Source organism: Lycorma delicatula, chromosome 1 (genome assembly GCF_047948215.1).
Source record: "Lycorma delicatula isolate Av1 chromosome 1, ASM4794821v1, whole genome shotgun sequence".
NCBI classification, from domain to species: Eukaryota; Metazoa; Arthropoda; class Insecta; order Hemiptera; family Fulgoridae; genus Lycorma; species Lycorma delicatula.
This window is the reverse complement of record NC_134455.1, coordinates 33557183-33701361: the sequence shown is the minus strand read 5'-3', so window position 1 is coordinate 33701361 and position 144179 is coordinate 33557183. Positions and strand designations below refer to the sequence as shown.

The window sequence follows — 144179 nt, the reverse complement described above, 5'->3', positions numbered from 1 at the left end:
CTTTCCTGCCTTCATCATATTAAATAGTGTATTTTGAGAAAGGTACATTGCTAAACATGAACCATTAGGAAGCATTTATCTACTGTGGGTTTACATAGAGTAATATCTTATAGATTGCATCATCAGTTTTCTGAGACAGCTTAATGCATCATCCTTGAATATGAGGCCCTAGAAAAGAAGTCTCAATCTTCAGGCTTTCTTTTGGGGAGTGAAGACTCTGAATTCCCTTCTAAAAATCTGGTAATCAGGAAAATTATAGAACTGGACAAACCAGGAAATTTAGGTTTTCATTAATACACATGCATCATGGCTATAGTGCTTTCGGGGGTAATGCCTTGCTTCCTCTTAAAATAAATATTAATTACACATTAAGATTTATGAGTAGGATTTATGACTCTTTAAATTATTACTTACATAACTATCTTAGGTCACTATACCTGTTAAAAAGATTAATTTTTAATCAACAATTTTTTTTTATGAAGTTTCCAAATCACCAACATATAGAATTAAAAAAAATAATAAATTAACTTACATTTTATTGCTCTAAATGTAAAAAAAAAAATAACAACACATGTTAGACATACACAAAAGAACTAAATTCATCATGGAAACAAAATAAATAGATTATAAATAATCAAAACATTATTACATTCTAAAATTTATAGTTTCAAACTCTCTCAGAAAAGTAGCTTTTTCCAATATTTTTGAAAATGCAGTACAATATCCATGCAGTACAGTAACAGTTGCACAGATCAAACATTTAATAGAGCTGGGTTCAATATTTAAAAGAAGCTAAAAATGTAGGTGATGAAAAATGAGCAGGATGTCTTAATTTGTGAATTCCACATCACAGGCTTTGAATAAATAAGACTGAAATATGATTTATAAATTACCACATCAGAACACAAAGCTTTGAAATGAATGGTATCTTATTTATGTTAGGAATTTAGATAAAATGAATACAAAATATTTTTAAGGCAATTTTTCTTTGAAGACATTTTATTTTTCTAAAAATGTTTATTACAATCTTTTAAACTACATATAACATTAGAAAAATTATGCAATACTTTTTTCCAGTTTTTTGTTTTAATATCTTTTATATAACAGAAGCTTTTTATGATAAAATGAAAATGCTGATGTTCAAAGTTTGACAACAAAAAACATTAAATTGTAAAATTGAAGTTTTTAACTTTTTTCTAATCAATTCTCCTGTATCACAATTCATGAAATGCACAAAGAATTTATTTTTACATTTACTTTTATAACTTTACATTCATTTTGTGGGATGGATAAAAAATGGCACAAGCTAAAACTTAACAGGATTGAAACTAAGAGGATGAACTCTTGTAGTAATTTTAATATTAATAATTAATTTTAAGTAAAAATACTTACCTAATTATTAATTTAATTAAGACAATTAACTCTTCATAAATATAAATATGTACTTACCTTGATGTTACCTGTGGAGGAGATTTCTGATTAGTCTGAGATGTGGTTGGGCTTTTATGTGAATGTGTGTATGAAGGTGACGCGTGCAAAGGAGAATTGAGCGGCACCCTTGCGGATAATGATTTTGGCAATTTACTGCTATGCCTCTGCCTGGACGGTTCAGGCGGAGAAGTCTTCTTGTTCTCAGAACTGGACGACCAATTTGATGAATTTGCTGCATTGCCGGCAGACAAATTGGTGCTACTATGATGTCTCTGTGATGATTCCTGTCTGATAAAAAAAAGTCAATAAATAATAGTGTAAATAAAAAACAGTTGTTAATTTACAAGTGAAAATAGTTACTTATAATGAAAATAACTGTTAAATACTTTAACTTAAAAATATTCAAGAATAGGTGGTATAAAAATAGAAAAAGTAACTATTAATAAAGAATTTGCAAAAAAATGCTTTACTAAAAAGTTTGATAAAAGCGAAAGATACAGCGTAATTTACTACATCTTCAGGAATATAAGGTTAAGATATATAGGGAGAATGTACAATAAAAAGTTGATAATACCAAAAAGAGGCTATTTGACAGGTGAAAAGGAGTACAGCCAAGTAAACACATGTGGACAAAGTTCAGAAAGAGGCAAATAATAACTGAACATTTGATTGTGGTGGTTAGATAAGTTTGGTGGGGGTAATAAGCAAAGAGGAAGATTACTGTGTTTAATGCCAAGGAAGTGGTCTATGATGATACAAATAAAAAATGTAAACTGGCATAAAAAAGTCAGTAAAATAAAGATTCTTTTTAATCTTTATTTATGTTTGACGTTTTTATTTATTTATTTTTTTTTTTTGAAGAGGATAAATGTTCTTGTGTTATCATCACCCAGAATAAAAATAAAATAAAAAAACAGAGATTAATAAAACTACTCTAAAAACTAAAAAATTAAACAAACAAAACTTAAACTAATATCACAGCTAAAATATCACTTAAACTAATATCACAGTCATAAACATAAAATAAAATAAAAACATTTTTTTTAAATAAACGTAAACAAAAAAAATATAAAATTTAACTAAAATAAATAAAATTGAACAAAGTTCAAGAGGAATGTAAAGGGCCCCTTCTCGGATAATAGCAACATTAAAGAAATTACATCTAAAAAACCCAACAATTACAAGAAAACAAAAACAATATAGCACAAATAATACAAGAACATTATTAAATTCTGTATATAATACAGATTCATCGGAGATACAACATTCAGTCAGATACATTTTTATGTACGATATGGCGAAGGTTCCTAGGTAATTTAAATTTGTGACATAAGACCGCATATCATGCAGTCCACCAGGATGTGGAGAGTAGTCAAGCGGCAGTCGCATCATATGCATCATGATGCATTTTCTATTGACATCATATACCTGTGGATAACTCATATGTCTTAACCATCGGCAGAGGACCACTTCCTCTTGGTAAACTTTCTTGCATGAAAACTGTCACGGCAATACAGTATCTTTTATATGTCGGAGTTTATTACCTACTGTAGCAGTCCACCTTGTCACTTTGCACAAATAGTATGTTTTACACAATTAATAAACTCAGATGTAGTAATACAAGTGGTGAAGAACGGTTGACTACATGCATATTTAGCAGTAGACTCTGCATGTTCATTATCTGGAATTCCCACATGGCTAGGGATCCAGCAGAAACTCAATTATGTGTTGCAGTGGTTCAACTCAACAACTGCATTATAGATTTTGGTAAAAATAGGATGTTTTAGAATATAAATCTTATAAAACTTGGAGAGCACTACACGAGTCAATGCAGATAAGGATATGGCGGTATTTTGGGTTAACGATATTCAAAGCATTATTTATTGTGTACAGTTCAGCAGTAATGACACTTGTAATATTAGGTAGACCAAACATGGAGGTTCTGTCATTAAAAGCAAATGCACATCCAATGGTATAATTCTTTTTTGATCCATCTGTACACTTCTGCGTCTAGGTATGTCTTGGAGAGGAATTGGTAAAACATTTGCTGAAAGATGATAGGTGTTGTTGATTCTTTACTGTATATGGCAACATCAAAAAAAACATTTATGAGCTTAATTCTCCACAGAGGATATGAACAGGTTAAATTGGAAAAATAGAAAGGGTGTCAAAATTTAGATGGTGCAGTAAACATCAGGTGTGAACACCTACAGGTGAGTATATCATGGATGATCCTCATACCTTTGTAAATTAGGATTTGCAAGGAAGTTGAAGTTGAAGTTTTTATAATGACTTTAAAAATTCAAAGTTAACAAGCTTCAATAACCTTTATTCTTGTATTCTTTACATCACTTAGTATCTGAAAATATTTACTGGCAAAGTAATATGTATACATAGTAATCATTGAAATAGAATTTACCATTTATATTAATTTTTTTACACAATTTCTGTAAACATCTAGATTAAATATTTCAAACGGCTAATCAGCTGGTTTAGTGGTTAACATACTGCTTCTAGTTCAGCTAGTTTCAGGTTTGAGTCCTGGCTCTATTAGTTCACTTATTATTTCACCTAACTTTTATAAAAATAAAACTGATAAATGCTCCAATTAATATTTTTTACAATAAAAGAAAAGAATGGTAATTAAACAGTATACAGTGGGCTTTCAGTTTTAACACCCAAAAAAAAAAACTTCCTCAGAGTAGTTGTAAATTAAGCCTTCAGCATCACACAACATTATATCTGCAACCAGATTATTAGAATACATGGTATTATGACTATACAGATAATATACTCCCACAGTTGAAAACTGTTCTCTGCTGTGCATGACATCACTTACTGACAACTGCTAACCCACACCATCAGTATGTAATATACCTGCAATTTATAAGATAGTATTTTAGCATGAATTGTCACTGAGATCAGTGTTCTTCTGTGCGTGATTTATTCTCATTTTAGCGAATGTATTGTTTGTACGCATATGAAATTTGTGAATGTAAATTGTAATGTATGTGTGTGCCTGTTTTGAGTTTGAATGTGAGTGTATAATTTTACAAATTCAAAATGGTGATGCAAGCTGTTTTTGGGCGCAATAACAATTATATAAAACTCAAAAATAATATTCATGAACCTGATAAGAAGGTATGTTTCACTCATTCTCAAAAGATAGTACACAAAGAAAAATCTGGGTAAACAAATACAGCAAACAAGAAAATTTTAATGTCGTTAACGTGAAAATTTGCAGCATACCTTTTAGAGCCAATCACTATGAGTGAGTCCTACAAAGTGAACGTTTAAATTATGAACCGTGTAGAAAAAAATTAAATGCTTTTCCTGCTGAGCACTTAACTAAAACAAGAACTGACAATAGATTAACTGGTTCAAGGAATGTATGTAGTGAAATTAGAGAAAGGAAGAAACAAGTAAATGAGGTGCTATCAAATAAAAAAAAGACATTGCATAATCATCAAAAAATGACGAAAATTCATTAGTGAATGGTGAAGAAGAAAATCTCATCATGACGGGTTTCAGAGAGCCAAAATCACTGTACTAATTACATCTACAGAAGGTAAAAACTCAAGCTGCTTAGTGAACCGAATAAATAGTAAGTTAGAAAACAAACATTTATGGGAGGAAATGCCAAAATTAAAATCAGAAAATTATTCACTGAAGCAGCAAGATAAATACGTGAAAAAAATGTTCACTCCAGGCCAAATTCAAAAAATGAGAAAGAGTTGAATTCAATCAAACTAAATGCATAAAGTGGTCGTCTTTTAATGATATTTCTAAGACAGTGTCTACACTTTGCTGTATCAGGTTGCTTATACCTCTTGAAACAGAAATATTCACTACCGGCAGTTTCGACTTAAAAAAATGGGCGAGCAAAGTTATAATCACTCTGGGGGCACTAAGTGTTGTTATAAGTACTTTGAAGGCTGCCATTTATATAAATTTGAGAAAGGTTTGTGTACTCATATTTAATGAAATGAAAGTGAAAGAACAATATGAATATGATGAAAAAAAAATACATTTCAACAACCCGCTAAATATGTCCAGGTGATCAAAATTCATGGTTTATTCAAAAATTGGAAACAGCCTGTTCTTTATGATTATGACTGCAAACTTACAAAATATATAATTTTTAACATTATTACTCAGAAACTACTGGATTCAACATTGTGGCCGTAACTTCTGATTTAGGAGTGGAAACCAAGCTTTGTGGAATGAACTGGAGGTTAATGTGAGGTATAATTTTTTTTCAAATCCTGTTACCGACAAGAAAATTTATGTATTTGGTGATGCTCCTCATCTCATTTAACTATTATAAAACCATGTTTAGGATTCTGAGTTATCAGTCAATGGAAAAATGTTAACAACAAAGATTACTCTCATTGAACTGAAAGAGAAAATGTCTACAGCTCTAAATATTGTGCATAAAGCCACTTTTCACCACTTGACTGTAACAGGTATACAAAGGCAAAAAGTGAAAGGTTAGCTACCCAGCTGTTTTCTCACACCAATTCCTATACCTAAAATAGAGTAGGGTCCTTAGGTCTATTGAAAACTGGGAACAGCTGTCATCTTTCATGAAGTTGATGAATGATTGTTGACATTTTCAATTCTAAACTACCAAGAATCGATTCCAGGAAGAGAATGGCTGCGTATGGATTGGAATTAGTAATCCAAAATAAAATTCTCTTTCACATGGAGTCAACCGTGAAGATGATGGGAGTCTGACAAAAAACAAGTCTCTTACCCTTTCGAAAAGGAATACTTTTGTGTATCAATTCACTAAGAATGCTATTTGAAGATATGCAAGCTAAATACAAAATTAGCTAAATAAATAGTCAGGACATCCTGGAGGGTTTTTTTTAGCATCGTGAGATACAACGAAGGACTACACTATCATCCTTCACTGCTGGAATTTAAATACAGATTAAGAATTACATTATTGGAAGAAATGACAGAGTTAATATCTTCAGTAGCAAATGCAAAAAATATAACAGACAGTGGTGAAATCACAGTTACCAAAGATACTTTCCAATCTGTTACATCCCTGCACTATAAGGATGACAACTCAAATGAAGAAACTATAATACCCACAAATATATTTCATGATATAATTGACGTTATGAAGGTTAATGAAGAGTGCATGGAGGATATCATCAAAATCATATACGATGGGTTAGAAAGTGTTGGCAGATTCATTGTGAATAAATTTAAAAATAAACATTTGGAATTGGGTATAGTTAATGTATAGTTAATAGGGAAAGATACCTATGTCAAGAAATTGTCAGAGGAGTGGTTATACAAATCACCTACCGATTTTTAATAAAATCTTTCAAAATTATGGAAAACTTTTTAAAGAGCAGACTTGGCGCATAAGGAAAATTTTATCAAATCTCTATTTGAAGAAACAAAAGACGTTAATGCCACAGAAGACAAAAAAAACTTTTGTTTAGAACCGTTAAGTTTTTTTCATTAAGAAACATAAGAGTAACATAACTAACAGTAAATCAGAGAAGAGAAAACTTCAGAAGACTGTTACTTAACTTCAAAAGACCTTAATATTTACCTAACAAATATCCAACCTTTTTGGCGTTTTCTTAACGGCATGTATTCTTTTAACATAAATTACTTTTTCATTTATATATTTTTTAACATTTAAATTATGCTACTGAACTCTTAATGAAAGAAATTGTGATTAGTGATAATGAAAACATAATCGTAACAAATAGGAAAAAAATATTATTTAGAATATAGCAGACGAAGTATAGGCCTACTCATAACTATGATATTAAATGTAATTGTTATTTGTTTTCCCAAGGATATTTTCAAGAACAGTCATCATTCATCATTATTTTTGAATAATCAACTTCTTATAATATAAATAATATGTAATAATAATAAAACAAAACAACAATATACATGTAGGATAACGATAACATGTTTTGTCATTTCTTTTGGGCCTGGGCATATAATAAATAATAGTTATTTTCCCCTTATCTAATTAAAAAGGGTCGACATTGCAAATTATAATCATATAAAACCATACCTTCAAACAAAAATACATACAAGCTGTAACACATTTTAACTTTCTCACAGTACAGGCAGCGAGTCAATCTTCACCTGGTGATGAGTTGTCGAGGAATGATGTAAAGTGTGGGAATGAGACAGAGCTACACATGCACAAGAGACTCTTTGTAGTTTTAGTGTCACAGTTAGAATATACTCCTTTAGTAAATGTTTTGACAAAATGCTTTACAATCTAAAATACTGAGAATGCTTTTTCAGAAATAGTTCCTTAATAAAGACACATATATACTGAATGTGTTTGGTAATTGATTCCATCAAAATGCAAAAGCTGCATTTTGCAGCTATTTGATTTGATTTTATACCTGATCCTCTCTTAGTTTCAAAATTCCTGTTTTTCTTCTAAGATCATATGATAATAGTGGATTTTCTAAATGTTTCATGTATCTTTTAAAAAGATTGCTTGATTGTCTTTTTGTTGCCATTATACCGCTAAAACTTATACACCTACAAACTTATGTAAATTATTCTAATGAAGCCAATAATTTATTACATAAAAATTATAACATAATATAAAAATGTAAAATAATAATTATATTGCACAAGATAAAATTAATAAATCTAGACTAAAATATTCTGATAAATATTGTAAAAAAAAGTTCAATAATCAGGTCAAGCAAAATAAAAGAGTCCATATTTGTAAAATCTTAAATGCCTACTAGAAAAATATATTCACATCAAAATCAATAAATTGAAATATAAAATACAGCGAGGGTGAGACAGATAAAGCAGTATGAATGTAAAACATTCAGTCTGGCGGAAAGAAAAAGTTTTGAATCAAAGGAAGTAATAAAAATAAGGCGTTGTAATATTACTGGAAGTATATGTTAATACACATCAATAAAAATATCATTTTTATGAAACTTGTCGATCATTTATTTTTGTAGATTAGTTAGTAGTTGGGTATAGCAAACTGTGACATTACTGTATTTTCAAGTAATCTTTATAAACATTATTTAAAATCAAAGGATAGTTTATTAATTTATGTATTCTTACAAATTAGTAGCATGTACCCGTGGCTTCGCACATGAACTATGATTTTTGCAGCAATTATCCAATTTATAAATCACTAATATTATGTGTAAAATATTTCTTATTGTGATTTATGAATACCCAAAGTATGAGGTAATAGATTCATCACTCTTGTATCTTTGATATACAAAATCAATATTTGATCATTTTGATATTTATAAATGTGGAATAACAAGACTCATATATAAATTGTAAGGAAGACAAAATTTTTAATTCTGTGGAATAATGTAAATAGTGTTTTGTATACACTTTTATACCAGTACCTCATGATAAACTACACTTTTGGTTCTTCCGTTATCACAGGAAATAAAGAGCTCATTGCTCTTGCTTCTCCAGATAATGGCACATACAACTACCATGAGAAAAGCAAACAACTTGTTAATTTACACTAACTGTATGTAAAGTTTGACGTGATTATTGGTGGCCATTGCAAAATATAATAAACACTTTTGTTGCCCTCAACATCTTCACAGCCTTCTTGAAACTTTTGTATTACTCGTAAATCCTTGATGTCACCTTAACATCTTTGCCAAAAGTCTTCTCTAAACATTTTCACCACATCACTGCACTTTATTCTTCTATTTTTAACACAATTTAATGAAAAATCTTTGATCAGTAATTTTCAAACAAAATATATTGCCACTTGTAATAAAATTCTTCCTAATTACTCAGTTACCAAATTTTAATTGCACATATATTATGCCTGAAAATATTGAGTCCAAAAGACATAATGCAAGGAAATGCCTTATTTTAATATTGGATAAAAACTCATTTTTTACCAGATGTACTTCAACGATTTAAAATGAATACTGCACTATTAATCTGGACATGAATTCATCCACATGATTCAAGTACCTAAGTAAATACCATGCATATTAGTTTTGGATAATGGAAATTTATTACTTGCACGTTGGTATGCAAGAGAAAAACTGTTAAGACTAATTTCACCTGATTCAATGGCCAAACAAAACTTTCTATCCTGTGTTGCAATTTATACTTTTTATGGTGATGTGATACAAAAAAATGGATGTTTATTATTGAAAAATATTTCAGCATGATCTCCTATGCTCAGTGCACTAATGAACTTACTGAAAAGTTTAAGTTTACCCCAGCAGCACGAACAAATTTTTTGACAAATTTCCCAACAGAAATAATGAATAAAATTTAGTGTAAATACTTATACCTCCTCACAAATCTCTCAGGAAGCTAAGAAACAAGAAAATATTACATATGATCTGGTTCATAAAGCTGTTTAAGGAAAATGTTTACTGAAACTATAACTTAGATCAGTGAAATGATACAATGATATGAACAATTACACATGATATGTTGAAAAAGCTAGCTTTCACAAATGTGAATTGTTGTGAGTTAAGTTTTTAAACAGGATGGAAACACTTTGTCATTTTTGTAATATTCTTCAACAAATATATTTAGACTAATAAGAACATAAAATTAATATTGTAAAATAACATATTTTTCAATCGATCACTTCACTTAATAATGTTAAAAATACAAAACGTTTGCTACAAAAGTAAATTTGATATTTATATTTAAATAGTGCTGAGATTTATAACAGTAGTTTTCCTAATTACTATTTGTTTTTTATACAATTCAATATATTCACAACTGCACTGGAATTATTTTCATTGTTTACACCACTAATAATTTTGATAAATAGATAAAAAAAAACAACACTATTTTTACAATAAAATTATTACTTTTTCATTAATAAAAAACATAATCAAAATCAAATTAATGTGAAAAGCAAGTTAGACTTTTGTTTCATACTGGCATTACAGTAGTTGATAAAATAACATATTAATATAGAGGAAATTCCACGAAAACAATTATCAAAAAAAATTAATAATACAACTTCTTATCAAAATAAACAAATCACTGTTAAATTTCACTTCAATATAACCAAATATAAGGCTGTTTCTTATTTGCTAGGAATTATGTATAATCAATCATGGGTCAATCCATTTGAAGTGCCCAAAAAAAACATAAGCTGGTTGCTTGACCAATTCAAAAAAATTTTAACTTGCCCACTTGTTTTCTATATGTTTCAGGACCTTAAAACTATTTTTTTTAAATTTTCTATTTAAGCAATTTACCTGTGGCGGCCATTTTAGTTACAGTGTGTACAGCTATTTTTGTAATTGTAAGAGTTTATGGAAAAAATCATAGGGGTTATGAAAAAACTATTGGTCCTGGAAGGATGAAACAAAAAGCAATTTAATCATATTTTCTCAAGGTAAAAGACTGGTTCAGCGTTTTATTTTCCTATATCTCTTCTTTCTATGAGAAAATTACCAATAAAGTTGAACATGAAAAACAGTGAAATTTCACTTTTTCAAGAGGCAGGGATGGCACACACAGTTTGAATTACTTTTTTATATGTAGGTATTTGTTAGTAGTTTTACTATAAATAATATTAATGGTGATGTACTTACCCCAAAGTTTTATGAATTTTTGAAAACTAATTTTTTTTTTAAATTCAAATTTTGGGTTCAAATAATTCTGATGGGGCTGATGATAAAAATCTCAAATTTGCACAACTTATAGGCGTTTTTGTAGATGTTTATGACAAATATAAATGTTTCTTGTGTATTGCACTAATAAAAAAAATATAACATCTCAAAAATTGTTAAAAGCGATACCATTTTGACTCACTAAACAAGGAAGTTTCTTATCTTCTTTGCACTTTACAGTTTTTTATATATTTTTTATATTTTGTATCTATGTTGTTGAAGTTGATGTTTCAATATTTTTAAAATATTTTTTTTTTTTTAAATTATTAATCATAGGTCGTAATTTAATGATAACTTAACCAATACCCAAACATCTAATACAATTTTGATTCAAAAATGCTTGTAAAACTTACCCGCACTGAGATTTCAATGAGTAGTCTACGTATTTAAAGAATTCATTTTTACTTTTATATTGGTTTATTTTTTGTAAACAATATCAAAGAAAAAATAAATTATAGCAAAATTTTAATTATTCTTCAATGAAATAGCCTGTTTTTGTAGCAATGAAAGTTTATTATTTAGTGTGGTTAATCAACAGCTGTGTATAATTCTGATAATTCTCTCGAACTTGTGTGAGAATGACCCATCACTGTAGTTAGTTCAAGTGATATCACTTTTATCAGGACTTCGCAGATCGGTACCCACACTATTTTGTTGAGACTTTTGAAATGATGTACGTGGTCCAGCTGGGTGGAAAAAATGAACCTGCAAATGTTGTCACTATCGAAAAAATACTTTTCCAAACAAATTTAAATTTGGAAAAATTTGTTTTTAGAGCTTCCTCTAATGTTATTTGTGTTAAGTTTTTCTTAACTTTTTTTTATGAGTTCTCAAAGGGTCACAATAGAACTGTCCATATAGGTGACTGAATTTTGACAAAAACGTTTTTTCATGATATTTACAAACACTAGTAACATCTGAATTAACACGTAAAAAATTAAGTTGTTGGTTTTCATCACTAAATCCACAAATTTCAATGAGTTCTTCTGGCACTGTACCATACAATGTTTTATGACACTCTTCATTTACATAAATTCCTTTGGAACATTGTTCTTCCACTGTTTTATGTCAAATTACTTGAAAATAATGTAAAAATTTAACAGACCTTAAAAACTGCAATAAAATATTAAATAAAAACTTATTTATTTAATAAACACTTCCAAACACAGGATGAAATTTGAGACACTCAGTGAAGATGTGAACAGGTCACTGACTAATGTCATTCATGTTGAACATGAATTTTCTTAACGACTGGAAATGACTTCAAGCCCTGTTATAACATGAACACTGCAGTCAAATGGTAAAAACAAGCCTATTTCAACTACAGTAATAAATATAAAAATATTCAAGTGCCACGAAGGCAAGAAAACCCCCTTGGAGCACTTATTTAGTGAGTCCAAATGGTATCACTTTTAACAAGTTTTTCATGATTTTTGAGAGGTTATAACTTTTTTATTAGTACAATACACAACAAATGTTTTTAATTGCCATAAACATCTAACAAAAACACAGTAAGTTGTGCAAATTTCAGATTTATCATCAGCCCCATCAGAGTTATTTGAAGCCAAAATTTGAATTTAAAAAAAAAATTAGTTTTCAAAAATTCATAAAAATTTAAGGGTAAGTATATCACCATTAATATTATTTATGGTAAAACTACTAACATATACCACTACATAAAAAATTAATTCACATTGTGTATGTCATCCCTGCCTCTTGAAAAAGATTACCTAAAGTGAAATTTCACCATTTTTCATGTTCAACTTTATTGGTAATTTTCTCATAGAAAGAATAGATATAGGTAAATAAACCACCGGATCCAACTTTTACCTTGGGAAAATATTATTAAATTGATTTTTGTTTTATCCTTCCACAACCAATAGTTTTTTAGTTATGATTTTTTCCGTAAACTCTTACAATCACAAAAATAAGTGTGTGAACCATAACAAAAATGGCCGCCACAGGTACTGCTTAAATAAAAAACTGAAAAAAAAAAAATAGTTTTAAGGTCTTGAAACATGTAAGAAACAAGTGGGTAAGTTTTAAAATTTTTTTTTTTAATTGGTCAAGAATTGATCCTTGGGTCACTTCAAATGGGTCACAAGCTTGGGAAAGGTATACAAGCTAGAACTAGGTTGTAGGTTGTTTGAGCTTATGCTAGAGCTAAGGATAAGGAAATAGAAGGATAGGGGAAGGAAGTACCTGTCTCAACATTACTAAGGCCATTTACAGTAGTCTTGATACATATGAAGTAATCAATCAGCATATTTTCAACAAGCTTGGGACACTCAATAAGAATCAAATTAATAATTGGTCAGACAATCCAAAAATAACAGAACGAACTACAAAAATAGTAACTTCAAATACAACTCAAATGAAGAAAATTATTACTAATTGATTAATAAATTTAACTTTTTCTTAACTAAAATTTTCTTTTTAATGTAGAATAGCTTCCTCTTACCTTGTCTTTTTAAGTTGTATACATGTGGAGAGTTTTTCCAATGTAATCTCTCCAGTATCTCTATCAATGATAAGAACACATTCTTTCTGATATGGCCTTTGAGAACCTTTAAATACGGTATGAGCTGTGCCAGATCCATCGAGGTGTGGAACAGTTACTGTTACCTGATGATTTGATCCGACATCAACAGTTGCTCGTTTACTTGCATCAACACTAGCCGGTTTAAAATCGTCTGAAAAATAACAGAAATATATCTAAACAATCTTCTGTTGATGTAAACAAATAAATAATAAACTTATCAAAAAATAAACTTAACTACATTTTAAAAGTGCAATGTTAATAAAAGAAAATTTTTAATGTTACCAACACAATTCTGTAATGAATTAATGACCACAAAATAATTCCAACATTTTAAAAGAAGAGTTACAAGATTATATGATTGTTGTTTCTAATATTGGTAAAGTATGAACAAGATATTACATACTGGTTAAAACAGTAATAATCAATCACTTCATTGCAGATATTTAACACTTCCTGGGCCAGAAATAATAGGCAAATTTTATCAACCAAAACCAGTGGAAGAAATGACACAGTAATCCCTCCAGGGAATTCCACGCTTGTGACAAAGCCTCCGGCTTTCAACTCATGAAAAACCTTGTCTTTATAGCTATTCAAACAAAATGTGACAGAAGTGATGGTGTCTCACTGTTAGGGTATTTAATTAGTTAACTGTGATTTCAGGCATTAAAATCTACAATGCAGTATACTAAATTTAAAATCCAACCTCCACAGATATCAAGGTAATTTGTAAGTCTTTCTATACCTTTTTATAATACAAACATAATGCAGTAGATGAACAACTGAGATTATAAACACCAATAATTTCTTTCATATACCTTTTTTTTTATTTTTTTTTTCATTGATATTTACATACATATTTAATTACTTTTGATTCTTCTGTTATATTGTTAAGAGAATAAATAAATATATTATACATCTAGATTTTTTCAGATATAAAAACCATCAAATGACAGGTATAAAAAATAATAGTCAAGAAAGATTACGCTAAAAGTAAGACTTTAATAATAAAAATAATAATTTTAATTCAATAATTAAAAAATACTGGATTTTTACATCATAAAAGTTTTACAAAATACTCTATTGAACAGTATTTAATAAATAATTCTGAAGAATTATTGATTCACAGTACAAAGTAATTGTAGAAATGCATTACCCCTGTTCAGTGATTACCTGGAAGACCAAAAATCACACTCATCACTAATATCATTGCAGAAAGTTACCTATTTGTCAGTAACAGATTAGTTACGATTATAAATTTTTAGAACAAAAAAAAATTAAATAAATACGGTCGGAAAATAAATATATTTTTATTATTTTTTAAAATATTTAATATTTATAAAGCTTATATTCATAAATAAAATTTTTTAATTGTTTCTGAGGCCAACTTCTACGACAGAAAATATTTATGATAAATAAATAAACAATTAAATACTTTATTCAGAGATAGATAAGGTAAAAAACGGGGTATCTTTTGTTATGTGTAGAAACAGATAATACAAAGGAACTGCTCTCGCTCCAACATTTGTACGGAAGGATCATTGGAATCAAATGATAAATCTTCCCTCAGAGAAGTATTGCAAAACAAAATTATATAAGAAAAGAGAAGTGGTAATATTATCCACATAAGAAGTGTTCATAATGATGTAAAATAATTATTATTTTATAACATAACACTGTAGCAACAATGCTAAGTTAAAAAATAAATTAAAATCAGTAAACAATATAGCAGTTTTAAATATTAATATTTGAGTATATATTTAAGTACATGTAGCGTATCAATAAATTACAGTTTATCTGACAATTACTTAAAAACTCTAATAAAGGTAGTTGATTTATACGGATTTGAATACTAGATCATGGATACCAGTGTTCTTTGGTGGTTGGATTTCAATTAACTACATGTCTCAGGTGTGATTGGCCTGAGTCTGTACATGACTACACCTCACAATTCACAAAGTACGCAGCTGCCTACGGGTCCCAAATCAAAAAGCTGCAAGAGATATTTAAAACTTCCAAAATATTCATAAGAGACTAACTTAAAAACTCAATAGAGTAATATTTTTTCCGAGAAATATCTGTTTAGGTTTTATTAAAATCAAAAGTAGTCAAAAGTATAATGCTACATAACATCAAGGTAGTCGTTTGCTTTGATTCAAATGAATATTGTTATTTTTTTTAAAAAACTACTTCTTTTAAACATTGCACATTGTAAATACAAACCCGTAAAAATATTAAATGTTTGTTTAAGCTTGTTCTCGTGAATCATATTTATTGGTACCGAACTAAGATCTGACAGAACATTTCTGTATCATGAAAAACTCATTCTGGCTTTTTCAAGTAATCCTAAGAAACAATGCAACCCCAAAATATAAGTAGGCATAACAAATATTTATCAAAAACACCAAGCTTAGCGACTGATTAATACACTTTAAAGCAGAACAAGATGATTTGATTTTGTTGCAAACAAAATCAGTTTAATCATCTCAAAAAAATTTATCATCTTACAAGATGCCCAAAAGTTGTTCGACACAGGCAACAAAATATTGAACTTTGTTTGGTATGTTGCTTAAAAAATTATAGTTGTAAATAATTTTCACTCCTATCAAATCTGTCATAAGAAAAAAATACTAAAAATGATAAATATTTATCAAAAAAGGTAGGTAGGTACAAATATATTTTAGTAGACAAGTAATGTTCCTTTCATTTTGAAAATATCAGGAGAAAAATCAAGTACATAATTTTTATCTTATTTTAAATAATCTATTTCACATTCCTATAATAAAAATATTTATGTAAATATTTCCAGTATTAACTATATAAAGTTAATATGACTAAAAGTTATATCTTTTATTCACATAAAAGACATTATGTAAACAAATTTATTATAGATTAATAACATAAAATTTTGACAATATTATTTTATATACTACACAACTACCTTAACACGCAATTATTTCTGTGATCCTGCAAGTGTGAATTTTTAAAAATAAAAATAATTTTTACGAAACAGGGAATGAAACCTCTGACATATTCTGTTAGCACAAAATTCTCAATAAATGAACATCATCACATGATGAACATCATAGTAATCGTTGTATATAATATATACGTTGATCATAATTATATTATAATTATGAAATTGCTTTTGGAATGCAATTAAAGTTAAAAACTAAGAATACCCCAAATGAGTTGAAGGAGTGCGTTTACTGCGTAGTTTCACAACAGAAAGAGAAAAAACATTAATCTGTTTGAACCATCTATCTGTTTTTTTTTTTTTTATGGTTGTAATGCATGTAAAGCACCAAACAAAAAAGAGGCACCAGCAGAGCTGCTTTTTAAGAGTAACAATGTTCATTATAAAGACAGTCTCTTCAGTGAACAGAGTGAAAGTGCCATTCGCAGGGCTGAATATCAACTTTGTTTCTTTGGGCTTGGCTTATTGATACAAACAGAATATTTAGGTCACTGATGAAGGCAACAGAAAACCACACACTCTTCTGATTTTCTTAAAAAAAAAAAAAGGCAATTCTTGAAAATGGCTGCATTGTGAGTTGCGCTATAACATGTGCCACATGTCAAGTTGCTATAACCTAAAGTTAAAATTATGGCACTCCACAACAGTACAAGCAGTATTGGTTACTGGTTTGGGAAATTTAAGTTCCTGGGTTTTTTAATTTTTAGGATGAAGGTGTTCAAATAAAAAATTTGACAAAAAAATCTGTACAATACATCTGTATGTTATATAAGCTAATATAAAATGAAAAAAATAAATAAAAATATGTTGCAGTATTAAACTACTTTAGTAACAATCTGTACTGTATTGCAGTTTGAATTGATCAGAAATTTAAAAATATAGTATGTCATGGGTATCAATATTCATACGTATTTATTAAAAATAACATTGAAGACTTGATTGCTTATTTGATGATAATTATCATTAGAATGCTTTCAAGGATCTTTTTATCACCTTCAGTGAAAGGGTGAAATTTTGAAAGCATAACTAGAATCGAGTTATATACTGTTGTGGTATAAGAATTTGAAGACAAAGAGACTGTTTTTTATTTTGTTAACAGTGGATTTATATTTGTTCATTATTTTATGTATAACCTTTTTTTTGTTTATTTAGGCGTTTTTATAGATTTAATATACAAACACATTGAGTTTGTAACAACACAGAATTTTTGAGTTTATAGAATCATTTTTTAAACTTAAAGCAATTATAGAGCTTTTATGAATTTATAACTAAAAAAAAAAAACTGCTAGAAGCTTCTTGTACTTGGAACATATCAAACAAACAACTTAAACTTATATACGAAAACACATATTAACTGAATAAACAGAACACAAATCAAATCTCCTATGTGATTATCTATACAGCAGTCTTATTTCCTTTAAAACTTTGCACAACCCTTGTGCATTATGACTATACATTTTCATCCTTTCACTGAAGAAGGATCTCTGACAAGATCCCAAAAATGTTACAGGGTAAATCCATTTGAAGTGATTCAAGGATGGTTACTTGACCAATTCAAAAAACAACCACTACCGTCAAACATGTCTCAGGACCTTAAAACTAATTTTTTTATTTAAGCAGTTTACCTGTGGTCGCCATTTTTGTTACACACACCTATTTTTGTGATTGTAAGGGTAAGTATATCACCATTAATATTATTTATGGTAAAACTACTAACATATACATACATATAAAAAAATTCAAACTGTTCATTCCATCCCTGCCTTGTGAAAAAATATTACCAAAAATGAAATTTCACAGTTTCTTCATGTACAACTTTATTGGTAATTTTCTCATAGAAAGAAGAGAGATAGGTAAATAAACCACTGGACCCATATTTTACCTTGAGAAAATATGATTAAATCGCTTTTTGTTTTATCCTTCCATTTTTGGGATACTTCAAATGGATTGACCCATGATAAATAATTTTTGTCATAATCTTTATAGTCACATGTTTTCATTAATAATTAATTTTGTATTATACTCTTACATTTAATAATTTAAATTATGTCAAAATCAAAAGATTTATATTAAATTTGTAAACATATCTCTAAACAATGCTGTGATTGTGCTGCCAAAAAGTAAATTCCTTTTAGATGCCAGGTAGGGTTTCCAGCAGTACTGGAAATATTGTGCTTTTTTACGTGTTTTATAAAATTTTGTGAACTGTTCACTCACTGTTTGCATTCTTTTCTTGCTATTAGTTCTGTTGAACTGAAACTAAGATTTGTGATGCCTGCTTTATTATTTTTATTATCTGTAGGTTACAAATTGTGAATGATAAGAAATCCTAAGCCAGGATTTAATCTTTAAATATAAAGTTCCAGTAACTGAGCTATCGGACTACTTACAGTCTCAGTAGCACTTTCTTATAAAAAAGTATTTTTGCTTTTAACTTATATTTTTGGAAGATATTCCAATAATATCTACTTCCACCGGTAATGGTAAATACTTACTGAATAGAATAATTGAATTTATTATATTTTTCTAAACCTTTTAAAGAATATTGCCTCGCTTCTTAGATTCAACATTTAATAATATTTAATATTTGAATAAGGACGTAGCAAAGTTATTTATTTTAATATCAACATAATAAATACAATTATCAGCATACTAAGTCAAATTGAATGGAAAGAATAATTACATTACCCAGTTGACAGTTATTGAGTTAAATTTTTGGAAAAAAAACATCATGAAGTTCCAGTTTTAATTTTATTTTTTTCAAATCCCATCTATATTAAAAAGTGTAGACATGAGACCAGCATCTTGATAAAATTGGGGTTGTTATCAAGTGTGAGCTAAAGCTCACAAATGTAGAAAATGGTCTGTTTTAACTGTAAGTTTCTCCACTGATTTTTTCAAAATTTTATGCTAAATATTTTTAATATCAAAATGACATCAGTTATAAATCATTTTGTTACAAGCCAATATTTAGCAGTAATGATGTCTTGATTTATTTTTCTTTTTTTCTTGAAAAAATGTCTTCAAATCATTTGTAAAGTTAATTTAAATTTAAATTTTTGTTTAAAAAAATGATATATTTAAATTATTTGAAGTAAACTTAAAATGAGAACCCCTCCAAAAAAAATATATGTGTAACTATCGTATGTATATATATATATACACACACACATATATGTGTATGTGTGTGTGTGTGTGTGTATGTGACGTGTAATAATTTTTTAATTAGGATACATATATTCAATTTATGTATGAGAAAATTGCTTGTATGCAGTAGGAAAGATTTACTGTAAATGTGTTTATAAATATTACAAACAGAAGATTGAAATTTAGCTTCTTTCTATTTCAGTTTCTAGATTAGAGCTTGCCAGATTTAAATCCTTTTGCTAACAGCAAACATTGAGTCTTGATGAAAAATTAATATTCAGCGAGCATTATTATTGATCGCATTTACAACGTAAAGTAGTAATGGACAAATAGCAATCCAAAACATCAAATGCCTATGTTGAAATAAATTATGAGAAAATAGCCGAAATAGTAGGACAGTTCCTGGGAAAAGTTATTTATTGTTTACCAGTAGAGGTAAAAAATGAACTGATGCTAGGTAATGTTAAGAATTGAAAATTGTTGAATATGAAAGTAAAAGTGATGAGAAAACTAAAAAAGAAACACTTTTACGAGGCAGCCAACTGTCAAAAAGAAATTAGATGAAATCTCAAAAAAGCTGGAAAATCATGTGAGGAAAAATAACTGAAGAAAACATGACTGTCTCGGCAGCATACAAAGAAGAAAAAAATTTTAAAAACTAATAACCATTTTTTATAATAACTTTTAATATCAATAATTTTTTTATGAGTTAAAGGATGATAATGAGGTGCATTCTTATATGCTGCAAAAGATTTATTTTTTAATGATTAATTCACCATAAAGCTTAGAGAATGTGCATGGGAATATGAAATGGAAATTTTGTAGTGTATGAAATATGCCATGCCTGACTAGGAATCGAATCCGGGACCTCCGGATGAAATGCCAAGATGCTATCACTCTGCCACGGAGATTGGCTTTTTTATCCTCAAATTTCATTTTGAGTCTTAATTATTGCAATTTTCTGTGAAGTTTTCTTTCAGTACCAGTATACCTATCCACTTTTTCAAGCTCTTGCATGGTTTTTACACTAATATTTTAAGGAACAGAGCTTCAATAAATGAAATGACAGGTGAAAAAAATTTTGATCCCTGCAGATGAACTAATCAGAAGGTAATATGCTGACCTCTTAATACTGGCTAACCTTTAGTGCCAACCATTAAACTGGCCAAAATTAGGCAGTTTAATTTATTTCTTGAAGGTTTTGTAATGCCTTGTTATTGTATAGTTATAATTACTTAATTTTAATGCTATTTTGTCTAAAAAATTATAAAATTAATTATTTGGATATTCTCTGAAAATTTGATTTTAAGAATAAGAACTAGGAATTTACTGTTTCTTACTCATCAAAAGTGTGTACTATTTTTTTGGACTAAATGAACCCAAAATTGGTTTTTAAGGTATAAATTGTATATGCATAATCACATACGACGTGTGTGAGAAAAATAATGAGACCGACTTTGTACTTACTAAAGTTTTTATTTTTTTCAAACGATAATCTTATCCCCTTCAAAGTAGTTCCCTTGGGCAGCTATACACCAGCGGAGTTGTTCCCACTGGAAGGCTTCAACTGGTAGGGCTTTTAACTGGTCGGTCACGGTCTTTTGAATGTTCTCCAGAGTTCCAAAATGATGTTCTTTTAAGACATGTTTCAATTTCGGGAAAAGGAAAAAGTCACAAGGACTTAAATCAGGTGATAGGGGGGTTGAGGAACCGTAGGAATGTGTTTTGAGGTCAAAAATTCCCTTATGGAAATGGCTGTGTGACCCAGGGCATTGTCATGATGAAGCATCCACTTGTCTGCAATGTCTGGTCTCACTCTTTTCCTGAGCCTTTCAAGGACACCTTTGTAAAATACTTGGTTGACAGTTTGTCCAGGAGGAACAAATACTTTATACACGATACCCCTACTGTCAAAAAAGCAAATCAGCATGGTTTTGATCTTTGATTTGCTCATTCAAAATTTTTTTGGTCGAGGAGATGACAGAGTGTGCCACTCTTCGCTTTGCCGCTTTGTTTCAGGATCGTACTCAAATATCCAGGATTCATCACCTGTGATCACACGATTGAAGAATTCTTGGTCATTGTCAATCCTCTCAAGAAGATCAACGCACACGTTTCTTCGATTGTCCTTCTGTTCCGTTATGAGGTTTTTCAGCACCAATTTCACACAAACCTTTCACATGTCCAAATCGTCTGTCAAAATTTGATGTACGGTGAAAGTGTTTAAATTAAACTGATCACTCATCATCTTTATTGTTAAACGACAGTCTGATTTCACAAGAACCCTCACACACTCAACGTTTTCGTCAGATTTTGAAGTTGAAGGTCTCCCTGAGCGAGGTTGATCTTCAACATGTTCTTGGACTTTCAAAAATGATTTGTGGCAGCAGAAAACTTGTGCTCTTAATAAAAAAAGCAAAGTTCCCCATAGGCCTGTTTCAATTTTTCAAAGGTCACACTCACAGATTCCCCAAGTTTAACACAAAACTTGATTGCACAACGTTGCTCTAAATTCCAATGCTCAATTTTCATAACACATAACAAAAATACAACTCGCTGATGGTGCTGTCAAAAATAATGTGTTGGCTGAACGGAGTTGAAACTTGTACTGAGCATGTGGAAGAGATGAACAGTCAGTAGACACAGCGTTGCCAGATCGCTCGCAATGTTACCAATCTCATTACTTTTTTCACACACCTCGTATAGTTAGGTGGTATATCAAGTAAATTTAAAAAAACCACTTAAAAAAATTCTTGCTGTATTTTCTATGAAACATTTAATTATATGTAAACCAAACTTATTTATCACTTCTGACTGCCAGCAATCTTATATAGAAGCAAGTTAATGAACTTGTGCATACTTACAAAAATGTAAAGAAATAAATCACACATTCATACACATATCTACATAAAAATCTTACACATAAACAAAACAAAAAGAACTTCATATAACACACACACACACAAAATTCTAAATGCATAATCTAAATTATTCACACTCTTCATAGTTGATACCTTGTTCAAGAAAATAAATGCATTTTTTTTGGAGATAACAAATGTATAATTATTCAAGCCTATCAAATACAGCAGCCTTCTTTTAAGTAGGAGCTATTATAATTTTACACCGATATGAATACTGACCAAAGTATTAACAACTGTTGAGCTTATTCTTATCTGTAAATTTGAAGAAAAAATTAATATTAGCAGTTTGATCCAAACTACGATTATTTAGAGAGTAATGAAAATGATTCAGTGCCAAAATATTTCAACAACATATATCTTGACAGCAATTCTGAAAAGAGTGAAGATTGAAGAAAAACCTGTACCAGCAGACTATATTACTTAATAAGGAAAATACTACTCTTGGAATTTATTCTTGCAATTTAAACTGGACTAGTAGTTTAAATTACTTAACAATTAGACTAAAACACAATAGTTACATATCAACACAATAGTTTAAATTTTAACTCTTTTATTAACTGTACTAGGTAGTAGTAAAATGACTGAGTTACATTAGATTAACGAGACTAAATATCATAAGTGATAATTAATTTATTGCTGATTGTTTATTACAAGTAAGAAATTATTCCTTTGTTAAAACTAAAATCTCGAAGCAAGGCAAGATTTTTCAATTTTTGGCTTTTACTGAACAATACAACTCAATATTTATAAAAAAAAAAACAATAATTCAATAGATAAATTCAATTTCTATATTACAAATAGGTGATTAATAATACACAAAAAAATTCTATTATTGCTGACTGCTGTTGCCATAAATGAAATTTGGAAACAGTGAATCTGTAGATAGAAGGATTTTACTTTCTCAAAATTTGATCAATATTAGCTACACACAGAAAGAAGTCCCACTACTACTGAAAAAAAAAAAAGGTTTATTCACAACAATTTAAATCTGATGCAGATGAAGTATTACAAAGTTCTATCTTTGTGAGAAGGAGAGAGAGAGATGTAATTTATGTTAAATAGCAGATGCATAAATATCAGCAATAGATGTCAAACTGTTATTAAGATAACAAACAAAACCCTGCCCAAATTTTTTTTATAACTACTCACAATAACCAGCAGATAGCGAAGGATTTCAATTGGAAATGGAAGAGCGATAGCTTAACCAGGTGGCATGGCATAAATCACCCTATGATAATTATACTATTTTCATCTGCATGAAATGTCTTCAACAAAAAGATTTACTTTACGTTCTCCAAGACAAATTACTTCACATTTCTTCTATAAATGTTTACACAAAAAAATAAAGTTTAAATTTTTTCTGTTGCTTTAAATTTTCTTCAAGATTGAAGGATCTTATCCATGAGATCTGCTCTCAGAGTTTTCCAAACTTTTTCCAAGTTTCATTCGTGTTTGCTATATTGACATTTACTCCACAAAAATTTTACAAAAATTTCAATTTTAATGATATTATCATCATGTAACTGATTTTTTAGTATTCGACTAAGTCACATTCTGCAAGAAACAGTTACATGACACTTGTAAATGATAAGAAAATAAAATTCTAAGTTTTATTTACATTAATAATTTTTAATTCATAGAAATTAAAAATCCTTTTTTTTGAGTGGCAGCTGTATTTCAATGAGAAATGACAAAATCAAATTTGAAGGAAGAAATAAAAAGGTAATTTGTAATGAAATATGATATTTCATTAATATGTCAATACAGCAATTTCCTCAGTCTATCTTTTTCATACTGTAACTGCAACTCCTATATTTTAGGTCACATTTAATTTTCTCACAGAGGTTCAATATTGTCATACTTAGGAATTGGAAGCATCACAGGCAACCAAGGAGTAAAAGACTTTTGTAACAAAAGTAATTTTTCAAATACATTTACTTACCTTAAATCACTAAAATTATTATTACTGTGAGTAGGCCAGAAGCTAGGTCACTTCAGAATTATATGGTGAGATAAGCATTGCAATAAGATAAAAATATACATTATAAGATTTGTGATCAAAAAAGCCTAGATTTAGCTGGTAATCTACCATATTTAGAAAACAGTTCATTCCATTTTATATTCTTCAATGCTTGTATAAATTTCATGTAACAAAATCATTCTAAATATATTAATAATTTTACATGGATGATAATTTCACAGTACTTTAAATAATAAATGAGTTACTACATAATAAAAATTTAATTTCTTTTGCAGCAACTGAAATATATATATATATATATAAATAAAATGTTTTATTACAAGGTCTGTTCAGAAAATAACCAAATATTTTTAATTGCGCACCAATGGAAATATTTAGTGAGGTGAGGGTTAGCAGCATTGTGTTCCGCATAACCTCCTCTGTAACCACATGTTCTTGGATTGTTGATATATTGTTTAGCTTTTGTGTTATTGTTATTTATGTGCAACGTGTTTAAGTGTTAATAGTGATTTTTGTAACGTGTGGTTTTCCGAGAGCAACGATACAAGATAAAATTTTGTGTAAAACTGGGGAAAACTTTCAGAGAAACGTTTCAATTTTTTAAACAAGCTTATGGAGATGATGTTCTGGGTTGTACACACTGTTACAAATGGTTTTCACGATTTAAAAGTGGTCGTTAGTCGATTGAAAATGATCCTTGACCAGGAAGGCCTTCGACTTCAACTGATGACACCAGTGTTCAGAAAAACAATGATCTGGTGTGCAAATCACCAACTGACTGTCACATAACTTGCAGAAGAAGTTAGCATCTCGATTGGATCATGCCGTGACATTTTGAGTGAAAAATTGAGCATGCATAAAGTTGCAGCAAAGTTTGTTGCTCGCTTGTGACCGAACAACAGAAAGAACATAATTTGTTGGTAAATTCTTGAACAAGCCAACAATGATAAAACATTCACGCAAAGGAACATATTGGGAGACAAAAGCTAGGTTTACTACTACAACATCGAGACAAAATTTCAATCATCACAATGAATAACAAAGGATCTCCATGCCCCGAAAAAGCTCGTCTGTCTCAAACTAATGCTAAAGTGATGCTCTCTGTTTTTTAGATTTTAATGGAATTATGCATTTTGAATTCTTGCCTCAAGGACAGTGAACCATGCATACTATCAAGGTGTTTTAAAACGATTATGTGAAAAAATCTGCAAAAAGAGACCAGAGTTGTGGAGCGACAACTCATGATTCCTGCACCATCGACAATGCGCCCACACTCAGCTTTGTCAATTCGGTCAGTTTTGTGGTAAAAATCAGGTGACTGTAATTCTTCAGCCTCCCTATTCACCTGACTGGCTCCTTGAGAATTTTTCTTATTTCTGAAATTAAAATCTGTGAAAAAAGGATCTGTTTTGATATTATTGACATAAAAGCAAATTCATCATGAACCTTAAAGGCTACTTCAAATGATGCTGTTCAGAACTGCTTCGCGAGGTGGAAGCATTACTGGGAAAAGTGTGTGAATAGGAAAGGGAAGTACTTTGAAGGGGACCAAGGACCAATAATCTGTAAAATTAATAATAAATAAACTTTGGTTATTTTCTGAACAGACCTCGTATGTAATTTGTTTATACAGAAACAACAGGCTACATTAAAAACAGTTAATGATGGATGATAATGAAATCTGAAGTGTGTAAAAATTGCCATACCTGATCAGAACTTAAACAAAACTTCCAAATGAAATACATAAGACACTACCTTTCCATCACAGACATCAGCATTATTTTATAATAAAAAAAAAATTGTTTTTAATTGTATCATTACACATTTTGGTTACAAAATCGACAATATGTTGCATTCAAATTAATTCTCTTTTGGCATTAATTATTAAATGGATCATAAGATCACAAAACAGAATTATGTTTTAAGTAGTGATACAAACTATAACTAGTAATAAGATACACTTTAAGAAATATTTAAGTTATTGCCAGATGGTATTTCTGTATTATTGTAATTTAATAGAAATAATACAAAAAAAAAACCAGTAATTTATGTAGATTAAATTAACTTGAAAAAAACTGGTTCCTAATCATGTAGCGGATATCTTTAACTTCATCACCATATGTTTGTGGTGATCTCATGTATGTTTGTTTCCATTCTCCTCTATTCTCACCTAAACTTTTAAAAACCTGTAAGCGCCCCAATTTTTTTTCAGTTTATTTAAAATTTTTATCTTTTTGCAGTGTCCCCTTCTACTGTCACTTTGAGTGATATTTTAATTAATCCTTCTCCTCTCATAAGTTCGAGCCAATTGCTTTGCTATTTTGACTTGTTCTGATTAAGCTTCTGTTCATATTTTCACTATCAGTTCATTAAATCTTCTCCAATTTTTTCTACACTCTCATTTTAAATGACTAGCCTTTCGTTTTCTCTCTTCATATTTGTCCATGTTTTATCAGTCATATATAACAGAAACTGCTAGAACAGTTCCTTTTTGTTACCCTGATAATTTTTGTTTTGAAGGGCAGCAGGTAAATGTTGATCAGAGCATCTTTCGACAAAGTGCAAAATTAATATATAAAAGAACAAATGGTTATTACAGCATATTAATAATTTTATAACATTATAGTAATGCATTATATGAAGATAATCTTATATATAAATATAAGAAGGGCATGCGAGATGCCTGCGAAGGTTTCTGAATTGGTTTGGACCTGCTAGATGGCACTGGGGTTGATATAATTCGAAAAATTATATTTATAGTCTTCTGATTTGGCTATAATCAGGGTAAATATTAGTTCAACAAAGAAAAAACTTTTTACAAAAACTATTACCGCTATGTGGGCCGGTGTCGATATATTTACAAAACAAACAAATAAATATACAAATAAACTTTCTTCTTCCATATATATAAAAGGAGATGAAAATTTAATAATAGTTGGAGATTGGAATGCAAGCATTGGAAAAGGCAAGGAAGGAAATATAGTGGGTGAATACGGGCTGGGCAAAAGGAATGAAAGAGGGGACCGACTTATAGAGTTTTGCATGAAGTATAATTTAGTAATTGCCAACACGCAATTTAAAAATCATAATAGAAGTATATACACTTGGAAAAAGCCAGGCGATACTGCAAGATATCAGATAGATTATATCATGGTTAAGCAAAGATTTAGAGATCAACTCGTTGACTGCAAAACTTACCCTGGAGCAGACATTGATAGCGACCATAATTTGGTGATAATGAAATGTAGATTGGGGTTTAAAAACCTGAAGAAAAGGTGTCAGATGAATCGGTGGAATTTAGAGAAGCTTGAGGAAGAGGAGGTAAAGAAGATTTTTGAGGAGGACATCGCAAGAGGTCTGAGTAAAAAAGATAAGGTAGAAAATGTAGAAGAAGAATGGGAGAATGTTAAAAAGGAAATTCTTAAATCAGCAGAAACGAACTTAGGCGGAATAAAGAGAACTGGTAGAAAACCTTGGGTTTCAGACGATATATTGCAGTTGATGGATGAACGTAGAAAATATAAGAATGCCAGTGATGAAGAAAGTAAAAGGAACTATCGACAATTAAGAAATGCTATAAACAGGAAGTGCAAACTGGTTAAAGAAGAGTGGATTAAAGAAAAGTGTTCAGAAGTGGAAACAGAAATGAACATTGGTAAAATAGACGGAGCATACAGGAAAGTTAAGGAAAATTTTGGGGTATATAAATTAAAATCTAATAATGTGATAAACAAATTTTGTTATTTGGGAAGTAGAATTACCAAAGATGGATGAAGCAGGAGCGATATAAAATGCTGAATAGCACAAGCGAAACGAGCCTTCAGTAAGAAATATAATTTGTTTACACCAAAAATTAATTTAAATGTCAGGAAAAAATTGTTGAAAGTGTATGTTTGGAGTGTTGCTTTATATGGAAGTGAAGCTTGGACAATTGGAGTATCTGAGAAGAAAAGATTAGAAGCTTTTGAAATGCGGTGCTATAGGAGAATGTTAAAAATCAGACTGGTGGATAAAGTGACAAATGAAGAGGTATTGCGGCAAATAGATGAAGAAAGAAGCATTTGAAAAAATATAGTTAAAAGAAGAGACAGACTTATAGGCCACATACTAAGGCATCCTGGAATAGTCGCTTTAATATTGAAAGTACAGGTAGAAGGAAACAATTGTGTAGGCAGGCCACGTTTGGAATATGTAAAACAAATTCTTAGGGATGTAGGATGTAGAGGGTATACTGAAATGACATGATTAGCACTAGATAGGGAATCTTGGAGAGCTGCATCAAACGAGTCAAATGACTCAAGACAAAAAAAAAATATATAAAAGGCAATGTTCATAAGTGTTCGCTATAGATTAAAAAACTACTGGACTGATTTATGTGCGGGAAAAAGGAAAAAATAGAAAAGGGTAAGGGGAAAAGGGAGAATCAGAGAAAGGGAAAACAAGAATGGGGGTAACAGAGAAAGGGGAAAATAAAATGGTAAAGGAGAAAGGGGAAAATGGAAGTAGGAAAAAGGGGAAACAGAGAAAATGTGAAAAAAGGGAAAAAATAAAGGTTAAATTTTGTGAAATTCCATAATGTTGTTTTTTAATGTTTTATCAAACTTTCAATTGTGTTCATTTAATGCACATGTACACTCAAACCTAGCATTACCGGGTCTGCTAGTAAAGAAATAAAATTAATGATATGACAATTGTGAGGTATTAATTCCAAAGCGGTTTACTGATGAATTTAAACATATCTATGTAATAAATGTTTATAAAGTGCAAAAAAATTTGTAATTATTTAAAACTCACCATCAGACTAATATTATTAATATAAAACGAAATATGAAGGAGCTTAGGTTCACATTTTTTACTTCCAAGTCGAAGAGCAAATATGCAGAGTTAAAATAGTGACTCATCTTTCATAAGAAAAGCCAAAATTTTCTTCACAAGCAAATGTAAGCTACCAAATTGTGGAATTCAAAGGATGTTATTTACCTGAACCTTATATGAGAAAGCTGCATATTTCTTGAGCGATAAGGTGTGTTGTGGATAAGTTTCAGATGAAGTGGGTTTTCTACATACTTTGGAGAAAGTATGTGCTTGCCATCTGCTTAGGATATGGTGATGTCTACAAAGTTCTGCAGAATGAAATATTTAAGCCATAATACACCCAAGACACACAGTAAGCCAAAATTCAGTTTGTTTTTTCCAAATAAAGTTAATCCACACACCAATGCTTAAATAAAGGCAACTGTTCATAAACTCAAGTAGTATGTTTTGCCTCTTCAGAAAAACAGTTGTAATTTGGCTCTGTCTAATTATTACTTAATTGGACCATTTAAAAGTTTCCAGCAATGAATTTGCATAAAACTGATTTGAATAATCAAAAACTTATTTAAGGCTAGAATTAAGAAACTTAACAATAATGTTAGAAGTAGGTTACAATCAAAGGGTCTGTAGGCTAATAGGTAACAGATTTTTATTGCTGTAAAGTAAATTTATAGAAAAAACCCCCCACACACACACATACAAAGAGTGAGTGCGAGTGAAAGTGAGAGAGGTAGTGAGTGAGGGGGGGGGAGAGAGGATAAGTCAGACAAACATTATATAATTAGAAATTATGTTGAAAAACATTTTTAGGAGTAGCAGTTTTAACTCTATACTCATTGGTGTTATTATGATCATCACAATATATTTTACTAGCTTATGTCTATATCATGCTTGTGGGGGTATTCCATTTTAATTCAAAAAATGTTATTGTATCACTATTCCATGAGGTGTAGCATTTAGATGCTACATATTTTACATCATATAGATGGTCAACAAAGACTTTTTGTGAAGAGTAAAAATGGAACTTCATCTTAATGTACTCAAAATTCATTTTGTTACATAACCAAATCTTGTAATGCTTACTGAAGTTACGTTTACAAATTGTTTTTTTTTTTTCAAATTTTGGGCCCAAAATAAATAATGAAGGGCCTAGGGTAACAGGCCTGTTTTTACCTTTTAACTCTTAGGTACTAGTAGTACTTATAAAAAAAAACTGGACTGTTAGTGAGTGTCCATTAAAAAAATTGGATCTCATTCTTGGGGCCCAAAAAACACTTGTGGTACACATGGCAAAACTCTGAAATATTTACAGCAGTAAGTACTTTTTATGAACTTTAAACCATATAAAATTTATTTTGTTTCTCAAAGCAGTTGATGATAATGAAGTCTTCAAAACCACTAAAAATACTGTTCCTTCCAACCATGAACAATGTATTAAAAAAATTCACAGCATGTATTTTTCAGATATTAATGTAGGTCTAACATACAAAATATTTATATATGTCTATAATGAGATAACTTATATTGTAGATAGTATGTCACTTAAAGTATGATTCGTACACACAAACTCGTATTTAAACATGAAAGTAAATAGACATGCATGGACATAAATGTTTGTGTAATCCTAAATGTAAACATTGCAGAAGGCTCAGTTACAGTTTTGATTTCAATGTGATATGTTGTATTGCTTCTAGTGTGGTTAGGTAATGTACACTTGTTTATAAAGTAATTTTATTAGCAATGAATTTCTCTTTTACACGACATCTTTTATTTTTAATTTTATTAATTAGAAAAATTTTTGTTTTAGCTATACAGAAACTTGGGATAAGATAAAGTGAGTTGCAATCGGTAGTTCTATAATTTATACTAACTGTATTGTTATTGTAAGAACCCTTGCATTTTATAAAAACGGATTACGGAGTGTTCAATTGGCATTCACATTGAGACAGTATGTCACACATTTGACTTACATTAGATCTTCAGTATTGCACAATATTTTAGAGTTTACTGAACAGCAAACAACAACAATATCTTTAAGACTTGGATGTACTAAAACAAAACATATCTGTACTTTTCATAAAATCAAATATTTAAATAAATATTTTCATATTAATGGGAAACGTTGCTCTGAGCCATTTAGCTGTCATACTAAATTGGTTAAGAAATCTCTTCGAGAAATATCTTTGACACTTTCATCAAGCAATCCAAATTTAAAATTAATTTCAGGCAGTGTTCTGTATACAAAATGCTTAAACAAAATACAAAAACTACAACATGATACAGAAAGCAAACCGGAATGTCAAGATATATTTGAGCCTCAATAGTCAAGTCAATAGTTATAGTCAATAGTTATAGTTATAGTCAAGTCAGTGAATAAAGCTGTTCAGTACATGGCATTGCCCTCATTAAGATTCAAAAATTATCGAGCAAAGGAACCAATTTAAAAAAATAGTATTAGTACACAAGGACATTAGTGTTTCTGTTTGCTTTATAGGTTTATCAAAGCCAAAATATAAAAATTATGTTTGCTGAGTATACGTGATGGCAAGTGGTAGTTAGGCAGAGTCACTGAAGTCAAAATACATGAAAATAAAGAGGAATATCAAATACACTTTTTCCAGCCACAGAGTCCTGGTACTTCATTCAAGAAATCATTGAGGGATAATCAAACATGGGTTCAACTGTAAAATATTTTTAAGATTCTCACACCTTCAGAGCTTTTTCTATCAATTACTGGAAGAGGATACAACATTACACGAAGTTGAATGAAGACTTACCTGTTCTACTCAATAAAAAAATGGCAGGAAAAACAAAAAAAATGGAACATAAAAAATTAATAAAAAAGTGGAATTGTTTATCATTTTATAATTATTATTTATCATTCTGTAACTGACTATTTATTAATTATCAATTTACTCATTTTAATGGGTTAGTTGTAATTTTTATAATCTGAAAAAATACATAACATCAGTATTTTTGGATACATTGTTTACAATAGAAGGAACTGAGTTTTTAGCGGTTTCGTTGGGTTCATTACTCATCAACCCCTTTGAGTAACAAAATATATTTTATATGGTTTTAAAGTACATAAAAGGTACTTACTGCTATAAACATTTCAGATTTTTTCCACCTGTCCCACATGTGGTTTTTGGGCCCCAAAAATGAGACATCTTCAAAATCGTACAATTTGGCAGCTATTTTTTTCAATGAAGGACACTATAACAGTCCAATTTTTGTTTTATAAATACTACTAGTATCTAAAGGTAAAAAACAAGCCTGTTACTCTAAGCCCTTCATTATTTATTTTGTAACCAAAATTTGAAAAGACAAAAATTTGTAATGGCAACTTCAGTAAACATTACAAGATTTGGTTATGTAACAAAATGAATTTTGAGTACATTAAGAGTTACATTTTTACTCTTTCCAAAAAGCCATTTTTGACCATCTGTATGATGTAAAATAAGAATGCTGAACTCATGGAAAAAGTAATGAAAATGGCTGTTTTTACCTGTTGGCAAGTTAGAAAATAGTCTATTACTCAGGAAAAAGATTTTTTTTAAATATAAAACTAAAATATTTTTCGGCCACTACAAGGAGCGTAGTTGTTATATACTAAATATATCAAAATCAAAAATAGTGATGCACTGACTATTTGTTGTATTAAAATTGAATACCCCTGGTGGTTTTGAAAACAATACAGTGTATTATCCCTAAAAGAGACCAATATTTCACTGTAATGAGATATTTCCTTTTAATAAGGAATGAATTTAGTGAATTACAGCAGTTTTTGTACTGATTTAAATGTACATTTTTTTAAAGGACCTTCCTGAAAATGATGGCAATTATTTATTGATGTATGTTAATTTGGTGTTATGTACCATATTATCACGTGACTTTGATTTTGCTCTGTACTTGAAAACTGATGTGATTGTGCTGTCTTCTTAGATGAAGTTTACAAATCTGAGTGATTTTCTGTGTTCATATTTTGCAATGAATTGTAAATTGTGCACATACTTTGTTGAAAAGGGAGAAATGTAGATGTACATGAGTTGCTAACATGCAGTAACATCTTAAATTATCTACGCAAACTACTTATTAAACATTCCCTTGAGCACTGATATTTTATCCTTACATCACATCCTGCAGTTTTCAGGATGCTATTCTATTACATAGTGCAGGTGTAATAAAACCATCAGATTTAAAGAGGTTGGAGTTTATATAATCATCCAGGATGTCTTGTTCATAAAGAATAGATTTGTGCTTGTAGTGCAATTTAATGGAATGCTTATTTCAAAAGGCAATTTTTTATGTTATTATACTTTATATGTTTATTATTGTTATATTTCTTTTTAGTACTCCATTGTAGAACAAGATTATATACAATTATGTTGTTTTCTGTTAACGTACTACGTAACTTTGCGTGGAGAACGTCATTATGTAGATTTGCTAAAGTTTCATGATCTTGTGTTACATAGAATAGGTTATCTGTGGCTGTTTTAGTGGTATTTTTAACCCAATTTGTTTGTATGATTGTGTACTACAGTTTTTTTTTGTCTTCAGTCATTTGATTGGTTTGATGCAGCTCTCCAAGGTTCCCTATCTAGTGCCAGTTGTTTCATTTTGGTATACCACCTGCATCCTACATCCCCAACAATTTGTCTTACATATTCCAAATGGTGCCTGCCTGCACAATTTTTCCCTACTATCTGTCCCTCCAATATTAAAGCGACTATTCCAGGATGCCTTAATATGTGGCCTATAAGTCTGTATGTTCTTTCAACTATATTTTTTCCAAATGCTTCTTTCTTCATCAATGTGCCGCAACACCTCTTTATTTGTCACTTAATCAACCCATCTGATTTTTAACATACTCCTATAGCACCACATTTCAAAAATCTTTTCTTCTCAGGTACTCCGATCGCCCAAGTTTCACTTCTACATAAAGCTATGCTCCAAACATATACTTTCAAAAATCTTTTCCTGACATTTAAATTAATTTTTGATGTAAACAAATTATATTTCTTACTGAAGGCTCGTTTCGCCTGTGCTATTCAGCATTTTATATCGCTCCTGCTTCGTCCATATTTAGTAATTCTACTTCCCAAATAACAAAATTCTTCTAGCTCCGTAATCTTTTCTCTTACTATTTTTATATTCAGAGGTCCATCTACATTATTTCTACTACATTTCATTACTTTCGTTTTATTCTTGTTTATTTTCTGGCAGTAGTTCTTGTGTAGGACTTCATCCATGCCGTTCATCATTTCTTCTAAATCTTTTTACTCTCAAATAGAATGACTGTATCATCAGCAAATCGTAGCATTTCACCCCTTCCTTAGTAGTCCCGACCAGATTTTGAACGGGGGACTAGTTTACCTCTGAAATACTTTACCAAGGAAGGCGCCTCCATCTTTGTTACATGAAAATGCTGAGAGTTACATTTTCTTGGAAAAAAGAGCAGCTGTAGTTTTCCATTGCTTTCAGCTGTGCAGTACTCAGAAGATTGAGTGATGTTGATATGGCTGTTTAAGTTCACCTGACCTACACCCTTAACAACTACTGAAAGAGCTGCTGTCCTCTTTGAGGGATCATTCCTTAGTCTGGCTCTCAACAGATACCTTTCCAATACGGTTGCACTTTTGGTCCAGCTACTCTGTATAATTGAGCACTCAAGCCCGCTCATCAATGGCAAGGTCTCATGATTCATAGAGGGAGTTACTACATTAGGTGGTAAGAAAAAGTTAACACTATGTTCTGTGTGATCATGGCTACATTGATTTTCAGTATCAAAATCATATTTTGTTAGATATATGATATAAAGAAATAAAATATTTCTCCAATGAGCTACTAGGCTGTAACTTCTAAGCTTGATTAATTGTGAGATACAATTTTTGAGAATGATCCTTAGATATTTCAGTTGTTTCAGGCAGACAATTTTCTAAAAGTATTTTATAACTTTTTTTATGCAACCAAGAGTTTCTATGCTTGTATATATCTTAAAAATCACATTGTTATTGAATTAATAAAATGAAGGTGTAATATTTTCACAATATTTTATATTGCTAAGATTATCGTAATTGATTTGAGTGTTGTTACCTTCTGCCCTTCCTAGCGCTGTCCCTCTAACATTTATAACTGACACGTTTCAAAGTATCTCCATCTAAAACTACTTTTAGCCCTCACTCACTTCCAGTGCTAAAAGTAGTTTTAGCACTTCTCAAATGCATCAACTACAAATGTTGGAGTGACAACACTGGGAAGAGCATAACACTCCTTAAAGGTTAATATATTTACAATTCTATTTTCAGTGTATTTTTTAATAAAAGTTCATTAGCCTAAAGTAAATATATGAAGTAAGTTTTAATGTTTTCTGTGTAGCTAAGGAAGTTTTGACTTCAAAAATTAGAGTTCCATAGTTGTTTTAGCTTAAAAGCCAGAACAATTACATCTAAATATTTTAATGTACTACTGATCTAACTGGCATGACAAGAGACCAGTATTTATTTATTATGAACAAGTACAATTTCATGAAGCTATAAATATCTATCCACTAAATAAAACACAACTAAATAATCTGCTCTTGTTAAAATAAATGGTAATAAACTATTTACTTAATATCCAGAATTTAATGGTTTGTTTAAATGGCTAACATGTTACATGAAATAAGTACCACTAACAAATACCAAAAAAATTTACTTGAAGCTGCAGATATTTGTGGGAGATAAATAATTTCCTTGGAAAAGCAAACAGAAATCTTGTGTGTATAAGATTATGAAAAAAAAAAGAAATGCAAACTGATACAACACAAAAACTGAAGGGACTATACAAATTAAACTACTACACCTTTGTCAAATATAAGAGCAAAAAAAACTGTATTCAATCACAAATTCAAAGAACACATAAAAACATTGCATAAAATAGAATCATAGTATATCATTTCATCAATACAATCTGGATGCCAAAGCAAAGATATTAAAAACACAACAACCAAATTACGTACAATATGAAATCTACAGAGACTAAATTTAATAAAAAAACAAATCCTCTGTTTTTTACTTAAATGTGAGACCAAATGTACAATCTGAAAAAAATTACGAAATTTCTTAACCATCTAAAAACAGGATCTATAAAACTCAACAAATGGTGAATCTAACAAAGTTGCAAGAAAAGGCACATATCCAGGATATTTACAAAAAGAACTGTTTTCAAATACTTCTCTAGTAAGTACAATCACGTGAATAATAAAATGAAATAAAACATATTAACATAATATGATTGAAGTATACAAAATAAATAACCACATTAAATAAAACAAAATCTTGGGGTTTTCCTTATCTAATGCCTTCTTTCTTTTTCTTCTTTAGGCACTGGGAATTACCGTTCATTCAGGCATTACTTCAGAGAATGAATGAGGATGACATGAATGTAAATGAAGTGTAGTCTTGTACAATCTCAGTTTGACCATTCCTGAGATTGTGGTTAATTGAAACCCAACCACCAAAGAACACCGGTATCCACAATCTAGTATTCAAATCCGTATAAAAGTAACTGCCTTTACTAGGACTTCAACGCTGGAACTCTCGACTTCCAAATCAGCTGCTTTGGGAGGACGCATTCACCACTAGATCAACCCGGTGGGTCTCATAAAGAATTTATACTTGTTTATCAACAGCCCACATACTATAGACAATTAAACTAAAATTAAACTTCTCAATTAAATAGCAAACACAGATGAAATGGATAAATGCATTTGCACCAAATATGTAATTTTATATAATCCTTTTTTTTTATTGTGAGGTAATATGTACATATTACTACAAAAAATCTTCTACTACATGTCGGATTCAAAAGCTCAGTCAATTCACCATATATATATATATATACATACATACATATACACACACACACACACACACACACATACAACTTTTATATTATTACAAAAGTTATGTTAAAAATTTTCAATAAGTCAAATTTTAACAATATTAGAAACTAAATAAATTAAAATTTATTATAAAATAAATAAATTATTGGTGAATTACAAATCAGTTTGATTGTGTTTTCTTTTGATCGTATAACTTTTTGTCTAAGATAAATTTTAAATTACTTTCAAGAAATATTTTTGACTGATTTTAGGTATCATATTCATTTATGACTAAATAAGCTAATATGTTTTTAATTTTTAATATCATTACTGCAGTCCTATTGATAAGGTAAAGTACAACTCTTTTATGCAATACTCACTATTTTTTTAATTAAAATTGTCTTCCAGTCTGTCGATAGAACTGCTTCTAAGCACCAAACCCACAAAATCACAATCTGTTTTCATTAATTAAAAATATTCCATACAGCACGTGTGTACTGCAGGCATTAGCATTAAACAAAAACAAAATTAAATATCAGGCACATATCTAGAGGATCATTATCCCTCCAAGAAGTCTAAAAGGATGTAATGTAAAACCTTGATGACAGAAAGGGAACAAAGATTTGATTAAATGGATGCAGTACACATAAAAACAGTTCCATCGCAAAATTAGAATATATCAGTAAGAATGATCATGTAGATTTATTTTCAATCAGTTACTTCTGGTACAATTAAAATATTGGTGAAGAAAACTGTAATATCAGTCAAGCAGTTATCTGATATTATAGAAATAGTATTGATAAGAAGTCCTTAAAAGCTAATACATAAAGAATATAGAAGGAATAGCAACTCACTGCAATAATATCATCTATGGACTGCACAATGACAATTCCAAAACATTAGAACTCATACAACTCCGTAATTCCAACATTTACTCACTTTCCCAATTCCAAAAAGCCCTTAATAAACTATATATGTTGAATGACCGCTTTACATCTTCATTTTAATTGTTACAGACGTTTGATCAAAAGAAATATTTAAAAGTTCACTGGTTTTTAATTTTTTAATTAACTTTAACAAAACTGTACAAACTGCAACGGAAAGGAAAATATGTGTTTAAGGGGAACTTAAATAAAATACTAGACATAAATTAAATACTAACTAAATGCACTAGCTAAGTTAGTGTAAATGATTTTGTAGTGTTAATTTTCAACTAATTTGTTAATTTCCATTCAGTACATAATTAAGTATCACTGGTCTAAATTAAAAATTTCATAAGTTTCTCTACAATTAATCTTTAAATGTAATGAAAAAATCAAATGTGGGTCAATCCATTTAAAGTGACCCATAGGTGGCTGCTTGTCCAATTAAAAAAAATATTGAAACTTACCCACTTGTTTCTTACATGTCTCAGGACCTTAAAACTATCTTTCTTAAATTTTCTATTTAAGCAGTTTACCTGCGGTGGCGATTTTGTTTATGGTGTGCACAATTATTTTTGTTATTGTAAGGGTCTATGGAAAAAATCATAACTAAAAACCTATTGGTCCTGGAAGGATGAAAACAAAAATCAATTTAATCATATTTTCTCAAGGTAAAAGATGGGTTCAATGGATTATTTATCTATCTCTCTTCTTTCTATGAGAAAATTACCAATAAAATTGAACATGAAAAACTGTGAAATTTCACTTTTGGTAATCTTTTTCAAGAGGGATAGCATACACAGTTTGAAATATTTTTTTACAAGCAAGTGTATGTTAGTAGTTTTACCGTAAATAATGGTGATATACTTACCATAAATTTATAAGAATTTTTAAAAATTAATTTTTTTTTAAATTCAAATTTTGGGTTCAAATAACTCTGATGGGGCTGGTGATAAAATTCTCAAATTTGCACCACTTGCAGTGTTTTTGTAGATGTTTATGGAAAATAAAAAGGTTTCTTCTGTATTGTACTAATAAAAAAGTTTTATAACCTTTCAAAAATCACAAAAAAGCTGTTAAAGCAATGCCATTTTAATTCACTAAATAAGTGCTCCATGAGGGTTTCTTATCTTCTTTGCACTTTACATTTTTTATATTTCCTTTTAATTAATTTAAAAAAAAATAAATAAAATATTGAAAATGTCAACTTCAACAACATAGGGATTAAATATGAAAAATATATTTAAAAAAAATGTAAAGTGTAAAGAAGATAAGAAACCCCCTTGGTGCACTTATTTAGAGAGTCAAAATGGTATCGCTTTTAACAGTTTTTAATGAATTTGGAGAGTTATAACTTTTTTATTAGTACAATACACAACAAATGTTTTTAATTGCCATAAACATCTAACAAAAACACAGTTGTGCAAATTTCAGATTTATCATCAGCCCCATCAGAGTTATTTGATGCCAAAATTTGAATTTAAAAAAAAAATTAGTTTTCAAAAATTCATAAAAATTTAAGGGTAAGTATATCACCATTAATATTATTTATGGTAAAACTATTAACATATACCACTACATAAAAAATTAATTCACATTGTGTATGTCATCCCTGCCTCTTGAAAAAGATTACCTAAAGTGAAATTTCACCATTTTTCATGTTCAACTTTATTGGCAATTTTCTCATAGAAAGAATAGATATAGGTAAATAATCCACTGGACCCATCTTTTACCTTGAAAATATGATTAAATTATTTCATCCTTCCAGGACAAATAGATTTTAGTTATGATTTTTTCCATAAACACTTACAATCACAAAAATAGGTGTGCGCACCGCAACAAAAATCGCTGTCACAGATAAACTGTTTAAATAAAAAACTTAAACAAATAGTTTTAAGATCCTGAAATATGTAGGAAACAACAAGTGGGTTAGTTTCAATTTTTTTTGAATTGGTCAAGCAACCAGCTTGTTTTTTAAGACACTTCAAATCGATTGATCCATATATGAATGTGAAGAGCAATACATTGACCCACATCATAATATTGAACAATTGGATGCTGCTTGTAGCATTTTAGGTAAATCACTTCCATAAAAATTGAAAAAAATTAATCATAGACAAAGGCAATCAGGATTAAAATTTAAAATAAATAAGGTATCTGAAAAATTAAAACAGAATCTTGAATTGTTTTGACTCAAAAGTTTCTGAAAATAAAAATTCAGCTCAATCTTCTTCACATGAATGTGATGATCTTATTTTAAAACTAGAAGAAAAATGTGTGCTTCTAAAGAAGATAAGGTTAAAATTATCAGTTTACTTCCCCAAACTTATACCAGATCTAAAAATACCAAAGTTCAATGTGTCTGAGCATTTGGTTAGAATTAGGTTAAAATTATCAGTTTACTTCCCCAAACTTATACCAGATCTAAAAATACCAAAGTTCAATGTGTCTGAGCATTTGGTTAGACTTACTAGAGAATTAGTTAATGAGCAAGGCATTCTACCAGAGTTAGGTAAAAGACATACAACAGAATTAGTAACGACACAATTAAAAACGGTTTGTTATTTTATGAAGACGACAATAATAGCAGGTTGTGTCCTGGTAAAAAGGATTGTGTTAGCACACGTCTTGATGGTGTCAAAGTGCATAACCAAAGTACCTTATTCTGATAAACTTAAATGAAGTGTATGTCTCCTCTAAAAGTGAAAACCAAAAGGAAGAAATTGGAAGATCAAAGCCAACTCCGTCCAAAATGATGTGTCTTGGCTGGTGCATCTGGGACTCATACAGTTTGGTCTGCCACTACCACCATAACATCAAGCTCATGATTGATGGTCCTAAACTTAATGTTGTAAGGACTTAGTAGACATTTTTTTTGTGACAAGAATAACTACAGCTGTATGATGAATGTGTGTACCAAATATCCAGGTAACCAGGCAGTGTTTGATAAGCTCAACATTTCCAAAGAGTATGTGTTGCCAGATTCAATAATGTACAAACAGTGGGTAACAGCTGATAGGGCAATAACGATTACTATTCTTTAGACCAAAGATGAGTTTTTCAAATCATTAGTGGAAAAATTGGAAAAACTGAAAACTCACCATTTCATGTCAAAATCTCAAGCAGGAAAAATCAGAATTAGGTGAAGATGATTGTTGGTGTTGGCAGACTTTGCAGAAAACGTTTCATATCTTGTTCAAAATGAGATACAAAGCTCCCATTCAGTCTACAGCCAAGCCACAGTTCACCCTTTTGTGTTCTATTTCAAGGAAAATGAAGAATTACAACACAGAAGTGTTTGTATTTTAAGTGATCACTTGAAACAACATTTTATTGCTTTCAAAAACTTTTAACATACCATGTCAAAGAAGTACATCAGAAAATTAAAAACTCATCTATTTTACTGCTGGTGCTTCAAAGTCAGTATAAAAATAAAAAGAATTTTGCTAATTTGTGCAGTCACAAAAAAAGACTTCAACCTTGAAACTGAATGGCACTTCTTTGCATCATCCCATGGGAAAAGCACCTGTGATGGTGTGGAAGGAAGAACAAAACAAGAGGTGGCAAAGGCAAGTCTGCAAAGACCATTAAACAGACAGATACTAAACATTGATGAAATTTATTCATATTGTAATCACAAGAAAAACAGAAAAGTATTTTTTGGTTAAATCAGATGAATAGCTAAGATTTCAGGAACTCTAAAAAAACATTTTGACAGCTGTAAAGTAGTTTTTGGTACTAGAAGCTATCACAAGTATGTTCCTGTGTCAGAAGGCATAGTAAGATGTTACTTTACTTCAGACTCCAAGGTCTATGAAGACCATCTTGTTTCAAGTAATGCACCACTTTCAGTTAAGGAAAATGACTAATTCTTGTGTGTATGATGATCAGTGGTGGATAGAAGTGGTAAATTATTAGCCTCGAAAATGACGATGTACAGGTTCATTTTTTCCACCCGGCTGGACCACGTACATCATTTCAAAAGTCTCAAAAAGAAAAAGTGTGGGTACCAATCTGCAAAATCCTAAAAAAGTTAACATCACTTGAACTTACTACAGTGATGGGTCGTTCTCACACATTTTCAAGAGAATTATCAGAAGAGCTGCTGGTAAACCAAATTAAACAATAAACTTTCATTGCTACAAAAACAGGCTATTTCATTGAAGAAAAATTAAAATTTTGCTACAATTTATTTTTTCTTCGATAATGTTTACAAAAATAAACCAATATAAAAATAAAAATGAATCCTTGAAAAAAGATGTAGACTACTCATTGAAATCTCAGTTTGAGCAAGTTTAACTATAACTAGCATTTTTGAATAAAAATTGTATTAGGTTACTGGTTTTGCTTATGATTAAATTACAACCTATCATTAATAATTTTAAAAAAACTATTTCAAAAATACAGAAAAGATCAACTTCAACAACAAAGGGGCTAAATATAAAAAATATATAAAAATGTAAATTGCAAAGAAGATAAGAAACATCCTGGGAGCACTTATTTAGTTAGTCAAAATGGTATTGCTTTTAACAGGTTTTTCATGATTTTTGAGGGGTTATAACTTTTTTATTACTAAACTACATAAGACATTTTTTTATCTCCCATAAACATCTACAAAAAAAATGCAAGTTGTGCAAATTTGAGAATTTTATCACCAGCCCCATCATTATTTGATGCCAAAATCTGAACTTAAAAAAAAAAATTATTTTCAAATATCCATAATCATTTAGAGGTAAGTATATCACCGTTAATATTAGTTATGGTAAAACTACTAACATATACCTATATATAAAAAAGTAATTCAAACTGTGTATGCCATCCCTGCCTCTTGAAAAAAATTACCAAAAATGAAATTTCACTGTATTTCATGTTCAAATTTATTGGTTAATTTTCTCATAAAAAGAAGATAATTAAATAAACCACTGAACCCATCTTTTACCTTGAGAAAATATGATTAAATTGCATTTTGTTTCATGCTTCCAGGACCAATAGTTTTTTAGCTATGATTTTTTCTATAAACCCTTACAATCACAAAAATAGGTGTGTGTACTCTAACAAACATTGCTGCCACAGGTAAACTGTTTAAATTAAAAAATTAGTTTTTAAAAATGAAAATATCCAGTAAACAAGTGGGTAAGTTTCAATTTTGTTGAATTGATCAAGCAACCAGCTTATGTTTTTTTAGGACACTTCAAATGGATTGACCCATGTAAGATATAATCTCTTTAATCAAAGATTTTAAAAAAATGTTTAAATTAATACTAATTTTATTTAAAAAAGTAACATGACCAATAATGTCTTTGTTGAGAAAAGAATTAAAATACATTAATTTCCAACAAGCCATATATGGAAGATTACTCCACAAATAAACTTTTTTTAACGGTCAATCAATAATCACTGGTTTATTTTATTCGGATTGATCCAAACTTTTATAAAAAAGAAATTAAGTTTTTGATTAAAATAATAAAAACATTAGACCTATAGTTCTAGCAAGCTTCTTTATAGGGACAGAAATTATGGGATTACTAACAGATCACAAAATACAAACACAACAATGGCTAATAAAACTACAGAATCAGAATTTCAATTATGAGGTTAATTTTATTTACAACAAAAAATAATTAATTTAATAACAACCAGTAGAAATAATGGTACTACAAATAAATTGCAATTACTTGATAGTAAAATTAAGTAGAATAAAAAGCAAGATTATTTCTAGGTCAAAGGGTATTTATATTTATTTGTTCTCAACATTACTTGTTCCAGTCTTTCTTATGGCTCTAATATATGTAGAGATACTAGGTACAAGAGGCACTAGTCAAAGCTGCTGGTTTTTTTTTTATACTAGTGATATTCATTATATAACCAGGCCTTCTAAAAATCTAGGACATAATTTATTTTATAGAGCTGAGCATTTTAGAAATCAACATTACGTTTGACTCAGTTACAAAGGTAATGGGAAACCAAGTAACATCTCACTTTCTTAATAAGCCTAGCATGGTATGGTTATTTTAAAAATGACTATCCCAGTTTCAGGAATAACCAATATCTCATCTCACTTGCCTACAACCTTTTTTATATAACGAACATATAATTTTGGGTTATGCAATCTTTTTCAAGTGGTAAAATGTTTGCCTTAGACTGGTTATCTTTATCAACAAATAAGGCTTTAAAATACAAGTAAAAATAAACATACACAATAGAGTTAAATTTTAATATTCCAAATCAAACAACAATATATTGTTTATGTAACAATGTTGTGCACCCAAACCAACAACAGAGAGTTTCATGTGTTGAAACAAACAACAGAAAAACACTATAACTAATAACACCCAATAGAACAATTTTGAGAGAATTTCCATATACATTCAAAGTCAACAATAAGCTATTTTTCTGTAAAACATCACTACACTATCAGAATCATTGGCATTAACACTAAAAAATTTAATTCATAACAATCCCTTCAGAGGAATATAACTCAATAGAACCTTATTACAGAACTAATTGATTATAACTAATTTTAAAATTACATGACACATACATATTAAATAACCACAATGTATCAAAAAATTTTCTTTTCAACAGTGACTTTTGTAAGATTAGCTTCCAACAACTCCAATACCAGTTATGGGTAGTTTAATATTTTCATTTTAACATAATTTACCAAAGGTTTTATTATTTAATTTTTTAAGATATTAAAAACATTAAAATCAGATATTTTGCAGCAAACTTGGGAAATGTATGTTATTATGATGTAGGATACAAAAAACTGAAAATATAAAAATGCTTACTTCTACAGTTATTACTGCCAAAAAAACAATGGTGTATATTAATAAAATGAAGAGTCTTAACTAATTAACAACTTTCACAGCGTTTGAACAATTTGAAGTATAATTTACTAACAATTCACCAAAACAGACAACAGGAAAACAAAACAAAATCTGCTAATGAAATTCTATCAAATACACTACCAAATTCTTGTGTCATAAGAAGAGAAGACAAGTTCAAGTAAAAATTAAACTGCACGAGCCAGAAACCTGATAATTTAACAGATTTAACTGGCAATTTCAATATGTTCCAAAAGAAAGATCCTGGTTTGTACCTTAAATATCAAAACTTAAAAACAATTTAAAAATATGTTAGGTAGAAAAAATTAAACAGAATAATTAATGAGGATTTACTTACACTTTACAGTATGAAATGAAGTACTCTTACTGTTCATAAAACTAGAACCAAATTTTAACTCATGCCTTTGAGGTCCAAGACCCAGTTTATCTGACATGCTTTTGCCATTCATTTGGCAAGTTGGTACACCTGTATATTGTTAATTACCATCATCTATAACTCTTCAAGTAGCCTGCAGTATTTTACGGTACACACAAAAATTTAAGTATCTTTTCTACATTATAACAGCTGTTAAGTAAATTCCAATACGCACATAACACAAAAATAAAGTATACGACTACACCGACGGCTGCGATATCATTAAACGACGACTTAATTTCAAAGATGACCTTATTTCAGCATGGACACCAGACAACCAACACTGACACTCACTTCCAAACCCGCACTCACATGAACCACTCGTTCATTTGACATTTTTGTTTTTATTTCCTTCATCACAGCCTCTTGTATAACAGCGTTAAAGCTTTCACTTATAGATAACAACGAATCATATATATATATATATATATATATTTTTTTATAATGAAAACATCTTATTTAAAGCTTCCTTCAACATAATATTTACTGTGTTAAAAACATTAAATCTACTCATAATATTTAAAGAAAAATTAACAAAAATGTGATTAAAATAATTTAGTATCATTATGTTCAATTAGAATAAAATTTCATTATTAATTTTTCAGAATTTCTGTTAAATTGACAAAGAAAAATTTGTTTCCTGCAAAACGCATTTCACCTCACGAATCTAGTGACATCTATTAGATGATAGAGTAGGGTACTAAAAGTTTTTAAAATATGTTTCTAACCGTGTTTTAAATGTTATAAAAACATTTTAGTTTTTTAACAATTTGGTTACAAAGGTTTAAATTTTAAATGAATATAATTTCAAACAAATCATGAAGAAAAGTCTTACGAATTAACGTTTTGCAATAGTTCAAATTCCAGAAAACATTATTCGATTCACGTTTACTATTATAATTTTAATTAAGAGTTCGAAAATATAACTTGTTAAAAGAAGAAACGTTTTATATAAAAAGAGAATCCCCGTATCATATTTACGTTTCGTTATACTAATCTATTTACGGTACAATATTTTCTATTAAAAATGAAACTGATGACAAGTGTTACCCAAGTTGTTACGAATTTTGGTAGCAGAAATATTTGACAAAGGTGAAATTTTTTTTTAGATTATCCTGAAAATATTATCAAACACTATTAATGTACGTGTAGAAGCAATTATAGTCTCTTTTGAACAAGAATTTTGTTTTTTCTTATTCAATTAAAAGCGAAGAAACTTCATTTTTTTATTCCATTTAACAAATACCAGAAAACTTGTTTGTTCTGTGTAAGGGGTTTCAAAGTATAATGAAATATGGAAACAATATAAATTTATTAAAAATTATAAACGACAATATCATACTATAGGGAAATTATTCTTCCAAAGATCTTTCAGAATTAAACAGCAGCATTTACGTAAATGAAGTTATTTTGCTAGCGGCACCCGTTTTTTAAACCAGAAATACTTGTTCTCTACGCAAAACCATCTTTCGTCATTAAATTCGTATTACAGCATAATAGTAAAATTGTTTTAAGAACGTAACAGCTCGCATTTCAAATTGATTAACATATTCTTTGATTTAATTAAGGGCATTCAGAACAAGTATCACCCCTTCTAGTTCTATATGATAACAAATCTGAACCAATTATAACTTGTTACTGGAATAACAAATTCCATAATTTAAAGCATTAGATCTCTTACGGTGGATTTTTCCAATTTATATTCTTGAATGTATGGTTATTATCTGCTTTGAATGTAGTGAACTCTGAGAAGGTGAAGAATTTATTTTGTTAATATTTCCTAGTGCATTATTGTTCAAGTATAATTTGTTGAATGAATATAACACATATAAAAATAACTCAAATATATATGTTACAACTTATATAATTTTTTTTTTAAATTTATAATAAAAAAAAAATTATTTTATGCTACTATAAATATTAGAGCTTTAGTTTTTGCTCTTTAGGTTTCTTCAGAAATGAGTGAAAGCTTAAATGCTTGCTTTGATCACTGAAGACAGTTGCATGAATGACTAAAATGTTAATAGAATGCTGCTATGAGTTTTCATAACATACTCTTCTGCATGTCTTTTATGTTGGCTCAGAGACTTGGAAGTTGTAAGCTCAACTGAATTACCACTGCAAGACCAACTCTTACAATGCCTTTTTATTCCTACTTATGCACTAATAGGCAGGATTATGATCTCATCAGGGTTGAACCATGCTACACATAAGCACCTTTTACTTGAAGTTCTTATCACATTAAACTATCTTCAGGTAAAAAGAATTTACCTTTTAGCAATAAGCTACTGGATGCCTATATTACTTACTACACTAGTTTTATATGTAAAGAACAATTTTTTAATTGAAATATATATTTTTTAGTGAATCTAGCAAAATAAGAACAATATTAACAACATAATTCTGTAATTGGACTAAGTGTACAAATAAACAGTTACAATAATAAAATGTGTTTTTGATAATTTATTTAAGGCTACATGTCCAAAATACTTCTTCTGTTCTCTAAATTAAATGAACTTTTGGTTAAATATTAACATAATAATTTCATGATGAAATTAATAAAAATGGGCATACTTCATTCTACGGCATTCCATAATATAATATTATTATTTTTTTGTCTTCAGTCATTTGACTGGTTTGATGCAGCTCTCCAAGATTCCCTATCTAGTGCTAGTGCATTTCATTTCAGTATACCCTCTACATCCTACATCCCTAACAATTTGTTTTACATATTCCAAATGTGGCCTGCCTACACAATTTTTTCCTTCTACCTGTCCTTCCAATATTAAAGCGACTATTCCAGGTTGCCTTAGTATGTGGCCTATAAGTCAGTCTCTTCTTTTAACTATATTTTTCCAAATGGTTCTTTCATCTATTTGCCACAATACCTCTTCATTTGTCACCTTATCCACCCATCTGATTTTTAACATTCTCCTATAGCACCGCATTTCAAAAGCTTCTAATCTTTTCTTCTCATATACTCCGATCGTCCAAGTTTCACTTCCATATAAAGCGACACTCCAAACATATACTTTCAAAAATCTTTTCCTGACATTTAAATTAATTTTTGGTGTAAACAAATTATATTTCTTACTGAAGACTCGTTTCGCTTGTGCTATTCGGCATTTTATATCGCGCCTGCTTCGTCCATCTTTGGTAATTCTACTTCCCAAATAACAAAATTTGTTTAACACATTAGATTTTAATTTATATACCCCAAAATTTTCCTTAACTTTCCTGTATGCTCCGTCTATTTTACCAATGTTCATTTCTGTTTCCACTTCTGAACACTTTTCTTTAATCCACTCTTCTTTCACCAGTTTGCACTTCCTGTTTATAGCATTTCTTAATTGTCGATAGTTCCTTTTACTTTCTTCATCACTGGCATTCTTATATTTTCTACGTTCATCCATCAGCTGCAATATATCGTCTGAAACCCAAGGTTTTCTACCAGTTCTCTTTATTCCGCCTAAGTTTGCTTCTGCTGATTTAAGAATTTCCTTTTTAACATTCTCCCATTCTTCTTCTACATTTTCTACCTTATCTTTTTTTTACTCAGACCTCTTGCGATGTCCTCCTCAAAAATCTTCTTTACCTCCTCTTCCTCAAGCTTCTCTAAATTCCACCGATTCATCTGACACCTTTTCTTCAGGTTTTTAAACCCCAATCTACATTTCATTATCACCAAATTATGGTCGCTATCAATGTCTGCTCCAGGGTAAGTTTTGCAGTCAACTAGTTGATTTCTAAATCTTTGTTTAACCATGATATAATCTATCTGATACCTTGCAGTATCGCCTGGCTTTTTCCAAGTGTATATACTTCTATTATGATTTTTAAATTGCGTGTTGGCAATTACTAAATTATACTTTGTGCAAAACTCTATAAGTCGGTCCCCTCTTTCATTCCTTTTGCCCAGCCCGTATTCACCCACTATATTTCCTTCCTTGCCTTTTCCAATGCTTACATTCCAATCTCCAACTATTATTTAATTTTCATCTCCTTTTACGTGTTTAATTGCTTCATCAATCTCTTCGTATACACTCTACCTCATCATCATCATGGGCGCTTGTAGGCATATAGACGTTAACAATCGTTGTCGGTTTAGGTTTTAATTTTATCCTTATTACAATGATTCTATCGCTATGCGTTTTGAAATACTCTACTCTCTTCCCTATCTTCTTGTTCATTATGAAACCTACTCCTGCCTGCCCATTATTTGAAGCTGAGCTATTTATTCTAAAATCACCTGACCAAAAGTCGCCTTCCTCTTCCCACCGAACCTCACTAATTCCTACTACATCCACATTTATCCTATCCATTTCCCTTTTTAAATTTTGTAGCCTACCAACCTTTTTTAAAATTCTAACATTCCACGCTCCGACTCGTAGAATGCTATTTTTTAATTTTCTGGTGACCCCTTCCTTAGTAGTCCCCACCCGGAGATCCGAACGGGGGACTAGTTTACCTCCGGAATATTTTACCAAGGAAGGCGCCTCCATCATTGCTATATGAAAATGCAGAGAGCCACATTTTCTTGGAAAAAAAGCAGCTGTAGTTTTCCATTGCTTTCAGCTGCGCAGTACTCAGAGGACTGAGTGATGTTGATATGGCCGTTTAAGTAATTCTGACTCACGCCCCTAACAACTACTGAAAGAGCTGCTGCCCTCTTTCAGGAATCATTCCTTAGTCTGGCTCTCAACAGATACCTCTTCGATATGGTTGCATCTTCGGTCCAGCTACTCTGTATCCCTGAACACTCAAGTCCCCTCACCAACGGCAAGGTCTCATGATTCATAGAGGAGGATAAATTATATTATATTAAATTATATTTCATATAAATCTTTTTCAATGTTTTTGTTACATATAAATCCGATTTAACATTATTTGGTTAAATGAGTGTTTACATGATTCATAACATAAATCATTAATGAATATATTAAAATTTAAAAGTAATTGTTCAAATTAAAAAGTGAATGCTAAAGTGTTGGTATGTTATGGTAATGAAATTTGGGTTTTCACTATTACTTCAACCTCTGAAATTTGTAATTTTGCAACCAGCAGTAATATCCATAACCTTTAACATTTCTGATTTATTCAAAATGGCAGATTGTTTTCTCTTTTGAATGTAAAAAAATTATTGATTTTACTACAAGTTATATCACTGTATAAATAAACAACAGCAGTAGCAATTGCACAACTATCAGAAAATACATAATATTACAGTAAAAACTTCTAATTTTTTTTTGTCTGTAAAATTTTTATATAACTTGAAAATTATCAAATTTCCACAAAACATAATCCAAATGTAAAACTACACTGATAATTAATATTGGTGTACATCATCTTAATTCTTAATGTAAATGGTTAATATATCAATTTTTAATAATTTTTAAAAATTTTATGTTCACTTTTGTTAATATTTTCTTTAACTTCAAATTACATCAATCACAGTTGAAAAATGACTAAACACAGTAACTACAACGAAACATGAGATATATATATATATATCTCAAGTTTCAACTCTTGCTTCAAGGAAGGAGTGGATGGATGGATGTTTCACCACATCTAGATAATGAAAGGACAATAAAGTTTAGTCTTAAGTTGATAAATTTATATAAAAAACATGTAATCTAATTAAAGCAAAAAAATGTTCTTCATGTGGAAGATAATTAAAAATAAAAATTAGCAACTCTGCTGAGTTAGTCTCTGTGGACAGTCTCTGTGATATAGATACATATGAACTCTCAGGCTGTTTTTATTTTTTGCAAGCCTTCCACAAACATCACACCAGAAAGGTCCTTTGTCATGACCGTGTTCATTTTTCATGTGCACAAGTAAATTGTTCTTTGACAAGAATAGTCGCTGACACAGTAGGCACTTGACAGTTAACCTATGGGAAACATCACTGGGTAAACATGAATTACGTCTAATAGCACTGCCACTTCTACCTGCAACAATCAACATATTACCCATACAGCTTTTTTTGTAAACAACAATAAAAATTAACAGTATAGAATTCAAAATTTTCTGGACACAAGTATTCTGCAATTAAAAGGTAAACAAGTCTTAAGTTGACCATTTATATACAATGAAATATGCAACAAAACATCATTTTTAATTCAGTAGCAGAACTGAAATTATTTCTGTTATTATTATGAATAACCATTTCATGATTCTATCTACAAGTCATGTAACTATCAGCACTAGAATTACTGTAACTGTAAGCTACAGTAATATGTTTTGAAAAGTAGTATGGAAGAGCTGTAAAAACTGTAAGAAATATTCATTACAAGTATTGTGTGTTTACTGGTGTTGTTTACCCCACATTTGAATAGTGAGTGAGTACTGAAATTTTTACATATTATAATTTCCATACTCTTATAGATGTGATATATGAAATAATTGTGTGTCATTTAACCCTTAAAACTTATAATCTGTTAATTGATAATGATTAAATGATTTAAATTTAAAAAAGGTGTAATAAATTTACTCTATATGTTTCTGCAATCTTTTTGTATTGTTCTATTTATCTTGAATCTTCACATACTAACTTTACTATTACTTCATGTATTTATTATTTTTAAGTATTAATATGGATTTCAACCATTTCTATTTCTTATTTAACAATTAAATTATATTTTGTGATTCTCTTTTGTTCAAGGTTTTACCTCATCCAGGCAATTGCATGAGAAGTAACATTTTTTAACCTATGAAGTAGCACATCTGAGATCATCTGTAAAATGCATTATTACATACTATCACAATAATTCATTTATCTATAAGTAATATATTTAAGTTAATATACCATGTATTCATATAAATACTTAAATGAGTTCTGGTGTGAATGGTAAAGAGATAAGGACAATAAATTAAAGTAAAAAATAAAAAAATATAGAATAGGCTATATTACTTTATGATCAAAATTAATCCTTTCTGGGCCAAATTTTAGTGAGATTAAAAAAATATTTCAGTGAATAAAAAGATTCAAGAGAAGTTAAGAAATAATCATATATATTTCAATTTTTTTTTTCACAGAAGAACTGAAATTAAGATACGATTCCATATGGAATTAGTGGCTTTTGAGTAAGTTAAAGATCACTCACCTTGTTTCCTATGATGCTTATCATCTATATTCTTTTTACTATAACACATATTATTATTATTATTACTTATTTCACTATATGCCTGTACAGAGACACTGTGCAAGCCACTACATAGAAATAAAAGGTGAAATAATTTGAAATAACACTGATATAAGAAATCTGTTTTATTTACAATAAATAAAATAAATATTGTATAACTTATAATTTACAATATGAAAATAATATGGAGAGAAATACAACATAATGAAAAATTAAAAATAAAGTAAAATTAATTTGAATAAGTTATTGAATATATATAACACAAAACACGTAACATATGTGTTAAAATCACATTAGGTGATATTTACTTTATATGAAATTTCTTAAATTTTTTTTTCATTTGAAAAGCACATAATATTACATTTTTCACACTTTACTTGGGAGTAGCTTTTTATGCAGTTTGCATCTTTCTTGTCTGAAACATATTCTGGTCAGTGGTCAATCTTGTAATGAATATAATAATAAATAATGAACATCGTCAACAGGTTTTGGTGTAAATGTTCTTTTAGCTGCTGTGGAGTAGCATCGATTTAAGATGATAGTCTTTTTTTTTTCTTGAAGTAATTTCACCAGAGTAAAGAGGTGCATTAATTATTTCTTATTTAAAGTTAACTAGTGGTGTGTATTTTTTTTTTTGTTGAGATTGATTACAATGTCTGGAGTAAAGTAACCAAGCATTTACCACAGTAAGATCAATGAAATGAAAGATTATGCACAAGTAGTACCTTTAAATTTTTAAAACTATGCAGTATAGTTCAAGGAGCATGTGTTGCTTACCCACCCTCCCATATTTTTATTATAATTTCCAACAATGTTTGGACATGAATGATAATATTTTTTTTTTTCTGCAACTGACTATTGCTGAACTTCTATGGGCTCAACACCTACAAAATCGGGAATCAGATGAACCAGTTTATTATACATCCACTTGACTACAATAGCATTTTCACACCTTTTAACTCTGTAATCATAGTTCTCTTCCCTGACTTTTCAATTCTTTGACTGCTTTCCTTTCTTTTTCCTGTTTAGCCTCTGGTAATTACCTTTCAGATAATACTTGCAGATAATGAATGAGGATGATATGTATGAGTGTAAATGAAGTGTAGTCTTGTACAGTCTCAGTTTGACCATTCCTGAGATGTGTGGTTAATTGAAACCCAACCTCCAAAGAACATCGGTATCCACGATCTAGTATTCGAATCCATGTAAAAATAACTGACATTACTAGGACTTAAACGCTGGAACTCTCGAAACCACAAATCAGTTGATTTCGGAAGACGCGTTTACCACTAGACCAACCCAGTGGATTGAGTGTATACTGCTGAAGTCAGTTTTATAAATCATTCCATTGCATAAACTTTCATGGTTCTTCAATTTAGCAAACAAATCATAGGATGAATACCAACTGTCACAGTTCAACTTATGATTTCAGTTTTTAGGAATGTGTTATGCTAAACGCATAACAATTTCTCCAATAATGCCTAAGTCAGACTGTGTAACATTAGTTTGTTTACCACATAAATTTCAAAATTGTAAATAAAACCATTATTTCCAGCTCGGGTGAAAACCTTTACACCCCTTTTGTAAGGCTTGCTTTTTATGTTCTGTTTCATGCTAAAGTGCCTAACTCATCAGGAAGATCAGAAAAAAGTTGCATCAAACTTACAAACAACAGGAGCTAAATTTTCAAGATGCCACAACAAATTTCCATGTTTATTTCTTTCAAGAGGTGGAAAACAATGAGTTGAAGAAGTGTTATCCTCTTCATTATCATATTTTCTTGTATTTCAGTTTCCATACCTATATCAATAATAGAAAAATCATTTACCTGAGAAATTACTATCAGTTTCAGGTGCAGTATTTTCAGAAGTGATAGTGGAAGCTGATCTTCCAGAACACTTTGGAAATTTCTTCATCATCTGTCAGTTCCAGATCACATATATTACCTTCCAAAATACAAAGCAGTTGTCTGTCAGTTAATCTTAATAACATTTCTGAAATAAATAAAAGAATCATAGGCTATATAAAACTTCAGAAAAAATAAATAAAATAAAAAATACAAAAACTAAAAAAATTATATTACAAAAGACTCAAAAATAGAAAAAAATGTTGAGAAATTTCCATAGTATCTAACGTAATTGTTTTTTCACTGAAGTTTCAAATTCTGTAACCTAAATTCCATGAATTCAATATTATAGGGAAACCCCACAACTTCAACTGCTTACAAATGCACAAGCTGATAACAAGTGTATAATAAAAATAATTTCAAATTTGATATCATGACTGGTATCAAATCCATATGTAGCAAAATAAACAGTTTTCTCAAACCTAAAGTAATCACATTATATTCAGAACACATATAAATCAAGTACATGATTCACAGCCGCTGATTCCATTTGGAATCATGATGTATTTCAGTATATAAACTACAGATAATAACAAAAAAATGTGTACAAACCTTTTACAGTAGTTGAAGATAGTGTAAAGAACATATCCAATTTCTTCCACCAGCTGTATATTAAACTGTTCAAAACTATAAGCAAATAAAAAAAGCAGTAAACATAACCTGTAACATCAGTGGTAAACTAAGAAAACACTGCGACTAAAAAATGTTACAAACAAAAGTAGCAGAAAAGAAAATGATGGATCCAGGTGGGAAATAAGTAAACTAAAGCTAAAGATCAAACTGTTTATCGTAAATCAACTGATTTTGAAGTCGAGAGTTACTTTTATACGGATTTAAACAGTAAACAAAGGTTGGGTTTCAATTAACCACACATCTCAGGAATGGTCAAACTGAGACTACAAGACTACACTTCATTAACATTCATACATATCATCCTCATTCATCCTCTGAAGTAATACCTTACAGTGGTTTTGGATCCTAAACAGTAAAAAAATATCATTGGATCATATATTTATATGAGTGTATGAGCTTAATATTAAACATGATTCCATTTGTTATCATTGGACCAGAAAGGGTAAAAATTAATGAAGTCAAAGATAAGGAAAAAAATAATTAACGACTTCACTTCCTTTCATAATGCATGGAACTGTGCTTTCAGAAGCTATTTTATAGCAATCATACAGTTCTTTTATTAATAGGGGTAAGTTGCTTTATTCTCCATTGATATATAATTTTCTTAGTTATAATTTTTAGAAAATCCAAAATTAAAAAAAAAAATATTACAATAAATTAAGATCTGTAAGTTTTCACCTGCAAATTAAAAGATGATACAATTTTTAGATAAAAATATCTGAAATTTAAGTTAACACTTGCTTGATTTTCTTTTTTTCTTTACCCTAAGTATTATACTCATACAATTGCATCCAAAAGATATAAATAAATTTATTAACAAAGACTGAAAAACTGAAGGTTTATACCGTATAAACAACTTATTTTGTTATTAAGAATGTATACAGAATAGTATTATTGGATATTCTACTGAAAAAGCTACTTATAATTACATCCCAAAAGCAATTTGTAAAGAAAATGTCACTAATTTGAAACAGTTCCTTAATAATTAATAAATTTTAAGAGTTATCACTTTTCATTACACTGTTCAACATACTTGATGAAATTAATTTTTATTTATGAACTAATCCTTGGCAGTTCAAAGAAATCTTTGTTTTGTTATATTTATTTGGTTTTCATTTCATCCTAACTTCAAAACGTAAAAATTTAAAGGTCTTCCAAAGTATTGTTTTTAATTATTATCAAAAAAACAATGATAAACCATAAAACATTATGTACCGTCAAGTAAATTTATTTTTTTTATTAATTATAACACATTTAGGGGACTTTATGAAGAAGTAAAAAGATTACTAAAAAATTTTACACTTGTAAAATATGTAATTTAAAAAAAATAATATTGAGATTTTGAAAGTAATAATTTAGTTCTCATATTAAAAATCTGAGGACCACTAAACAAACATATGAGAACTAAACAATTAGTCTTCATATTACATCATACACAAACACTAAACAATTTCATCATAACATCGTTATTATGAAATTTGGTACATTTTTTCTACAATACAATTAAACTGATGATTTGTTTCATGAAATTAGGTTTCCTAATATACAAAGGTGATTGGTACATGAGAGTTTAATTGGATAGTCAGTCACAATTACAACTTTGTCAGGTAGAATGCCTATAAATTAGTTGTGAATTTGAAATAGTAGTTGTAATATGCTTCTACATGAAGAGTTAATGTCAGTAATTTGTAAAAACGTCATTAATCAAAAAAATATTGGTAAAATACCCTTGGGTTGGTTTTTATAATGGTTCTGTCAGGCTCAATAAGAAGATAAAGTTTTACCCCATATTTATGGTTTTTTGTTCTTTATAATACAGTCAAAGTTTTAGGTGCCCATGTCACAAAATCATAGACTCGTCAATACATAATTCCTTGTTAGGTTAGTACAAGTTAGCCATTTTTCAATTAAAAAAAAAATCAATTAAAGGATGTATTTTACGTAAACTGACTTTATGAAGAAGTAGAAAGATTATTAAAAAATTTACACTTGTAAAATATGTAATTTAAAATCATAGACTCATCAATACATAATTCCTTGTTAGGTTAGTACAAGTTAGCCATTTTTCAATAAAAAAAAAAAAAATCAATTAAAGGATGTATTTTACGTAAACTGACTTTATGAAGAAGTAGAAAGATTATTAAAAATTTGACATTACTGTCCTCTAAATAGTCATATTCAATCACTTACAGCATAAATTCACTGTCACTACTCTTATTTAAGAAAATATATTTTAGTTTTTTCATGGACATTATCTGTTTAACATTATATCATTGTCTAACTGAGATGGATCTGGGATTTCATCATCGGCCATTATATAAATAAAGGGAAAAACATAAGACCAAGACCAATTCTATTACACTTAGTATTTAACTAAATCGCCAGTTAAAGAATAAGTGATAAACTGAAAGGCCAACAACAGTATACTGTACTGGTCACAACATGGTGCCAACAGCTCCTGAACAAGTGGCTGGTGCCACTTATCAGCTGCAGCGCTCAATGTGTTAAATATTGACATTTATATATATCATGTGAGATGTAATGGAATACAAGTTAAACCAAAAATCCAAGCTGTAAAAGATGCTTTGATAAACAAGCAGATTTAAAATGTTTTTATACTTCCAGCTTCTGTTAGTCTAAAATTGATATTTGTAAAAAAAAAAACCATGACCTTTCTATACAATTAAAATAAAAATGGTAGACATAACTTTATTTGTTTTATCTAGATATCACATTGCACATATATTTCAATTTTTTTCTGCAAAAATATATTAATTTAAATAAAAGTTTTACGTATGACATACATATAGTTTAACATACTGTTTCTATCAGTTTAGCATTTATAAATTTCATACTGATTAACTGCTGGTAAATACCTTTAAGTAAAAGTTCTTCTATCTGCAAATGCCAGTTTTGTTTTTGCATGTAATGATTTGACATATTGTAATATTTGCATCTGAATGTGCATCTGGTTCACCTCATGTAATAAAAACAACAAATTATCTTAATAGATACTACACAAATATATTCTTTGATCATATATTTAATGGAATTCCTATCAACTGGAATGACAGCACCAACTATACCATCAAAGAGGAGATGAACAAATGCTCTAAAAGAATTTTCTGGAAGTATTATTTTCACAAATTTAGAAATCATACTTTGTTTCCAAAATGTAAATTTCACTTTGGATTCATTAGCATTATTTTTGTGAATATTATTATATTAATTTTTCAAATGGGTTTATGAACAAACATGTATATGTAGTAGATATCACAGTAACAATAAAATATAGATAAAATTTTTAAAATATCATATATAAATAAAATAACATTTATGGATGAAATAGCTCCTTAATATTGTATTATATAAAAATCATAAAAATACAGTCTTAACATATCATTCTCCTTATAAATATCACAGAGTAACTCAACATGTTTAAAAATAGCATAAAACTGTAAGCTGTTAACATTGTTCAGGCTTAAGTTACTTTAATTTTTAAATACTCTTTACATATTTATATTTTGTTATCATTGTTTAAATGTTTAAGCTTTAGTGTATTTAATAGGATTTTTAAATTTAAATGTCTTTAACTTCGGTCGGATTCATTCAGATATTTACAGTACACTTGGTTCCTTTCATATGCATTCAGCTGCTTCTTACACATCACTTGGCTCCTTTTGGATGCACTCGACTCCTGAAAGTTCACATGGCTCCTGATGAAGCTGCGGCTCCAGCAACATTATTTAAGCAAGTCCATCGTCATTCATTATTTATTCTTCACTCATCACTCTTGTTCAGATCCAGCCAGTCGCCTACAAATGGCAATCGTATTATTCTTATAAAATCACATTCAGTAACAGTTCCAGTTCATAATTCAATTGTAATAGACATTTAATAATATGTAAATAATTCATTTAATATACCAATATATTAAACATTCAATTTATACATACAAAAGTATTTTCAAATATAATAAAGAATTTATAATATCAACTTATGACTTTAATTATTTAAGAATCAACACCGAACTTCATCTGTTCATATAAACATGACAAATTATAATGTACATTATTATAATATTATTATTAATTATATCTTGTGAACAAATTTGTTTTTCGGAAGAAAAAAAGAACAAATAAAAATAATAAATTACACGACAGAAAACAAAAGCTCAATATTACCATATAAAAAAAAGCTCAGTAACGGATAATAAACTACTGTTTTCATGAATGCATAAAACAAATCTACTGACAGAAACACGTAGATAGATATAGCATCCTGCATTACTATTATTATGATTAATAAAGAAAATTATAGAGTTTCACGCACATTACATAAACTGATATTTTGACACTGTCCACTTCAATGTAGCCCTCTAGAGATGTGACACACTTATGTCTTATTTCACACTTATGATGTGACACTTATTATGATGACATTACTTCTAATCTTCAAAACATTTAAGGAAAGCATTTTTTCTATAGAGTCAAGTTCATTTAGCAATTTTTTATTTCATCTATCATTGGAAATCACTGTTAAGAAAAGATTGTAGCATGCTATATGTAGAGAATAAGGAGCTGGAGCATCACTAAGGTGTTATTTCTGGTTAAATAATCACAAATTAATAGTGAAGTGTGAACTGGAACATTATCATGATGAGCTTGTCCATATTTATGGTGATTTTCTTCAGACGGCCTCATATAAACAGCATAAAACTGCTAAATAGTAGTGGTTTGATAGTACAATTTTGTGGTAAGAATATAATATAATGGATGACGTTTTTGTAATGAAAAAAAATACAATAAGAACTTTAACATTTAATCGAACTTGGTATCCTTTTTTTTTTTGCTATTTGTTCTTCAAGAATCTTCCATTGGAATGACTGGTGCATTCTTAAATGTCATAACCGTACTTCCATGTTTTGTCACCTATAATATCCCAATGAAATCTTTATCACAAAAGATACTCCTTTCTATTAACTTATCAATTCTTAAATTTCATGTGTACATCTTTAACCTTCAATAACAGTTATTGAATTTGTAAAAATCAATTTTTCTTGGATCTATTCAGTAAAGAAACATCAGTTAAGACTTTTTAATAGCTGTTATTCAACTTGTAAAAACCAATTTATATTTAATCTATTTAACAAAGAAACACCAGTTAAGGATTTTTGTCTTCATCATTAATTTGATGAATGCTTTATAAAATTTATCACTAACCTGAATTTTTTAAAGAAATTTTTATGAAGGGAGAAATTAACTGTTTTAAGTGAACTGCTAAAAGAGAAAAAAATATTTAATTATCTACAATAATGTTACTGAACTTGTTTTAATATAAGCTTCAGATAGTATATAACAGCTTGGATTTCACATTTTATCACCTTTGCTTTAAGCGTGTTTTTTCTTTTTGCTTGATTATATCACCACATAAGCTTGAAGCTTGTGTTTGTATGAACGCCTTTCTTATTTTTGGCTACAGAATCATCTCCCAAGAAATTGCCATGCAATTTGGAATCTGTATATTTATCAGGTTTGTAAATATGAAACTGGACTTTTCATATAGAAACTACATGTTTATTATATGAAAATGGTAAAAAATATTTTATTAAAAATATTGTCCATCGCTAGCTATACATTTTTCCTATCTCTCTGACAATTTATGAATGCCACCCCAAAAAAACTGTTGCTCTTTTGAGACAAACCAGTCCTCAAGCCATTTTTATAAGAAGTGAAGCGCTGCTCAGCAAGTGTGTGTCCCATCGATTCAAATAAATAGTAGTTGGATGGAGCCCAGTCTGGTGAGTAAGCCACACGTGAAAGTATTTCCCAACTGAATGCCTCAATTATTTCCTTAACTAGTTTTGCTATGTGTGAGATGATGCATTATCAAGAAGCAGATTAACTTTATTATGCCTTTTTTGATATTCTGGTCATTTTTCACGCAATGCTCGATTCAAATCTATCATTTGTTGTCGGTAGCGTTCAGTATTAACGTTTTTGCCAGGTCTTAGTAACTCATAATAGATTACACTCTTCTGATCCCACCAAACACAGAGCATTGCCTTCTTTCCATAGCGATTTGGCCTTAAAATCAATGTCGATGGTTTGCCAGGAGTTACCCATGATGCTTAGGATTCTTGAAACATATCCACTTTTCATCACTTGTCACGATTCGATGAAGAAATCTTTTGTACCTGGCGAGTAGCATTTCACAAGTGGATTTTTCAGTTTTCTTGCTGTCTTACACTCAATTCATGTAGAACCCATTTTCCCATCTTCTGGATCTTTCTTATGGCTTTCAAACATATGGAGAAGGCTTCTTGTGTTACATTTAATTGATCCACAAGTTGTTGTTGTGTTTGAGCATCATCCTCATCCAACAATGCTTGCAGGTTGCTGTCTTCAAACGTTTTTGGTGGTCTTCCACGTTCTTCATTTCTCACATCAAAATTGCCACTTCTGCATTTTTTAAACCACTCAAAGCACTGTGACTTAGAGCATGCTCCGTAAGTTTTGACAAACATTCAATGCGATTCTGCAGCAGTTTTCTTTAAATGGTAACAGAAAATCAATGTTGTCCACAAATCAAGTTTGTAGGTACAAAACTCGACATGTTCAATGTTAATTAAAACTATGCTGTTGTATGAAACTTGTATTGCTTTGTTGAAAATCTCTGTCTACTGTCAAAGAAAGAAAATGGTGCTGGTTTGACGGTAACTGCATTGAAAGCTAGGGCCATCTATGGGCAAATTCCAGTTTCATATTTACACACCTGGTGTATATATATATATATATATATATATATATATATATATATATTTTTACACAGAGTGTATCACAAAGTTCTCCCGGAGCTTCAAGAACATAGAATGTACTATAAATAGAAGCATAACAGCAGTAAGCTGGGAATGTGCACAGATTCTAATTTACTCATTGGTATAAACTCTATATATCATTTACATATGTTATCTACATAAGCAGTCCTGAAGCATCATATACATAGAACAGCTACTGTAAAGAATGATCTTACCATTCACAAATCTCATGAATTAGTGATTGAAAGGTATACTGAAAATACAGTAAAATAGAGGTATACTATAAAATATTTTTCAGGTTTCTTTAGGATCAAACATAAAAAACAAGATTATTTATTTTTAACGTTAACAAAAAAAAGGAGTTTTTTTATGTTTGATGTACAGAAACTTTGTTAAATTGGTAATAAACACAAACAACTTTTAAACAGAACTTGTAGAGAATTTAATTCTGAACAAAATTGTGTAAGATAAGTTAAACAGAACAAAGAGAAATTAGAATTTTATTTAGAAACAGTATTCTAGACCAAAGTTCATTATACGGACCAGTTTATAATAATGTTCAAAAATAAGCCAGTCATTTTCAACACAGTTCTTGGTACACTTTTTATTACTCTTTTTAGTTCTTCAGGGCTGTCCTTAAGTTGCCCAGTTGCATCCATAATGTGGACCATTAATTTCTCACAAAAATGTATTTTTGTTTTGTATAAAATATTTTTCACCTATCCTCAAATGCAAAAATCTATAGGTGTTAGATCAGGCAATCTTGGTGGCAAGGAATGTGGACCTCCATGACCAATCCATTTCTCAGTGAAATGATAATTTAAGTAGGTGGAAACAGCACAAGAGAAGTTGGGGAGGTGTACCATAGTGCTGGAAGTATACTTTGTGTTTCGGTGCTAGAGGAACATCTTCAAGCAGCTGTGGCAATTTTTCTTGAAGAAAGTGCAAGTAGACCTGATCATTGAAACAGCAGCCAGGTAATATGAATGGTCCAAACAGCTGATTGTGAAGAAGGCCGCACCGTACATTGATGCTAAATTGGTGTTGAAAATTAATTTTCTTCCACTGTTTCATGAGTATTTATTTTTGCCCAGTATGCTCGTTGTGTAAGTTGTTGATGCCATCTTGAGTGAAATTTGTGTTGCAGGTAGAAAAAAAAATAGTAGAGTTGTCAATTTGTATTCTACCAGTTGCGGAACTCAAACTGAAACGGACTGTCTCCTAGGTGTACATGTTGAGCTGGCTGTTTATGATAAGGATAAAACTTGTTTTGTTAAAGTGTCTTCCAAACCATAGAATGCGAAACTCCAAGCCGCTTAGAAAGATGTCGTGTAGTGACACCAGGACTGTGCTAAACTGTATCAATTATAATTTTATCAATAACAAATCGTTCGTAGCTGGTACAAATACTCAGTAGCGAATCTGTTCCTATAAGATTGCGAAAAGTTGCACTAACTGTTTGGGAATCTGGAATCCTGCGATAAAGAAAACATATTTCATATTCTACTGGAGCATTACCATTACACAAGCCCAAAATGAATATCATATCAGTGAATTTCTCTGTTGTAAATAAGTATGGCATTATGTCAATAGCCAGTGATTGAGCCTTACTCTTTAGACTTTGGGGGCTGGTATCCCCCACAGCCCTAGCCTATGCAGCTTTCTTCCCACTGCACAATTATTTACTGAACCTTTTACACCATGCACATACTCTACACCACAAACATTATACAAATTACAACACACACACTTGCACAAAAACACCTTACATTGTTTCTTTTTATACATACACTCTGTGGTATTGCAAAACCTTACAAAATCCAACTTTAACACAAGGTGGAAACAATTGTGTTGATGGGTGGATGGCTTTACACAGTGAGTCTCAAACAATGTTCACTGGGTACCTGGGCGATTCCAGTTGCATTTAGCTCTAGCCTCTGTATGTGTGGGCTCTACAGAGGTTGTCCTGTATTTCCCTGGTACACACAGGACCAAAATTACTAGTCTATAAATAACCCCTGTGATAGCTGGTGGTCTATTTGATAAAAGCACCAAAAACAGTCTTGTGAAAAGGCCTCAACCAGCATTATTTGACGAAGATAACAGTTCAGTACAAGGTAATGTAAATTGTGATGCATCCCATCCACAGTTAAAAATGTTAGATTTGTAGTTCTGCAAAATAATTCACAAGGTCTCACCTTTCGTGATAACAAAATAGTAACAGGATCATGTAGTTTACCAACAAACATCAAGAAATTAAGATGAATCGATACTAATCAAAACATTAATGACGAGCACATTATTACATCTCTCCAAAATGGGCATTATAAACAAAAGTATGAAATGTCACAAAACCTGAAATACGAACCATGCAGTAATTTTTTGCTAGGACCTTCTAGTGACTGATGCTACTGAAATAGCAGATGAGCTTTATCCCCAAGGAGTTGTAGAGGTAAAGTGAATAATGAAACACCAGAGTGGAATGGAAGAACCTACATTACATTACATTACCCTTACATTAACATTCATCCTTCTGTACCACTGGAAAAAATAAAAGCAGGTTACCTTTTGGGTTGAGTACAACCTTTCATCCCCAACCCAATGTGATGTTTCAAATGTCAAGAGTAAGGCCACACTACAACTTGCTTGAAAACTGATAGATGTGCTCGAAAGACAGTAACTAACTGTCAAGAGGATAAAAAATTTGTAAATTGCAGATCACATTCAGCTCACTCCCAAGACTGCCCAACTTTTAAAGAAGAGAAGGCAATTCCAGAAATTTGTACAGAGCAGAAGCTATCTTTTCCAGCTGCACGAAGAGAGTATAAAAACTCTCACAACCTAGGTTAAAAAACTTTGTTTAGATGTTATCTGATCAAGTTGCTTTACAGCAACTATCTTAGAGCTAACCAAAATTAACACGAAGTCATAAGTTGCAGCCAGTGAAACTAACATTAGTGGAATAACTGACAGCTTCTGTACCCAAAGTAACCAACTTATTTTTCATAAGAGATATGAAAAACAAAATTATTAAACAAAAAAATAGCAACCTTTTGCCTTTAGAGGCAGGAGTAAATACAGCTGGTGCTAACCCGTCTAATAAGCTCTGTGTTAAGAGACCCCACACAAACATCCCCTATGGGCTGTCATCTACAACTTCCCATTTTGCAAAATCTCTCCTGCCAACACGTTGTATACTGGAGGATATGGTTGAGGATCCGCCCAGACTCCAAGGGATCAGAGATTAAAATTAAAAATTCCAAAAAGAAAAACCGAATCACCTATAATTAATCTTATATATATATATATATATATATATATATATATATGCATATAATTCTATATCTACAGTTACCTTCATTTATGAACATTATTCAGTGGAACATTCAGGTCTTCGGTTCAGCATTGATGATGTTAGAGTATTGATGCATGTACAAGAACCTTTAATAATGTGCTTCAAAGAAACACACTTATTACAACAAGATGTAATAGACATTCACGGGCTATTTCTGAGAGATACAACTGCCTAGAAAGTAAAGAAAGTGAGATGGCATTGCTATCTTCATGCAGGAAATGGTATCAGCTACAAGAATACCATTAGCTACCCACATCCTTGCAGTTGCCATAAAAATCTCTGCCCTTTAAAACTGTACATCTTCTACCAATGTCACCGAACTCCGAGTTCAATAGCCGAGATATACAAAATCTCCTCATCTATATTCCAACTCTGTCATTAATAGTAGGAGATTTTAAAGCCCAACATATTTCATGGGGGTCAACAGTCTGTTCCCCTCAAGGAAATACCATAAACAGAGTGAAAAAAGATTTGGACCTCTGCCTGCTGATTAATGGATTATACATGTTTGTCATCATCGATTGGTATTTGTCTAACATTGACCTCCCTTATGCAAACCAAGTTTGCTACTTGGTCTTATTTGGTTTGTTTGTGATGACTTTTACAGTGAGACTATAAAACAATTATTATTGCTTTTGGTGCCAACCATGTGGTGAACAGAATACCATGGAGATGGATTGTTGAAAGAACAAATTGGAACGGTTACCATAAAGCCTTCCTATCATAGGGTGATGATAGTGCTGATGCCATAGATCAACTTACCTGTTTTACCACCCTAGTTCTCAAGAATACATTCCATAAACATCAGGAAATCCAAGATGTCCCTCCATTCCCTAATGGAATGATGATTACCAAAATATGATTAGGAAATGTTAACAGGCACTGCATAAATTTAACCACACACTTACAGATGAACATCTGAATTTGTATCATAAGGCCAGAGCAGTATGTCGTCATGTATTCATAGATGCTAGGAGAAAGTTGTGGAGGAATAATGTAGACACCATCTCGTGCACAACTCCCAGTCTGCTGTGTGGAAGAACTTCATGCAATTTGCTGATCTAAGAAACAGTTTACCCTCAGACTTATTCATGGAGTGCTTCTTACATTATCTTCTGCAGTTGCAACTAACCTGGTAGATTTTTTTGTTTGGTGTCACTAACTTCATCATACATTAATGAATTTCAGAGATATAAGATACAGATGGCTATAGTACTGTTAAAAGTTGGTGATTTGGTCGTGAATTAAATGCTCTCTTTACATTCAATGAATCATCGGATGCATTAAAAAACTCCGTGACATCTCTGGACCAGACAACATTTGACTAATATGCTCTCAAATCTTACAAATTCGGTACTACATCACGTATTGTATATTTATACTGTATTATTCTACGTGCTTGTCTTCCCACCTGTTTGGTCATAAGTCATTATTGTACCAGTACTTTAACCGAGTAGAAACAAAGCATGGTCCCCAGACTACTGCCCTATCTCCTTGACAAGCATTTTGTGCAAAGTGATGGAGAGAATAGTGAACAGTAAGCTTTCATGGTACTTAGAAAAACATACCCTGATATTTTCAGAACAATGTGGTTTCCACCAAGGACGATCTTCCATTAACCATCTGGTATCACTGGAAACAGCTATCCAAAATGCTTTCTGCTCCGCCAGCAACTCGTCGTTATTTTGTTTGACATCAGGAGGGTGTACAACATAGTATTCTAAACACCCTTAAAGAATGGCGAGTTGTGGGCAATATGCTGGCCTTTATTAAGAGTTTCTTAAATGACTGAACTTTCCATGTTCGTGTTGGAGATTCTGTGTTGAGTATCATCAACTTGGAGAATGGAATGCCTCAAGGAAGTGTATTAAGTGCCAACTTGTTTACTAATAGCCATCAACAGTACTACTAAATGCGTGCAGCCACCTGTTTCATGTTCTCTATTTGTTGATGATTTTGCTATATGTTTCACAACCCGTTCAAAAGCCATAGTTGAGAGAATACCATGTCTCACCATGAAACTTGTTCCAAAGTCACCAGCTTCATTTTCTCTCCCGAGAAAACAAAATATATAGGCTTTTCTTGCCAATGAGACCTTTTAAATTTTGACACCCCATCTCTATTTTACCAAACTATCACTATCTACATCTTCCGTGGAGACTCGACCCCATAAATATTAATTATGATGTTACCATATATAATATTGTCTTTCAGCAAATGTTTTACTAATTTCTATACAAGACAAACCCAGACAAAGTAGTATATACAGATGGGTCAGTACAGAATGATATTGTTGGATGCGGTTTGGGTTGTAAATGACAAAACCTACATGTTCGATCTACCTTGTATTAGAAAAGTGTCTACAATGCTGAACTGTATGCTGTCAATAAAGCTTTGAATATCATTAACCCAAAATATCATCACATCCTCATTTGTAGTGATTCATGTAGAGCACTGTAAGCTTTAAAAGATTTATATTCTAGACATCCTATTGTCATCAAAATTCATAATGCAATTGCTGAGTTGAACTGTAGTAACACACAAGTGAGTTTCTGCTGGATCCCTAGCCAAGTGGGAATATGGGTAATGAATGTGCGGATTCTGCTGCTAAAGACACATGTAGCCAAGCATCTTCACCACTGTTATTACTACTACCGATTTCATTAATTCTGTTAAACACATTTTTCAATGAAGGAGACAAGGTAACTAACTGGACTACTACAGTAGATAATAAACCCAATACATCAAGTATACTGTGCTGCCATGGAGCTCTTCAATTTGGAATAACCATAGAGAGGTATATTAATCTTACACACGGACACCTAATGGATAAGACTGATCACCCGTTTATGTTTGCTGCAACTGCTAACTAATAATAATACAACACATTTTTGTGGACTGTGTGTTTTATGTGGCATTGCGTTGTAAATTTAATTTAAATATCTAAGATATGTATTGTACGAAACAATATGATGATGCTATCGAATATCTTGTGGTTTCTTAAGGCCGTGCATCTATATTCAACTACTGAATAATTATTGAAATATTTTTCTTTGTAATATTGTATTATGTTTGTTCCACATGATGATAATGTGAAAGTGTTTTTTCTCTACCAAACAAACAAAAAAAATGGCAAACTGATCACGTTCAAACTAAAATTTACAGAAAAATTTCACTAATGACAGCACAGTTCACAGTACCCAATATACTTAATGTACCTTACAGGATTATTTAAATACTAGTACAATATTGTGATCAGCTGTTATTTTATTGCCAACTTTGAAATAATAAATTTTCCAATAATTTATTGTATTTCTATCATTAATAAAAAAATTATTATCTAAGTAATTTTTATTTATTTATTTTTATTTCACAATTGTTGTGTAATTTCCTTCTTTTTTTTTTAACAATAAATTTGTTTTTAAACATTTTTCACATCATTGAAAAATAATTTGGTTCATTTTTACATTATATAAAGTACTTTTCTCACAAATGTAGTAAGGTACTGTTTCTAAATATAATTCAATTTTTGCTAACTTTTCTATGTCTTATTCAATATATCTTACATAATTTTGTTCACAATTAAATTTCCTACAAGTTTTATGTGTTTATGGAACATTTAACAAAGTTATTTTACATCAAACATAAGAAACAGGATTTTTACTACAATTTATTGGTTTTCATGTCAAATTTCTCAAAAACTGCTGCAGATGTACTTCTTTGACATTTTTTATTCAATTTTTCAGGTCAAAAACTATAAGAAATCACTGATTATGTCCCTTAATTAATCTCCTATCAATCTCACCAGGATTGCTGAAATTTGAGCATAATGTATCACTAATCATATCTCGCAAATGAAGAATTTTAGAACATATGTTTATATGAACTTTTTCCATTATTTTCACAAGTAGAATAAACTATGAAAGTCTCGGAAGAACTTTGTGATATACTCTGTATATATATATATATATATATATATATGTAGAATATATCTACAGGAAAGCTAAGTATACAGTACACCTTTCAATCAGTAATTCATGATATTTGTGGATGGTAAGATCATTCTTTACATTAACTGTTCTATGTATGTGATGCTCCAGGACTCAACTTATATAGATAATGTATGTAGAAGATATAGAGGGTTTACACCAATGAGTAAATTAAGATCTGTGCACGTTCCCAGCTTACTTCTGCTGTGCTTCTACTTACTGTATGTTTTACGATAAGTTCCAGGAGAACTTCATGATACACTCTGTAAATATATATTTATAAATAAATATATATATATTTACATATACAGATTCCAAATTGCACGGCAATCTCTTGGAAGATGATTCTATAGCCAAAAATAAGACAGGCGTTCATATAAACATAGGTCAGAAAACGGTTCGTTAGCAAGTTTACGATCGCATAACATTTAGCTCTGCTTTCTGCTCTGTCTGTGAAATTAACCCTCTAAAACTTCTGGAGTACAAATCAAGGAGTAAATTTGGTGCTTTTTTATGGTTATGGATCTAAGAGATTGAATAAAAGTAGTCTCAGAACTCTATCACTTAGGTTTTACAAAAAACGACGTAAAACAAAATTTTTGTTGGAAAATACACTTCTTTAAGTTTGAAATAAAACAACTTTGTTAATTTACCAACAAACAAACAAAAATTTCTAGTTAACTTTATAGAGAATTTAATTCTGAGAAGATGATGTAAATAATGTCTAATAAGATTAAACTCAAATTTGAGAAGTTCAACTTTTTTCATTAAATTCAAATTTGGGAAGTCCAAATTAGAAACAAAGCACATCAACTGGATCAGAAAAGTGATATGATTTTAAACAAATAATTTCATCAATGTTTGAACAACATAATGTAAATGAAAACAAATAGAACACTATCAATAACAGAAAAAAATGAAAATGAAAAAATAAAGATCACATACGTTTTGGTTTTTTCTAAAAATCATTAAATATCAAAATGGTTATTTGATAAAGCTACAAACATTTCTTCAAGGGAGTTTCTCAATTTGGCCACCATTCTGTTCAATGCATAGTTCAGCTCGGCCATGCTAGCTGGCACGTCACATAGCATCATTATTATTCCTAATAGTAGTTCCACCTTCTGTTATACAATGTTTCAGTTCTTCTTTAGTGCTAATATGAGCAGAGTAGACTAACGACTTAATCCAACCCCAAAGGAAAACATCTGATGGTGTGAGATCGGGAGATCAAGGTGGCCCTTTTACTGGTCCAATCCATTGCTTACTTATGTGAAATTTAAATGATTCATCACATCACAACAATAGTGGACAAGTGTGCCATCATTGAAAAACCACATCTGCGTTACATCTATCTACAAGTGGAATACCTTCCAAGGGTTCCATCAGATTTGTTTGCAAAAAATGCAAGTACTGCTCTCCATTGAGCCTTGGCAGTAAGAAAAAAGAGCTATGAGATAGTCATCAAGAAGACCACACCACACATTAAACAAAAAGGTGTGTTGGAAATGATTTGTAGCATATGGAGACTTTCTTTTGTTCAAGTCTGAGTGTTTCGATAATTTACAATGTCATTTCTTGTAAAACAGTATTCATCAGTAATTAGAATATTACTTAGGAAATCAGGATGATGTTCACATTTTCTAATTAACCATTGACAGAATTTCACCTGCTTATCAAAATCAGGTAGCAATAACTCTTGTAGATGTGTTGTATAATTGTTGCTCCCGTAACATTTATCAAACACTTGATTGCAAAATATGAAAGGGATGTGGCAACCTTCTAGTGCTTGAGATAGGAGATAATTGTAGTGCATCCAATATTGCTTCGTCAGCTTGGCATTTCTCATAAAACATTGATGACCATCATTGAATTGTTGAGTTTTAAGCATACCTATTTCTTGAACTCACCTCTCCAAAACTTCAAATTTTTACGATTCAGTGCTCTTCGATCTGGTTAATTTTTCCACTATTTTCGCATAGCAGCCAATCCATTTTTATTTACTTTACAAAAAATTAACAACATGTCCATCAACTCCATAAATGAAAACAGATTTGTGGTATCACCCATTATGAATGACTGATAAACAACAACAGCACAAACACCACTCAAATAAATATTCAAATGCTAGACGCAAAACTTAAAATTGTTGATTAGCTGTAATTGCTAACCTATGAAAAAATAAAAATTTTTAATATGTTTTAGAAGGATGTTTTTCAAATTTATTTTTAAACTTTTAGCATTTGTAAATTGTTCTGTTTAAAATCGTATCACTTTTTTGATCCAGTTTGTATGTTTTGTTTCTAATTAAAGTTGAACTTCTCAAATTTGTATTTAATTTTAACAGAGGTTACTTTCACAACTTTCTCAGAATTAAATTCCCTACAGAGTTAACTAGAAATTTTCATATGTTTATTGGTAAAACAAAGTTATTTTATTACAAACCTAAAAAAGTATATTTTTCAACAAAATGTTTTCGTGTTACTCTGTTTTTCTTAAAACCTAGTTGAGATAGAGATCTGGGACCACTTTTATTAAATTTCTTAGACGTGCAATTTGTTATCAGTCTATATACAGAGTGATTATAACTAAGAATTCAAGGGGTGGTCCCCACATTGAAATAAAGAAAAAACCTTAAATCAACATGTGTTTAAACACTTAGTTTACTAGCCATTTTGTATTAGTTTATCTGCCATTTTGTATTTTTAAAATAAAAATTTATTTCCCCGAAATGGCTAATCATATAGAGCTGAAATTTTGTATACTGCTACGGTATTAGATGTTTACTCGTAAAAAATGATGAACCTGATTTTTCAATCAATTTCAAAATGGTGCCCATGTAAACTTTTTAACTGATAGTACCTTTGCAAATGCTCAATTATTTAAATGTTATGTTTTACAAAAAGTGGTTAGTGTTTTATGACAGAAAATGACAACTTATTCAATCAAATCTGTTTTATTATTCATTTATCTTATTCATTCAAATTTCTTCATAAACAACAAAGTTACGGAAAAAAATTCTTGAAGTGAGTCACTCTTTTTTAGAGTTTTTATTGCTACTTAATAAAATTAAATAACTCAACACGATCTCAAATGGAATATTTTTATTAATGTTATCATGCAATAAATTATAATAATTTAATAATATCAGAAACATTATGATAAAATGAAATATTATTGAAATCATGAAAATATTAATATTGAAAAATAATTTGTATTACACATTTTTCATTTAATGAACAGACACTGGTCATTAAACAAACTTTTTTTTTCTAATTAAAATTTATTTAATAACATCTAACTATCATATCAGATAATAAAACATTAATAAAAGAAATTATAGTAGCTGTTCAAAATGACGGTCCTCTTTCAAAATACATGTATCCAGTCATTTTTTCATTGACTGCCAGACTCTTTCAAATATGCCAGGTGTTTGACAAATCATCTCACTCCTATTTATAACTTTGTGCACAATTCTTCTCTGGTATACACGGGGGTGTTGTATACAAGTGCCTTTAACTGGCCTCATAAGAAATAGTCAAGAGGATTGATATCTGGAGACTAGCAGGCCATGCTACTAGGCCTCCTTGACAATCAATCTGCTTGGATATGCTTCATTTAGGTAATCTCAAACTTGTAGTCTGTAATGAGCTGTAGCCCCATCCAGCATGAACCACATTTTGTTGTGTGTTTAATGGTAAACTTTCAAGTAAAAAAGGGAAAATCATCTGTCAAGAAATGTAAATATCTTTCACCATCGAGTGTTTCAGGTATACAACAGATAAATAAATGATCAGCCAGAATATCCCTTATATGTTTATAGAAAACTGATATTGGTGACGGTTCTCTTAAATGGCATGAGGATTTTCAATTGACTACATGTATTTGTTGTGGGTATTAGGAATGGTCAATCTTGTAAATTTGGCTTCATTAGTAAAGAAAATATCATTCAAAAAATACAGATTAGTATATTTTCAGATAAACAACTGGCATAGGTAAACACAGTAAATATAATCTCGAGGTAAAACAGCTTGTAGTTGCTGATAATGATAGACGTGGAGTTGATGCTAATGGAAAACCTTCCAAATTGTTGCATTACTTACTAACACTGAACTCCAAGGCCAGCCCTCTAGTACTTTTTTCCGGATGGTTAGATGTTTTATCTAACACCCTTTTTGAATTTGGGTGTACATATTGAACACGGTCATACTAATTTATCACATTTTTCAGGTTTTAAGCTTCCTGTGCCTCTAAGCCATCTATGAATGCGTGAAAACACTGTTTCAGAAGGTAACTCTTGGGTTGATTTGGAAAGTGTTCCTGACAATTGCTCTACATTTATACGTTACATTTATAAATATAAAAGTAAATTTAATTTGATTAACCTACATACAGAATATGAGAATAACACAATCATAAAAGCTACTGTAGATAGCAGCACTTCTTTAGACATTGATAATTCATATTATTTCAACGCTGTACAGTCACATAACTTTGGCTAGCTAGTCTAGATGGATTTCTATTTTATTTTTATTATTAATTTTTGACTTTTAATTTAATTTTTTTATTAATGATTTCATATTTTATATACATGCAATTTTTAATTTTAATTTTAACTTACAATTTAAAATTTTGAATATAAAAAAAAATTAGTTTTTTCTGTTTTGATTTAATTTAATTTAAATGTGCAATTTGCAGCGTACAAATTTAATTTTAATGTGTAATTTACAACGAAAGATTTGAAAAACTACAGAGCAACTGATGATGCGAGTTACTCGCAAAAGCACTCTTGCATATATTATATTAATCTGATCAACCCAAGTACAGAATTAATAAAATAAAATAGGATGACACCTACCTTATTCCATAATCTATAAGAGTAATCTGACATTTATAAGAGTATAAGACTACTCTGACACATTGTCCTGACTATATATTGATGCACTATCATGAGGCACTATTTATTGATATTTTTTTGAAAAAGTATATTATTATATAGGCCTGAGAAATTAATTGTTCTCTACTGTTTAAAGTTCAAGAAATAAAGAGATATCTAAACCTAACTTTAATATACTAAATTCAAATATACTTATTTGTCATGTAAAACAAATTGTTGGGGATGTAGGATGTAGAGGGTATACTGAAATGAAACGACTAGCACTAGATAGGGAATCTTGGAGAGCTGCATCAAACCAGTCAAATGACTTAAGACAAAAAAAAAAAAAAAATACTTATTTGTCAACCTTATCACACAAGTGTTGATATATAAAATGGAAATTAATATATTTGGTTTCTAATCTTGATTCTGTGCTATACTCTCAACAGAATATATGAAATGTTGAAAACAGGAGAAATCTCAGTAATATAGACACCAAAGATTAAAGTATATCTTATAGGCTTACAACTTTTTAAACTTACCTTAAGCAAATTTTTCTCTTCACTACTTTATTTAAATGAATGTTCAGTGGATTTTGGTTTGTGGTCCTGAAGAAGATGTTATCTCTTTTCATACAATAATAAAAAATCATGGAGATATACTATCAACTCTAGAACCTATCCTCCATATTTTTTATTTCCTGATGGAATTTATGTTCCTGTTCTTCACTTAAGTTTTAAGTATTTTACGAAACAGTCAAGATGAGAATACAATATAAATAATTTCAAAGACATGTAACATTAGAATTCCTGTAAATTTCTGACCATGATTTTTACAGTCTGGTCAAATGAATTGCTTTTACATGACCAGAAACTTCTTGATGAGTTCCTTAAATGAGTTTCAAAGTAGGTATTCTAGGTTATTCATGATGTTTCTGAACGAAGCAGCCTTAGTGAGCTAGTAAATTTATGAGATGACAAAAATTCCTTCATTTTACTATTGCCTTGGACAACGATGGAAATTTTACAACAATGTACTCACAGCAAAGGCTACTTTGACAAATTTCTTCAATATCCGTAATGTTATTTGTAAGACAGCTATTTTTAATAATAAAGTTTGAATTTTGGGGGTTAAGATTGCATACTTAACAATCTTAAGTTTATATTAAATAATATTTTGAAGGTAAATGGGTAGGTAGCATTATTTTTAGAAAGAGAAAGTTTAATTCTTCCTAAAAAAAAGTTGGATTTCTGTCACTTACTGTGTCTGTGGCAAACAAACTAGAGTAGAATATGAATGAGCCAATGTTCTCGGGAAAAGCCTTCAGTATAACAATAAAAGAACTAAATAAAATAAAAGCTGTAACAGATTACCGTAAACCCTAAATTAAATTTTTAAATAAATAAGGCCAATGCTTATTTATTTAAAAAGTGCTATGGCATAGTATGCAGCAATTTGCTATTAAAGATAATGTAAATATTACCATCGATAGGATAAACATTATCATTAATGCGGAAGGACTGTACAAAGTAGATAAGAGACCAGAAATCCTAGGAATTGAAGATGAATCAGAAGTGTGTGAGGAGGAGAAAGGTTGTTACATTATGGAGGGAGAGGTAGAAAAAGTCTTAAAGGAAATGAAGAACAGGAAAGCATGTAAAGTCGATGAAGTTCCTGTTGAGTTGTGGAAGGGTTTAGGGGAAAGGGGAATTAGGGATATCACAAGCCTATGTAATTTGATATATGAAAGTGGTGATTGGCCGAAAGATTTTGTGACTACTATTATGGTCCCAATCAAAAAGAAGAGTAATACATTAAATGTGAGGAATATAGGACCAATAGCCTTATATGGCATGCAGCTAAGGTACTACTAAGAGTGTTGAATGGGAGACTTTATGGAAGACTAGAGAGATCAATTGGGGAAGAGCAGTTTGAGTTTACAAGAGGGAAAGAAACAAGGGATGCAATAGGGTTAATAAGAGTGACTGGAGAAAAATATATTAAAAAGCAAAGAGATTTATATGTGGTCTTCATAGATCTGGAGAAGGTATTTGACAGGGTGGAATGGGATAAATTTCTGAGAATCTTAAAGGAAAAAGGAGTCAGTTGGAGGGAAAGAAGATTAATAGGAAATCTGTACTTGTCACAGAAGGTAAAAATAAAGATTGGGAATGAGTTATCAGAAGAAAGCAGACTTTGGAGAGGGGTGCGGCAGGGATGTTGCATGTCACCGACTCTGTTCAATTGTTACCTAGAAGCGATAATTGAAAAGAGTCTAACTGGTAATAAGGGTGTAAATATTATAGGAAGGAGGATAGTGTGTTAGGTTCGCTGATGACATGGCAGTGTCGGCAGAGAGTGAGTACATGATGAATGAAATGTTGAGAAGAATAAATCAAACCTGCGAGGAGTTTGGGATGAAGATAAATACAAAGAAGACAAAAAGCATAATTAGCAAATCAACCAAAAGGGCAATGATTAGGATTGGGAAAAATAAAGTTGAGCAAGTGGCATCCTTCAAGTACCTGGGATGCATCATTAAGGAAGATATGAAATGTGATCAGGAAGTTAAAGTACAAATTGCTAGAGCAAAGGAAGCATTCAGCAAAATGAGGAGAGTGCTATGTAGCAAACTAGATCTGCGATTAAGGAAAAAAATTTGTGAAATTTTTTATGTGGAGTGTGCCCTTTATGGGGCAGAGACATGGATTATTAGGAAGGGACAGGAGAGAAGATTGAAGGCCTTTGAAATGTGGGTTTGGAGCAGGATGGAAAAGATCAGCTGGATAGAGGGAGTTCGGAATGAGGAGGCACTTTGTAGAGTAGGAGAAGAGAGGGCAATTATTGAAATAATAAAAAGAAGAAAATGCAGTTGGTTGGGACACTGGCTGAGACATGACTGCCTGTTGGTGACTGCATTGGAAGGATTTATAATGGGTAGGAAAGTAAGAAGTCGGAAACGAATGAAAATGATAGACAATATAAAAAGGGAAGTTACTATAAAATGAAACGGATGGCACAGAATTGAGCAGAATGGAGGGTAGCCATGTGAAAACCTGCCATTAGGCAGAACAATTATTATTATTATTATAATAACAAAAAAGTAAAAATACTTTTGAAATCAGAGTATTTGATTTAGCAACATATGTATGGTTGTTTCATGAAGCAAAATCCTAGCACACTTGTGTTATTTAATGTAATAGGTAGATAAGGCAGATTTAAGTGATAAAAAAAAAAATTGTTATGAAAAAAAGCCACCCACTGGAGAATGTGGATTAGGAATCAACTTACTACTATATACAGTTGCTACTACAAGCTTATTACTTTCTGTTGGAGGTTTGCTATTTGTGCCTTAAAGATTTACTAGCAACATAAAAGAAAGATTTACTGAATGCATGAACCTGTATCAATTTTATATTAGCCAGTATCTGGTAAACGAGATAACTTAAAAACCACTGAAATGATATTAATTACCATCTTTATAGAGAGTATAGACAGAGTGCCAAAAACATTATATGACTTAAAAATTCTTAGTAAAAAAAAAAGAATAAAAAAGAAATGGAGTAGACAACCCTGAAAAAGAGTGAGTGATACAATCAAAACTATAATTAAAATTATTTTCACTTCAAAGGTCATTATTTCCTCAATCTACAATGAAATACACACTATTTCAATCCATACCAAATCTGCAATTCAAAATTAATCCATAAAAAACACTGCAACGTACTGCCAGCAATATTTTAGTTTAAAGATACACCTCTTTTCATCTACCTTCTTAGTAACAATAATGTTTGTCTCAAATAAGGAAAACTTCTTTGGTCAATTGAATAGTAATGAAACATACAATAAGTATACTAATCACACAGCATATAATAAAACTTCAGTCTCTCAAATCGAGTTCTTTTTGACTAAGTAAAAGCAAGATCCTGTTTTAACTTTACTCTCTGACACTTCATCTGTGTGTTTCTGGAACAAGATCAAATGTGCTTTCTGATTTTTATGAACATTCACAGTAGGATTCCTTGCAATAGTAGAATATGTTTGTGCAATAACTTTTCTTAAAATTTTCTGCTTCAAAATGGCAGCCATTTTTTGCCACATTAGGAAGAGCACTGACTGTTAGCTGTCACTCAATGATTCACTGACTGGTAGCTCTTTTAACCTATTACTTTATAAATATTAACTTTGTTATGTAAGCTGTAGTTAAAGAAATTAAACATATATATAAACAATTAAAAATATAAAAAAAATTAATAAAATGAAAGCACAAGTAAAAAAGGAATACCTCATTAACAGCATTATCTTATGTTATTTGGTATCTATAAACAGTGCTTATGCAATTGCTAACGCAGCAGATTTTTTTGGCATTAGCTGTCAATTACATCAATAATTCCACTAATTATTTTAATTTTCACTTAATTATTCAATTTTATTGTAATATTTACTTTATCAAATAAGCATAAAATATATGTGGTCTTCTATTCTTCTTCAGTTTAATACAGTAAATGTAAAAAAAAAAATATATAAAGATTAATAATGGAAACGATATATTAAGATGCTTTTATGAAATAATCTTACTTATAATCTCAATAAAATTCAGCGAACAACTGACAACTAAGCTGAAATGCAAATCTACATACTACTTTAACAAATAAATAAATAACTTAATTACCTGGTCGTCCACTGTCTGAATCCAGGTAATCTCCAAGCTTAGATGGAGATTCTATTTTTATTTCTGAACACTGCACGTTATTTTCAACTCCATCTAAATCATTAATGTAAATAAAATCAGAAATTAATGTAAATAAAAGTTGTAATCAGAAGATCTGTCATTAGTAATTTAGTAATAAAATGTAAACAATGATATGGTAAAAAAAAAATAATAATATAAAATTTCTTACACCATTCATCCTCTAAAAATTACAAGCCATTATAATAAAAATATGTGCCTTAGTTTCAGCAAAATTTGATAAGAAAATAGATGCTACTATATCCTTTAGATTCTTTGTATCTACTTTTTAAGGCCTCTTGAGAACGTATACTGACACAAATGGTTTTTCAGCAACTCAAAAGAACCTTGGAAATTGCTTTCCAAAATGCAAAAGTACTGTATGAAATTCCCTTAGGATACCAGTAACTCTTTTAGTGCTGTTCCCTTTGGATATTAATTTCAATTTGGGAGGTGAAGCAAAATCAACTGACTAAGTTGAGTGAATATGGCAAAAAATGATAACCAAAACATTCTTAACGATCTTTTATATTCAGAGATGTATTGATGAGTGTTACCTGCAATTTCCGTTGGATATTATAAATGTTTCAGAATACTTAACCAACCTTTATTGAACATCATAAGAGGTGAGATTGTTTTCTTTTTTTTTTGGGTGAAAAAATTTTTATATTATCATTGCACAGAAAACAAAAGTATAAAATCTAATAAAACAGTAACAAAAATTAAAACAAAATAAGAACTTAAATAAAAATATCAAACTCAAAAACATACAACAGACTAAAAAATCACAGTCAACAATCTAAAACATTAATTACAACTACTATCACAGAAAAAAACTTAAAAATAAATAATATTTAAAAAAGAACAGCTATATATATATATATATATATATATATATAAAACTAAAATAGAAATAAAGTATATTTAATAAACTCCAAGGGGAGAGTAAAAGACTCCTTCTCAGATAACAGAAAAAATAAAAATTTTAAATGAAATTGATAATAGTAAAAAAAATTTAACAACACTATTCAAAAGTATGTAAAATATTAAGACTTCACTGGCACACAGTCAAGCAGCAGTTGCATCATATGCAGACTGGTGCATTTTCTGCTGACATCAGAAACCCATGCGTAGCTCTCGCATGTTCTATCTGCAATCGGCAGAGAACCATTTCTCCGTGAATTATCCTGTGGGAGGAATCCCATGGTAACACAGTATCGTTGATATGTCGAAGTTTGTTATCTACTATGGCAATCCAACATCTTACCATTTTGTGCGAAGTGTGAGTTTTACACAGGTAATAAAGTCAGATGTAGTTACCCAAGTAGCGAAAGAGGGTTGACAACATGTGCCTTTAGCAGCGGAATCTGCATGTTCAGTACCCGGAATTCCCACATGACTAGGGATCCAGCAGAAACTCATATGTTGCAATGGTTCAACTCAACAATTGCGTTGTAGATTTTTATGACAATAGGATGTCTGGAATAAAAATTTTCTAAGGCTTGGAGAGCACTACACGAGTCACTGCAAATAAGGATATTTCTGTACTTAGGGTTAATACCAAGTAGAACAAACATATAAGATCTATCCTTGACAACAAATGAATGATACCGTTGGTATCGTTCTGTTTTGATCCATTGTGTATACTACTGCATCTGGGCTTGTCTTGGAGAGAATATAATGAATGTTTGCTAGAAGACAGGAGGTGGTGTTGATTCTTTATTGTTTTTTGTAAGGTCAAACATAAAATTTATAAGATTGGTTCTCCACAGAGGATATGGATATGGATGCATTGGAAAAATAGAAGATGTGTCAACATTTATAAGGTGCAGTAGATGTTGAGTACAAACACCTAGAGATGCAGTACAATGAGGATGATTCTCATACCTTTCCTAAATTAGGATTCCCAAGGACTGAATCAAAGGCTGGGTGTTTGGTTGCCCTTTAAGATGAGCAAAATAAGACGCTAAAAGCTGGTCTCATCAATTCCAAAGTGATGATTCACCGCAGTCAACAGGTAAGCTTATGACAGGGCTTGATCTAAAGGCATCTATGGTAAGCCGAAGGAAAGCATGATGTACAGCACCCACCAATTTAAGCACAGTATTACGTGCTGAAGAATAGGTGACACAACCATAATTTGAACTAAGGAATAGTAAAAATGCAGCATATACATGACTGATCGGCACCCCAATTGGTATTGCTAAGAACTCACAGTTTTTCTAAAAGTTTGGAACATTTCATTTTTAATTCTTTTATGTGTTTGACCCACGTAAGGCGCTATCAAAAAATAAACCTAAAAATCTGACATCAGGAGAGATAGCAATTAGCTCTCCACTGTGAAAGACTTGCAGAATAAAGTAGTCCTGGAGGCAAGATAAGACTACACATTTTGTTTTCTCCGATGCAAATGTAAAGCCAATAATCTTGGGCCAAGCTTCAAGGTGAGATATAGTGTTTGTAGTAGTCTCTCTGCTGTGGCTGTTGAATGGAACACAACATATGTAGCAAAATCATTAAGAAATAATGAACATGAAACAGGTGTCTGCACACATTTAGTAACACTATTGATGTTTATAGAAAATAAGATGGCACTTAATACACTTCCTTACGGTACTCCAATCTCCAAGATGATGCTACCCGAGAGAGAATCTCCAACATGAACATGGAAAATTTGGTCATTTAAGAAACCCCTAATAAAAGCAAGCATGCATATTGCCCTTGACTCCCCATTCTTTGAGGGTGTGTAGAATACCATGTCACCAGGCTGTGTCGAACGCCTTTCTGATATCAAAAGAAAATAGCAACAAGGCACTGGCATAGTAGGAAAGTGTTTTGAATATCTGTTTCCAGTGACACTAAATGGTCTATGGAAGATCGTCCTGGTCAGAAACCACACTGTTCTGGAGATAAAAGCCCATGTCTCTCCAAGTACGATCCATGTAAGCCTGTGGTTCACCATTCTCTCCATTACTTTGAATAAGACGCATACCAAAGAGATAGGGTGGCAGCTTGAGAGGCTTGTTTTGTCTTTACCAGGTTTAAGTACTGGTACGGCAATGGCTCCTGACCAGACGAGTGAGAAAACTTGTGCAGAGAATAAATCATTATAAACATTCAATAGGTATTGTAATGCCAAATGAGGAAGGTGTGGTAGCATACAGAGACAAATGCTTTCAGGTCCAGGGGATGTGTCACGTGAGTTAAAAGTGCATGTGATAACTCATTGAATCTGAATGGAGAATTTAATTCATCGACTGAATTACTTCCATCTGTATCTTGCAACTCTGAAATTCATTACTATATGATGGAGTGGGAGACACCCAGCAGAAAGAATTTGCTAAGGTAGTTGCCGCTGCAGAAGATGATGAAAGGAGTTCTTCATGAATAAGCCTGAGAATAGATTGTTTTGGTGATTCACAAATTAGATGGATCTTTTTCCACATGGTAGATGTGAGAGTAGTGTGTGAGGTGGTGTCCATGTATTTCCTCCATGACTTCCTCCTAGCGTCTAAGAATGCCTGACGACATACTGCTCTAGCCTTACGATACAAATCTAGATGTTCATTTGTAAGCTTGTGGTTAAATTTATGCAATCGCCATTCCACCAAGGAACAGAAGGAGGTGAGGTTTGGAAGTCACCATTAGCATTCTCATTTAGATTAGGTATACTTTAAAATGACAATTTTTTTGATCATTTTAAGGAAAAATTGCATACCAATGTAAAACTTGTTTAAATTTCTTGTTTACGTTCTGGTCAAATTCATAACTGAAGAATGTTAGACAAGTTGAATTAACCTATAAGGTTTTTAACATTTTCTGTCATTCTGTTGGTGCCTATTCATGTTCTCGAATCTTTGGTTTTCTTTAACCCCTGAATTATTCAAGAGTTACGATCTTGTCTATCTCAGAAATATCCAAGCTATAAAAACATAATGTCAAGCCGAAAGAAAGTACATCTGAAGCCAAATGACCCATGTGATGAGGATTTCAGTAGTACATTTTCTGAAATTCACAGAAAACTTGATGCATCTGTAGTTGAAAAAATGTTATATAACACCATCAAAAACCACTTAACGGAAACAATATATACATGATACCAATTGGCAGAATGATATTATAACTAGTAGAAGCATGATCTGGATTTCCCCCACTACATTATTACTGCTAGTCACAATTATAGCCCAGGAACTTCTCAGACATTATTTAACTGCAACCAAGAAGGTCAAAAATGGGTGTTTACGGCAATGTGTAAAGTAGCTTTAATCCAATAAATTCAAGGTCTTCTCGTAGTGTCAAGTTCACCATAATTTTCTATTTTGTCTGCTGTAGTCGTAATGATTCATAAAAACAATTCCTATTTAGCCAAATTAGTCATAACTGTTTTGTTCTCTGCAATTTTAATGTTGTTGTCAAAGTTTCTAAAAGTCTAATTATCTTAATCTGCGATGATGTCATTCCTCAACTTGTTCGTATACAGAAACTATCTTATTAGTCATACGCAATTCTTTTAATGGTCTGCTTGTTCATAAAAAAAAATCATTGTTATGTTTATCGTTCCCGAATTCCCCACGTTTCTCTAATCGTTCCCAAACTTCCCGTTTATGCTGTTTCTTTCCCGCACTAACACTTGCAGACTACCGGTTGTCATCAACACACACACACTCATCTGTCTACGGCCTAGTTTGCTTCCCCTTCTTCTCATCACGCCACCTTCGGCAGTGCAGGTCAGACTTCTACTGTGTGTGGATGTTCTGCCTGCGACTCGTTCTCGTTTTCTTTCTCTTGTTTAGTGTGGTGATTTCGGAGGCCATAGCCTAGGAAATAACATTAATTGTTTCTTTTTAGTTTTTGTATTGAAGATGCTTTATGGAATCATTGTTTTTCACGTGCCCATTTTATATGGAGTTGTTACATCTCTGTCCGTAGTTAAGATTATGTTTCATGAAAGAAGAATGGGTTCTTCCAATAATACCAAATAAATAACTAAACAAGCACTGTATTTGCATTAATTTGTTACGGTTAAAACTTAAAATTCCAGAAATAGTGATACGTCCGTGTTTAGAGTGTTAAATGTGTGCCAGTTTGATTAGATTAAAGACATTGTTGTATTAAATTATTGTAGTAATACAATTTTCAGCTTAGAATCATATGCTGCATCACATTTGACAATTCAGTTCTGTATTGACAAAAGAAAATATTCTCTACCTTAATTTACGGTTATGTTTTCTTAAGAAGAGACCTGTGTTTAGTTGACTATGGTGTTACTATTATCTTGAAGTTTGACAGAAAAATATTTTCTCCCTTAATTTATTGAGATATTACCACAGTTACCTACTTTAAGATTTTTACGGCTATTTTTCTGACTAAAATAAAACCAATGGGGATGTTAAGTTTGTAATGTTGCTTACAAAGGGTTTATTTTGTTTTAGATTTAATGTTTTTTTTTTTGTTTTTTATATACGTTGTGAATTTTGTAATAGTTTCATTTCTTTTTGCTAATATTTCTAATAAGCTTTATTACTGTAAGAGCATTTGCTAGATAATAGCAAATTTTATCCAATCATTATATTTACGATACTAATTATTTTTCATTTTTTCTTGTTAATAAAGTCCAATACTTTGTCAAACGAGCTATATTTCATTTTTTGTTGTAATTTACCCAACAATGGGAGCTGACTGATTCCTTGAGTTTTTTACTATTGTATTAAGAAAATTATAACAGTTTACTGATATATTAAAATTACGAATTAATTTTTTGATTTTCAGTTTGGAATAGAAAAATGACTAAGTGGATTACAGAATATAATTGTTAAAAAAAAAACAACTTAATTTCATTCCAAAAACAACAGCAAAATTAGTTATTGTCTTAACTCTTACCTTTAAAAGCAAATGATGAATGAGTTTCCATATTAGCTTGAAACATATCAAGAACTTCCTGAGTTGGTTTAACTTCATCACTTACATTAGAATAGTAACAAGTTGAATCAGCGCAGTCAATTGAACTAGCATCATTTATTGAATCAATTTGTATTTCATTACAATTTTTAAATGCTTGTAATGGAGTATTTGTATGACCAGACAACTTATTTGAAACTGAGGCAGAAGATTCAGGAAACTTTCCACAAGAGACATACTCTGAACATGAAGAAACCTTAATTTTTGATTGCCAAACAGGAAGTTCATTATCTTCATCATTATCACACCAAACCTGTTTCAATTCTGCTGAAGTTACTTCATTTTTAGAAGTGAAATTAGCCTGAAAAAGGATTATCGAATTGAATTACAAAATAAGAACAAACAGTGATTTACTGTAAAAAGTTATATTTTACTTTCAGTATAATAATTTCAAGATACTGTTGAAAAAGAAGAATGAAAATAATTAATGTTTCAAACACAAATGTGCCTAGACCAGACGTGTACAGTTACAAAAAAAAAAAAAAACCTTACAGAAAGTTACTTTCTGCCTATCCTTTTTAATCAAATTTTATTTTTTTAAATTGCAAGATAGTCATGTGATAATAAATTTTTATAGAAAAATTTGATAAAATGATAATAGTGAAAACCATTTTAGATCACTAGTCTTATTTTCAGATATCAGCAACCAAATTAAAAAAAAAGTAACAATTATCTGAAAAATAAAATGAGAAAAACCATTGTAGAGGATCTTAAACATTACTAAAATATTTCAACATCTTATTCAAGAACTTAGTATTTTTAAAAAAATTAAATGGAATGCTGCTGTAGATCAACTGATATTATTTATCTAATTATAAGAAAACAGGAAATTTCAAGATTTAAAAGTTTTATGAAAATATTTTAATCACTAAATTATTTAGTAAATAAAAATGTTATTTTGAAGCATACTTTTCTAATAATACATAAATAAAATACTCAGTGTTTCCCTTCTTCTGTAAAATTTCAAATAATGCCAGTTTAGAACTTGTAACATACTGAGTGATTACTAAGTTACTGAGTAACTTAGTCAATTATACAAATGATGTCATTCAAAGTGTTTGTTTGGAAGTTTCAGGAACCTTCTTTCCAAACTTTCCTAACAGTCGGTATATTACCAATTACTATGGAATTACATAATATATATATTTGATATGGATAACCTCTCACTAGATAATAAGTTAATTGTTATGAAAACTATTTTCTACAAAATTACTAAACATACAACATAACATAAGCGTGTAGTCATAAACTGTATATAATTAAATGTACACTAGCATGCATATTATTCTGAACATAGATGTTATTTAACACAAAGTAACATTATTTAGAAAAGAAATCATACCTGTACAATTTGTGAATAGCTAGTAATTAACATGTGTCCATTTTTAATTACTTCACGTAAATGATTTGGCATCAATTCAACAAGTGTACTACACATTTTTTTTTATTTCTTTATCATAAAGAAAAACCTTAATGATATTATCAGTAAAATTAATATCAGTAAAACCTTACTGATATTATTCCTTAAATGAAGCGAATTTTTGTGTAATAATTAAATTTTAAGTCCTTTTTTGACTGTTGCCCAACGATTTTGAATTGGGTTTAAGTTTGGGGAGTTTCCTGGTCAAGGGAGCAGTTTAACATTTCTTTCTTCAAAACATTTTTCCACTTTTTGGCAGAATGGTGGCAAATATTGTTGGAACACACTGTGCCTTGTGGGAAATTGTTTTGAAGTTGTGTCTCAACCCTTTCCTTCAGACTCTTGATATATGAGGTCAAAAAATTGTGAAATTTCCAGTATGTTTAAGTCCAGTTGTCACAATCTCTTTTTGCTGTGTTGGTAAACCTGTCCTAATGTATATAGCCATATTAGATGGTTAGTTAATAGATGGTTGTCAAAAAGATGACATGTGTTTTGGTATGGTCAGCGATTTTTAACTGGTGGAAAAAATTGAACAAAGAATTTGAATTAAATTTTGCTTTAAGAATAGAATAAATTGTAGCATCATATTGGAAATGTTGAATGTTGCTTTTGGTGATTCTTTTACAAGTGGTATAAAAGTTTCCAAGAGGGTTGTGAAGACTATGAAAATGATGACTACCCTAGAGGTCACTGCACATAACAATCGATGACAAAGTTGAAAAAGTGAAAAAAATTATTACAGACAATCGTCGAATCACTATAAGTGAGTTAGTAAGGATTACTACCTGGAAGTGCTACACAGTTTACATGAAGCAATCCAAAGAAAACAACCTGGATTCATGGAAAAACAATTTATGGCAATTGCACCAGGATAATGCACCTGCTCATACTTCATTGTTTGTTTGTGAATTTTTGGCCAAAAACAACACCATTACGATGCCTCTACCTCAATATTCACTGGACATGACCCCCTATGACTTCTTCCTAATCCTCAAGCTGAAAAGAACCACGAAAGACAATGTTTTGCCAACATTGAAGAGATAAAGACAGAATCGCGAAGGAGCTAAATGCCATACCAGATATTGTACTCCAGAGGTACTTTGAAGATTGGAAAAAGTGCTGGTACAAATGAATTATATCTGAAAAGGAGTACTTTGAAGGTGACAAGATCAATATTGATAAATAAATAAAGATTTTTTGAGAAAAACTACAATTCTGCATATTTTTTATCAAACCTCATATCCATCACTTTTCAACATACCATCTACCGCAAGTACTGGACAACGGCCTTCAAATGTGAAACAATATCAAAACATTTTTTTCTGGGATATTTAACTGTTTGTTAGATATAAGCCAGTAATGTATTTTCAACTAATGCTTTTCTAATGTTTGGAACTCTTTGCCCTGAACATAAAAATGTGACTCATCAGAAAACATAACATTTTTCCAATCTTCTTTGGTCCAATCAGTATGTGCTTTGGCCCACAAGAAACGTTTTGGTATTAATGTAGTAGGTGATCTACCGCTGCAGTTAGTTAGTTAGTTCTTAGATGGTACTACTGAAACGCTATATTGCAATAAAAAAATAAAATTATAAATATAATCTAATCAAACTTAACCAACGCTCGCATTGCTCACTAACCTAGACTAGCGCGTGTAGGCTAAGTTTGGTTAGATTATACAGAGTGAGCAACGTAAAACTGAACCCATAATGTAACTGCTGCAACATCGTACGTTATGTTGGAATGAAATTTTATGAATGTTACAGATATATTACATAAGAAAAACATAAATTTAAATGTTGCATTTATTTACCTTATTGTTATAAAAGATGTTCAAAATGACCACTCTGAGTATCAAGACACTTTTGTGCTCGACTAATCATATTAAGAGTGTTGTCTGACGCAAAACATTGTTGTCAATTGCATTGATTTCTCATTGAATGTTTACCTTCAGTTCATCAATATTATTTGGATTAGATGCATAAACTCTCCTTTAAGCAGCCCCAAACGAAAAAATTGCAAGTAGATAACTCTGGGGAACACGGAGGTCACCATCCTCTGCTGACAGCTTGTTCATTTGTGAAAGCCGCATGAACACAATTCAGTGAAATGTTTGATGCGTGACATGTTGATTCATCTTGTTGGAAGAAATTGTATTCTTTTTCATTATTAGTTAATTGCGTAGAGAATTTTTAAAAAATGACATCTTTTGGACTGGCAGTAATTCTTTCAATGTCAGCAATGGCCTGTGGAGTCCTAACGGAAGGTTGCCTATTTTCTTTTACATTTGAAACTGAACCTGTTGTACAACATTTTAACTAAATTGTGTATGCTACTCTTCGCTGGGATACAGACATTTGGAAATTTTTCAACAAATACTTACTTGACGTGATTCTTCAAACGATCCAGAACGAATATAGGCCTCAACTATAGCTATCCTCTAATGGACTGAATAAGGAATTTTACACAAACACAACTGCACTTACAGTACAGCACTGCGACAAAACATATACTGGACTGACACCGTAACCACTTGACAAATGGCAGCAACAATCAGTAGTAACATACACATCCACTAGTCATGCTAGTTGTGTGAGAGTCTTTCATAGTGTTGGGTAGTGGTTTCATTATGGGCTCGGTTTTAAGTTGCTTTCCCTGCATATATAAATTACATTATATGTATAATATTATTTAATTAATTGTTATAATATATAATTTTATTTATTTTTATTACAATATAGCATTTCAGTGAGACCATCTAAGAACTAATTAACTAACTGTAGAGGTAGATAGCCTATTACATTAATACCAACGTTTTTTGCATACTACTGGTATTAAAAGCTGTTTTTTACCTGGCCAATAAGATTTCTGTCCACCTGCAAGAAGCAGAGTCTAAAAGTTGTCACATGTAAATCTGTTCCACTCACTGCTAATTCTCAATTTAAGTCCACAGTAGATAATTATGAATCAAGTTTACTTTTTCTCACTAATTAGCAATTCTGTGTTGGAGTATTGCTTTTTTTTTGGGGTACATTTTCCATTCCTTTGATGTGAAAAGTAATCAGTTTATTTTATATTCTTTAAAATATCATTCACTTTTCCAAGTCCAAAATCACACTTAGAAGCTATTTGTTGTTGTGTCATACTGGTATGTTAAGAAACAGAAACAATCTTGGGAGACCTTGTTGGAATTTGTGCATTATTATATATTCAAGATACGAAACAAAAAATACAAAATATGATTTTGTAATAAAAAATGAAATAAACTTTCACAAAACACTACTTATAACATTAAAATTGTTTAAAAACCAAAGAACAATTACCTTAAATTACACAGACAACTTAAAGGATAGGTGGGATCAAACAATGTAACCACAACATAAAAAAAGATTTTCTATGTTCAAATTAATTCCCATGCTACAGTAATCACTCAGAACGAGGGGTTTCATGCACATTTTTAAACTCTATGGTCGCCGTCATTTGAAACAATACATAGACGTTACAAAAAATTTAATATTGATGGTTCAGTATTTGACAGTAGGCGCGAATTGGCCTGCCAATGTTTGTTCTCTACAGAATGTCGAAGCTGATAGAGCAGAGTTGCTGAGGAGCCCAACCAAATCAACAAGAAAAGCAGCAGCATAACATGGGATTTCGAGGCAATCTGTGCAGTGAATTTTAAAAACTAATTTGCATTTGTATCCTACAAGATAACAGTGTTGCCTAAATTAATGGTTGACAACAAACATCAAAGAATGGCATTCACTGAATGGGCTATGAAACAAACATTGTTAAACAATGTTTGATTTTTAGATGAGGAACACTATCACTTGATATTGTTGTTGACTTGACAGGGTTGTTAATAAATAAAATGTGCATTTTTGGGCTTCTGAAAATCTACATATGCTTCAAGAAAATGTGCATCATACTCCAAGAATTACAGCATGGGCCGCTATCTCAAGTCATGAACAGTGAATGTTATCTAAACATACTCCATAATAATTTTGTTCTTCAGTTCTTGCAAAAGGATTTCAATTAGAAAACGAGTGGTTCATGCACGATGAAGCCAGACCACACACAGCTAATGTTGTTTTAGACTTTCTGCATGAAACTTTTAACCCAAATGTCATTTCCAAATCATTTTGCGTGTGGACAGGAACTAGCCCCCAAACAGTTCTGATATGAATTTGTGTGATTATTTTCTTTAGGAATTTCTAAAGCAAAAAATTTTTCATACACATTCTTGTACAGTGATGGAACTGCAAGTGCTGTTCATTGAGGCGTGCAACAAGATAACCGAGGATATGTGTTGTTGAGTTATTAACAACATAGGAGTTAGTGTTGAAGAAGTTGCTAGACACATGATGGTGGTCATACTGAACATGTGGTAAGTAGAACATTATCTCCAGGTATATAGTAAAACACTGTATTTTACTTTTCTGTATTGCAATTCAAATAAATATTTTTTAACAAAACCAAATGTTGATCATTTTGTGCGCCACTCTGTAGAAAGGAAATCATCACCAGATTTGGAAAGGAAATTAACTCCAATAACCCCATTGGAACTCTACTACAACAAGGGGAAAATGCAAAAATTGAAATATTGTGATATTTGAAATGTTCTTAATCAAATTATATGTTAACTTCAAAAAAATTTAATTTAGTTACAAAGTTTTTGACATCTTGTCCTTCAGATTCATTAGCTATGATAACAAAAACTAAAATATTGAATATTTAAACCCTTTTCTTTAAGTGTTTTGCTTCCAAGGGACCAGTACAAAACTCAAAGTTATTGTAGAGTTTTGGTATTTCTTTACATCCCCATCCATTCCAGGTACCAAGTTGGCAAGGTATCTAAGGGGTTAGAGTCCAATTATGGAAATTAAAGTATTACAACATTCTACACTAATTTATTTTTTTTTAATGATCTGGATAGTAAAATAATTTAATAATGTCATACAGTTTAGGCTCCTTTCTCTCCCCAATCAGTTATATTAGATTTCTGGATCTCGTTAAATATTTAACTATTGTAATATTGCATTATTTTTCAAAACGTACTCTACCTTCAGAGGCATGTGTACAATCAAATGGTTTAAGAGAGAGATTTTTTGTACCCAAACCTATTCAATTTTCAAAAAACTCAGTTTCTACTTCCAAGTAAAATCTCAATATTATAACAAACTATGTACTCCCATTTTCCCAAAGTCCTAGTTTTCTTTTAATTAACAAAAATTAAAAAATGGGATACACTAAATTTTTCCTTTTAAAATACATTCCTACCATTAAGGACAATTAACTTAATAAGAAACTTAAGTAATAACTTAATAACTTAGTAATAACTTAAGTAAGAAATTTGGGAGTCATTGTAATCAGGGCCTCTGGTCTCTTGTAATAAAAAAGTAAATGTTATAGCTTTCAAAATTACATCAAGTATCCAAGTATAAAGTAATGAATGTAACAGAAAAGATCCTAGAATCTACAATTATTTATTTAGTAGATATCTATTTGTTTTTAAATAATAATGAGGGAATGTACACAACAACCATTAGTACCTTTTCTGAATCATTAACAACCAAGCCTTTCACTTGTAGAAGTTCTGCAGTCTTTAGAAATTCTGGTAAATCTTTTTGATTTACATTAACTTCTCCTCTATAAATAAACTGTAACAGTTTCTTAAGTTCTTCAAATTGTATACCTTTTAATATGATAATAGGGTGCTTGCATGGGTTTACCTGAAAAAAAAACAAATGTTGTAAAAAATTCATTAGTAATAAATTTATAATACTAAAAAACAAAATTAGAGAAAACCTCAAGAACTAGTTGTGCTTTTAATGAGCTTCGACAATGATGACAGTATATTAAACAACAGTAACAAACTAATTCAATACTGAAATATTTTTCTTAAATAAAGAATTTAACTTCACTTAAAAAAAATATGTATTAATGAATACATAAAAGCTAGGATATAAATAGAGCAAGAAGAGAGAATTCAATCAAAATCATTTGACTACGAATTTTTAATAAAAAATATTTTTTTAAATATTTGTTTTTAATAGCACATTTTAAAATAATAATTTCTTAATTTGTCTATCTATTTTGTCTATGGCAACAATTTATTTTATAATCAACAAATTGTAATGTAAATTATAAATCATCTAGGACCGTACTTGATAATTTAGTTTAAAACCCAAGTTTGAATTCTGATAAGCAGGCACATTTTTAAAAAAAATTAATTTTCTCATGTTAGTTTTTATCACAATTTGAAACCATTTTTAACTTTCTCAATTTAAAACTAGTGATTTTGAAATTATTTCTGAAGAGTATTGCATAAGTTGAATCCAGAGTGGCCTTAAAAATATGTAGCTAGCAATTATATTTTAATTTAATGCAACACAAAAAAGAAAATGTTACTCTGATATCTTATATTCTATAATAAATAGACAGGATGTTTGAAATTATTAACACATTCAGTGAGGATTAAAATATTAATGTAACAACTAATACAACAAAATAAACTAATTTTTTTGAAAATATCAAGCTTTTGAAATGGTCTCAAACCACAGGTACATCTTACAGCTATGGTTATAGTTTCTGAACCACTACATAATTTTAAAAGATGTAATTCCTTTTTGCCTATAAGGTCGGTATATCTATTTACTCACATTTTTAGTTTGTTGTAGACCTTGATATGGCAAAGATTTTTAAATGTTCAAATTTCGCTTTTCAGTTAGAAAGTTTGTCATAGTGCAAATTTGAACTTAATATGGTTAACTTAATTGTTTTAACAACAATAATATTTGAAGTGTTTCATTTATTTTACATAGGTAGTTCTTTCTGATATTTGTGTTAACTTAATTTTAATAAACTTGAAAAAGGGCTACTGGGGTATTTAAAAGGTCCAGAACACTACCCAATGAAGGTGGATTTTATTTAATCTTATTGCTATTTCTTATAATTTTTTGTTCAAGAATTTTTCTATTATTACTATCAAAATATGTCAAAATTATAACTAGTAACCAAGATTTCAAGAACATGAGTAAATCAGTGTATAAAAGTTATCTTTCATGAGAAATATTTTTAGAATTTTTATAAAATGAGTAGTACCAAACAGTTTTTGAATGAACATTAATAAAATGTTAATATTGGAGAGAACTTTTTCAAAAAAATTAAAAATAATTTTTTTTTAATAATTCACAATGATTTTTAGCAAATGTGATTATCATAAACTAGAATGAAAAGATTTTTTCTAGATTTAAAACAATTCTAAACTGTAAAAGTAAGTTTTGCTTCACTTTAACATCTAAATTTAACTTTATTATTTTAGTTAAAAAAATAAATAAATAAAAGATAAGTCAACTTAAAAAAATATATACAAAAAATGATGTGTAAGTGGCATTCAGCTTCTTATAGTTATAATATTGTTGCAAGATAAACCAATTTGTATGAAGCTCCAGCACAGTTTACAGATATTAAAATTTAATTTTCCTTTCAAATTAACTTTTCTAGTAAATGCAAGCACATTTAAAAAAGGATATTTTCTATATAAAATTTGATACTCTAAAAAAGATGTTTAGGCATTAATTTAGTTAAGAATATATTCTTTTTGTTCCCAAGACCACTGAGGATGGTACAGCAGTTACGCATTGTGCATCCTCAGTGGTTGCCTGGCCTCTAACCTCCCGAGACCTCACAGGATTCGGTGATGCTGTGCCTTGAGGGGGGGGGGGTCACCCAGTAGGCCAGAACTCGATCTTTCTTTGTGTCATTCCTCTAACTAATTCCCCTCCAAGGAGGGGATCTAGCCAGGTCTCCGGTCTTTTCAATTTTCCCCGAACTCAAGGGGTCCCCGGTTAATCATCGAGAGCGGCCCACCTCAGCAAACTGCCCCCTCATGAGCAGGGCTGCCCTTGTATTTCCCTACCTTCAGTATCTGTCTCCATCCCACTCCCTAGTGTCTCTCTCCTTGATCTGTATTATTCTGGTTACCATAGAGGCTGCATTATTCCATTCATGTTTTCCTTTTAGCGTGTATGCAGTGTGTTTTCCAGATGCAATTGACTTATCCCAAATGAGTGTCTTATCTCATCCGATCTATTACATCTGTATATTGAGTACTCTACTAAGTCAATTTCATTACAGTATCGGCAGTCTGGGTCATCCGCCTACCAAAAGGATGGAGGTAAGCCCCAAACTCACTGTGTCCAGTTAACAGTTATGTGAGTTTGAAGCCCACCTCTCCATAACCCCTGTTTATCCAAATGCTGACTTGGGGAATTATCCTTCTGGTCCAGCGTCCAGTGTCAGATGTTTCCCACTGTGCCTGCCACTCTTCAAGCATCTGTCTTTTAGCTTTACTTCTAGGTATCTCACAATTAACTCGTTGGAGGATCAGAACCCAAAGCCCAACAGGGGGGATTCCCGCTATGACTTCTACTGTGTTTTTTGATACAGTCTTATATGTAGACACAATTCTTATCACAGCTCTACTCTGCAGAGCAGAACCTTAGTTAGGTTCTTCTATATATCAAAGGCCTCAGCCCACACTGGGGCCGCATATAAAATAATTGTCATTGCAACTGACAAAATCAGTCTCCTTTTTGATGTACATGGACCCCTGTGTCTGGTCATGAGCCTGCTCAGCTTACCAACCACAGCAATGGCTTGCTGTGTTACCCTGTTCAAGTGCTCCATATATAGCCTTTTCTTTCTTTTTCCTGTTTAGCCTCCGGGAATTACCGTTTAGGTATTACTTCAGCAGAAGAATGAAGATGATAAGTATGAGTGTAGTCTCGTACAGTCTCAGTTCAATCATTCCTGAGATGTGTGGTTAATTGAAACCCAACCACCAAAGAATACTGGTATCCACGATCTAGTATTCAAATCCGTGTAAGAGTAACTGCCTTTACCAGGATTTCAACGCTGGAACTCTCAACTTCCTAATTAGCTGATTTGGGAAGACGCCTTCACCTCTAGATCAACCCAGCAGGTTCTCTGTACATAGTTTTTTTTTTTTTTTTTTTATATTCCCACCTACTCCTTTGGAATGGATCTACAATCAAGTTTGACTCGCGCCAGAGGAGTGTCCTTTACTCTAGCTTGCCTCCCCGCCCGTCGGCTGTATGTCCGGCACGGCAGGTCAGTTCACCGGTTAGCTCTTTTATTTATTTTATAGATATTCATCATACACTGATTACTGAGAGTCCACCACCCTTGTTCTCTCAGCAACAGTCACCTGTATTCTTTAATCTCTCTCTTTTTTTTATATGATATCATACCAACCCAACCAATTAGTTTAAAACTTAAGCCACGGAGTCCTCAGGATTCTTCACCTCTCTGCCCATCCACGCAAGCACGAACGAGCATGAGCTCCACCTTCGGCTGTCCGTCATCACAATCGAGCAAGAGTACCACCTTAAATTACCCGTCAACAACAAACAGTTACCTTATGACAGTTTTCAGTATCTTTTAACAAATTTTTATAAACTTATAATATAAGAAACACAAAGTTTAAGAATCTATAAGTTCCTTCACCACTTATCCGATAAAACCTACAAACCAGAGCTCCATCATCAGCTTCCCCTCAACAACAAACAATTTCCTCTTGTAAGTTTTCAGTATATTAATACATTTTTATACATATTTTATAATTTTTTTTTTTTTTTTTTTGGTGTGTAAACCACACTCAAAGCTATATCTCAATATTGCCCATTCTCTCAAATATTGACAAACGGAAATTCCACCTACGACAAGCCGTCATCAGCGAGCGATTTCTTCTTGACGAGCTTCCTCATCTTTCTTCTTTATAACTGCGGTTATAAACGACGAGATCACATTAAAGTTATCCTCGTTAAGTAGCATTTTATCCACCACATTCTCCGTAGATAATGGCCCTATACGTCTTACACAGGATTGCCTGCTTTCAGTCCAACGGTTGCATTCAAATACTACATGTTCAGGGGAATCATATGCCCCACAGTAAGGACAGTTGTTGTTATCTACCCTTAGTCTTGTACATAAATAGGACCTGAACGACCCATGCCCTGTAAAAAATTGCGTTATCCAGTAATTTATGTCCCCGAACTTCCTTTCTATCCATGGTCGGATCAAAGGTATCAAACGATGTGTCCATCGTCCCGTGTTGGCTACATCCCAACGATGTTGCCAATTACGCAGCATCTCTTCATATGCTTCTTTAGAAGGTTGTCCACGTGCTATATTCACTCGCATCTCCGCCAGTTGTTTAAGCGGAGGAACTCCTGCAATTACGAGTACTGCCTCGGTGGAGACTGAAGAATATGCGCATATCACTCTTAAGCCCATGCGCCGTTGAATTCCTTCAAGGGCTCTTCTGTTCTTGTCGGCACGCAGAGCTCTTTCCCAGACTTGTATACCGTAAAGTAAGATGGAATTAACTACGTGAGCGTAAATCTTACGCTTCGCAGTTCTGGATCCTGTCATATTACCGAGTAATCTGCTAAGATTTTTGACCGTTTACGTATTTCATTCACGTGTACCGTAAAACTCCTCCTCTTGTCAAGCCAGATCCCTAAATATTTGGCTGAAGTCTGTTGCTGGACAAGATTACCCCCTACTCGGATTAGGATGTCAGATATTCTCCTACGGCCTGTCATGACTACGTATTTTGTTTTACCATGCGAAAGTTTTAAGCCTTTAGTGGACATCCAGACTTCTGCCATTCGTATCACTACGTTTGCCTTCTCCGATACCTCTACTTCAGTTTTTCCAGTAACAACCAATGCCAGGTCGTCAGCAAAAGCCACTGGGAAAACACCCAGAGGATAACTCAGCCCGAGAATTCCGTCATAGACCAGATTCCAAAGGAGTGGCCCCAAGACAGAGCCTTGAGGCACTCCACACGTCACTTTGAAGCGGAAGCAGGATCTACCCTGGTGACAAACAACAAACCTATCCTGCAGGTAATTCTGGATAATTCTTCTTAGGTATCCAGGAATATCCTTATCTCTCAACGCTTGTAGGATCGCAACCCATTTCAGCGAATTAAAAGCATTGCTCACATCAAGCAATATCACAATTGGTATGGCTGGAATGCCATCTGGCCCGAGTCCCTTATGTAGCTTCAGTCTTTTCACCGCCATTAATAGCTCACTAGCGTCAAGAAGTTCAAATTTATTATCCACAATCTCTTCCCGAATAGGATCCGCTTGCTGAGGAAATAATTCCTTAACAACACGATGCATCTTATCGTCTGTTAAGGCAGGTAATCTCTTCCCTAACTTGTTGGTAACAATTTTAAAACCCCTGCCCCATGGATCAGCATCTATATCTTGACACAGTCGCTTCCAGCAACTGGCTTTAGCCCTTTTAATTGATGCATTACATGCATTCCTTGCTTCCACGTATACCTCACGCGCAGCATCCCTTAATCTAGCATTCTGCCTACCCGATCTTTGGTAGGCTCTTCTTGCTTTCCATGCTGCCTTCCGTAGTTGTTCCAAATCAGGCGACCACCAGTAAGCATGTTGCTACCGCCGGGGATAAACTAAGACCCCCGCTTTTCCGCATTCCTCTTGAACTTGTTCCACAAAGTCTTCGGGGGACATATCGCCAGCAAGTCTTAGGATTATTCTGTCCCTAAACCGTAAGCATCCTTTTTTGGAGACTATCAGCCTTCCCGACATTACACGAATTTCCCTGGATCGGGACTCAAATGCTATAAATAGATGGTCCGATAAACTCTCTTTATTAATAATCCTCCAATCAAAGAAGTCGTTAATATCAGTACTCGTTGTAAAGGCTAAATCTATTGCCGCAGCTTTCGTTGAACCTTGGACCCGAATATATAAATCATCATTTACCCCTTTCTTTAGTGACAAAATATCACCCACTTCTTCTTGTGACACCGAAGACTTGACAGTCCTTAATAAATCCGCGTAGGATCTCCCTGCTCTTTAACAATAACAGTACCGCTATCAGTTACAACGGGGTGTAGTTCTTAAGACCTGTTTTACTTCTTGACGTCCTTCTCCTGGTCGGACATAAATCTTAATGTTTCCCTCCTGTTGACGAATCAAGTACAATATAATCTTGCGTAAGCTTGTCCCGAATTTGCCTCCAGGAAGAACGAAAGTCGGCACTGCAGAACTACTTACAACTCTTTTCAAGGCAGCTAATATCGTCTTGAGTAATGCCTCCTCATGCTCCGATGAGTCATAAATCTGTACATAGCCTACTGGTTTGCAACCACACGCCTAGATATTTAATACATCTAAACGTAGGGATTATCATGTCACCTACTCTGACATATATTTCTCTGATTCTTCTCCTGCCTGTTAAGGTGACCACCAAATAACTTATTAGGTGTTAATAACAGTCTTCTCCCTTCAAGCCACCTTTGTATTCTATTGACTGTGGCTGCTGTACAATCCTCTATTTCTTGTTCCGTCTTGCGGGCGACCAGAAGAGCCAGGTCATTGGCATAAGCTATCAGTTCGCCGTCCCCTTCAAACTCCAGTCTAAATACTCCATCAAAGGCCAAGTTTCACAGGAGTAGCCCAAGGACTGACCCCTGTGGAACCTCCCCCCCAAATATCTCTACTGGAATTTATCCCTCTTCAGTACATACATGTATTTTCCTCTGGTGTAGATAAGAGTTTATTATCCCCCTCAGATAATTACTAATATTACTTCCTCGTAATGCTTCATTGATTACAGGCCAGGGGAGACAATCAAAAGCGTTCCTGACGTCTAGGAGGACCACTTACAAAATCTTCCTTCGATGCCAGGTGCCATCCACTTGGTGTGCAGACCGGTTAGTTATGTAATGTAATGCCTCTACCGTGGACCTCCCCTTCACAAATCCGTATTGTCTAGGGGAGAATCCATCCATTGTTTCTAACTCTCCCAATATACGATCAATAATCAGTCTTTCAAATAGTTTATCAATCGTGTTTAACAGACAGGTTGGTCGATAAGTGACACCTTCTATCTCTGTATCCCTCTTCTTAGGTACCAGAACCAGTCGTGCTTCTTTCCAACACACCTGGAAACGAGAGCCCTCTAGGACCTGATTAAAGGCGTCACACACAGTCCAGGAGGTTCTGGACACCATTTCCTTGACTATTTTACCTGAAACCAAATCTGGTCCTGGACTCTTGTTAGGGTGTAATGTCACTACAGCACTCTTGAGCTCCCCGATCGTGAATCTCGCATTGTGTTCGATTGTCATCTCTCTCCATTCTGACTCGACTACTGGGAAGAGTTCCTCTACAACTCGCAGCGCCATCTCACGAGAAAGAGGGTCATCCAAATCAGTCCATGACCACATTGTAAGCACCTCACCAGGGGTTCGCTTCAACATCTTCCAGCAGTTCATGCCATGCTCTGACCTTGGAGTCCTTTATTGCATTTGATAATACCTTCCTGGCAAGGCAGTAATCTTCTCTTACCTCTTCGTCAACCCTACCGTTCCAACTAGTATCTCGCTGCAGCCTCCTTCTCGAGGCAAGTGTTGCAGCTCTCCTTTCGGCTATGACAGAGGACCACCAATACGCTCTACGCTTACCCGGACCTTCCCTTGACCCGGTGCGTCTGCATACGTTTTCTATGTATTCCGATAATCTTTCTGGGGTGATTTGGATATCTCCGCAGGACATACCCGAAACCTCGTCTACGACATCTCTTGTCACTCTCTCTATAAGTTTCCAACGTGGAACTAGTCCAGGCCAGACGTGTCCAACCGTAAAAGTGATTGCGTGGTGGTCGGTGGGTAATTCTTCTTGTCTCACCGTCCAGTTGCTTATATTCGGACTATTCTTTCGTTATTATATTCGGCACTATATTCATTTTGTCGGTCGTTTACAGGTCTCATTATCGGTCCGATGGCCAACTGTGTTACATTTCTGACATTTTGGGAGTTCAGAGCGATCAAGTTTTTTGTGGCCCTCTCCCTCGCAGTTATAGCATCTCCCGGTGCTATCAGGCCCATTACACTGGGAGAATGAATGACCCATCTCCCAGCACCTGAAGCAGCGGGTGTCTGATCTGATCTTCACTCTGCATAAGACCTACACAACACGGACCTCGCCTGTATTAATTTCATCGCCGCTCGATAAATTGTTATAATTGATGCGTTCTGCGTATCGCCGTAAGCAGGACGAATCGATGATATCTTAAACCGGTCTTGGTCCCCCACTATCTGGGCCACAGCATCTCGGACATCCGCCTCCGTCGTGTCTCTGTCTAAGTCTTTCAAATGTACCACCGTCCTGCGACTGCCAGCAGCCAGCAGCTCTGTCCCTCAGGAGAGTTTTTAGCCCTTCGGCATTCGCGGGGCCTTTTACCGTGAAGTATAGTTCATCGTTACCTCCTTTGCGCAGTGCCAAAACCTCTCCGGTTTCTTCCCTCGTTATCGGCTATTTGACGGCACGGAGAAGATCTGCATATGTTCTAGTCGATGATTTCACAACCGGTGTAGTACTATTTATTACTGTCGGAGTCGCTATCTTTATCGTCGGAACCGTCTCGCCTTGTACTTTTGCCGCCACAAGAGGTGTTACCATCTTGATTTTTTCAATCCGCCCTCTGAAGGTATACATCAATATCCATTACTGCCGCTCCCAGCTTCCCCTCCGGAAGCACGAATGTCGATGACGGAGATTTTTCTACTAACTTCTTGACTGCCTTCAGAATAGCTCGTAATACGCTCCCTTCACCCTCTTGTAGATCACAGAAGATTTTGTAATTCCCTCGAATAGATTTGTCTCGTTTCTCCCATTATTATTGATTCTTCCTTTATTATATCACCCGACATAACCTCTGAGGTTTGTGCAGCCGTAGAGCCCTGCCGACGTTCTATATTTCTAAATTGGCAAATATTGCCCTCAGCCGATCCTAAATTGGTCACCTGTTGTACATATATTGACAAGTCAGTTGGCCACCTCTTTGTCACGAACCCAATCGGTTCTTCATCTGTTAATTTTTTAATTCTTCTAATATGTTTTTCATATCGACTGTACGTGGTTCGTCCGTCTGTGTTAATAAATTTAATGGAGCTGAAATTTCCAACAATGTCTGAAGCCCGCTAAGAATAGCGCAAGGCCCAGCCGATTTGTCAACTTCCTTTAGAAAGGAGTAACAAAGGTACTCCTTTGTTACCAGGTGGAGCGTCTTTCTCTTCCGTTGACCACTGTTTAACTCTCTTCCTTCCTTTTTCTTTTGTGGCTATTTTAGGAACGTTAGTCCCGGCCGAAGTTGCAGCGGATGGTTCATCTTCCTCCATTACGTTTTTCTCTTCTCGTTGTCACAGGTGAAGTTTAAAAACTTTTTAACATCAATCGATGTTTACACGCTCGATTACGCGTATGTTGATACCCCACTTGATAGGGTTCGGGTTAGAAAAAAGGAGCGACGGGGGGCTTAGAGGGAGATACAATGTATAAAGTCAAAAAAGGGTTAAAAAAATTGGGGGGGTCCAAAAAAACTTTTTTTGGGGGGGTCCAAAAATGTATTCCCCCAAAAAGGAGTAAAAAAATTGGTAGTGGGAGGTCAGGGGGTCGGAGTGGACCCGGTTCGGATAGAACCGGGGGATTTGGGGCTAGGATGAACAGGGAAGGAGGTATTAGACAAAAGGTGTTTCCCCTTATAATACAGCCTAAACACTTAGAATATTTTATTCACCAGTAAACTTGGGGAAAAATTGTCAAAGTCCTTATTTACAGCACTGTCTTCTTGTCCTGACTTGCAGTGCAAGAAATCGATCAATAATAGACCTTATTACCATAGGCAGTAAGGTCAAACTCAGAAAAATCGTAATAAAAAAGTAGTCTGTCGTCAAAAAATCTCAAAAATCACAAAATACATCCATGAGAATTTAAACTACAAGTTCCAATTGCACAAATCAATAAATTTAAAAAAAAACCGTCCAAAAATACAAAAGTTGAAGAGCAAACTGTCAGCACATCCATCTGTGTAAGAGTTCTATTCAACTAGTTAAAAGTATCTACGTTTATACTAACGCATAATAGTATGAACTATTTTCCTTCATACATCATTCATTACCTGGTCTGTTGGTCTGTTGTATAAACAGACTGCAACATTTTTGCCTGCACCCTAAAAACGAGTGCAGGCAAATATTCATTATCTTCCTTTGATATTTTTTCATTGTTTATGGAAAATCATTATAATAATGTGTTAATTGCTACTGAACTTCTGAAAAAAAAAATTACATTGCTAGCACCCTCTTATTAAAAAAAAAAACCACCAAAGGTAATCAGCCATAGATTAAAATGAAGTGAAAGCATTCAATGCTGGTCTCCAGAAAGTCATCAGATGGAAGGATAAAAGGGATGTGTTAACTATTTCCACTAAATGTTTGGGGAAAAAGATTAAATAACATTACTATTTTGCATTACCTAGAATAATACTTCAGCGTATGATTAAGGGTATCATTATTAATCTTTCTTTAAATCTTTTATAATTGCCTAACTAACTAAAATATATTGCAATCAATTCGATTAAAATGAAATAAAAGGACTTTCTTTTTCAAAAGGAATATTCCTCTGTCAATAAATTTAAAAATAATATCAATTAAATATGAATTTTTTGTTCCTTACGTAGCGTTTGGATAGTTTGATTACATTCAAACACATCCAAAATATTTTTTTGTCATTACTGCTCATCTTCTTGCCACTTTTCTTTTATTCTTTAATTTTCCCAGGTAAACAGCCATTAAAGGTTAGTATGTAAATTATCAGAAATCAGCAGTATGTAAAGACATCCTTAAAACCAAAACTTTAAATGTGATAAATACTACCACTCATCCAAAAGAATGGAAGTATGACATATCTATACTGATGGCTCTAAATGAAAATGATAGTTATGTAAATAATCCTGATGATGGAGTTTTCAGTTTAGTGTCTACTTATATAAATCTCTAGGAAAATATTTTTACGGTGAATAAGAGGCGATAAATATATCTTTAAAATAGGTTTAAATCAGACATGAAGAAATTACTTTAGCAGCAGCTCCAAAATTATCTATATTACCCACCATTCAATCAAGGAATACATAAATAATAAATTTAAAAAAGAAATCTATGAACATCTGATGACATAAGGTCGAAGGAAATGATGAATTGTGTTATTAGAGAGCAAGAATTTATTTTCTAACCTTCTAAGAAGGAAAATGGTAGTAAAATTCAGAAAAATTGCAAACTATGACTATCTGCAGAATACCTGCAAAAAGTTTTCTATTTCTCTTGAGTGTGTAATATATACAGGAATTCATAGTTATTAATTGGAACCACCTAAGAAACTGCATTAATTTAACAAGTTTTCAGAGGCTAGGATTGATGTGACAAATGTCTAAGTATTAAATAAATAAATAAATAATAAACATAACATAGATTGCTTCAGAGATCAGTAGGTACGCTGTTCTTCCACCAAAAAAAAAAAAAACTGATCTGACAAGCATGGTTATTTAATTTTATTATTAGACAGATTTTTCATATTTAACTTATTTAAAATAGTGTCCTTCACTATCACTTTCTGTTAGTGTTTTTGCACAAATTTCAAGGAATATCCTGCAGGTTGCGCGTATCAGATTTACTTTAATTTCTTAGTGTCTTTTCTGTGCAGCTTTCATCAGGAACAAAAAGAATCCACTGATGCTAAATCGGGTAATGGGAGAATGAAGTACAACAGCTTTGTTAAAAATTCTTGAATAAGCATCTTTCAAACATGCAGGTAGCATTTCATGGTCCAGCATCCATATTTTGTTTCTCCATGTTTCAGCTATCTTCTTTCACACTTTTCTCTTAGTCATCATATTATATCCATATAAAATTCTTCACTGATGTTATGACCACACAGAATATACTGTATTGAATATCATCAAAACAATACTGTTAAAAATAGTGATGCTGATCAAACAATCTGCATGTTATAATCATCTTTTGCAACATTCTCAGAATTTCTGTAAACATTTTGTCTAGTATGAAAGAACATTTCTAATAAATATTTATTGCTCTTTAACATTTTTTATTAAAAGATCACTGTAGGCAAGAGCACAACCTCACTTGCACACTTGCTGATCGGAAATGAAACAACATAAGAGTACTGAAGAAAATGGAATATTATTTATAAAATTCACATTATGCAATTCTAATAACAAAATAGTGAATATTGGTATATAATGAGCTATTTCAAAAATTTGATTTCTTTTATTATACCCTGTATTTATTTACTGCAACTATCTCAGCTACATGAATATCCAGTAGTAGTTCTATGTTGGGATCAATCCACACCAAATCCCCCAATAAAAAATTAAAATGATTTTTTTCAATTACAAGTAAGAATCTTTTAGTATAAAAACACACTGACTATGCCCCACATACTTACAAAATTTATTTGTTTATTCTTCACAATCAATAGTATAATAATGGATTTTTACTTGTACTTAAGTTGAAGTAATAATTTTAGTTATGGGGATGACTTTCCAGGAGTTATATATTCATTAAGAATAAAATCCATTAATGTAATAGACAGCATATCTTTTAATATAAACCTAATCTTAAAGTAAAATGTACAAAAGTAATACATGTAAAAAAATTCAAATTCAAAACAACGGTGATGAACTTACTTTAAATAATGACTTGAAGTATGGACTGCAAGCTGATAAGACAATTTTATGAGCTTGAATAAAATGACCATCGGTCGCCAGAGTTACATCAACAAGATCTTCAGATTCTAACAATGAATGAAATTCTGTTTTCATATTGAAAGAGAAGTTATCCCATCGCAAAGAAAACTGATCAGAATCTTTAGATGACATTGCTACAACAAAAAGGGAAATCAATTCATCTAATAATGATACATTCATTCACATGAATTTCATAACGAGTCATAAATCAATTGCCTCATATACACATATATATTTTATGATTATTTTCAATCTAAAGATAATAAAAAATGCCAAAAAGGTGCTAGAGAGTACCAACTTGACATTTCTAAGGTATTGACCTACAACACTGTCTGTGTAATTCATAACAATTAATTAAAAAGAGAGAACATTATGCATTTATGTTTTTCAATGGTTTTCAAGTTAGTATGTGACAACCTTTAAGATTAATTCTGATTTGACTAATGATGGAACTCATGTATTTCATTTAAGTTGAAAGATTGATAAAAATACATATGCAAAGATAATGTTATTTCATAAAATGATTTGAATACCATGAACCAAAAATTTTATTAAATAAGTAACTTCATGCGGGCCTTTTCTGTTTTCCTCCACAATGGATTTTTTACGTTATGCATAACATATTGGTAATTGTTCATGTTTAAACCCGAGAAATTATAATTTGACCAAACTTAACCTACTTTCGCTTCGCTCGCTAGTCAAGGTTAGCGAGCGTACGTTTTATTATATTTATAATCATAAGCAATAATGGTTGTATTGGACCTCTCTCAGGTACATCTGGAAGACCCATGTTTGAATAAAATTAACACAGACTGATTACAAGGCAGCGACACCAATATCTAGTAATATTGTGCAATGTTATATTCAGTAACCAGACATGTTTAAACATGACCAATTAGTTTAAATATATACGATAATAAAATAACCTAACGCTCGCTCATCTCGTCAATCAACCTAAATTATTAAATTACCTGTTATTTGAATGATTCTGTAATTATATACAATAATCAATTATTTATTCTGAAAATGATGTTTATTACATTTGTACAGTGCTGAATTACAAAATGTTTGGTGGCTGTACTTTTCTTTTTTCTTTTTCCTGTTTAGCCTCCGGTAACTACCGTTTAGATAATTCTTTAGAGGATGATATGTATGAGTGTAAATGAAGTGTAGTCTTGTACATTCTCAGTTCGACCATTCCTGAGATGTGTGGTTAATTGAAACCCAACCACCAAAGAACACCGGTATCCACGATCTAGTATTCAAATCCTGTAAAAATATCTGGCTTTACTAGGACTTGTTGGTGGCTGTACTGTATAATTTAAGAGGACGAAACTTGGCTGGAAGGCATTTCCGACGAACAATTTCAACTGTAATGAATAACTTAGATTCTAAACAAGATATATTGCAAATTTCATCAAAATCTGAGGTGAGTCCCTAATTGCATATTTAAATTTGTTTTTTATTCAAGTTCTTTATCACAAAATGAGAAAATTATATCTAGTGCTGGATAATAAAATGAAAATTACAGCTACTACATATGATCTAAGTTTATTAACAACGCCTTTTTAAAGGTTTTTATTATTTAAGTACACCCAATACCCAATTTAAAAATCATAATAGAAGAATATACACTTGGAAAAAGCCAGGCGATACTGCAAGGTATCAGATAGATTATATATATCATGGTTAAGCAAAGATTTAGAAATCAACTCGTGGACTGCAAAACTTACCATGGAGCAGACATTGATAGCGACCATAATTTGGTGATAATGAAATGTAGATTGGGGTTTAAAAACCTGAAGAAAAGGTGTCAGATGAATCGGTGGAATTTAGAGAAGCTTGAGGAAGAGGAGGTAAAGAAGATTTTTGAGGAGGACATCGCAAGAGGTCTGAGTAAAAAAGATAAGGTAGAAAATGTAGAAGAAGAATGGGAGAATGTTAAAAAGGAAATTCTTAAATCAGCAGAAGCAAACTTATGCGGAATAAAGAGAACTGGTAGAAAACATTGGGTTTCAGACGATATATTGCAGCTGATGGATGAACGTAGAAAATATAAGAATGCTAGTGATGAAGAAAGTAAAAGGAACTATCGGCAATTAAGAAATGCTATAAACAGGAAGTGAAAACTGGCGAAAGAAGAGTGGATTAAAGAAAAGTGTTCAGAAGTGGAAAGAGAAATGAACATTGGTAAAATAGACGGAGCATACAGGAAAGTTAAGGAAAATTTTGGGGTACATAAATTAAAATCTAATAATGTGTTAAACAAAGATGGTACACCTATATATAATACGAAAGGTAAAGTCGATAGATGGGTGGAATATATTGAAGAGTTATACGGAGGAAATGAATTAGAAAATGGTGTTATAGAGGAAGAAGAGGAAGTTGAGGAGGATGAAATGGGAGAAACAATACTGAGATCTGAATTTAAGAGAGCATTAAAAGATTTAAATGGCAGAAAGGCTCCTGGAATAGACGGAATACCTGTAGAATTACTGCGCAGTGCAGGGGAGGAGGCGATTGATAGATTATACAAACTGGTGTGTAATATTTATGAAAAAGGGGAATTTCCGTCAGACTTCAAAAAAAGTGTTATAGTAATGATACCAAAGAAATCAGGGGCAGATAAATGTGAAGAATACAGAACAATTAGTTTAACTAGTCATGCATCAAAAATCTTAACTAGAATTCTATACAGAAGAATTGAGAGGAGAGTGGAGGAAGTGTTAGGAGAAGACCAATATGGTTTCAGGAAAAGTATAGGAACAAGGGAAGCAATTTTAGGCCTCAGATTAATAGTAGAAGGAAGATTAAAGAAAAACAAACCAACATACTTGGCGTTTATAGACCTAGAAAAGGCATTCGATAACGTAGACTGGAATAAAATGTTCAGCATTTAAAAAAAATTAGGGTTCAAATACAGAGATAGAAGAACAATTGCTAACATGTACAGGAACCAAACCGCAACAGTAGCAATTGAAGAACATAAGAAAGAAGCCATAATAAGAAAGGGAGTCCGACAAGGATGTTCCCTATCTCCGTTACTTTTTAATCTTTACATGGAACTAGCAGTTAATGATGTTAAAGAACAATTGAGATTCGGAGTAACAGTACAAGGTAAAAAGATAAAGATGCTACGATTTGCTGATGATATAGTAATTCTAGCCGAGAATAAAAAGGATTTAGAAGAAACAATGAACGGCATAGATGAAGTCCTACGCAAGAACTATCGCATGAAAATAAACAAGAACAAAACAAAAGTAATGAAATGTAGTAGAAATAACAAAGATGGACCACTGAATGTGAAAATAGGAGGAGAAAAGATTATGGAGGTAGAAGAATTTTGTTATTTGGGAAGTAGAATTACTAAAGATGGACGAAGCAGGAGCGATATAAAATGCCGAATAGCACAAGCTAAACGAGCCTTCAGTAAGAAATATAAATTGTTTACATCAAAAATTAATTTAAATGTCAGGAAAAGATTTTTGAAAGTGTATGTTTGGAGTGTCGCTTTATATGGAAGTGAAACTTGGACAATCGGAGTATCTGAGAAGAAAAGGTTAGAAGCTTTTGAAATGTGGTGCTATAGGAGAATGTTAAAAATCAGATGGGTGGATAAAGTGACAAATGAGGAGGTATTGCGGCAAATAGATGAAGAAAGAAGCATTTGGAAAAATATACTTAAAAGAAGAGACAGACTTATAGGCCACATACTAAGGCATCCTGGAATAGTCGCTTTAATTTTGGAAGGACAGGTAGAAGGGAAAAATTGTGTAGGCAGGCCACGTTTGGAATATGTAAAACAAATTGTTAGGGATGTAGGATGTAGAGGGTATACTGAAATGAAACGACTAGCACTAGATAGGGAATCTTGGAGAGCTGCATCAAACCAGTCAAATGACTGAAGACAAGAAAAAAAAAATTAAAGTAGGATAGGCAGCTGGAAAGACTTAATGCTTCAAATTGACTATTGCAATAATTACAATTTAGAGAATATATTCCTTATAGGAAGGAATGTCGCTTTATATGGAAGTGAAACTTGGACAATCGAAGTATCTGAGAAGAAAAGATTAGAAGCTTTTGAAATGCGGTGCTATAGGAGAATGTTAAAAATCAGACGGGTGGATAAAGTGACAAATGAAGAGGTATTGCGACAAATAGACGAAGAAAGAAGAGACAGACTTATAGGCCACATACTAAGGCATCCTGGAATAGTCGCTTTAATATTGGAAGGACAGGTAGAAGGGAAAAATTGTGTAGGCAGGCCACGTTTGGAATATGTAAAACAAATTGTTAGGGATGTAGGATGTAGAGGGTATACTGAAATGAAACGACTAGCACTAGATAGTGAATCTTGGAGAGCTGCATCAAACCAGTCAAATGACAGAAGACAAAAAAAATAAATTCCTTATAAATAATTCAACATTTCAAAATTTAACAAAGAGCAACGAAGCTCTTATGTAAGGTGCAGCACAGTAATTATCGCTTCTGTACTGTTTATGATTTAATGAGTGCCTAAATCTAGAAGATTTACAGACTAAGAGAGTATATTTTGTGAGGGAAAATAATAGAGGGTCTGATAAGAAAATGATTATTACTTTTTGATCTAATGTTGATGTGAACAGGATGTTTTTAGAAAATAATCTAGAGTACCGAAGATTGTTAGTCAAATGGTATTTTACAAGGGGATATAATAAAGAAAACGAATATAGTTAATTAAGACAGGATTTAATTAAATTAAACTGTGAGAATGAAGAGACTGATATTCAAGGATCAATCTCTTTAAATCTCCCTGGGTCAAACAAGGAAATCCTAAGTAGAAGACTTTTTAATTTCATAATCATCCTAAGTTTTAATACAACTTCTAGGGAATAATAATGCAAATTTAAATGATAAATTTTTAAATCAAGTATTTTCTTTCAGTTTTTAGTAAATTAATTTACTTTCTACCGATTTAAAACATAAATGGGAGTTGTAGAAGTAGAGAAACTGAGTAATAAATTGACATTTAATACGGTGTTTCTCAACCACCGGCAAGATAATGCTACCGGTCCCTGAACAAATTGGCCCACAAAAAAAAAATTAATAAAATGGTACTTCCCTTTGCAATCACATATTTGTGCGAAGCTGGATTCTCATCTATGACATTTATTAAAACCAAAACAAGAAATAGTTTATATATAAATTCATCTCTTCGATTAGGTTTAAGTAATTTATAATCCGACATTGAAACAATTGTGTAAAATGAGCAATTTTACATAAAACAACCTACATTTATTTTTTGTTATTTATTTTCTGATTTTCATTTGTTGTTTACAGATAGAAATGATATTAATTAATATTACGTATACTGTATGTAAATTTAATTACTAATAAAATAGAAATATGATTATACGTATTTTGTTTTTGCTCGTCAAAAAATCTAATCCGAGGATCTGCCGGTCCCTGTATATTTTTCTATGATTTTACCGGTCTGCCATAAAAAAAGGTTGAGAAATTCTGATTTAATATATCCTATATCTATAAATCCTGTACAAGTACAAGATCTGGATTCGGGAGAAAAAAGCGAGACTCTGCTTTTGAGGATAAAAAAAGTAACCGTTCAGGACTAATTCAATAAAAGGAGGTAAATGTAATTCAGGTGTAAAGTAAAAGCTGTCGCCGAACTACTTTGACGGCACGTTGCAACCTTAAAACCTGGTGGTAGACTTGAAGAAAGCTGTTTGGGTTTTTGGAGTGTTGGCCCGAAAAAGGCGCCCTGTGTGTTTGAAGGGGTAACCTTGAGAAGGGCTATTGGAGATAGATGTCGGCTCGGCAGTAATCGGGGAGATTCTGCTCGTCCATTAGAATTGGGCCGAGCTTCCCATCAGCGGCTGATGGGTCTCCCACAGCCGCGCAGTGTCGGTTGTCTTCCCCCAGCGTGGCCGAAATGGTTCTCCCTTTGCAAGCCCATTTTGGGCCAGCTCCAGCTAGTAGGTCCGCCCTGGCAAGGGCATCTGAAGCCCAACAAGCTGGATCAGGAAGGTAGCGTCCGTGTCCAGCGGCTCCTTTGGCGAGGATGTTGGCATTCCATGTTAGGCCGGCCAGGGAACTTATTCCTTCGTCTTCTTCTTCTAGGTCTGCCCCTGGTGGTGATCTGCGAGAGATGGCTCTCGTTGTATTGATATCTTGCTTATAAAGACGGCCGGAGCGTGCTGAGGGCCGTGCCACCGTGGTGGGATGTCGGCGGTCAGCTGGTTTTGGTGGGAAGGGTATACTGTAATCTCGCTATCATCTGAATGGCTAGCGACGCCCTCACCGATATGAAGCACAACATGTGACAACAAATTATAAATTTTAGCACCCTTGTTCATGAGAGGTAAGAAGCAGATGATTTGGAAATAGACTTTTTTGAAATGTGGTGTGTTCTTGAAGAGATAGGGTTAAATACAAATATAATTCCGGTTGGTGATTTGAATAGAAAGGATTTATAAGCTGAATTTAGACAGAAACATTAATAGTTAGGTGTTTAAAAGATAATACCAGGGGTATGATAAAATTATACAATTCACTGTAATTTTTAATTTGAATAGTTAAAAATTCCATAAAGTGAAATTAAAATTAACTGATTTAGTTAACTTAGTGAAGTTAAATTAAAATTTTTAATTTTGTATTCATATAGTGAATTTCCATTTATCAACAGGTTTACATCTGCTATGTGGGGAACCCTCACATAATAGTAATGGAATAAAAAATACTTAACAGCAAGCATGTCCAAGTTAAAGAGTGTGTAACATCAAAATAAACTTCTGTTTGAAATTTAAATAGTCCAGCAAACTTTTCAAATCAGATGCAGTGTTTTCTTTATTATTATTTAAAGAAAATAAATAACAATGAAAAAACTGGAAATGTGAATATGGTTCTTCCAGTGCTCCTTAAACTTAAATAATATAAGAAATATCATAAGTATAATATAATATAATATTTATATTATAATAATATAAGAATATTTATTGTTAAATAAATATATTTTGTTCAAAAATACTGCCAGCTGAAGTGTATGGTGATTGCAGTTATTTGTATTAAGTTATAAATAAATCTTTAATAAATGTAAAATTGATAGGAACATAATGGCAAGATGAAAACAACTTTGGCATGATAATAATTCTTCTTTAATTTTATTTGAAGAAAATCATATTTAAACTAATAAAGGTAATTTTAAATAAAGTACAATTAGGGTCTAAATATTCAGAATGCCAATTACACACTTATACTTAATTATAAATAATAAGTACTTATACTTGATATAAAAAAAATATATAAGGTAGAAAAGGGTAAAAAAATTATTAGTGAAATATTTACAAATTTTGAGACTCATCTATGTTAATATTTTTAAATATAGACAGTTTAATGCCAAGACCAATATAATTGTTGATACTGATTTTTCTAGACAATACTTATAAGACTCGTATTCCATTGTATCAGTATATTGTATTTCTTGTTTTATTGTAGTTTTTATAATCAAAAACCAACTTGGAACAACCCAAGTACAGAATTACAAAGTAAATAAAATGCCTTATTTTTACCTTATAATATGTTATTTTTCTTTTCTTTATTTCAATAGCACTTTTGCAGGATTCCACATAATCAATTGCATATAAATATAAAATTACATATCAAAACATAAATTTTTTTTTTTTTTTAGAAAAAGATTAAAATTACTATCATATATAGAAAATATGAAGTCAATTAAATAAAATAATTACACACATTTAAATATGACATCAATTAAGAATTAAAAATTAAAATTAACTTTAAAAATAAAATAATTAGAAGATTTATACCATGTAACATGGCCAGCCAATGTTACCTTACCGAGAGAATTTGAAATTATTTATATAAATTTTGATTATATCTATTTTTATCTAAAAGCGTGCTGCCATCTGTTGCCGCTTTTATAATAGTGTCATCATACTATTCGGACAGATTTGGAAATATTGGAAATCAAGAAATTTAATTTAAATAATAATAGTAAAATTTGGACATTCTAAAAAGATTTATATATATATATATATATATATATATATATATACACACACACACACACACACACACACACACACACACAAGTACAAAAGAATTTCCAACCTGATCAATTTTCAGATAGATTATGAAGATGACATTATTATAAAAGCAGCAACAGATGGCAACATGTTTTTAGATAAAAATAAAATAATCAGAAAGTATATAAATAATTTCAAATTCCACTCAGTAATGTAACATTGGCTGGCCAGGTTACATGGTATAAATCTTCTAATTATTTTATTTTTAAAGTTAATTTTAATTTTTAATTCTTAATTGACGTCGTATTTAAATATATGTAATTATTTTATTTAATTAACTTCATGTTTTCTATAAATGATAGTAATTTTAACTTTTTTCTAAAAAAAAAAAATTGTTATGTTTTGATATGTAATTTCATATAATTTATATACAACTGATGATGTGGGATCCTGAAAAAATGCTATGGGAATAAAGAAAAGAAAAATAAGGTAAGTATCATTTCATTTACTTTGTAATTCTGTACTTGGGTTGTTCAAGTTGGATTTTGATTATACAAAATACAATAAAATAAAAAATACGATTGTAGATACATGGTTTAATCATTTCTGTAAATGTGAAAAAGATAACCAAATGTGAAAGGTAACAAAGCTCTGAAAGATAACAGAATTCCAAAAGAATGGCTCAGGGATATGTACAACTTTTAATGAGCTTGTGGTAAAGTCTCCGATTCTTTTATTTATTTTAAATTCCAACTCTTAAGTTTAAAAATATTTGTTTGCTAAAATAAAAACCAGCATGATACAATAAGCTGACTGTACCTTTTTATGAGTTTGTCACAGTAAGACAAGGATGTACTCATTTAATTTACTTTTTGTATTGCTTGTGAATTAATAAATAAAGCACATTTATGGGTAAATTGATAATTACAAGGGCAGTCCAAAAAGTAATGAGACCGATTTTCAAAGGAAAATTTAAAGCGGGCAAAATGTCAGTCCTGCATGCATTCAAATACTCAAATGTGTTGTCTATTTCCTATGTCAATTTCAAGTTGAATTTTGTAATCATTGAGTGTCAGTGATCGTTCATATAAAGTGTGTTGCTTAATTGCCTAACATGGATCAACATTATGCGATTCAATTTTGTTTGTTTAAAAATATTGGCTTCTGAAACAAACAAAATGTTGAAAGATGCATTCAATGAAGAAGTGTGTCACCTGCATCATGTCTCTGAAGGCATGCCACATTTTGACTGTAAAAGAAAGCATGTAAAACATGGCGAGCGCAGGTCAACCAAGTATGTTAACAAGCTATGATGAACATAGCAAGCGACATCATTCAAGAAGATCATTGTATGATGTGTGAGAGTTGGGATAACTGCTTATGTGCAGAAGATAATGCTGGCTCACTTAAGAAAAAAATTGGGGAACATGTGTCTCATCACAATAACGCACGTCCAATATCACTCAGACAGTGATGTTGAATTGACATTGTGAATTTTTGAATGGAAAAACATTAAAATGTTCCACACCCACCATACAGCTCAGATCTACCTCTGTGTGACTTCTGGATGTTCCCAGAGTGAAGAAGGACCTGAAAGGTCAAGCTGTAAAAGCAAAATTCAAAGTCCTTTTGAAAGATAGCCTGGATTTTTTGTTTCAAAAGTGGACCAAGTGTTGGAAGTAGTTTGTTGCACATAAGAGAGACTATTTTGAAAGGAACATGTAAATGTACATTCAGAATGAAGTTTTTTTGAACTACAATTGTTGTTTCACTACTTTTGGGGCTGACCTCTTATATTCAACCACATATTGCCATGCTATTTCAGATAATTAAATGCAGGTGAAACTATTTTATTAGTATTGGAACTTCAGGTAGTGCACATATAAGTTGTTACATATAAAGGTGGAACTTGCAAGTTAATTTAGAAAAGTGTAAAATGTATGATACTCAAAGGGTGATGAATAATAGAAGAAAATGTAATTTTGGGAGAGATTTGGTAAGTTGTAAAGCTTTGTACATATTTAGATACAATATTCTTGCCAAAAATCATTATTTGAGCAATATAAAGAAAAATATTCTTTTCAGAAACTTGCTCTGAACAGCAGTAATTTGTCATATACGTGTTACTAATGAAAACAATTACATGAAATCAGAGGATTTACGTACAATAGTTAAGTTGTATCTTATTGACCAAAAACAGGTAATAAAAATTTCATATTTCAATTAAAGAACAATACAAATGATCTTCCTTAAAACTGATACTGTTATTATTACTCTTCACAGATGATGCAACTTATCTGCATTTAATATTTTTTACTTTTAGTAAGAAGGTTTATAAGTTCAGAGTAGTAAGAGTAAGTTTAGGGCAGTAAAAAATATCACTCTGAAATACAAATAAACTATAAGGAAGAGGGCTGCTTCCCAAAAGGAAAATCAATGATTTAACACCTGAATCCAAAAAAAAAAAATTAAAAGAGTTTTAATAAATAAACATTTAGAAAATTTTATATAACATTCAACAGTAAAACCAATCAAGGAGTCGACTCCTTTGAAGCTCTGTAGTAACATGAACTATTCAATGAAAACTATAAAATGGCCATTATGTTACCTATATAACAAATAAACCCTATTAATACAAATGTTTTAATAGGAACATGTGAATAAATTACTGTAAAGTAATTTGAAAAATAGCAAAACTGAGACCACAATATTATCTAGTATTATGCTATTGTTACACAGTCAACTGTGCACGGAATGACAAAAACTCTACGCAAAAGGTACAGTTGAGAATTAACCTCATGTAAGTAGAAAAAAAAATGTTGTGTATCTAAGAAACATCAATGTACAAGAATGTTCACAATAACCAAGTTAAACAAATAATGGAATAGTTTTGGAGTTGATTTTTAACAAGTTGGTGCTCTTACATAAAAAGAGATTCACTACATCATCATACAACTTCAGCTAATTGTATAATTCAAATCATAGGAAAAACAGTTTTGAGTAAAAGAAGTAAGAAATATTGCCCTTTTTAAATTGCTTCTAGCATAAATATTCTTTGCAGAGTATATTATATATATAATCTAAACTGTTATGAACAAGAAGATAGGGAGGAGAGTGGAGTATTTCAAGATGCATAGCGATAGAGTCATTGTAATAAGGATAAAATCAAAACCTAAACCGACAACGATTGTTAACGTCTATATGCCTACAAGCACCCATGATGATGATGAGGTAGAGTGTGTATACAAAGAGATTGATGAAGCAATTAAACACGTAAAAGGAGATGAAAATTTAATAATAGTTGGAGATTGGAATGCAAGCATTGGAAAAGGCAAGTAAGGAAATATAGTGTGTGAATACGGGCAGGGGCAAAAGGAATGAAAGAGGGGATCGACTTATAGAGTTTTGCACGAAGTATAATTTAGTAATTGCCAACACCCAATTTAAAAATCATAATAGAAGAATATTCACTTGGAAAAAGCCAGGCGATACTGCAAGGTATCAGATAGATTATATCATGGTTAAGCAAAGATTTAGAAATCAACTCGTTGACTGCAAAACTTACCCTGGAGCAGACATTGATAGCGACCATAATTTGGTGATAATGAAATGTAGATTGGGGTTTAAAAACCTGAAGAAAAGGTGTCAGATGAATCGGTGGAATTTAGAGAAGCTTGAGGAAGAGGAGGTAAAGAAGATTTTTGAGGAGGACATCGCAAGAGGTCTGAGTAGAAAAGATAAGGTAGAAAATGTAGAAGAAGAATGGGAGAATGTTAAAAAGGAAATTCTTAAATCAGCAGAAGCAAACTTAGGCGGAATAAAGAGAACTGGTAGAAAACCTTGGGTTTCAGATATATTGCAGCTGATGGATGAACGTAGAAAATATAAGAATGCCAGTGATGAAGAAAGTAAAAGGAACTATCGACAATTAAGAAATGCTATAAACAGGAAGTGCAAACTGGCGAAAGAAGAGTGGATTAAAGAAAAGTGTTTAGAAGTGGAAAGAGAAATGAACATTGGTAAAATAGACGGAGCATATAGGAAAGTTAAGGAAAATTTTGGGGTACATAAATTAAAATCTAATAATGTGTTAAACAAAGATGGTACACCAATATATAATACAAAAGGTAAAGTCGACAGATGGGTGGAATATATTGAAGAGTTTTACGGAGGAAATGAATTAGAAAATGGTGTTATAGAGGAAGAAGAGGAAGTTGAGGAGGTGAAATGGGAGAAACAATACTGAGATCTGAATTTAAGAGAGCATTAAAAGATTTAAATGGCAGAAAGGCTCCTGGAATAGACGGAATACCTGTAGAATTACTGCGCAGTGCAGGTGAGGAAGCGATTGATAGATTATACAAACTGGTGTGTAATATTTATGAAAAAGGGGATTTTTCGTCAGACTTCAAAAAAAGGGTTATAGTAATGATACCAAAGAAAGCAGGGGCAGATAAATGTGAAGAATACAGAACAATTAGTTTAACTAGTCATGCATCAAAAATCTTAACTAGAATTCTATACAGAAGAATTAAGAGGAGAGTGGAGGAAGTGTTAGGAGAAGACCAATTTGGTTTCAGGAAAAGTATAGGGACAAGGGAAGCAATTTTAGGCCTCAGATTAATAGTAGAAGGAAGATTAAAGAAAAACAAACCAACATACTTGGAGTTTGTAGACCTAGAAAAGGCATTCGATAACATAGACTGGAATAAAATGTTCAGCATTTAAAAAAAATTAGGGTTCAAATACAGAGATAGAAGAACAATTGCTAACATGTACAGGAACCAAACAGCAACAGTAACAATTGAAGAACATAAGAAAGAAGCCGTAATAAGAAAGGGAGTCCGACAAGGGTGTTCCCTGTCTCCGTTACTTTTTAATCATTACATGGAACTAGCAGTTAATGATGTTAAAGAACAATTTAGATTCCTGTAACAGTACAAGGTGAAAAGATAAAGATGCTACGATTTGCTGATGATATAGTAATTCTAACAGAGAGTAAAAAGATTTAGAAGAAACAATGAACGGCATAGATGAAGTCCTACACAAGAACTATCGCGTGAAAATAAACAAGAACAAAACAAAAGTAATGAAATGTAGTAGAAATAACAAAGATGGACCGCTGAATGTGAAAATAGGAGGAGAAAAGATTATGGAGGTAGAAGAATTTTGTTATTTGGGAAGTAAAATTACTAAAGATGGACGAAGCAGGAGCGATATAAAATGCCAAATAGCGCAAGCTAAACGAGCCTTCAGTAACAAATTTGTTTAGATCAAAAATTAATTTAAATGTCAGGAAAAGATTTTTGAAAGTGTATGTTTGGAGTGTCGCTTTATATGGAAGTGAAACTTGGACAATCGGAGTATCTGAGAAGAAAAGGTTAGAAGCTTTTGAAATGTGGTAGTATAGGAGAATGTTAAAAATCAGATGGGTGGATAAAGTGACAAATGAAGAGGTATTGCAGCAATAGATGAAGAAAGAAGCATTTGGAAAAATATAGTTAAAAGAAGAGACAGACTTATAGGCCACATACTAAGGCATCCTGGAATAGTCGCTTTAATATTGGAAGGACAGGTAGAAGGGAAAAATTGTGTAGGCAGGCCATGTTTGGAATATGTAAAACAAATTGTTAGGGATATAGGATGTAGAGGGTATACTGAAATGAAACGACTAGCACTAGATAGGGAATCTTGGAGAGCTGCATCAAACCAGTCAAATGACTGAAGACAAAAAAAAAACTGTTATAAAGTAAAATTAATATTTTAAATATTTTGTTTTACCAGAATCATAAAACTTCAATTTATTAAAAAATACATCCTTTTTAAATACCATTCATAGAAATTTACTTCCAAGCATCTACCTAAAGCTAGTATATAACTACATCATCGGTGGTAATGCAGAGTGGCACTATAATTAATTAATGGTATCATCTTGAAAACAGTACCATGATTGAAGTAAAACTCTTACTATGTGGTCAAAAGTATATCTAGTCTATGTTGTTATAATCCAATTTAATATTAATAAATATTGTTATAAAGTACATGTTAGGTTTGCTCAGTTGTTAAGGGATAAATCAAAAAATTGTTTGTTCAGTGTATCTTACTAAACTGTTACAACACCCTAATTTCGACAGAAACAACATATTAAATCACTAAACACAACAGAGACCAAATACTACAGCAATTTTCTAGTTATTGCTAGACATGAAAAACAACTCATGTTAATGAATACTGCCAGCATTATTAACAATGCAACTGTAAAATAGCTCCAAAAGATCTGATTTTTATAGATGTTAAAAAAGTTAGCTATCTATTAAAATATGTTTTTAATAACAACTTTAACCACATGTTGTGAAACTGATAAATGATTTTTTTAATAAATTAATTCCTTAAATGCACTTCTGCAATTATGGCCAAAATTATGGTGATGTACATGTTATACAACCATTTACCCTCTACATTATACAACTCTTTTTAATGCAGTTGATAATTGGGGAGATTAAACAATTATTACAGTAATAATTTATTACTTGAATATTGAGGCCTATTTTATAGTTTTTAGAAGACACATCTTCAGGAAATATGGTTCTCTTAAAATAGTTAATACAATTATATACATTTTATTAACGCTTTAATAAATACGAGCAACATGTTTAACTTCATTTAACTTTACAATCTGTTTAAAAACTAATTCAAAATAATTGATGTCAATAAAAACTATCACAATTTGACGAATTCGCACAATGAGAATACTTTCTAGATGCACTAAAATACAGTAATTTATCGGTCGTATAGGTTATCTTACTTAACGTTCAACAGCATAACATTATTCGAAAGAAGACACACAAGCTCTCAATAATTGTTTTATCGAATTAAGTTAACCGAGATAAATAATTTATTTCAAAAAGTTAGTACCTAAGTTCAAAACGCTAAAGCAAAAGATGAACACTTACAAACAGCCGAAAATTTATTTATACTAAACATACATTTGCCTACTGGCCAATACATCAAATGATAAAGTTTCACTACGGTAATGAGAGTATAAAAGAGCTCCGAAGCGAATCAGCTCTTGATACGGGGAGTGCAAACCTAGATCAGTAATGTTGAGAACATACAAACAGCGTAACTTTTCGTTTGTGAAGACGTCAGATCAAAGGAGTTCCTTTGATTTTAAGTAGTTGTTTTACCTTAAACCTTAAATGATTAAGTCATTATGTATACTCCTTGACGGGAGAATTATCTTCCTGACATGGTACATACAATTTTCAAATCAACGACCAGTTTAGTTCAAGCGTGTGCCCGTGTTTTTAAACTGTAACGTAATTCTTACCTAATTGTGGCTATAGTATTTTTATTGTTTATTCATCGAGTGTAATGCAAATTAATATTTCAAGAAAAGTTAATGTTAAAAAAAATGAAGAGGGAAAGCTGAATTCAAATATTGCACTGACCTATTCAGCATTTCAAGTAATTTTAAAAGCAACTTAATAAGGCAAAAAGGATAATCGGAAAAGTAAGTAACAAAGAGAGTTCATATCCAACTGCAAAGTTAAAGAGCTGGAGATAACAAGCTTCACTTCACAAGAATACAACGAGCGACAGAAAAATAAGGAACATGCATTGCCACAGCAGGAGTAGAAGGACTCACAGTTCCTAATAACTAAAATTTAAGATTTAATGCAACAATGATCAAAGACAATTTTTCCTTCCGACACAATCATGTGTTGCTCTTGCAACAAATGTGTGGGTGTGTTGCAACCATGTGTGTTGCTGTTGCAACATGTTTCGAACCATAACCGCACCTACGGTATAATATTGTTTGGGTGAACCCCGCTATGTTATGTCTCTCGAATGGTTTCTTTGAACTGCAATATGCACATTGTTAAATAGTGTCAGTTGCTGATACAAATCCTAGCTTCAACACTTGTGCACTATACTGGTTTAGATTTTTCGCCGGTACTCTTGAGGTCAAGTTATCAGAAATAAAAACAGTTCTTGCTTGTATATAGTAGTACATTAGACAAATGCCGCAACAACTTCTGAGACTCTGAAGATGCTTCGACTGACTGTTGAACAAAGATTTAAATGTCATGTCTTTGATGAGAATATTAGTGATACTGGCGACTGGGTAGCAAGTCTAAAATCAGTTCCATTGCTATCAATTTCAGTGTGAATAAAGTAAGTTTGCAGCTTGAACATTGGATTTTATGATTAATACAAATAACCGTAAAATAAAGTCTATAAAAAGTGTTATAAACTTACTCTATTATAGGCTCATGATGATGGCCACTGTCGTTAGGTCCTATTTTGTAAAACAACGCAGTATGTGCAGATTAGCATAATTTCATCGTCCTATAGCATTAGTTGTAAAAGAACCAATAGCAATTTGTACCAATGTGCTAACTTCTGAATAAAAGATAACATTTTTAACTGTGGGGTGCAATGTAAACTACGAGATAGGCTACCCAAAGAACTCTACCGTATTTCCATCCAAGACAGTACTCTATGACGAGATTAAGGGTTGGGGGTAAGCTGTTTTAAAATATTTACTTATAACTACTTTTAGAATTCTGTTATCAGAAAAGTAGAGGCTGGGTTTTGGTATATTATACCCAGCAAGGCTGTGAATGAATTATCTCTCTTTTCATAACTCTTTCATTCAAACCATTGTACTTACACGTTAAAAAATGTTAACTACGCATTTTTTTACGTTGTCTTCCGTTAGTCCGTGTTTCAAACAGCATGCATAATCGGAATTGATAAACGTGATCCACAAAAGTTGTCTGAGTGTAGACCTCCTTAGAGGCTAAATGAACTCTTACATTGCCTTGGATTCTTGAGAGGCTAAGAAACCAGCAAAAACTGATATGTACGGGCCCAGCGTAAGTCATACTTCTCGGGTTCACCAGACAAAAAAGTTTGCAAAACCCCTGTTGCAACAAGTGAAATAAAATATTAAGCCTGTCTTTGATGTCACATATGAAATCTATAAATAAAATCATTGAAAAATCACAAAAACGTTGTTTTTAATTTTTTTTTGTTCTAATAAATTAATGAAAAACATCCATAATAGAAACAATCAAGTCACTTTCCAGCTGATGTGAAGAAACCCCTATTTTTACTAATTTTTTTCACACAATTGACTTTAATATCAAGTAGAATGTGCAATTTACGGCGAAAAAATGTTCAATTGATTTTTACTTCCTTGTACGAAGTAAAGGAAGTATTGTGATCGCGAAAAATTTCAGGATTTCAACGGAAATATGCATTTTGACCATCCCTGAATCCATTTTGACTAGTTTCGGTGTTATGTCTGTACGTACGTATGTACACATCTCGCATTGTTAAAAAAAAAAGAAAAAAAAGGTTAGCCGTAGGATGTCGAAATTTTGGATTTAGGACTGTTGTAACATTTAGTTGTACACCTCCCCTTATGGTTGTAATCGATTAAACTAAAAGTGTCCAAAAGAGCCCAAAAAGTTTGGATTTTGGACTTTTTCTTAACTGCAGTTATAAGTCCTCATTGAGAGCTTTTCAACGATATGTCAAAAGTGGTACTTATTTTTATTGGCTCCAGAGTTATAGCCAAATATTAATTAATGAAATATTTGCATCTTGCAAGGGAAGGTACATAGGTACGAATCAGACTTCATCTGCTTTTTTTTTTAACTTTTTTTTATTAATTTTTTTACTTATTTTTTATAATTTAAATGTATTGTTTTATTAAGCTGTGGTAGTAAAAAAATTGAAAAAAATAAAATTATGAAAAAAAATCAAAAGTTATTAGTGAAATAAAATTTTATGTACTTTTAAGGATGTGTATATATAATAGGCATTATTACATATATGTATATGTAATAGATTTGGTGAAACATCAAGTTATTTAATATTAATTGAAAATTATAATTTAAAATAGTATTATTTTTGGATTTTCTAGTTTAATCTCTGTTTAATTTTATTTAATTATCCTGGAATTTCTGTTTAACTTTATCTACATTAAAGTTAAATACAGAGTGACTGAAAAATAAACCCTCACAAGAACAACATATACACTGAGACATACATGCCCGATCTTTAATAAATTGCAAAAAGTTCTTATCTTTTAGTTCATTACTCCTCTGATATATAGGACAATATTCTCCTCCCTAAGTAGGAGCTGATCATCATTTCGTTTATTTATTTTTTTTTGCCAATCATTTAATTGCTCTTTGGTTTGATATAATTCTTCTGATCTTAATTTGTGTACACATTCTCTAGTTTTCAAATTTTCTTTTTCTTTATATACATCATCCTCTCTTAATCTTTTTTATTCTTTCCTTAGTTTTAATATTTTTTCTTCTTTATATTTATCATCTTCTCTTATTTTTTTTATTCTTTCCTTGTTTTTAGCATTTTCTTCCTCTTCATCTTTTTAGCATTTTCTTATTCATCTTTTTGAGTTATACTTCTTCGTGTTATCTTTTTTTATCCTGTAAATTGTTTCTTTTTAATTTTTGATTTGTTCACCAAATAATCCAATATAAAAACTGAATATTTTACACTGTAAGGTTGAAATTAACATTTGTAACTAGTATACAAACGGAATAATAGAAATACAAACAGTATACTAAACGAAATAGTTTTATTATTTATACAACACACCAGAAATCTGAAACTTTTGTTAATCAGCAACTCACAAAGATATGAATAATACTGATCTACTAATATGAGTAATAAATAAAGGGACTTTTTTACTCTAGCCTAATATTTCATGTAAGGTTGTTGAATTAATAATTGTATAAATATTTAATGTTAATAAAAGTTAATATTTCAGCAATTACATAACTGTTTACTTTATTAAAGAATTGGAGAATCGTATCTCACTTTCAAATGAAATAAATTTGAATTGAAGTACAGTAAAAAATGTGTAATGTAATTTAATAGGCATACAAGGAAGTCATGTGGTATCTACATCAAATTTTTTATATTTATAGATATGAAAAAAATATATATATTAATAAATTAAATTATCAAAATTAAAACAACAGTATTATTTAAAAAATAAAATATATAAAAATAGTTTAAATTTTCACTTAGGTTATTTCAATTAGGAATGAAATGTTTTTGATAAGCTGTGTAAGAAATTATGTAAAATAATAAAAATTTAACAGATCAGGATTAAAATGTTTCTAATACAATGCAGCAGTTAGGTTCTACTGTATTTAACTAATGCACTTTTAATCCTACCTATGTTAAATTTACCTGAATTACTTTCATAATATTTACAGACTGTTGAATAAATCTGATTTCAAGTGGTAAAGAGGTTATTTTTACACAAAAGTGTTGATTTTAATTTTTCCAAATTTAAGAAAAACACTACTAACAACAATAAAATGTTTTTTTTTTTTTTTACTTTTATAAATTATTATTTGTTACATAACTGTAGTTTTATATCCATTTTCAATTTTTTTTTTCATTATTTTAAAAGTACTCTGCACTCTTAACTAAAGTTATTCTAAGAAATACACTATTAAAGCACTATTAGCAGACCATTAATTTGTTAAAATAAATAACAAAACAGTAATAAATAAATTATACAGCCCATTTACATAAAAAAAACTAATTCCTTAGAAAGTTGGATTTTCATAATTTTATTTACATAAAGTAAGAGATGCTGCTTATCCTAGTGTCAGATTCGGTGGGGGGGTTAGAAATCAGAGAACTAAAGTTTAAAGCTTATTTACCAAAAACATAAAGTATGCAATATAAAAATCTTGTCAGAATTTTAACTGAATTAATCTGTTTGTCTTTATACTGCACACATTTATGTTATACAACTAATATATAATTAGCATCTAATAATATGTAATGTAATTTATATATAATGATGTACAAACAGCAACTAAAAGTGCATTAAGTTGTTTCTGTCATCAGTGTGATGATGATAATAAGCAACAGAATACATAGATTAGCTGAAGGGAAACGTTCAGTAAAAAAATATAACCTATAAAATATAACTCAGTATAAAATATAACCTATTTTTTTCTTTAATTAAGGAATTTTATTTTCTTACCAAATTTTAAATACTAAAATAAATAGTTAAATTTTTTAACTTGCTTTAAAAGTACTCACAGTGATTAATTTTAATTTAAATTCTTATTTAAAATAAGCAATGAGTTTTTCATAAAATATTAGTACATTTTGGATACATTAACACTGAAAGGGATATTTTTTATCTTCCACCATCCACTCAGTTTTCTTTTTCCAAGACCTAAAATGTAATTCCCGTATATTTGAGGAAGATGCCTTATACGATGTGGCTTTTAAGTGTAAATAAAATAATCCTAGTCATTTATAATTCATCAGTTTTAATAACTTTTAATCTATCCATTAATAAACTGCAGCACTTAGCAAACCATTTGGATTACAGCATAAGTGTATTTTGAGACTGTGAAGTCCGTGACACTGTGTAACTAGTGATGTGATAGTTTTAAACCGGTGTTGTACCTCAACCAAAACATTAGATAATATTAATTTAGATTGAAACTCAGAAACAAACCTTGATAACAAAACATTGGAAGTTGTAAGAAAAAAAATGAAATAGGAAATCAACTTGTAGATAAACGACATAAAAATTTCCCAGAAAATGTTACTGGAGATTGAAAATTTTAAAAAAAAGAAGCATTAGTAGAATTTCGACAGTAGATAGGATACAAGTAAAACCCAAATTGTTGAATTTTTGTAAAAGAGAAATACATAATTTCAAGTGCAATGAAAGCACAAATGTTTAAAAAAACTGTGGCAAGTAATAAAATGAAAAGCCCATAATATTACATAGAGAAATAAAAAGAAAAAAAAAAATTAGCATCCTTCTTTTAATACATTTTGCCCCTAAAGTAAAGCCATGTATTTATTAAACTATTTTTTGTCTCAATCAAACTTTTTCTCACATTTGAATGAAATTCACTTGTTTAAGTGAAATGTAGAACATATATTATATTTGTAGTTATTTATAATTACATTTTACTTTTAATTAATTTTAATATCATAACTAATTTCCAAACGTAATAAACAGTCAGTATACATACTGTCAATTTTATGTTAGGTGTCTCGCAGGAATTTTACAGTAAATGTTACTATTGGATGTTTTTGTTTTCTTTATTTTTTTACAAATTAAGAGTGTGAAAACAATACAGATCTTTAAGAAGTTTGAGTTACATCATGGTAAATAGTTTAAATTTATGTTGGATTAAAAATCTGCATACAAGTTCTTTATTAGAAATTTCAAATATCAAATTATTTTTGTGTCTTTAATTTGTGAAAAAAATCTTAGTTTGTAACTTGATATTACTCGACAGAATAGGAGACTTGATGCAGTTCCTATAAAAAAAAGTTAGTGAAGTTCATATTCACTTATAATGATGCCTTTGTGATCATAATGATTCTAAGTATCATGTTACTGATCACTGTTCTTGGTTTATTTTTTTTAAATTTATGCTAAGAGAAATTAGTTTTCATTTAATAAGATATTTTTCTTTTTGTTTAGTTTAGGGGCAAATGATGCTTAATATATATATATAAAACTAACCAAATCAATACTAGTGATGTATTTTACTCCTTCAAAACATTGCAATAAATCCATCTACACTTTCTGGCGCTTCTTTATCGGGAATAATTAACTTATTCACCTGCCGAGCATCTAAACATAGTCTTATCGATCCATCCTTTTTTATTACACAGACCAATGGGTTTGAATATGGACTACTTGAGTTTTCAATTATGTCGTTGTCAATCATTCTTTGAACCTCTTTATCTACCGTCCCTTTTTTTTCCTCGCAATGAATACACCTGTTTACCCAGTTTCACTGTCCTGTCATTTCGAACAAAGAACATATCACCACTTCCATGTGATCTGATTTAAACACGTCCTTTCTTCATCACTGCAAAATTCACACCACACCCGAAACAAAAAAAATGTCAGTCTGGCTTCCCCCACCAGATGCCCGTTCGTATCTATGCACCTACACACTTTTTTTTGAGAATGTATACGCTCTCACCAGCCCACGATGACATCACCGTCTGGCTATCCAGACCATGTCAGACATCAAAAAACAAAGTTATGTAATACAATTACTTATCTTATCAAAATTATTAAAATCTTATCAAACTAATTACGTTTATTTAACTATTAAAATAATATAATACTATCTTGCCTATTTTCTGTTTTTAATATCAGCTAAGCCAATGAATATTTAACTACTTTTTAAAATATTGAAACTTTTTTCTTTATGACATAATATATATTGTTCGTAACCCACAAAATTTAGAATGGTTACACTTGGTTTCTCTTCTTCCATTTTCTTGGAGAGTACTTCCTGGAACCAGTGAGAACAATGAATCCAACCGTCATTGGAACTAAGCATAATGCTCATAATTTCCTCCGGGGAGATCAGAGCCCATCTTGGTCACTGTAGGAAGGTATGCTCTGCAACGTCTTCAAGACCACAATACAAGCACCCCAGCAACACCTATCTCTCTCTTGTATGTAAGTATGCATTGAACGATCCATGGCCAGATAGCCACTGGATTGTCCAAAAATCTATCTCACCATATTTCCTAGAGATCCATTTCTCAATACAGAATATCTACCCGAAAGTCCATCGGCCCGTTAGGGCACTACACAATCTCTCCTGCCAATGGCCCATTAGGGAGACCCTAACCACAGACCTGTCTGTGCCCTGGTACATTTTAAATCTCTCCTCTGCCAGGAGATCCACCGGTGGCATCCCAGCAATAATCAGCACTGCCTCTAGTGAGACAGTGTGATAGGCCTGAGCAACCCTCAGTGCCAGTCTTTGGTATATCCTATTGGCCCTCATCTTATTCCTTAAGATGTCTAGAGACTGACCCATACCGGTACCGCATAGACAATAATGGAGATTACCGTTAAAGCTATTACTCTCCTTTTTGAAGCTCTAGGTACAGCGGTATTAACCATCAGTCTAGTGACCGCCGATGCCACCTTTTCTGCCTTCTTGAGTGTTTCTTCAATGTGAGCCGTGAACCCCTCGACCTATCCAACCACACACCCAGGCATTTGGCTCTCCTCGAGGGGTTCAAGTCGGCGCCTCCATTCTTATCGGGAACCTAGGGATTTGTCGCCTTCCAGTCATCAAAATTACATCGGTCTTTTGGGCAGAAACCGATAGTTCTCAGTCCGCCAACCATCTCACAATACGCTTTAATGTGTTAGCCAGTAGCGTCATCTCTTGATGACTCCTCGTCGTCACTACAACGGCGAGGTCATTCGCGTAAGCTACCATATCCACACCGGGTGACAAATCCATTCTCAATAGACCGTCGTAAGCCATGTTCCAAAGTAGAGGGCCCAATATTGACCCCTACGGCACCCCCCTTTCCACAGGCACGTCCTCACCCTCTTCCAACAGGATCTTCAGCTCCCTACCCGCCAGGTATTCTTGAACCATCCGAACTAAGTAAGGAGCCACCTTTCTATCATGCAACTGATTCAAAGTAGCATCCCATTTGATGCTATTAAATGCATTTTTGACGTCTACAAAGATCACCAGTGGGATATGTCTGATGTGCCTCGTCCCCATAGTCACCCCATCCGCGAGTTCCATCACTCTCGCTATAGTATCGACAGAGGATCTGCCTTTTCTAAACCCATATTGTCTAGCAGACAATCCGCCCGGCGCTCCACCTCTTGCTCCAACCTCCTCTACAGAAGAGCTTCAAAAACTTTACTCAAAGTATTTATTAGGGATATCGGTCTGAACCCTCCGTCACCTTTCCTTACCAAATCAAGTCTTGGAGTTTTCCAGCTCTTCGGGATGTATTCCCTGTGTACGGCCTTGTTGAAAGAGGTCAGAAGCGACGTCTCAGCAAATACTCTGATGATGTCCACCGTGACGCCGTCAGGTCCAGGACTCTTATGCGGTTTAAGTTTAGAAACTGCATATTTTAGCTCTTCTACGGTAAACCTTGGTAGTTCTTCGGCTACAATCTCTCTATGTCTCCAATTTCGGTCTTGAGGAAAAGTGCCTGTACAGCATCCACCAGCCGTTCTTTAGGTAGTTTGGGCAGAGACGTACCCATAACTATCCTATAGGCTACTCCAAAAGAGTCATCAACGAGTTTACTGCAAACCTCCTTCCATTTCTCTCTCTTTGGTCTGATTATTGCCCTTCTGAGGTCTTTCCTAGTTGTTATAAGCTGTGAGACAATAGTCTCATCCAGTGAAAAATCCTGACGTCTTCTTCTACGTGTTACGATATGACAGAGTTTAATGCAAGTCGATCTGATTACCGCAATTTCTGTGTTCCACCAGTAAACTAGTCTATGTCTCTTTCGGTTATGCCAACCACCCGGGCCTCTCTGCAGGCTTCAACTGTAGCATCATGAAGCTCATTCGGCTCTAACTCATGTCCGGTTAGTTTCTCCACAAACTTTTCTCGAAGTCTCGGTATCTGTGCTTACGTATCTTCCAGGAGCCCACGTACTCAGCGCGGCTACTTAGAGGACGCCCAACGATCATTTCAACATATCTATGATCACACCCGCCAATTAACACTGTATAGGTCTCTAACGAATATTAAGTCCTAAACAGATCATCCTATGCCAAGAAATGCCATAACATCAACGAGTTGTGTTTGCCCCTCTTATTGGATATCTCACGTCTCAGCTCCTGGCATTAAAATCGCCTCCTACAAATACCAGGTCCCTTAGTTTCCTTATTTCTGAAGCTAGATCTTCCACAAACTCAACAAATTCCTCTATAGATATGTTTGGGGAAATGTAACAACTGCAGAAGGACATCCCCGCAACAGCAACCCTTTACCTCCTCTCTTATCAGTGACAGTGTACTGTCTAGTCACTATGGTGATAGCACATGAGATGGTGATGACATTCGGGGTCTGTGATCCATCTATCTATCATTCTTCGCAGCACTGATATTAGGTTCCGAAATCAATAGGAGGTCCACATCAATATCTCTCGCAATGGTCAACATGAGATCGTGGGATTGACGGCTCCTGTTGATATTCAGTTGCAATACCTTCATGGTTGGTTACATAGAGGGCTCCCCTGTGTGTGGCCCTCTGCACCACATTTCCGGCAGGTTATAAGCTTCCTGCAACCAGACTTAAAATGGCCTTCCTTTCCACAGTTAAAAAAGCTGCGGGATCTGTTAGGGCCTTGACATTTTGCGGCCTTATGGCCTATCTCACAACATTTGAAACATCTCTCGTCATCAAAGCAGGGAGTTACCCTACAGGACACTACCCCTTTGAGGAGTCGACCTCTTTGCATTAGTTTATCCGCCTCCTCATTATTAATCGTTAAAAAGGCTACCTGCGTGTAAGAATGGGAGGTCTTAACTTAATATACTGCTTTCTCTCGTCGTCAATCTCAAGTACAGCAGCCACAGCACTGATGATCACCTCTTCCCTAGTTGTTAAGGCATCTATGTCCTTAATGTTAATTTTCCGGGTTTGAACTTTCTTTTTTAATGCCATCTTAACACTCTGAACCCCATCTTGGAGTTTTTTAATTAGCTTCTCAAGGCTTTCAGCTTCATCTTTAACTCTGATCAAGCTGTCCTCTTCCTGCCCCTTATGGGCAGAGAGAATTTCCGAGTCTATGTCCGTAACTCCTCCCTTGACTTCCCTAAGGAGGTCAGCGAAAGTCTTCTACTCCCCTGGTCTGCCACCCTAACAACTAGAGTCTTCGCCCTTTCTACCGTTGCCATACTGGTAGATCTATCTCTCTTAGCTTTAGTTTTACTCACTTTTCAACGTAGAGACCGGTCGTCCTATTTTTAGTCCTTCTACTCGCGTATTTCAGAACTTTCCATGTCACCCTGGCTGCTTCACCCTACTCGACTCCAAAAATAACATCTAGTTTAGCTTGGAGTAAAATTTCGGCAATACCATTCGATGACCTTTAGATGTGAAATATTTTCCTCTCCTATGGAGGAATCAATAACGAGAATTTACACTCTCCTTTCAAAGTCCTTCAGGTCATCTCCCTGGAGAACTGTGAATGACTTCTTACAGACAAGCAGCTGATCCGCAGCAATCAAATGTTTGACCTTTGGAGCCATTTTAAATGTTGACTCCGAGAATCTGCTTTTCGGCTTATTGAGATCCAGTATGACAGCAACGTCCCTATCTCGTTCCAGAAATACCGGTTTATCCAGTTCCATGGTCTCTCCTCCACTTAGTGACCACGAGGACATCTATGTCGTCCATCTTGATGCACTGTTCCAACTGCCGTAACAGTTCGCTGATACCGGCATCAGTCCTGGTATGACATGCAACTTCTCTCAGTTCCGTCTTTCTTTCAAATCCTCTAAATGCCGTCACGACCCTCACCATATCTACGGCAAGCTTTTTCAATTCTCTGGCCGTGTGATTTTTCTCGATGTCCTTAGTGAGCGTACTGCTCACACCTAGTAACTCCTTAACATACTTAACTAGTTCTTCTTGAGGGGTGTTCTCTAGATTAACCTCCGACTGTTGCTCCATCTCAGCCGGAACCGTTTTAGCAGAGCGGCTCCTCTTCCTCCACTCTTTACTCTTCTCGACAGTTGACGAGAAGAGTAAAGAGGTGCAGCTAGGCCCAACGGGCGGCGTCTCATAATAGGATTGTTAGGTGCTCAAAATTGATTACCTCTTGTGTAAAAATATTTTTTTTTTAATGATGAAAACTGATATAACTTAAGTTAAATTAGAAATCGAAACTAGAAATAACTCTAGATAATATTGGTCTAGAAATTGATACTAACGAATTGGGATTCTCCGCTAGTAATCGGCACATTCCGGTGCCTACTTTTTGGTTATAGTTCATTATTTTATGAAGAAAAACAATCAAATAAATAATATTTGAAAAATGTTTACAACACCACTTAAATTAAATTCACTAAAAGTAAAAAATAATTTTAGGATGGTATCTCAGCATGGATTTTTAACAAGCTTTGATGGTGATAGGTAAGATTATGTGAAAGTCACAGCTTCAAATAAAAAATTTAATGTTTGCCAATCTTTTTTTATGTGTGTTTGCACCCCACCTTTAGGCCATTTATCACACGCAAGAGAAAATTGGCAGAAATATCAGTAGTGTAGAAATGCCGGTTCTGGGACAAGGTCACAAAGGTCACTGACAAGGTCACAAAGGTCACTGACGTCACCAATTTTTTTTTGGATTACGTGATAACCGCGTGATAGTCACGTGATATTTTTTATGTACACGTGCTTTCTGACTTTGCATTAATCTTGTTTACTAGTTTGAAAGACAATTGATACTGCATTTGCGTCAATGCATTGTTATTTTCAAAATTATCGCAATGATAATGATAACTGTTGCATATAAATACCGCTAAAATTTAAACGGATTCATACCAAGTTTTTCTATATTGTGACTGTGTTACGTTATTCGCTATTATATTTTTATCATCATCTATCTTCATTTAAAGAGGTAAATAAAACTTATTTAAAATTAATTAAATATTTAATTATAAAATTAAAAAATAAGCTTTCAGCACTTTAAGTATTAAATTATAAAATTAAAATAATAAGCTTCCAGTACTTTAAATATTTTTGAATGTTAGATTATTTTATCAGACAATATTTAAATGAAAAATAATTCTGTTCCAGTCTATGTATTTTAAATAAATTGTTATTTTACATTCCAGTTTAAAATAAATAGTAATGTAATTGTTTTTTTTGCAGATTAAATAAAATTATTAATTCAAATTGAAATATAATAAACAGTAATATATTACATATTACAATAACTTGTTCTATATTGGATAAAATATTATATTTGAACGGTGAGTTTATTTAAAATATTAGTTATTTTAAAATATTTTTAGTACTAGTTATTTTAAATGAAAAATAATTCTGTTCTAGTCTATGTATTTTAAATAAATTGTTATTTTACATTCCAGTTTAAAATAAATAGTAATGTAATTGTTTTTTTTGCAGATTAAATAAAATTATTAATTCAAATTGAAATATAATAAACAGTAATATATTACATATTACAATAACTTGTTCTATATTGGATAAAATATTATATTTGAACGGTGAGTTTATTTAAAATATTAGTTATTTTAAAATATTTTTAGTACTAGTTATTTTAAATGAAAAATAATTCTGTTCTAGTCTATGTATTTTAAATAAATTGTTATTTTACATTCCAGTTTAAAATAAATAGTAATGTAATTGTTTTTTTTGCAGATTAAATAAAATTATTAATTCAAATTGAAATATAATAAACAGTAATATATTACATATTACAATAACTTGTTCTATATTGGATAAAATATTATATTTGAACGGTGAGTTTATTTAAAATATTAGTTATTTTAAAATATTTTTAGTACTAGTTATTTTAAATGAAAAATAATTCTGTTCTAGTCTATGTATTTTAAATAAATTGTTATTTTACATTCCAGTTTAAAATAAATAGTAATGTAATTGTTTTTTAGGGATAGCAAGAGAGCTTCATAAGCAAGCTCGTAGAAACTATTCGACAAGATCGGTCGAATTGAAAGGGTTAGATGACTTGTACCAGGCAGACTTAGTAGAGATGATACAATACTCGAGGTTTAATAGAGGATATAAATATATCCTTACAATTATAAATTGTTTTTCAAAATTTGCTTTTGCTTTTCCATTGAAGAGCAAAAACGCGGATGAAGTTGTAATGGTTCTTAAGCCCATATTTCATAAACATAAAATGAAACATTTTCAAACCGATGATGGAAAAGAATGGTTTAATTCGAAATTGAGATCGTTATTACTAAAATTTAATATAAATCATTATTCGACTTATTCCGATAAAAAAACATCAATAGTGGAGCGGTTCAATAGAACTCTCAAGACAAATATGTGGCGTAAATTTACCGAACAAGGTAATTACCGATGGGTAAGTATATTAGATGAAATAATTGAAAAATATAACAATAGGGTGCATAGAACTACCCGTTTTAAACCTAAAGATGTTTCTTATAAAAACGAACGCGAAGTGTTGTTAAATATATCAAAGGCTGCAAAACAACGTCATCAACATACGACTACGAATAAATTTAATGTTGGTGATCAGGTTAGGATAAGTAAGTATAAAAAGATATTTACAAAAGGATATCTTCCGAATTGGACTAATGAAGTTTTTACAATTTTTAAGGTAAAACAAACACAACCTATTACGTACGTTCTTAAAGATGGGAAAGGGGAAGTGTTACAAGGAAGTTTTTATACAGAAGAACTTAGTAAAACCAAGTACAGTGATGTTTATTTGGTTGAAAAAGTATTAAAAAAACGCGGTGATAAAATATTAGTCCGCTGGTTGGAATTTGATAAGAAAGAGGATTCGTGGATAGATAAGAAGAAATTAATAAAATAAATTAGGTTTATGTAATTTGTTCAGTAGCAGAGATGGACGCCGAAGAAGAAGATCGGAAGCTGACTGTAATTTTTTGACCGTTTAATAGGTAAGGTATCCGATATAAATTCTAAAAAAAGACATAGTCCTCTTCTTCCAGACAACATCAGATGTTTGGTTGTAGGTCCTTCAAACTCTGGTAAGACGAATGCGGTTTTCAATCTTTTATTTGACCCTAGCGGGTTGAGGTTCAGTAACATATATGTTTTTTCTAAATCATTGTACCAGCCTAAATATTTATTTTTAAAAAGTTTGCTGACTGATGTTGAAGGGATAGGTTACTATCCTTTTAGCGATAACGATGTTATTGTGGCACCGGAAGAAACGGAGCCGAATTCCATAATGATATTCGATGATGTAATATGCGAAAAACAGAATAACGTAACAAAATATTTTACTATGGGTCGGCACAATAACATTGACGTGTTTTATATGAGTCAAACGTATAGTAAAATTCCTAAACAATTGTTCCGAGACAATGCGAATTTTCTCATGGTCTTTCGACAGGATGAAAGAAATCTGAGACATATATATCACGATCATGTTACACCGGATATGTCATTTGAAAAATTTAAAGAAATATGTAACGAGGCTTGGAACCGGATAAAAAATGGATTTTTAGTAATCGATAAGGAGAGAGATTTCGATAAAGGACGGTACAGATTTAATTTTGACATCTTTATCGGAAAGCCTGAAAAAACATAAAAAAGCGCGAAAGAGAGCCTGAAAAGAGCCTGAAAAAACCTAAAAAGCCTGCAGGCTAGCATGTGAGCTTATGAATAAGCCTAAAATGCTTCAACATATTTAAAAAAAGATTGTGAGTGTATGTGGTCAGATTAAACGTAAATGTCTACTATAGAGGATCGGGAGCGTATCACCGCGGAGATCGCAGAGATCCGCAGGAGTATTAAAAGAAAACATGGCGAATTGGTAAGAGAAAGATTCGATTCCGATTTAAGACTTCAACAAGATTTTAAACCGCTTACTGAACCTTTGATTAAGATAGCCGAACAGTTTAGTTCCGAAGAGAGAGAACGGGGAAAACGGGTGAAAAAAGAAATGAAATCGAAAGAAAGTCCATTACCAAAGATCTCAGCTGAAGAATTGCGTGAAAAAGAGGAGCGGGATTATCAAGAATTTGAAAAGAGGTTCGATATGAATTCTATATTCGATCAACTAATTGAAGAGGATAGGGTGAGACATAATAAACGTTCTTTAGCAAACGACGAACCACGTCGTTTAACGTGAATTAAAGCGGTCGACCGCAAAGTTACACCGGAAGATGGACACGTCTAGTCCGTTTCCTTTTCAGCTGGCCCAACCGTCCGATCCGGTAGACGATGAAATGGCTGGTGTGAGACGTCGACAAAAGGCTAAAAGGTTTCTTTCTTATTCGACTCGCCACCGAGCTGAAAAAGCTGAAGAAACCGAACAGCCACCTAGGATCGAACACGAGGAGACTTACGAATCTCAACCCGGCATAGAACAAATGTTGAATACGCCCGAAGGGAAAATGAAAATGAGCATGTCTCTCAAGACAAGCATGCGAGAAGGGCTGGCGCAGGAATTTATGCTCGACGCCATCAGAGATATGGAAAACAACATGGATAACGTTTACGGTGTTCATTTTGAAGGAAACGAACTGAAGATTGGCGATGCGTTAATCGATTTCGACAAGGAAAGTAACATCCTAATAAGAGAAGTGAAGTATCCTGCGAGCCGAGGTTTGTTCGAATTACTTTTTTGGAAAAAACCGAAGTTATTCACGGAAGAAGATTTGGAAGAATATAAGAAAATTTTAATTGCAACAAATGCGCACAGAAGAAATAATTCCGCTCTGGAAAGGGTAAAGACTAATTCAGGATTTAAGTATGTGGAAATAATAAGCAATCTTTTTCCACCGTTCACCTCAAAAAAACGAGGCGAAGGTTTAGTACCGTCTGCAATGACTCTGAACGAAAACCATAAAGTCGATTATGTTTATTTTGATGATCCTAACGAAATCTGCGATAGGTTAAAACTGCTAATTGCATCAAAAAAGGCAGGTAATACTGCACACGATAATGAAATTGTATAGATAGTCGAGGACTTAAAAGAACGAGGATTAATAAAAGGAGAAGGCGTACTGTAAGCGAATCATTCGAGATCATGCCGGTCAACAGGTTAGGACAGACGGAATTCGGTTCCAGAATCCCGTTTGGGATCACTGATGAGGGTGATATCGACGCCCGCGAAAAAAAATTGCAATCTAGCATCAGCGGAATATTACGACGATGCTGTTAACATGGACGATTGCTTATATTTAATCGAGCAGTATGCTGGGGATCATGATTTTTTAGCGTGCGAAGAACAAACACATTTTAAAGTGGTAGATTTCAAAGGAGCTCGCGCCAAAAACGCCGCTCATCCAGATGATGAAAACGATTTGGTGACCGTGAGATACGTACGGTTCCTCATTCAACAGAAATTCGATGAGGTTATCACTAAAGTCGAAAATACGATAGGAAAAGAAATCGAAAATCCTTTAAGAAGTAAAAATACGAATGATCCTGTTGTTCGTCAGCAATTAGCGGAAAGTATTTCTCGATTGAAAAGCGAGGTTCAGAAAAATGCGATGACTCAAACTGAAAAAGAATCTGATATAAATACGGATGCGTCAACTGAAGACCTTTAGTCGGGATAAAATGAAGAGCACGAACAAGAGTAACGTTAGTTGTAAAACAGGAAACGGATTGATAAGTTCGATCGTAAGTCTTCCGGGTAAAACGTTCGGTGTTGCACGTAACGTCGTAGGAACAGTTCTCAATCGGACTGTAGATCTTCTTCCTTTCGAGGCTCACATACCCGGTTACCAATATTGCGGACCCGGAACGAAACTACAGGAAAGATTGAAAAGAGGCGATCTCGGTATAAATCCACTCGATAAAGCCTGTAAAGCGCACGATATAGCATACAGCATCTACGGCGATTCTCGGCGAAGAGCACAGGCTGATAAAGAGTTAGCGGAAAGAGCTTGGCAAAGCGTGTCAGCGCCCGATTCTAGCATTGCAGAGAAAGCTGCTGCATGGGCCGTAACAAACGCTATGAAAAGGAAAGAGTAAATTCGGCGGGAGATTGAAGAAAGCTTCAGTCAGAGGTGCGCGAAAAAAAACTATAAGAAAAAAGGGAAAAGGTGCTTATCTTGAACGGTACCGACCTAATACCGGATGCGGCATAAGAAAACGCCGGTCCGCAGGTCGCGGTCGACATCGTCGTCGCCGTCGTCAGAGCAAAAAAAAGCATTAAATTTACTACGTAAGCTCCCCATTCATCCTTTATCAGATGTGGAGTTGTTACGGTTTGCGCGAAAAATTAATCTGCCCCATTTCAGAGGTGTTTTCATGCGTGATACTTTACCAGCTAGAATAAACAAATTCGAATCGGGAATAGTGAACTTGGATAGTATTTTCAATCCGGGCACGCATTGGGTTTGTTATAAAAAACGTGGCGCGAACGTGTTTTATTTTGACAGTTACGGTAATTTACGCCCACCTAAAGAGCTAGTCCGATATCTTAGATCGGACAAAGAGAAAGTCAACATTCGGTATAATTTAGACCGCAGACAGGATTTTAATTCAGTTGTTTGCGGACATTTGTGTTTAAAGTTTCTAATATGTTCTGCCTAAATGGTAAATCCTCTATATTGTCTGCAGATTTTTTCCCCCCGATAGAACTTGGCGACGCCGCGTGGGAAATCGGGCTGATCGATTTTATGTCGTATAATAACATTCGAAATGTAGAAAAAGGAAAAAATAATATGTTTTATTATGGTTACCAAGGCGGTAAATCGATAAAGCTTCCGCCGGGGATGTATGAAATTGATGATCTTAGGGCGAAATTGAAACACGGGATGGGTGACTGCGGTGAATTGAACGCGACCGATGATGAAAAAGGAAAGCAACGAAATCGCAGTAAAAATGATGCAAAATGTTCGATTAAAATCTTAATCGACCCTACAACGATGCACTCCCGTTTATTTTATTCTGAAATAGTAGATTTTACAAAGCCGTATTCTATCCGTACTCTTTTGGGATTTGATGAAATGGTCCTACCGGCAAACTTTTGGCATACATCTCAGAAACCTGTTAGTATTTCATCTGTAAATTCGATACGTATAAGCTGTAACATCGCACGTGGTTCATTTGTGGGCGCTGAAGAAGGTCATATCATTCACGAATTCTATCCCAGAGTTGGACGGGGATATAAGATAATTGAAGTACCGCACAGTGTCATTTATCTTCCGGTCAACACCAAGTCGATACGGAATATAACTGTGCACGTTTATAATCAAAGTTCAGAACTGATAAATTTCGGCGGTGAAGAAGTGACGGTGAGACTGCATTTAAGACGAAGAAACGATGGTTTTGATTTTCGTTGATATAGAGGAATATAAATTCCCTCCCGTAGTTCCGCCAACGGTTAATCAACCTGCGAAGCTTAAACGGTTAACACGAGAGAACATACGTTTTCTGGAATCTTTAGGTTTTAAAGTTTTACAACAATGAACGGACAGATAATAAATGTTGATACTGCGAACGCGGTATTTGATGAAACCATAACGGGTAAAGAATTTCATTCTCACTATCCTTATGCGGCGACTACGTTCAATAACAGCGATGAAATAAGAATCCCCGTTCAGCAACAAGATGTGTACACGCTTCCGTGTGAAAGTTATTTACTGATAAACGGAACGTATGGCGACGCTAATGGAGCCGCAGATCCTACACTAAAACTGTGCAATAATTTTGGCGCTACTTACATCATTCGCTGGCTTGCAAGAGTTTGACCTGCAAGAAAGTTGTGGCTTCAATAAATGCTCTTGCAGTCATAACCCCCATATTAAATATAAAGGCTGGTAATCAGCTGAAACCTGGGTGGCTAGGGACCGCCTGGGTTGTTGACTGGCCGAAGGTAGGCGCTTAAGGCAGCGTGCCTCGGTTAGATCTATTTGGTGTTATTTTTTGTTGGAATAAAGCTGTCGGCGGAGTTGCGGCCGCTGCCAACGGGCATGGTTATCCTTGTCCCGTGGGGTGCGGTCGCGCTTCGACGAGGGCGTTTTGTGAGCAAACGACACTGTCGGCGGGACGTGGCTGTGTGCCGCTTCGGTGGTGGGCAGTGGCGTTTCGACGGCGGTTATGAAAGATGGTGAATGTCACGCGGGACTCCGCGATGGAGCTGCGTGGGAGTAGGCGTTCGCTCCCCTCTCCCGGGCAGACCGAAGCGGAGTCAGTTATTAAGCGGGGTTCTTTAAGAGAGCTAGGACCAAATTTCGCTGTGTAAACTTTAGTGGGAAGTTTTGTTGAAGTAGTAGTTACTCGGATCTGAGACATTCAGTAAGTTGGCTCATTAATTGTTAGGGCCAGGCGCAGGGTCTTCATTTCGCAGTTAGGCTTCTAGCTTAGTTCCTGAGAGCGACGTGGTAGCTGCAGATGTCCGTTGTCTTCTTTCTGAAGGCATAAACACGTAAAACTATCTCGGGGTGATCGTTACCGATGCAGCTGTCCCTCGGGGCATCTGCATCGGTGGCATCTCTGCGGCACCTGAACTGAAAGGTTCAGGTTTAGGTACAGGTTCAGGTTCAGGTTTAGGTATAGGTAACGGTTCAGTTTTAGATATAGGTATAGTTTCAGGTATAGGTATAGGTTCAGGTTCAGGTTTAGGTATAGGTTCAGGTTCAGGATCAGGTTCAGGTATAGGTTCAGGTTCAGGTTTAGGTCCAGGTTCAGGTTCAGGTTCAGGTATAGGTTCAGGTACAGGTTTAGGTCCAGGTTAAGATTCAGGTATAGATTTAGGTTTACGTTTAGGTTTAGGTTTAGGTTCAGGTTCAGGTATAAGTACAGGTATAGATTCAGGTATAGGTTCAGGTTCAGGTAAAGGTTCAGGTAAATGTTCAGGTTCAGGTTTAGGTTCAGGTTCAGGTTCAGGTATAAGTACAAATATAGGTTCAGGTATAGGTACAGGTTTAGATTCAGGTTCAGGTTCATGTATAAGTACAGGTATAGGTTCAGGTATAAGTACAGGTATAGGTTCAGGTATAGGTTCAGGTTCAAAATCAGGTGTAGGTTTAGGTTTAGGTTAAGGTTCAGGTTCAGGTGAAGGTTCAGGTTCAGGTATAAGTTCAGGTATAACTACAGGTTCAGGTTCAGGTATTCAGGTTTAAGTACAGGTACCGGTTTAGGTTTAGGTACAGGTTCAGGTTCAGGTTTAGGTATAGTTCAGGCTCAGGTTCAGGTATAGGTTCAGGTTCAGGTTTAGGTCCAGGTTCAGATTCAGGTACAGGTTTAGGTTTAGGTTCAGGTTCAGGCATAAGTACAGGTATAGGTACAGGTTCAGCTTCAGGTACAGGTTGAGGTTCAGGTTTTGGTCCAGGTTCAGGTAAAGGTATAGGTTCAGGTTCAGGTTTAGGTATAGGTATAGGTTCAGGTTCAGGTTTAGGTATAGGTAAAGTTTCAGGTATAGTTATTATTTCAGGTTCAGGTATAGGTTCAGGTTCAGGTTTAGGTTCAGGTTTAAGTACAGGTACAGGTTCAGGTTTAGGTTTAGGTACAGGTTCACGTTCAGGTTTAGGTATAGGTATAGGTTCAGGTATATGTATAGGTTCAGGTTAAGATTCAGGTATAGGTTTAGGTTTACGTTTAGGTTTAGGTTCAGGTTCAGATATAAGTACAGGTATAGATTCAGGTTCAGGTAAAGGTTCAGGTTCAGGTTTAGGTTCAGGTTCAGGTTCAGGTATAAGTACAAATATAGGTTCAGGTATAGGTACAGGTTTAGGTTCAGGTTCAAGGTCAGGTATAACTACAGGTATAGGATCAGGTATAGGTTCAGGTTCAGGTATAGGTTCAGGTTGAGGTTTAGATCCAGGTTCAAAATCAGGTATAGGTTTAGGTTCAGGTTAAGGTTCAGATTCAGGTTTAGGTCAAGGTTCAAGTTTACGTCCAGGTTCAGATTCAGGTTTAGGTTTAGGTTCAGGTTCAGGTATAAGTACAGGTAAAGGTTCAGGTATAGCTACAGGTTCAGCTTCAGGTACAGGTTGAGGTTCAGGTTTAGGTACAGATTCAGGTAAAGGTTTAGGTTCAGGTTTAGGTCCAGGTTCAGGTTTAGATATAGGTATAGTTTCAGGTATAGGTATAGGTTCAGGTTCAGGTTCAGGATCAGGTTCAGGTATAGGTTCAGGTTCAGGTTTAGGTCCAGGTTCAGGTTCAGGTATAGGTTCAGGTATAGGTTTAGGTCCATGTTAAGATTCAGGTATAGGGTTAGGTTTACGTTTAGGTTTAGGTTCAGGTTCAGGTATAAGTACAGGTATAGATTCAGGTAAAGGTAAATGTTCAGGTTCAGGTAAAGGTTCAGGTTTAGATATAGGTATAGTTTCAGGTTCAGGTTCAGGTTCAGGATCAGGTTCAGGTATAGGTTCAGGTATAGGTTTAGGTCCAGGTTAAGATTCAGGTATAGGTTTAGGTTTACGTTTAGGTTTAGGTTCAGGTTCAGGTATAAGTACAGGTATAGATTCAGGTAAAGGTAAAGGTTCAGGTTCAGGTAAAGGTTCAGGTTCAGGTTTAGTTTCAGGTTCAGGTTCAGGTATACGTACAAATATAGGTTCAGGTATAGGTACAGGTTTAGGTTCAGGTTCAGTTTCAGGTATAAGTACAGGTATAAGTTCAGGTATAAGTACAGGTATAGGTTCAGGTTCAGGTTCAGGTTTAGGTCCAGGTTCAAAATCAGTTATAGGTTTAGGTTTAGGTTCAGGTTCAGGTATAAGTTCAGGTATAAGTACAGGTTCAGGTTCAGGTATTCAGGTTTCACTACAGGTTCAGGTTTAGGTTCAGGTTCAGGTTTAGGTCCAGGTTCAGGTTCAGGTACAGGTTTAGGTCCAGGTTAAGATTCAGGTATAGGTTTAGGTTTACGTTTAGGTTTAGGTTCAGGTTTAGGTATAAGTACAGGTATAGATTCAGGTAAAGGTAAAGGTTCCGGTTCAGGTTTAGGTTCAGGTTCAGGTTTAGGCATAAGTACAAATATAGGTTCAGGTATAGGTACAGGTTCAGTTTCAGGTATAAGTACAGGTATAGGTTCAGGTTTAGGTTCAGGTATAAGTACAGGTATAGGTTCAGGTTCAGGTTTAGGTCCAGGTTCAAAATCAGTTATAGGTTTAGGTTTAGGTTCAGGTTCAGGTTAAGGTTCAGGTTCAGGTATAAGTTCAGGTATAAGTACAGGTTCAGGTTCAGGTATTCAGGTTTAGGTTTAGGTTTAGGTACAGGTTCAGGTTCAGGTATAAGTTCAGGTATAAGTACATGTTCAGGTTCAGGTATTCAGGTTTAACTACAGGTACAGGTTCTGGTTCAGGTTTAGGTATAGGTATAAGTAAAGGTTGAGATTCAGGTTCAGTTTCAGGTTTAGGTATAGGTTCAGGTTTAGGTATAAGTATAGGTTCAGGTTTATGTATAGGTATAGGTTCAAGTTCAGGTTGAGGTATAGGTCTAGGTTCAGGTATAGGTTCAGGTTTAGGTATAGGTATAGGTTCAGGTTTAGGTATAGTTATAGTTTCAGGTATAGGTTAGGTTCGGATATGTTTTCTTGAGCTTAAAGGAGAAACAACATGCTGTAAATGTATCTTAACGCTCATTAATTACCATCAATGATCTGGTATTTCAGTTAGTTTATTTTAACGCATTAAATCTGACTAGTTCTTTAATGATTACTAACAGAGTCAGGATCTAAAAGAATTTTTGTTTTAAGTATTCAAACACACGATAGGTTGTGTTTACTGGTTGATCAATGATTCGGTTTTTTATTGTTTCTGTGTGTAATTATCACATCAATATTGATAGTAAGTAAATTAATTTATTTTTTAATATTTGCTTTTCTTTAACTCACAATTTTTTTTTCATGTTTGTCCTCAAATCTTGCATCCTTAAGTTAACATACTTCCTGACATTGCCTGTTGATGAAATTTTGCATAATTACTAAGGCCAGGTAACAGTATAATATTCTATTACTTTTGCAAGCATCTCCCCGTATTGAGGGAATTTAAGAGTGAGGGTTGTAAAAAATTGCAATATCTGCAATACAGTATTTGCTATACTTGAAAATTTGATATTATATAAATACATTATAAATTTCAAAATATGATGTTATCTTTTGAAATCCAAATTAACCTATAATTAAAATAATGCAATGTATGATAATAATTTGATTAAAGTATGACTAAAAAGTATAAAACAACTTTTTTTTTTACATATTTGTAATATTATTAATATCCACTTGTTTTCATATATTTTCTACACTATGTGAACTGTAGATCAGTACATGTTTGCGGACTACTGTTTATTATATTACATTTAAAAAAGTAAAATTAAAAAGTCTTTAAACCCATTATCTCTTGACGGGACGCCTGAGTCCGGCAAGTTTTGGTGCTTATAAAAGATTTAATATGTTTACAGATGGACTAATCTGCTGACAGGACTCCTACATCCTTTTTATGTTAGTATAACAATGTAAAGGAATGGAATGGAATGGAATGCAAAAGTGGCGGGAGTTTCACAAATTCTCCCTTTGAATCGCAGAGCCTGAACAGTGTCCCTTGCTCCTGTATGATTCTGTAATCGGGCGTGTTTAAGGGTTTATTTAAA

General features: G+C 32.2%; 2 protein-coding genes across 11 annotated transcripts in view; both read right to left on the bottom strand.

Annotated features, from left to right (window-relative positions):
* The window catches only part of Eaf (ELL-associated factor), a 64199-nt gene extending 18331 nt beyond the window's left edge, over positions 1-45868 (bottom strand). Inside the window, exons 1-3 of the mRNA XM_075353843.1 lie at positions 45440-45868; positions 13549-13780; positions 1450-1719 (exon numbers count right to left, since the gene is read on the bottom strand). Of these exons, the coding sequence (XP_075209958.1) occupies positions 1450-1719; positions 13549-13780; positions 45440-45551 (614 nt within the window). The 5' untranslated portion in view covers positions 45552-45868. The remainder of the gene's footprint in view (positions 1-1449; positions 1720-13548; positions 13781-45439) is intronic.
* Positions 45869-51037: 5169 nt separating this feature from the next.
* On the bottom strand, positions 51038-120257 carry LOC142317317 (uncharacterized). 10 transcript variants are annotated; one of them, XR_012754710.1, is made up of 7 exons: positions 120024-120250; positions 104969-105162; positions 91903-92082; positions 84848-85226; positions 78911-79003; positions 58823-59016; positions 51330-51468 (listed from the first exon to the last, which is right to left on the bottom strand). XR_012754710.1 is itself a non-coding variant. In XM_075353816.1 (7 exons), the coding sequence occupies exons 1-6, from the start codon at positions 120076-120078 to the stop codon at positions 58096-58098; spliced, it is 975 nt and encodes a 324-aa protein (XP_075209931.1). In that variant the 5' UTR covers positions 120079-120253; the 3' UTR covers positions 51331-51468; positions 58078-58095. The 10 variants fall into 10 exon arrangements, 9 of the variants coding, with proteins under 9 accessions (XP_075209878.1, XP_075209887.1, XP_075209895.1 ...); XM_075353816.1 differs by lacking the exon at positions 58823-59016 and adding an exon at positions 58078-58169 and having other exon boundaries at positions 51331-51468; positions 120024-120253; XM_075353809.1 differs by lacking the exon at positions 58823-59016 and adding an exon at positions 58078-58178 and having other exon boundaries at positions 51331-51468; positions 120024-120249.
* Positions 120258-144179: the final 23922 nt, after the last annotated feature.

Excerpts from the sequence above, each read along its gene's own strand:
- LOC142317317 (XM_075353763.1), bottom strand. The coding sequence starts at position 120,078 with ATGTATTGGCCAGTAGGCAAATGTATGTTTAGTATAAATAAATTTTCG. Across the intron at positions 85,227-91,902 it reads TTGTTAATGATTCAGAAAAG|GCTAATTTCACTTCTAAAAA; the intron begins GTACTAATGGTT and ends ATCCTTTTTCAG. Across the intron at positions 51,469-78,910 it reads TTCAGACAGTGGACGACCAG|GTAGAAGTGGCAGTGCTATT; the intron begins GTAATTAAGTTA and ends TGATTGTTGCAG.